Here is a 144,179-nt window from a genome sequence, read left to right on the forward strand (position 1 = left end):
GAATGCTTTATTAGGGTGACTGTTCTGTTAGAGTATCTCGATCTCGCATTTGCTGCACGTAGTTGCCTTTCGAATCATAACTCAGTGATTTGTAATCAGATTCTTCTGTACTACTGCAAGAACTTTCTATGATGATTATTCCAGCTACATACTGATTTTTAGCTCGTTGCTCTAAGCGGTTTGCCTGGTAGACACGAAAACTAATAGTTTTTTTATTCATAAAAATCGATCGCGTAATTTTGACACAGGTTGGGTTTTGTGTCATATCTCCATGGTCTTTATCCCGATTCCTTTCAAACTACAAAAAGACACTCCTACGATGGTTGTTCCATCTACATATCAATTTTCAACTGATTCCTCCAAGGGATTTACCCTGTAGGCGTGACAGACCTTCGACCTTATTGTACGCAAATAATCGGTAATAACTCCGTGAATGTTCATCGGATTCATACCAAAGTTGGTACGGAGATCGGCCTTAATGAGCCCTTTAAGTGTGCCAAATTTCAGCCCAATCCGAGCACGCATTCGTGTTTTATGGCGAATTTTGTGAAGTGTGCGAAATGAAGATGAAGAAGAAAAAACGAAGAAATTAAAACGAAATTTTGTTCGCTCGTATCTCGGAAATGGCTGGAGCGATTTTCTTCAAATTTGGTATGTAGACTCCCCTAACTGGGCGGCACGTTGCTAGCAAATTTGGTTCCAATCGGATAAGGGATCACAGAGCTACATAGGTGTGAAAATTGCGTTTTCTTTCTTCCTGTTAATATACTCACGGTGTGGCGCGCAGGCTTCTTGGGCCGCACGACACACTATCGTGTGTCTTGATATTCAAAGTAATCCTCAAAGAAGCATCTGCAGGTTCTATGAAGTAATTGGGATTTTCATGCAAAGACCACATATATAACATTGTATGGCTGCATGTACACACACTGGTAAAAAAAGCATGTACATCAGGAAGTTGATCTTAGTAACCATGGACATATTCATGAAGGAAGCCATATTCATGAAGGAAGCATCAGATGTATGGCTTGTGCCTACGTATGAAGCATATAGTGCAGCTACAGCACCTCTTTATGCTCTGTCTATATATGGCTCCTGTATAGTATATAAACAAGTTTATAGACAGCACATGCAGATAAGCTTGATTTGAAGATTGTAGTCAGTGCCAGTATACAGACTATATAGCTACATAGCAAAACATGATTCCTCAATTGTTGTTCACCATTAATGTGATACTTATCTCATTTACACTAAGAAGTGAAGCAGTTACTAATAAAATAAACTGTACAGTTGAAGATGACATTGTGAAACAAGGGATCCAAAACTTCTATTGCACTGCAGTTAAAGTCTATGATGAACTTGAAACAGTAAGTATAATGTACGGTAGCTAGATATAATTGCTGTTACCAGTAGTTGCAGTTATATACTAGACTCTTTACTTCACTATAGACCAAACTAGGCTCAATCAAACCAGTGTTATCAGATAGAGACTTCAACAAACATTCAGTTGGTATAATGTTAGAACAATTTACAGCTACCTGTAAGATCCACACCAGTGTAATGATGTACAAATATCAACTAGAACAATACATACTAATGAAGGACTCTGATGATCATTTATATACTATAACTGCTGCCTTGCAAGAGACAGTTAACCTTCTTGAAATGATTGAGGTAATGATACACCTTGTAATAACATGTAGCTGTAATTCAGTGGTATACTTATTTACAGGAAACTACCTCAGGACAATCTTGTGTAGAGTTTACTCCAGAACAATACCAGATGATTTACACTTTACTTTATGATGGTCAACCACTACTAACATCTCTTATACAACAAGTCAAGAAGTGGACACAAGCTGAAGATTACTGTAGTAATTATGGCTACCCAGTACCACATAATGAGAACTGTATATAGGATTGTTCAGTAGTTATCAACTGGTTTGTATTAATTTTTGTATTCTTAAGTCTTACACACCTTTTAATACATTGCATAAACTACTTGTCCATCAGTCCATGCAGTCATAACGTTTGCGTGGGAATGTTTCATGGTAACTATAGGCACAAAATATGTGAAGTTTTCTGTGAGGCAGCAAAGTGAACAATACAATGTCATGCATACTGATACAGTGAACTCCTAGTATTATTGTATGATGTGAATTTTGTAGCTGAATTTATTCTGGCAAACATGTATTTGCATTAAAGTAGTACACAAGTGGAGGATCTTATTCCACATGTACAGGATGCTTGTTAAATTGCTACATGCACACATGCACATATCATAAAATGGTTCTCAGTAACCATAATAATGCCGGATAAGAACTTGGCTACTGACACAGACGTATAATGTCATAATCATTATCTGTCCATCCTGGAGGCCTACACAATGCTCAGTATGTCTGTAGGTATAAGTATATGCCATTTACACTGCATGCTGCTTGTATAGTTAATATACACATTTCCACATATACATACTTGATTAACATGCATAAAGCATGAGGCACTTTAAAAACATACCTCAAGTATAAAAGTAAGTACTTAGGTATGGGGTGCCGTTTGTATCAAATTTATAACAATACAATAAGTATAAAAAACTAGGTTATATGTGTTTGCTGTACATGGTTTATACATATGTACATTTTCATAAATAAATAATGACTCTTTTTAAATAAATAATTTACATTATTTAATATATAATGCTCAAATGACAAGTATCTTCTCTATTATGTGCCATTTGTTGTCCTGTTACACATTTTGGCACAAAACCTGATCATGAACTTTGAGATGCCATTTGTATCAAAATTTAGGTTTTTAATTACATTGCCAAAAATAGAAATAAATTTCCTTGATATTGTTTACCCAAAAATGTGCAAGATTTCTATAGTACTTTTCATTATTTATTAAATCCTGAACATTAGTTGTTAAATCATGAACATTATTTGTTAAACCATTAAATTCTTTGCTTAATGTACCGTTAATCTTAACAAACCTTGCAATCAACATCTACAACAGGCTACACAAGATTACATGAGGCTACACAGAGTTACATAAGGTTACACTGGGTTACATTAAAGCTACAAAGAGTTACATGATGCTACACATGGTTACATGTGGCTACACTGGGTTACATAATACTGCACAAGGTTGCATGAGGCTACATTGGGATACATGAGGCTTTACAGGGTTACATGAAGCTACACTGGGTTACATGAGGATTACATGAGGCTACACAAGCTTACATGAAGCTACACAGAGTTACCTGAGGCTACACAAGGTTACATGAGGTTGTACGCGGGGTTACATGAGGATACATTGGGTTACATGGAATTACACAAATTTACATTGAAATAATTATATGAGGCTACACAGTTTTGCATGATGCTACACTGGATTATTATATATATGAGGGTACACAGAGTTACATGAGGCTACACAAGGTTACATGAGGCTGTATATAGGGATACATGAGGATACATTGGGTTACATGGGGCTAAACAGAGTTACATGAGGCTACACAACATTACGCCGTATTGGGTTACATGAGGCTACACCAAGTTACATGAGGCTACACTGAGTTACTTGAGGCTACACTGATCATGAGTTACATGAGGCTACACTGGGTTACATGAACCTAAACTGAATTTACATAAGGATACATAGGATTACATGAGGTTACACAGAGGTTATACATAGGGTTACATGAAACTGCACAGGCTCACATGATGTTTTACAGGGTTACATGAGGCTACAAAGGGTTACATGAGGCTACACAGAGTTACACAAGGTTATACATTGGGTTACTTGAGGTTACATGACACTACACAGAGTTACATGAGGCTACACAAGGTTGCATATGAGACTGACAGAGTTACATGAAGCTACAAAGGGTTACATGAGGCTACACTAGGTTACATGAGGCTACATAAGGTTACACGAGGTTATACAGAGGCTACACAAGGTTGCATGAGACTGACATAGTTACATGAGGCTACAAAAGGTTAAATGAGCTGCACAGAGTTACATGATGTTACATTGGGTTACATGAGGCTACGCAGCCTCACGTAACCTTTTGTAAACCCAATGTAGCGTCAGGTAACTCTGTGCAGCCTCTTGTAACTCTTTGTAGGCTCATGTAACTCAGTGTAGCCTCATTTAGCCCTCGTGTAACCCTGTGTATTGCCTCATATAATGCTGTGTAGCCTCATGTAATCCTGTGTATTGCCTCATGTAACTCTGTGTACCCTAATGTAACCTTATGTAACCATATCATGTCTAGCCTCATGTAATCCGATGTAGCCTCATGTAACTCTGTGCAGCCTCATGTAACCCTTTGTAGCCTCATGTAGCCTCATGTAGCCTCATGCAATCCAATGTAGCCTCATGTAAGTTACATGAGGCTACATTGGGTTACATGAGGCATGAGGCTAAAAAGGGTTACATGAGGCTGCACAGAGCTACATTGGGTTGCATGAGGCTACATGAGGCTACAAAGGGTTACATGAGGTTGCACAGAGTTACATGGGGCTACAAAGAGTTACATGAGGCAATACACAGGGTTACATGAGACTACACAGTTACATGAGGCAATGCAAAGGGTTACATGAGGCTACACAGGGCTACATGAAGTTACATTAGAGTACAAAGGAATAATTATACAGGTTACATGAGGCTTCACCAAATTACATGAGGGGTTATATACAGCTTTACATGAGGATACATAGGGTTACATGAGGCTACACAGAGTTACATGAGAATACATTGCATTACATTCGGCTAGGAGGCTACAAAGGATTGCAACACAGGTTACATTGAAGGTTAAACTGGGTTACAAGTTGATACACACATTAGGCTACACAGGGTTACAACATGGTTACATGAAGCTACACAGCATTACACAGGGTTACATGAGGATACAAGAGGCTATTGTTATACACGGAGTTCCTGGTTATATGTGACCGGATTTGTGAAAAGGGGTATTCCACACACATCCAATTTACTAACTTTGACAATTAATAATTTATAAAATTGGAAAAAGATATTGACTTGAAATTTGGTCAGTAGTGAGTACCAACATAGCTCTCAAGTTCAGAGAATCGGATGCGTGTGGAATACTCCTTTTTGCACATCCGGTCACATATGTGATCAGATTTGCGAAAGAGGTATTCCACACACATCCAGTTTACCAACTTTGACAATTTATAACTTCAGCTGAGAAAAAGCTAGTTACTTGAATTTTGCTCAGTAGAAACCCAGCATGGATTAATGGTTGGCAAGAAGTTCAGGCTTATATGTGATCTTCACAGTTCATAGTATTGGATGTGTGTGGAAGATCCATTTTCAATCACATATGAAGCTACATGAGGTTACATGATGATACAAAGGGTTAAATGGTTACATGAGGATGAACTGGGTTACATGAAGCTACACAGTGTTACATGAAGCTACACAGGGTTACATGAGGCTACACAGGGTTACATGAGGCTATATACACTGGGTTACATGGGATATATACACTCAGTTACATACATGAGGCTACACAGGGTTACACCTGGTTACAGATACTTAGGAGATTGTGTATATAGTGTATTAAACTGTGTTTCAGCTTTAAATATTTAAATGAGCTTTAGGAGTTCTTTAAAGTCTAAAAAAGTTGAGTAAATTTATCAAGGGTTGTGGTTATAAATTTAAAGTTACAAAATTAATACCTAATGGTTGATGTGATTCCACATATACTACATAAACTTTCTTGTGTATTGTTGTGTACTGTAATTTGCCTTACTCATATTTGGGCTTAGCATTTATGATAAATTTTTCACCTTTTTACTAAACAATTTACTAAATATCTTATTGCTGCTTTTAAATGACTATTATTCACATTGAAGTTTTGTGATAGATACATGTTGAGGGGAATAACCAAATCAAAAATTAAGTGAAGAGTAGATATAGAGTTGAGGTTGATCATGAATAGACTGTGTAACCGGTCTATTAGAGTAACTAAACTTTTCCCACTAGTGTAGCAAGGGTACATAAAGATAAATCTGTATTCTTATTATGTACTTGTTTAGTAACCTGCTAAAGCCTTACAACTTAGAGCATATGGAAGAAACAAAGCCATATCTATCTATATAGTTGTGCTAAAAACCAGGTTAAATGGAGACTAGCACAAGTTTATTGTGAATTACAGCACTGTATTATAGGAAACATACTGATTGTATGTATACACCCAAGTATCCATTTTGTAACCCAGTACTTCCATTTGTATCCCAGTGTATTCTCATGTAACAAAGTATACCTAATGTGTGTCGATGTGAAACCCTGTTGTAACTCAGTTGACATAACCCAGTGTATCCTCTATAGAAGTGACTGTGTAGTAATGTGCACTTGTAGCTCAGTGTATCATGATCCACTATTACCTAGGTGTATCCACAGATCCACTTGCAACCAAGTGTAGCTTCATTTAACAGGCTTATCCTCATGAACCCCTGTGTAGTCTGGTGCAACCTTGTGTATATCCTCAGTGTAGTAGCCAAGTATAGCATGTTGTAAACCTGCATAGCTTGTTGTAACCCTTTGTACTCCTGTAGCCTCAGTGTAGTCATCCTCATGTAACCCAATGCAGCCTTGTGTAGCTCATTGTAACCTCATGTAACCCTGTGAAGCCTGTGTAACCTGAGCTGTTCGCAAATTCTCAAGCGTTCTATTTATTAAGATAGATAATTCAAAGACCGTCAACCTTTAGTGCTTGACACTGCGAAGGTAGTAGTAGTAATACTAATACATATAGTTGTAACCTTTTGTGTAGCCTGTTGTAATCCTGTGTTTCTTCCAGACTATAGATATTATCCTCTGTTTGACCTGTTGTAACCCAGTGTAGTCTCATGTAACTTTAGTAGCCTCATAGAACTCTGTGTAGCCTCAAGCATGTAACCCAATGTATCCTTATGTAACTCTGTGTATAGCCTCATGCAACTTTGTGTACCCTTATGTAAAGGTAATGTAACCAGATGTATCCTCCTGTAACTTTATGTATCCTAATGTAATCCTAGGCCTGTGTAGCCTCATGTACTGTAACTCTGTGTAGCCTCATGTAACCCAGTGTCTCCTTATGTAACCTTGTCTAGCCTCATGAAACCTAGTGTTGCCTCATGTAACCCAATGTAGCCTCATGTAACTCTGTACAGCCTCATGTAACCCTTTGTAGCCTCATGTAACCCAATTTCTCCTCATGTAACTATATCATGTCTAGCTTCAAGTAACCCAATGTAGTGTCATGTAATCCAATGTAGTCTCATGTAACTCTGTGCAGCCTCATGTAACCCTGTCTAGCCCTCATGTAACTCAGTGTAGCCTCATTTAACCCTGTGTAGCCTCCTGTGTATTGTCTCATGTAACTCTGTATAGTCTCATGTAACCCTGTGTATTGCCTCATGTAACTCTGTGCAGCCTCATGTAACCCTTCGTAGCCTCATGTAACTCTGTGTAGCCTCGTGCAACACTTTGTAGCCTCATGCGTCATGTAACCCAATGTAGCCTCATGTAACGTACATGAGGCTGCACAGAGTTACACGAGGCTGCACAGAGTTACATAAGACTACAAAGGGTTACATGAGGCTACAAAGGGTTACATGAGGCTGTACAGAATTACACAAGGCTACATTGAGTTACATGAGGCTACTTTTGGTTACATGAAGCTAGACATGGTATGATCACATGAGGAGACATTGGGTTACATAAGGCTACACAGAGTTACATGAGGCAATAGACAGGGTTACATGAGACTACACAGAGTTACATGAGGCAATAGACAGGGTTACATGAGACTATACAGAGTTACATGAGGCAATACACAGGAGGCTAAACAGGGTTAAATGAGGCTATACTGAGTTACATGAGCCTACAAAGGGTTACATGAGGCTGCACAGAAGTACTTGATGCTACATTAGGTTTACAAAAGGTTGCATGAGGCTGAGTAGCCTCCAATGTAATACCATGCAGCTCATGTAACCCTGTGTATTGCCTCATGTAACTTTGTGTAGCCTCATGTAACCCAATGTCTTCCCATGTAACCATACCATGTCTAGCTTCATGTAACCAAATGTAGCCCCATGTAACCCAATGTAGCCCCGTGTAGTTCTGTGTAGCCTCATGTAACCCTTTGTAGCCTCATGTAACTCTGTGTAGCCTCATGTAACCCTTTGTACCCTTATGTAACTCTGTGCAGCCTCATGTAACTCTGTGCAGCCTCATGTAAGTTACATGAGGCTACATTGGGTTACATGAGGCATGAGGCTACAAAGTGTTACACGAGGCTACACAGAGTTACATGAGGCTACAAAGGGTTACATGAGGCTGCACAGAGTTACATGAGACTACACAGAGTTACACAAGGCAAAACACAGGGTTACATGGAACCACACAGAGTTACATGAGGCAATACACAGGGTTACATGAGACCATGCAGAGTTACATGAGGCAATACACAGGAGGCTACACAGGGTTAAATGAGGCTACACTGAGTTACATGAGGGCTAGACAGGGTTACATGAGGCTGCACAGAGTTACATGAGACTACATTGGATTACATGACGCTACATTGGATTACTTGAGGCTATATGATATGGTTACATGAGGAGAAATTGGGTTGCATAAGGCTACACAGAGTTACATGAGGCTACACAGAATTGCATGAGGCAATACACAGGGTTACATGAGGCTACACAAGGTTACACAGGGCAATACACAGGGTTACAGGAGGCTACAAAGGATTACATGAGGCTGTACAGAGTTACATGAGGCTACATTGGGTTACATGAGGAAACACTAGGTTACATGAGGCTAGACAAATGTTACACGAGGAGACATTGGGTTACATGAAGCTACACAGGGACTACAAAGGGTTACATGAGGCTACACAGAAGTACATGATGCGACATTGGGTTTACAAAAGGCTCCAAGCTACACAGAGGCTCCAAGCTACACAGAGTTACATGAGGCTCCAATGTAGTATCATGCAACTCTGTGCAGCTCATGTACCTTGGTGTAGCCTCATGTAACCTAGTGTAGCCTTATGTAATCCAATGTAGCCTCATGTAACTCTGTGTAGCCTCATGTAATCTAGTGGAGCCTCATATAATTATCCCTTTGTAGCCTCATGTAACTGTTCATGTCAGTCTCATGCAACCTTGTGTAGCCTCATGTTACCAAGTGTAGCCTCAAGTAACCCAATTTATAGCTTCATGTAACTCCGTGTAGCCTCATGTAACTCTTTGTAGCTCTATGTAACATCGTGTAAGCCTGTGTAGCTCATGTAACCCTATGTATAACTTCTGTGAAGCCTCATGTAACCCTATGTATCCTTATGTAAATTTGTGCAGCCTCATGTAGTACAGTTTAGCCTCATGTGACCCATTGTAGCCTCATGTGACCCATTGTAGCCTCATGTAACCCTGTGTAGCCTCATGTAATCCAGTGTACCCTCATGTAACCCTGTGTAGCTTCATATATATCATCCAGTGTAGCCTCATGTAACATTGTGTAGCCTCGTATAACATTGTGTAGCCTCATATAATTATCTCAATGTAACTTTGTGTAGCTTCACGTAAACCAATGTATCCTTATGTAACACTGCGTATAACCTTATGTAACCCTATGTAGCCTCAGGTAACTCTGTGTAGCTTCATGTAAGCTTGTGTATAGCCTCATGTAACCCAGTGTAGCCTCCGTAATGCCTCAGTATAGCCTCATGCAACCTTGTGCAGTATCCTGTAACCCAGTGTAGCTTAATGTAACCCAGTGTAGCCGCATGTAACCATGTGTAGTATCATAAATCTTTGTAGCTTTAATGTAACCCAATGTAGCCTTATGTAGCCTTATGTAACTCTGTGTAGCCTCGTGTAACCCTGTATAACCTGTTGTAGATGTTGATTGCAGGGTTTGTTAAGATTAACGGTATACTAATGTACATTAAGTAAAGAATTTAATAGTTTAACAAATAATATTCATGGTTTAACAAATAATGTTCATGGTTTAATAAATAATGAAAAGTACTATAGAAATCTTGCACATTTTTGGGTAAACAATATCAAGGAAAATTATTTCCATTTCTTTTTTGGCAATGTAATTAAAACCCTAAATTATGATACAAATGGCATTTCAAAGTTCAGGTTTTGTGCCAAAATGTGTAACAGGACAACAAATGGCACATAATAGAGAAGATGCTAGTCATTATCTTGTCATTTGAGCATTATATATTAAATAATGTAAATTATTTATTTAAAAAGAGTCATTATTTATTTATGAAAATGTATATATATAAACCATGTACATGCAGCAAGCATATATAACCTAGTTTTTTGTACTTATTATATTGTTATAATTTTGATACAAACAGCACCCCATACTTAGGTCCAGATTGTGTATATATATTAATTAACAATCACATCACTGGATTAATTCTTCTTTGATTATTTACAGCTTTGTGTCATTTTTATAGTCTTTGACCAAAAGTTTAGCTTTATACTGAATTTACCACATCAAGTCTTATACCAGTTTGGTGAAGAATGCACAATGCCATTTCATACAGAGTAGACAGGTTATAGGAGTATACTGTAACTAATGTATCTATAGAAAACTGCTTTACACTCATTTGAATGGCTGTTGCTTCTTAAATACATTGCATAGGTATTCAATATAGTTAGCAAAGTTAATGGTTCATCATGTAAAACAATAATGTTGTGAACTCTTGCTGGAACTACTTTATCAACTTTTACACTCCTAAACTTGTATTTACAAACACGGTGTATTTATTTAATTCAAAATTGTACACAAACTTCACTTTCAAGGTATAAAATTTTTGTTTTATTATGAAACAAAATTCAGTGAGTGGTGTCATTTACTATATGTACTGTAATTAGTTCTCATAGTAACACCCCACATGATATGACCTACCAATAATCATTCACCATTGAAAGTATAAAGCAGATTATCATGAATGAGTGCATTTACAGTTGCAGAAAAATGTGGCACAAGGATAATAGAAATGATGTAGAAGTGAGTGCTTATGAACCACTAACTATATTGTTTCTTAGATATATACAAATGCCCTAACCCTGTGAACAAATTGCCTAGATCAAGCAGTAATTGAAGGGCATTAATTTTGTCACCAGAACTTGTCAAGTTCTGGTGACAAAATTAATGCCCTTCAATTACTGCTTGATCTAGGGTAGGGGTGTAGCATAGCAAGATCAATACAGGGTGTACAACACTACAATTATGTATCAGTGCTCTTGTTGTCATTATACTGATCTAACACATGAATCAAAAGCAGCCGGGTGGTATGTATTCTATATACAAGGGAGTATTGCATGCAGCATAATACACACATTAATGTTTAATTTATTGTTGCTGATACTGTTGAAAGAAAACTGAAAAATACGTGTCTGGGAATGTATTTGAATAACTTGTTAAATGTATATATCCTGCCATCACTTCATAGCTCTAAAGTGTTTTCCTACAGTGCATTCTAGTAAGATTAATGTATGAACAACTTTTCCAATGGTAGTAAACCTAACCATACTGAATGACAACTAGGTGATGTTTAAGAAACCAAATACTGCAACCGGTATAGTTTCCACTAGTCAAACCTTTGCTGCATTACACAGTAACACATGAGCTTCCCTTTTCCATGCAGCATCCATGACTGGACCTGGGCAACATAGTTGTAGCATTGTCTATCCTGGATTATTATGAAGTTATAGTTATATCACAGCAGGAGTAGAATATCTTAGTTATTAACACTTGTCCTCAGCTTCACCTTGGACTTGTGTCAATAACTATAAGATATTCTACTCCTGCTGTGATATAACTATAACTTAATAATCCAGGATAGACAACGCTACAACTATGTTTCAGTGCCCTGGTTGTCACTGAGACTCCTCCCACTGCTGATCTAACACATGAATTAATGGTAGTACCATGGTCTGCAACATGAAACTGTAAACGTTGCACAGAAGTTCAGTACCGTATGCAAATGCAACAAACTCTGTCAAACAGCACAATATTGTTTTAACATAACTGATTTTATTAAATAACCGAAACTGTATCTGAAATAAAGGAATAATTCATTAAAATATACAACCTGAATTTTATGGACAACTAAGTGATTCATCAATGGAAGCAAACCTGACTTATCATTTACAGAAGCCTAAGCAATGTTCTGTAAAAACCTATACTTAACTTGCATTACCGGCAGGAACATAGCTATAATTCTCCCTAATCCGTGACCAAGCATGAGGTTACATTACACAGTCATACATGTGATTTCCTTTTCCAGGTACTGTATGGCCACCATACCATTTAAGCATATTTACAATACATTACATAGCTACCCACACATCTGATGCTTATGTCAATAAGTTATACACAAGAGATGAGCCATTCACCTAACAGGTAACACAGGGGCGGATTTAGGAAACCCTAAATCTTCTATGTGTATCAAAGGCAGACTTATTTCAGGAACTATGCATCACTACCAACACAAATAATGTCTATGTAACTATACCTATTGTTCAACTCTGTTCCAGGAGAATATAGCTTCCTTTTCCTCAAGAGTTCTTCCAAAAACATGTTTATGACTCCCTGTATTCACAGGCTTTATAGCCTTCTCACAGGTCCCTAGTGGGATAGCATTCACAGAAAAACAGGTTTCGATTGTGGGTTACATCTCCAGTTACAAAAAATTTAATTGTGGGTTTTGTTCTATTCAGATAATTAACAGTGTTTTCCACTATGACTATAAGAGGTGGTTAGTGTGGTTTTTATATTTTTTAAATGTGTTAGTTGGTTTAATCAGTAGACTACAATATGTAGCTACCAACTCGGCCATTTAGCAAACCATAGTCTTGGTAATTTACAGTCTCATATAGTGGGTGAATATGCTATATATTGTACTTTTGGTGAAAAGATCAAAGTGAAAAGTGTACTTTTATTTCCATATTGTACACCTGGCTGCACACTTCAAAGCTGGCAGTGTGCTGTATTTGTTTCAACTGTGTTGTATTTTCCCTTTGATCCCAATACAGCACTGTTGAAATAGTAAACAAGTTTACCGAAGCATAACCAATGCCAGACACATTATCGCATTCCTTTCACCAAACCACTGCAATGTTATGAAGCCATTCAACAATTATGATGTATCATAAACATATAGAACAATGCCATGACCTAAACACAAGTGGGTGAATTACCCTGAAAGCCATTCTTAGTGAATGCAGTTAGCGAGGGAACAGAGCAAATGCATATCAGCACTACAAAGTGACTCCTGTCCACGTTGTAAAGCCAGGTGGAACACGCTAAGTTAATTAATTCGCTTCCAGTTGCCTTTGTGGTATCGATCCCAGCGCCACACCATGGCTTCTTCTATAAATGCACTACGATAGCAAGCCCATAACAAAGTCACAGACTTACTCATGGGCATTAAGCCAGGCCTCAACCAAGGAACAAGCAGTTGGCCACTTACTGTCACTTAGCTATACATGTTTCTACCTCACAAATTTAACTGATTGGAGCATGGCTAAGGGGAGCTGATGCATTATGGTATAATTATAGCTAGCTATAGCCATCTAAATGCTTGGTAGCTACAAATGAAATGATTATCATGCATGCATGATAGCTTTGCACGCAAAGTGTAATCATTTGACCATGGACACTACATGAATCTTACCACTAGGGCCTTGTGAGAAGGCTTGGTATCTTCTAATGTCTGCATGGCTAGTTACCTATGTCACTATCCAACTTAGCTCCCCCTTTCTAGATCCACCCTTGTTAACACTTGCTTTCCTCCCATAAATCTTGATCTCGCATTCTTCAGACTAATCCAAAGTCTTGCACTTTTTTTCCCCAACGACAAATAAATATCATTTCAATTTTCAACATCTTTCTACTATATATTATGCACAGATGTTGCACTTCTTTGATGTTGCTCTGAAACAAAACACTTTATTGGTGACCCTCACCGTAATGTAACATTGCATGAAAAGATTACAATGATACTTGACAAGAAGATCATTTATGCTTAACATTTTGACAAACAGAGTTTATACTGTAATTGAATTTATATATATATAAACACCCTCTTACAAGCGTTACCTTTCAAGACACAAAAGTTTTAGCTTTCCTTTGCTAACTGAACGTATATGTAACTAGTTTCCATAGTAACACCCCTTAATTATTTTATTATTACCTAACAATAATATGCAAATTTTTATTGAAGAGTGTATTTGCAGTTGTGGAAGTAATATGTGGAATAAGGGTATAGAATAAAGAAGAGTGCATAAATGCTGGTTTACTTTAATACTCACCAACTACAATATTTACACGACTGTAAATATTTACATGTATGCACTCAGCAAATGTGCCTATACCATGTGAATAAGTTTCAGTGGTGACAAATGTCCTATTTAATAGCAAGAGTAAATAATCATTTACTCCTGTTAATAGTTATACCATGGCCACTCAGGATTTGCCTGATATATATCAGGCAAATCCCGAGTGGCCATGGCATAAGTAATATATACCACTCTGGTATGCTCACCTAATAGGTCAAGGAAGGCAAACTTGCATTCACCACATTAGTTTTATACAGAGGTTTGCAAACACCAATTATGGGTTTAAATTGTGTGAACAAAAAGAAACGATTGTGGGTTTCACTGGTTGTAGTGATACCATTTTAAACCAAATAACCACTTTGTGGATGCCTATAGTAACCTAAGGTGCTACCCACACATCTGATGCTTGCCATACACAAGAGATCTAACAGGTAACACTTGCTTTCCTCCCATAAAATAATAGTCTTGATCTTCCGTTCTTCAGGCTAATCCAAATTCCTCCCAACTACAAATAAATATCATTTCAACATCTTCCTACTACATATATATATGGCACAAATGTTGCACTTCTTTGATGTTTCTCTGAACCAAACACTTTACAGTGGAACCTCGATTATCTGAACACTGATTAACCGAACTCTCGATTATTCAAACACCAAACTGACTGCTCAATTAGGGTATTTTGTCAACAAGTGTATGCTTTATTAGAGTACCTGAGCAAAACTCTGCATATAAACGTACGGAAGTTCGATTTTACGTACTATTTGATTATATGAACACCCTTTCCCCCAATTAGATTGGATAATCGAGGTTCCACTGTATTGCACATTATGTACTGTCACTGTAATATGACAATATGTGCCCACCTACACAATGTCTACAGCTCATGACTGTCTTCAGGTTACACAGCAATACTATAGTTAATATACAAGTTGGCTTCCTTAGATAAGTCACACATATTTGCAAATATTAGAAGATTTAATTTGTGATTGCCAGATTTAGTTTATACATATTACTTGACAAATTTCAATCATTGATATATGCAGATTCTTATGATATTATTAGAGTGTCTGAAACTTGGATGACCAGTGAGATATACAGCAATGAAATTCTTCCCTAAGGCTATTCAGTGTACCATAATGATAAATCATCACATGGTGGTGGTGTGATGCTTGCTATCCATAGCAGTATCCTGTGAATGCTATCCCACTAGGGACCTGTGAGAAGACTTAAGGCCTGTGAATACAGGAAGCCAGAAACATATTCTGTGTAAACTTTTGGCATCACCTGTAGATATCGAAATAGTTTGTGTTAAATTGAACCTGCAACATCCAATTGTCTTTTGTGTGATCTACATTCCTCCCAACTCATCACCTTCGTATTATGACATCCTATTTAGTACTCTTGCTGACATCTCCTTGGAGACTTCAATTTCACTGGCATTGAATGGAATACCTTCTCAGGCCAATCTCATATATCTCAACAATTTTGTGATTTAATTTTTGTTATTGGCCTTGATCAACTCAACACATATCAAAGGTAACAACACCCTAGATTTACCTTTAACTATCATGGAAGATAGTATAGATTCAATAGAGGTTCATTTCATCCCTCTCCTTTTCCCATCCGATCACTACAGTATAACTTTCAATTTATCATTTAGTAAACCGCCTGTTAAACAAGCAACCTATTATTCTTACAATTATTCTAAAGGAGACTACCAAGGACTCTATGAGCATTTGTCATATTTCAACTTGAGTAGTTGTTTCCTGTCACATAATGTTGAATTCATTTGGGAAACAATTGAGCTGATTATATCAGATTATTCATTCCTTTTACCAAAATTTACTGTAATCATCAACCCTATTAGACATCACATCAAGTGCCTGCATACTCTACATCGCAGGCATAAGCGGCATCCTACCAGATCTCTTGAAGAGAAAATCAAATTATCTGAAGAGTCACTCCAGGAGGAAATTGCCAATAGTAAAACCAATGAGTTATACCTCATCAGAGAGTATGCATCGCATGACCACAACAACAATATTTTAAAGTATATCAGGAACCTCACCCATTCCAAGAATTTTCCTTCTGTTTTACACTTGGACAATGAAATTGTTGAATCTGATACTGATTCTGTTAACATGTTCAATCGCTATTTTCATTCAGTTTTCTCAGATTCCTCTGAACCATCCAATGTTGATAACCTTTTGGAGCCTACTGATCACATAGACTCTATTTCAATCACTATAGAAGGAGTGTACGATTTCTGGACCCTACTAAAGCACCAGACATTGACCTTATCTCTCCAAAAGTTCTTCAGACATGTGCTGATGTGCACCAATTTTGTGCCAACCATTGCACCATCTCTTTTCCATGTCTCTTAAATATGCATACATTCCTTCAAGTTGGAAGATCCACAAGATTGTACCTATTTTCAAAGCTGGTGATAAAACTTCAGTAAAGAACTACATACCTGTCTCATTGCTTTCCAGTATATCAAAGGTTCTTGAGCGATTAGTGTTTAATAAAATAGTAAATCATCTGGTAACTCAAATTAGTCCCTGTCAGTTTGGCTTTATAAAAGGAACAACAGCTTTTAATATTCTTTGACTTCTTGACCAACAGCCCAACGCAAATTGATACTATATATCTGGATATACAAAAAGCTTTTGACACTGTTTCATATGGTATTCTATATACTAATTAACCTTTAGTCTTTTGGCATTACTGGCACACTGTGGTCGTGGTTTAAATGCTATCTCACTGATCAAGTACAGCAGGTATCTATCAACAACACCTTATCAGACAGTGTACTACCAGTTATATCTGGTGTCCCTCGGGGGAGTATTTTAGGCCCCCTATTAGTTTTTAGTTTATATGAACAGTCATCTCTTCCAGTATAGAAGTTAGCAAAGTATAGAAGTTTGCTGATGACGTGAAATGTTTTATGACCATTTCATGTGATGAAGACCGCATTAAGCTCCAGCAATACCGACTTTATTATTTATCAAACATCTCTTTCCCATCTAACTATCAACTTTACCAAATGTGTTCATGATCCTTCAAGTCAATCTCCAGCACCAGATATCTTATTTCCAGCACTGAAATCAATTGTCAAGAGACTCAAAAATACCTGGGAGTGATTGTCTCCAGTGACCTGAAGTGGTCAAATCATTACAATTCTATAATGTCCAAAGCATACAAATCATTGGCTTTGATACAGCATACTTGTTGTTCCAAGCACTGCCCATCATTATAATAAGTCCAGGCCATTAGAACTCCATCTTTTACCATTAATGTATATCTTTGAGATCCATGATGTTTTGTTTGCAATCAAGTCACTCAAGTCACCTACAAGAAATTTCAACATCAACAGATACATTACGTTTACTCAGGGACACACCAGATCCTCTACACATAACAAATTCAAACATCATCTCCACACCAACATCTTAACAAAGTTAGTCAACTCCCACATGAAAATGCTTAGCAATTGGTGAGACTAGAATCTTTATGAACAGTTTGTAATGTCTTCAACCTAGCTTGACTAACTTTAATAACTGCATGAGTAATGATAACTGTGGAGGTTGTTGTACACAGTTCGAACCTAAAATTCTGAGATGACGTCTATCATCTGATGATGTATCGTTACAAGAAGTGACATTAGCTACTGTGAATATTAACAAGCTTCCCTTCTAGAGTAATTGTTGAAACGTTATTCATAAAAATTACAAGAAATGAAAGTAATATATCCTCTTTAGGTAACAGAGAAACATCTGCAGATTCTAGGTAGTAATTGGTAACAACACATGCATACATACAACATTATATGGCTGCATTTACTGGTAAAGAGCATGTATAATGCATCATGAAGTTGATCTTTGTAACCATATTATATAATAAAGGAAGCACCTAGGATATATATGGCTTGTGTTTATGTGTACTTAAACAATGAAGCATATAATATCCATCACGTTGTTATCTATATGTAGCTACAAAAAGAAATCCCCTCAAGCTCTATATTTTCTGGCTTCTACAGTATATAAACATGTTCATAGAAGCACAAGCAGATAAGTTTGAAGATATACTTTCTGCAGTCAGTACAGACTATATAGCTACATAGCAAAACATGATTCCTCAATTGTTGTTCACCCTTAATGTGATACTCATCTCATTTACACTAAGAAGTGAAGCAGTTACTAATAAACTAAACTGTACAGTTGAAGATGACATTGTGAAACAAGAGATCCAAAAATTCTATTGCATTGCAGTTAAAGTCTATGATGAGCTTGAAACAGTAAGTATAATGTACAGTAGCTAGATAGTTGTGTATAATTCTGTTAGTTGTGGTTATATACTAGACTCTTTACTTCACTATAGACCAAACTAGGTTCAATCAAACCAGTGTTATCAGATAGAGACTTCAACAAACATTCAGTTGGTATAATGTTAGAACAATTTACAGCTACCTGTAAGATCCACACCAGTGTAATGATGTATAAATATCAACTAGAACAATACATACTAATGAAGGACTCTGATGATCATTTATATACCATAACTGCTGCCTTGCAAGAGACAGTTAGCCTTCTTGAAATGATTGAGGTAATGATACACCTTGTAATAACATGTAGCTGTAATTCAGTGGTATACTTATTTATAGGAATCTACCTCAGGACTAGCATGTGTAGAGTTTACTCCAGAACAATACCAGATGATATACACTTTACTTTATGATGGTCAACCACTACTAACATCTCTTATACAACAAGTCAAGAAGTGGACACAAGCTGAAGATTACTGTAGTAATTATGGCTACCCAGTACCACATAATGAGAACTGCATATAGGATTGTTCAGTAATTATCAACTGGTTTGTAGTAACATGTATTAGCACATAAAGCTTAAAACACTTTCAATGTTTTGCATAAACCACTGTGCAATCATGATTATTTGGAGGAATTTTTCATGGTACAAGTGTTACACCTATACACAGCTGCAGACTGTGAAGTTTCATGGAAAATAAATAAAGCATGCAAGTTGAGCTAAATTCATGAAACTATTCACACGAGTATAGTGTTTTGTAATGTTTGTTACCAGGCATACCAGCTTTAGATCTGTAACTATTGATTTTTCAAATTCGAGTTCCCTGGCAGCACTTGCCAGTGGCTCTCAGTACCTTTATTTGTACTGTCAAATATTAATAATAATAAATGTCTTTGCTTATTATGATGCACCACATGCTGAAAATTATTGTCATACAACCTGTTTTCTCCCACCTAAAAATCTTTAGTTAGCATAATTTAAAAGAAGTTTCACATTCATAAAAATATATTAATACAAATTCATACCATTATTTATATTTATATGATAAAACTATTGTAGCTATATATTATACAAAATCTTCAAAGACAAATTACAAACTTATACAGCACTGGTGTTATGAGATGATGCATAGTGTTGTCGAGCCCAAACAAGGAGTGCAGCAAATGATGGTCGATTCTTCGCACTTGGCTGCTGGCACAGACGTATAATGTCATAAAAATTATCTGCACATCCTGGAGGTCTACAAAAATACAGTATTGCTAAGGTCGATCAACATCCATAAGAACAGAGATACTTTAAAAATAGAAACAGATTTCTAGTATAAACATAAGCTAATCCATACCATGTATTAAAATATTTGCATGGATTAATAGTGCTCTTTATAGGCTTAATTAATACATTTACTCTGGGGGCACCAGTTTGGTAAAGAGCATACGGTCTCATACAGGGCTGGTTGTTTGTGTAGGCTTGCGGGAAGCTTTTTGTAATATCTTTAGAAATCTGCTACATTCATTTAAATGGTTTTTGGTAATATACTATAAGGCTTACAGTGACTTTAAACATAAGTATGCGACAGTTAGCAAGGCTCCTACTTCTTGCGTGATTTTTTAAAACTCACTGAAGTAAAATTTTCAACTACTGTTTCAAACAACAAAGGCCAACTACATATTGTGTTCGTATTGCAGTTGAATGATAACTAGTACAACACACCTGTTTGTATAGTGCAAGTTTTACCTTTCAAGACAAAGTTTGTTTTCTTCAGCTAACTGAATTATTTCTTGCACATTCAGTGATCGATGTGGCATCTCTCCATATGTAACTAGTTCCCATAGTAACACCCCATACGACCTAACAATAACACATCACTGTAAATTATGCAGATTTTTTATATGTACAGTTACAGAAACAATGTGTAGAACAAGGATATTATGTTAGAATATAGTGTATAAATCCTACTGCGAATTTATCTTTGGAATCATTATCTATAAGGTTAATGACGATAATTACTTGTATGCAAATACACGTACTCTGTACACAAGTTTCGGTGACAAATTTATAAATCTTCATTCACTCTAGGGTAGGTGGGACATAACAACAAAAGTGAAGAGTTTATTAACTAATCCAGGATGTACAACACTACAAATATATCAGCGCCATATTTTAGGGCACACTGCTTAGCCATCTTTGTAGTCACTCCTCCCACTGACATCTTACACATTATACTCTCTGTACTTGAATCTGAGAGTGATTTCAGCGGTTACTATTAACATTTGCTTAACTTCTCTATTAAGGTGACTGCTCTATTAGAGCATATCAATATGTGACTGTCACTGGAAAAACTGGTCTTATTGCCCATGTCAGTTGTTGTAGCATGCCAATGATTGAAACTACATGTACCAAATTTTCACATGTTCTTCCAGAGTATCCACTTTACAAGTAGTCAACAGCTAAGCTTTTAGAAAGTTTTTAACATGAGTACTGTGTCAAGAAAGAGGTAGAGGGGAAGGCAAGAGGTTGTTTACAAAATGAAAGGGGATAAATTAGGCCAATTATGGGCCATTCAGGTATCAAAACTGTCTAGAATGAACATAAATTCATAGCACAGGTCTTCAGTTAATACCATAGAGCTGTATACTATAGGTTGGCCATAAGGCACCATCACTTACACGTCTTGCCACTGGGATTGGTAAACACAGCCAGCACAGCAGACCATTTCGATGGTAAAAATGTATGGAACCAGACTTGTTAGGACCAAAATCATTAACTATAGGTTTTCTACTGTGTCATTAATTTGGGGAGTTTTGTCAACTCACCAGTGGAATGGTTCTGATGACTCTGTATGTGGTATTTATTATTATTACTATTAGTTAATGGATATACACACAAGTGATACAAAAATAAAAGTTTAGGCACAGGGCCTTTGTTCGTATCCATATCCTGTGACAAGCCACAAGTCGTCTGACTTTTTAAAAAAAACTGATATGGTGGGTACTGAAATCACTTCAGCTGGTAAACAGTTCCATTGATTTATAACCCTCTGGGTGAAAAAGTTGGTTCTCAGTTGCAGTCTACTTTGTTGTTGTATGTGCAGGTTCACCAGTCAAAATTATGTTAAACAAACAAGAATAAGAAAAATTAGGAATTTTAAGTTTGATTAGTGATCAAAGAATTAAAAGTTGTGAAACAAGGGAAGCCACATTCCAATGTACACTATATCATCAGGTGTAGGTGACCTCCCTTGTTTTACTACTTATATTTCTTTGATCCCTAATCGAACTTAAAATTCCCATTTTTCTGAAATCAGCATTCCAAAATGGCAGCACATGGCAGTCACCAACTTGCTGTTAACAGTCCCAGCATCTTTCAAACAACTACAAACAGTTGTCTTGTCTGTGGTGGATATATCCCTAGAAGAATCCATTTCTTTAGAATACATTTTAGTAGCGATAAGGACCTTAGGTAATTTCATTACCAGTTCACAGTCCCCCAAAGCTTTTACAGAATGTTCTTAAGGCTTCAATAAAGTCAAGTTTACCACCATTGCTAAACTACTTGGTTATATTTACAGAACATGGTGTACAGTAATTCTCCCTAATCTGTGACCAATATCTTTCTGCATTACACAGCAACATGTGTGCTTCCTTTTCAAGGTATGCAAGTAAACAGAGAATGTTAGGTACTGTATGGGCACTATAGCATTTAAGCACTTCACTGTATAACACTACATACCACACATCTGATGCTGATGTTGACAAGCCATACACAAGAGATTCTGGAGCCATCCACCTAACAGGTAACACTCTCTTTCCTCCCATCAAATAATAGTCTTGATCTTCCATTCTTCGGGCTAATCCAAAATCAGCAAGTTTCACTCGGAAACCTTCTCCAACTATATGTATAATAAATACATCATCTCAACATCTTTCTAATTAAAACGAGCACAATGAGTGTGATTCAAGAGAATATTGACATAGTTATTCCAAACATGGTTCAAACAATGTTGCACTTCTACCTTGGCTGCAATGCAATAGTACAGGACAATACAGAGATTATGCACGCACTGTGCTAAGGAAATTATGTAACTAGGGAAATCACTTTGTATACTTTGCTTTGTAAAAGCAACATCACATGTTTACTCATGCCTTACCAACCCTACAAGATTTCAGTGACCAATTTCTTGCCAGAATTACATGTCTAATAGCCAATTTTCAACTACACTACTGTTCTCCCCTTATAGTACTACGCTTTTAACATGCTGTTCAGTATAACTGTTACGTTGGGTATTAATGAAAAACTACATATATTCCTTTTGGGAAGATAAGAATATCAGACAAAAAGATATGTTGCCAAGATTTGTTAGAAACCTTTAATCTTCTTTTTCCCATTGGCAACCAGGTGTGGTACATGACAGGATATCAATTATTATATTCTTATTTCCTGTTTGGACTTTCAATACATATTTTTATCCAGATGGCTGCTTAAAAGTACATGGTTCTTCAGTTCTTTCAAAACATGTCCATATTTATGATCTACGTACTAAAGCTGCTATACTTCATGCCTTATAAGGTACACTACATTGGTGGGTGAACAGTACGTAACGATATGTACATGCATACCTAAACAATTTCTAGCAGCAACATCCCTATGAACATATCTGTGAGATGAAAGGAAATCCAAAGCAGTAGCCACCTATAAGAAACAACAGCACACGAGTCTTTATCAAAATTTAATATGTTACATAATTCAGATGTTCTTCTGTTGATTAATTCATAGCAATTGTTTTAATACATCAATGGATACTTACATCCATCGCAATGCTGTAAAGTGTTGACAAAGGAAGCCCAGATGATTTACTGGTTGGTTTATTGTTGACCATAAAAGAATGCAAGTCACCAAACTGCATAAACTCCAATATCATCATAGGAGAAGCATCTTCAGTTGCACCACAAAACCCTATATATAGTACACACACACACACACACATGTATAATATGAGTTATGTGTATACAAGCAAATGTAAACACACAGATTCTACTATATAGTACACAAGATTTCTTAGTAGAAATCCCTCAAAATTTAGCACAAGTTACACTATATGTTAATGAACGCATTGCTATAAGAGTTAGACAGAAAAATTGAGATATTGATACGTACCATAAGGTAAAGCTAAGTGCTACATTAGCATTGTGGCTAATCAATGACTGTTTCAAATTTCATATAGCACAAAAAAACTCAACATTTAAATATTGCAAATGGATTGAGCAGATGAAACCCATCGACATTAAGTTAAAAAATGAATCTATTACTATATACTCCTTTACACATGTTAACAATAGACATATGTTGCAAAAGTTTTCCAGCAATTTTGTAACAAGAGAACAATTTCAGTTCATGTATTTACATCTCAGTTTCCTTTTCAATATATTGTTGACTTTTATGGAGCATATAGCATTATGCTGCTGTTATCATACCCTGCTAGTTAAGTGTCATGGATAGGGAGTAGTAAGCCCTTTAGACCTTGTTGTCATAACTGTAGTTTATAAACCATTGAAACTTCATTAGGTCAATTTATAATACTCTTGACATCAGTTTCAACTGTACCTTATTACGGAAAACAAGTGCACTTTTAATTTGCTTTTAATCTAATCCCATCAAATGATCGTACAGTTATAAGAACTATGGCATTTGCATAAGACACTACTAAAAGTAGTTCCTAATTGATGCACAAAGTGCTATATCATAATCACTAAACAATAAAGTTCTGATACATTGTCAGTATACATGACATATGACTACTGGGAAAAAAATTGTATACAGAACAAAGGTTGTACAAACCAACCACAATGGAATGTGATATATGTACTGTATGATGCATAAGAACTCTGAAGTGAGAGTTGAATTGACTTTATAGTTGAATAGTTAAGTTACCACTTTGTGGTGGCAATGGGCTCCTGACAAAGCAAATTCGCATTTATGTACCCAGACCACTAGTAATCTACGGTATATCCAGTGACCACAGCAGCTACTGTTTTATAGCCATTTCTTCTTGAGAATTAGATAAATTTACACACAAGATGAGGATAAAATGACAGAGAGTGCTAGACATATACTTGTCATATATACTTGAACCTACTACTGGTGTGTTACCACAAGCAGTGTAATCAGATAATCTGTGAAGTTGACATCTCTAGCATGTGGTATTTTCTATTCACTGGTGTGAACTGTTAAAGGTGCTATATAGCCATTAGGTTTATTACGCTTGAATGAAAGTGATCTTATACCGTACAAACAACACTGGATGCAGTATGCCACAGCTTCAAGTAAACTAAATGTTGACCTGTTTATTGAAGACCTACATGCAACAATGTTTCAGGGGTATCCCAACACTGATTCATTAAAAGAATGCATACAAAAAAATACTACAAAATAAATACCATGGAAATATGGATATACTCAGCCTCATTAAAGTGATTCACAACAAAAAATCCAGGTATTCCTCGAACTATAGTTTGGTTTTCAAAAGGGAAGATGTCTATACAGCCAGCTAAGCACTAAAATTACTGCCAGGCTTATAAAGAATACCCACCATCCTATAGATATAAGACAAGTCATCATGTTACGATTTAAGAACTTTTAGAAGCAAATTCTGTCAACAACCATTACTACTACAAATAGTAAAGGGATTTGGCACGACCATGTAAGGCAAGCCATTAAGAGTTGTATAATTGTACTTCTGATTGCCAGGTTCAGGAAATACCTCTATACCATAGCAAAACAGGAAATTGCCCTTAGAGGAAGTTGATACCTTTAGAGGAAGTTGATGACAACAAAGTGCAACAAGTACACAAAGCACATGACAATGCGAAGCACATGACAATGAAAACATATACACGAACAATATAAAATAGAGGAAGTCACTACGTCAGAATACATACAAAATATTCTTGGTATCTCGAGTATTCAAATATATTAATGTAGCTAGGTGTGTTGCTTAAATTACAGCAGCTACCAAGGCAACTTATTAGGAAACCAATATCCACACACACACACACACACACACGCACGATCATGGTGTAATCTAGCTACAAGTAAGCTATAATTAACACACACATTACAATATGACCACAACTACTAGAATGTACCACTGTACATGAACATAAAAGTGGCAAGTTTAATTCAAAACCAGGCACACATGAGTAGCACAGCCATCTACAGGGATGCTAGTACTGGCAAACCTGGTTTTGTAGGAAAATCAATTTTTGTGTTTGTTTGTGTGTACTGATGTGAGCAAATAGGTTTAAACTAATAGAAGACTATATACAAAGAACAAAGGCTTAGCTATATGTACGTACTATGTATTAAGCAACACTACTACAGGCTGGTAAGGTTTGTTATATAGTGTATTTATCACACCTGCTCAAGTGTATCATTGTGTAGAGCTTTCTGTGTGCTTAGGTATTTAACAACTAAAAACTTCAACAACAAAGCACTTTGGCCAAGGTGACATGATAAGAAAAACACTAAACAGCTCACAAGAGCAACTTTCATTACTGTATCACTAAATTTAATGATCATTATGATATCCAGCTGGGATGAGGGAATGGAAGGGGGTTATCTCTACACCTGACCACTATCCCTCCACAAGTAGCTAATAATCTTCATTCATGCCTAGCAATGCAATGTAAGCTATAGTTGTGCTTGTGTGTATGGCAATGAAGCCTTAGTTTGCTTTTCTATATCACCATTCAGTATCTTCAATATACACCTACCAAACTGCAATATTGCTGTACTTAAGTCGTAGGAAATGATGACTTAGCTGTTGACTTCTTAAACTACAAGTGTCTTAGGAGTGTGATTCATCTTTACTGACTATTTCACTAGGGTCTTGATAAAGCCTGTACACAGGGAGTTGGGATGGTAACATAAAGTGTATACTTTAAATAAATGAGTATGTGTAGATATTTAGACTACAACCCAACTGTATGATCATCAACTACAATTAGAAAATGGTATGCATAAATCCTTTGATCTCTTTGGGAGATAATGAGGTCTTTAAAAATCCCTAAGAGACCTCTGGAGAGGTTCTCTAAAATGGTTAGAGAGTAGTTAACAATACCTAATGATGTAACCAACTCTGCAACTTGACTGATTAGGATAAGTTAACAAATCAGAACTTAAATTAGAGTGCATTAGCCTCAATAAGGAGATAAAGTCACATGTGTGTATTGGACTACGCCATATACTAAGTGGTGATGTGATGGCCTTGTTGTCACTATTTGGTGCTGTGAGTAGTCAACACACCAACACTAACTGACAGTAAAAAGCCATTAGTAAACACACCCAAATTTGCACTGATATAAACTTTCCCTAGGTGTGTGTGTGTGTGTGTGTGTGTGTGTGTGTGTGTGTGTGTGTGTGTGTGTGTGTGTCAATTATGAATGAGCATAGCTATACAACTGGCTAGTTTAACCATGTAACTTAGAATAGTTCGGATTCTTGACAAATGCTTTCATTTTTATTAGTTAAGAAGGACCATAAACATTTCTGCATAAAATTCTGCACTTTTGTGTCTATACCCATAAAACACGATTTGGCAAACATGATATTGGCTGTCTCTGAAAATAAGCTTTTACTTGGCCCTCGTCATACCTTTGTGGCCAATTCTACATGACACGGCAAGTATTGGGAAATTTTATTATGTAGTACCAAGAGAGAAAAATATCTATTATTCAGTATTTCGCTATATGTGTATACTAAGTAATCCGCTACTGCTAGTTTTACAGCATTACTGTTAAATGGAGCACAAAAATAGGATGTTATGATATAGCGTTGTAAAAGATATCTACAGTGAGGTAGTGAGATCAAATGTACAGTATTGATAGCAAATACGGAAAACTTGTGTTACTAAGTGAAATGTAAACCTTTCCAAAGGTGTTATCACAATCCACAATTACATTATGATCAATCTGGATTTCTATTAAGAAATTAATATAGAGGTTTACTTTGGTTTTCATGCATGCATGAATGCAAAGTAAAGCAAAAAAGAAAGGCAGTCATGTTAAGCACAGCTATTGCCACCCAGCAAACCAACACTAGGATGCCTATGCACTGCTCAGGCACTCGATGAGTCTTCTGCAAACCCTCCTAGGGCAGGATTAGTAACCTACAGGAGTTGCCCAGGGAGATTCAACTGGGTGGGCTGATTTCTCAGTAAAATTGCCATTTAAAACAGTCAAGGTAGTATATATGTCAGGAAGCAGAATGTACAGTTCGATAATTGAACACAAATTCCTGTTATCCTGTCTACCTATTTCTTATTACACATCTACATGTCATGCTACTTAGGTAATAATGGCAAAACTTGTGTTTGCAAGCAATCAAAGTAAACAACAAAGGTCAATATTATCATCTTACACTAAATAACACAATTCTCAGAAGTGACACACTGTAAGATCCCACTATTCATGTGGTATCTTCAGCAACTTTCCAAGTATATTTTGGAACTAGAGTTAATTGCTACACAGAATATGGTAGAGTTCACAAATCCTTACTTATAAGGTCACTCAAAGTTTCCAAATAATGAATCCTGGGATATAAAATTAAAATACAAAACCACACAAGTACACAGGCCTATATAGATGTAACCAACAATATACATACACACTGACTAAACAGTTGTCAAAGGATGAAGCCATATCTGCCAGCAGCTGCCACATGGTAACCACATTGCACAAAATTATACAAATGCTTTATGTGATTGCTATACATGGTATACATTTTGCAATTACACAGACAGGATTTACAGATTCCTAATAGTGAGAACCAACATAATCAGTGAATGAAGGAAATATCATATGACATAGCATAACATTTTCAAGTATATTGCTCCATAGTAGAAACGATGTATGTATGTTGCACTAACTGCCTCTGTGCTAAGCTGTCCATTAACTGCGTAAGCTGTACTAACTATCCTGTAAAATCTGACCTACCTTTATGACCTGTAGCTATAACTACATAACACTTTCACTACCTTGTAGTCAAGTTAACACCTCAAATAACCATTTTATAATGCCATGTTGTTAGCAGTGTACAGAACAGCAAATGAGAGTCCCCTTCCCAAGTTCATTTTGCACTTGAGTGACAAGGAATTACCTGCAAACATATGTACATATGGCTCCTTGTGCATTAACTACTTGTGTTATCCACACAGTGAGGGCCACCATATATGGAGTGACACATGGAGAAGTTTTGTGAATCATGCAAGAAAATTATTGTGGGGTGCTGGAAAGTTCACACACACACACACACACACACACACACACACACACACACACACACACACACACACACACACACACACACACACACACACACACACACACACACACACACACACACACACACACACACACACACACACACACACACACACACACACACACACACACACACACACACACACACACACACACACACACACACACACCTTGGTAGACAGGACTAATACACCTACACCATATTCTTTAACTAGAACTAACCTTTATTATGTGACATCCAGCATTTTTACAAATGATTTTTTGTACAATATTGTTCATATAAGTTGTACATTTATGCCTTATTTGATTTGCCAATAATTATCTGAAGTTCTATAATCAGGCAGAATGAAGTCAGAGAGCAGGAACTATATTGAATCATATGATTACGTAGTGGAAATATGACAGTATATGACACACTGTATGAAATTACATTGTGTGGTATGCTGAAAGTTCCACAAAAGCTAAGTGCCTCTTCTAGCAATTTGGTGGTAATTTTCATCACACAAAACTTAATATGGCATATCAAGTTTTGTGTGACGAAATTATGCAGATGCATACTGAATAATCAATAGTAAGGTGTTGGCACAGTCAATATCCTATCTCCTGGTTTATACCAATGATCAAGGCTAGCACTGCTACCAAACTATAGTTGTACATGCCAGATTGCCCCATTTTGAAACTTTTGATAACCATATAGGGAGATAAAGTAAAGCCAGGTGCATAACCACAATTACAATATACTTCTTACTACAGGAAGAGGCAATAAATATGACTTTCATAGTAAGAACATCTCAATAGGATATGGGAGATACCTAAACTACCAAAGCAAAATAGAACCCATAGAAGAATGAAACCTTACACAACATCCGTAACTAATACGGTTTCCATGCAGTATAAAACCTCAGTCTTGAGCATGAGTTGTCAGTGGCCTTCACAGTTAACAGAAAGTGGGAGAAGTCATGAAGTTTCAACTAGTCTTGACACTTGGTGTGATACTTGTCTCACTGACAGTGAAAAGTGAAGCAGCCTCTAACAGAACAGATTGTATGACTGACAGTCTCACTGTCAAAAAGGAAACTCAAAAGTTTTACTGTACAGCAACTGAAATTTATGACAAAATTAAATCGGTAAGTTTCATCAAAGCATTCATCACATGTATTATTATTATTATTATTATTATTATTATTATTATTATATGCGTTAACCCTTCATATTGCAGGTAAAACTAGATGCCATCAAACCAGTGTTATCAGATAGAGACTTCAACAAACATTCAGTTGGTATAATGCTAGAACAATTTACAGCTACCTGTAAGATCCACACCAGTGTAATGATGTACAAATATCAACTAGAACAATACATACTAATGAAGGACTCTGATGATCATTTATATAGTATAACTGCTGCCTTGCAAGGGACAGTTAACCTTCTTGAAATGATTGAGGTAATGATACACCTTGTAATAACATGTAGCTGTAATTCAGTGGTATACTTATTTATAGGAAGCTACCTCAGGACAAGCTTGTGTAGAGTTTACTCCAGAACAATACCAGATGATATACACTTTACTTTATGATGGTCAACCACTACTAACATCTCTTATACAACAAGTCAAGAAGTGGACACAAGCTGAAGATTACTGTAGCAATTATGGCTACCCAGTACCACATAATGAGAACTGCTAAAAATGTATTTTAATTTGTAATACTCTATACATGAGAACATGTTTCATAGATTAATTGATAAAGAGCATTTAATACAACATATATACTGTACTTCCCTAGCTAAAGGATGTGGTATTGTTACATACTAGTATAATTACCTAGTACTCGCTATTATTTACCTAGTATAGGGGATGTTATGAAGTTACACACTATTGCACAACTAACAAGGCGCAACACAGTACACCTTACATGGGATGTCTGTATAATATTACAGGAATTATCTTACATACTATACACGTCCCACAGTGGATGACATATTATAGACTTTTGATACTAGGTACACATGGTTATAAACACATACTTCCTGTTAAGCATGCATGTGCTAGACACACCTGTTTGTTAAGCGCTAGTGATGCCACGATAATCGTGGTGATATGATACAAGTTATAGTTGTAACATATCCATGAGGTTCGTATCTGATTTGTAAACAACTTCACCCTCAGGCCGCCGATTTGTAAACATGACACCCGAGGGCCACAGGCCCAAGGGTGGAGTTGTTTACAAATCAGAACAAACCGAATGGGTGCGTTATAACTGATTTGTGGGATGGGGCATGCGCAGAAAAAGGTGCCCATTTGTAACATGGAAGGAACGAGAAAGTAAGGCATGTTTCCCATGCATGAGCACGAGATGTATAACAATGCCACATCACGTCCAACCATTGTACTGTTTCACATCATAATTTAGACGGGTGTAGCTGAAATGTGTGATATTCATTGTTGAGTGGCACAGCACTGTAATAATCTTGGTTAGCTTAATTTATTGGCAGTCTTGGTTAGCTTAATTTATTGACTGATATATTGGCAAATCAGTCAGTGTTCAAATCAGTTGTAAACTACAATGGTTTACAACTGATTTGAACACTGACTGATTTGTAACACTAGCGCATCCTTTGATCTGCCCATGCATCATACTACAATAGTGCAATGCTTACCGACAAATTCAAAGAATTGAAATCTGTACATGTAATCAAAAACTGTGCTAAATGTTGTTTACTGGTATTTTACATGCTGCTGCTGCAAAAAAAAAAAACACTTCGAGTTCCTGGTTTATTGGTACTACTAATTCATTGTAGAATATCAAAAATATTGTGTCCAGCCTTTGTCTGTAGTCATAAAATTAATATGCATCAAGATTGATCAAAGTATATTGTGCTTGTTATCCAAATTGCTTGAAAACATCATGGGTATCAATAAATGCTCTCCTAGCAGAGACTTCTCGCAATTATTTATAAGTCATGTGATTAACAAGCATAGTATAAAAATTATAAATGCATATACCAGAGTCTACGGTAATTACAGCCATGGTTTTAATAAATGAAGTCCATTGGGACACTAATGATAATGAAATCCTATAGCTACTTGCTTTAACTATGTGAGATGTTAATAAGCATTACAGATGTGGGCCTTCCAACTCTCTTACATAGCCTAAAACAATACCTGGAACTAAAACCTTATGTTGCTGTATAGCTAGTAGGAGCAAACCAGATTGTGAATAATCTTAAGTGCACAAACAATATTATATGTTACTTGGAAACATCCAGTCACACATCATTTAAGAATACCTAGAAGACTTGTATGAATACTATTGCTACATACACATATGGTCAAGCTATATACGCAGGTAATAAACTGATTACATAATATCAATCATGGTTCTGTTACTCCTAGGGATTTTACTAAAATCACATGATAGTAACTATCAAACACTGCTCATTTATGTATGTGGATGTACACGGACTGGAACAAAATAAACATTTAAAATAAGCCAAGCTTAGCACCTGTTACTGTAAACATACAAAACATACTCCACAAACTTTGCAGATGGTAAACAGGATTACAATAACCTGAAAGTGTGCACAATTTCGCACTGACAAATTGTTACAAACGAACTACGCACACTAATATTGCAAACAAACTCTGTTATCTTTCAAAGAACAACCCTGGTATCCTGTCTGTCCTGAATCCACATAAAGATATTTGTTGCCAGGTAACTGTTTGGTCTTTATAGACCACTTAACTGTTTGGTCTTTATAGACCACTCAACATTTCCACAGAATGTACCACAACAGTAAAACAGACGCATAGATGATTGATGGATGCCTACTGACATATCATTGTACATATTCACAACACCTGGTATATCAGTTACCCTTACGTATCAAACTCCATATAAACAGCAACTTACCTAACAAGCTAACTATGTTTGGATGTGAAAATCTTTTCATCAATTCAGCCTCTTCTGTAAATGTTTTAACATCCTCATCATTTCGACTGTTTAGCACTTTGACAGCAACAGGCAATGTCCCTTTAAATCCACATATATTCTAGAAAACCAACCAATACAAGTTGACATACTTACTTTGGTCATCTAAATACCCCGGCAACAAAAACACATGTACACAAATGTACGCACATAAATTTACACACTACTAGCTATTAAATGTAATTGTACATTATGTAAATGACAAGTCAGTAATTTTTTAAAAAAGCTTGTGTTTGTATGGAAACTAACCATAGACAGTGCATAACATCACATATACTATTGTACTGTTGGTTTTGATGAAAGATTAACACCAAATTTAACTGCAAATACAAGGTTGTTGTCTATGCAGGTAAAACACTTTGTGATTGCACTAACAGAGCAAAAATTCCATGTCCTTATTATAAGTACAAAGGATTAAAGCAACAGTAAGTTATCTATATCAAGTCCTTTTGTATATATGGCTTCTATAAACATACTTTGTAAAAACCACATACCGTACATCAAAACACGTAACTATAGCTACAGTTTATACTACAATCTCTATGTTGTCTAGTGTGCATATACCAAGTAGTTAACTTGTGTTAGCATTGTGTAAACCTTAGAAATAGTTACCATGAGAATCTTATATATACAAAATAGCTTTCAAGGATAAACATACAAGCCAAGTTTAGCTACATAGTCTCAATGAATCCTTACTGCCTGTAATATGAACTTTCTTCAAGAAACCTGAACATAAGCATTGCATACCAGAAAATCTGGCTTTGCTGTAATTTGACTATGGTAACATTAGCACAGCAGAATACAGGCACAAATGTATGCATGACAAGAACGTGATCAGGCACATGTGAATATAATATGCTTGTATAGGAAGTAACCATTTATAGGCATATTTACCGTGAAATATTTCATTCCCCTTGCTAAAGGCTGTCATGCATCTGTAATGCATGAACAGTCATGGTATATCCCATTTAAAACAAATAACAATTAGTTTATAATGATCTGTCAATATATGAACTGCACACTCAATTACAAATCCATATCTCCGTGTGATATATACATGACAAAGCCATACTGTAGTACTAGTTTGCATTGTGGAGTAAGGTGGATAGAGAATGAGATGATCACAGCAAGAGACACAATCAAGTGATGTTGGTCATGGCCAATTTATTTATCGTAATACACATGGTGTGAATAAGAAATCTCCTGGTCTAAGCATTCACTCATATGAATTTTTACAGTATTTAATTCCTACTTTTAGCCATGCTGGTTTTATCATAATTCCATATATGGATTAAATAAGGTGTTAAATTTAATTTCAGACCCTTGTTTAAGCACTTCAATGATCCCTACTAGCTTGTAAAATCCCATACACTCATTTACATCAAAGGAAAGAAAGATGCCATACTTATGAGGCAGTAATTGACTAACAAAATAATCAACGTTTATACACGAGGAAGACAATATGCAAAGCTATCATAGAGTCAATCTGCTTACTTCAACTGCTAGAGGTGTGGTATGAAACAAATCCTGCTTTATTCTTACGAGATAGACAGCACATGAATCCATTGACGCACTATCCACACACTGACATTTTGTATAGCAAGCAAAGAATGGTTCACAAAGGAAGACAAAGGTAATATCATGATGCAGGTATTGTGTCTACTCCGGTATTGTGTCTACTCCGGTATTGTGTCTACTCCGGTATATGCTGCCAAAAGCACGTGTCAGGCTGAAGCAATTACTAATGGTGAAAAATCAAGCCCATAGCATAGCTGCAATTTGTTAGTTTTTCAAACAGATTTTTAAAAATCATAGCAACTTACTGGAAGCATTCAAGATATTGTTAAGGTATTGTGAGGTTGCATGGTTTCTAGTCAACATATTTCACAGGAAAGAACAAATCTTCATGATCCCTACTATACAGTAGAGTATAACCATACTATATATGGTTGACTCCGGTAAAATTTAATCTATAACTTTCTTACTACTACATGGAAAATCAAACACATTTTAGTTTTAACACTATCATGCATGCAGATAGCATTATGTACAGTAGTAGTGTAACTAAGGGGAAAATCAAAGATCTACTGAGGGTTGTGAGTGTCACTGTAATTTTTCTAACACAGTAAATATTTACTCTTTAATATTTCCTAGGAGATGGTACATCCCTATACAGAAGATAAAATTCTAGTTAAACAATGTATGAAAAGATGGGATCACTTTAAAAACCAGTTACTAAGTTCTGATATTAAGTTCCAGAAACAAAAGAAAAGCATGATCAACCAACCACACACAGGATCTAGACTACAGGAGAGCTTGGGTTTAAAGTATCTGTTGATATCACCAGAAGTAATGAACTTAATTCATGGAAACACGTTGTCCTTGCATAGTCCATAGAATGGACTAACATATGCTGGTGCACCATGCCAGTGAGCCATCCTTTAGAAGACGTTTACATTTACAATATAGTTTTCATTCAACATTATAGGCAGATGTTAAAGGAAACTACATAACGTACACACATACAATTTCATAGCTGTCTACATTAATGATGTATGCATACATAGACACTTATTCCCCATAACTGGTAAACTGATAACATATCTGTCGTGACACTTATTGACGTAAGATTATTGTACACACATAGACACACAGGTTTCCTGTATTGCTGTACTATGTATCCTAGCTACCTTGTAATATGATATTAGTAGGTAAGAATGATATACAACAATCTATATCAAGAACTAGTACACAGCTACATACTGCACATTCTTACGATACAAGTATAGTATGCATACACATGAAGTATTTCACTATACCAAACAAGTGTAGGGTAGCTATTCTGGTACCAGGAGTCCATAATAGCCGATATGGACTCTTGCTGGTACTAAGTACAAAAATGTAGTTGTAAAGTAATGAATTATAAGCAAACTATGATGAAACAGCTTGACAATAGCTTGAGATATGTGTGCAGATATACTAGTGGACAATTAATACATAGACCTACTTCAGTGCTTAAATTCCTAATATTCCTTTTGTAGTTGTTGTTTGTTTGCTTCTTTTACTGAATGTCTACCCATCAATTACTAAAAAGTGAAGTGGTCATTTCGCTTTGTTTTCAGTTACATATGTCCAGCCCGTTACATAGCATTACAAATGAAGAATAGTACGAAAAGTGTCTCTGCTAGCAATCTAGTCATTATGGAAAATACAGATGATCGATCCCATAAAGCACAGGGGCTAATTAGCACTCTATCTCAAATCAATGACACTTAGGACTATCAGTGAAAAGAAATTGAACACAAAGGAGGAACTCATGATGCATGTATTGTACATATGTACTGTGGCATGTCATAAGGCACCTGTCAGGTTGAAACGATGTCTAGCAGTGAAAAAATTAGCCCATAGCTTTAGAGTTCCTAGTTCTTGTCTGAAGGAATTAATAATTACAAAATTTCACTGAAAATTTTGTAACAACATATTGGAAGCAGTTTGGGTCGCACTCAAGGCACCTCTGGACTTAAATGCACCCAACCAATACTGCTGGTTTCTGATTACTATATTTAAGATTATTGCACAGTCACATAGAGATGCAAGGTTTCCTATATGCTGTACTTTGTAGCCTAGTTACCTTGTAATATGAGATGAGTAGGTAAGAATGATACACAACAGAGGATAACATATCAAGAACTAGTGATAAACTACATAGCCACATATTCTGGGGGCACATTGTTACAATACAGGTATAGTGTGTATAGTACAACTATGTAGCTGTAAAGTATTGAATTATATGTAAACTATGATACATTAGCTTGATAATAGCTTGAGATGTGTACAGTTCGCATTTAATCTTTATTACAGGCTGTTGGTAACAGTAATCTACGGATTTTTTTATGCCTGAAATTTCAAGGGAATATTTTCCAAAAATTTTACGATACTATAAGTAGATAAAATATTTGAAATATTGGCTCAATATCGGTATTGTATGTGCAATCATTTTAGGTGTACACATGTATAAGAAACTTTAACCATTGGATCTATTAATAGGCTAACAGAACTTAGGGACAGGTGCAAAAGCTTACATTGCGCTCGACTAGGCTTTCCTGCTTTTATCATGACCACAAAATAAAATGTAACTTCAGAAATTGATTGATTCCATATTTAAATACATAAGATGTCATGCCCTTGTGATATGAAATAAATTATATGAATGTAAGACCATAACTCCTATATGTTCTCCTTGCTGAATGATGACACACTGACACATGTCTTTATACAACCCAGTTACAATACAGAAAGTTTATATTGCTAGTCTTCACCACTGTAAGTATAAGGTGTACTATGTGCATTGTACTAGTTCAGTGATGTATGTAAGTGTTTACTATTTCACAACAGTGACAGCTAGGATAAACAAATACTTCAATGCACATGACTTTCATTGAACACTTAATCCGTTTATGGAGAATACTCAAATACTAATAAGGCAGTAAGGTGACATATCATAAACACATCATTGGATCTACATCACACTTCCAGTACTAATAATAGTTAGACACAACATATTTCAATTGCTTTGCAGGTGTGTAAACTTGAGGATATAGAATATGGCAGGAAAAATAGCTTGTGTCTTCTATTTCACTTTACATCACAATGCATCAATGGTATTTCCTTCCCTTCCCAACATCTAACTGTTATCCTACATGCTTACAACTACAAGTATAAGGAAAAATTAGGAATGTTAGTTTGGTTAGGGATCATAGAAACAAAAAGTAGGGAAGTAGGGAAATCGCCTATACACCTGTAGATATACAAGTGGACATTTTCGGTTCTAATTCAATCTATATATACCCACGACTAAATTAGGGAATAAAATGTCCACTAGTATATCTGCAGGTGTAGGTGACCTCACTTGTTTCCCTACGTTTCATTTCTATGATCCCTAATCGAACTTGCCAATACACTTCGCTTTCAGCCACGTTCAGTCTGGTATACAGTGCCACAAACAAAGAACAGTAGGAAAAGCACTTCTGCAATCAATCCAGTCACCACAAAAAATATGGACGATTTGTGAGCCCCAACTGTTTGAAATTGAAGTAACCATTACGCTTTGCTTTCACCTATTTCAGCCCGTTACACAGCATTACAAACAAAGAAGAGTCTCTACAATCAATCCAGTCACTACGGAAAATACATGCAATTAGCCAACACAGCCACAGGGAAGCCGCATCGTGCTATCGCGAATTGACACTTTGTGTTGTCAGTGAAAAGAACTGAAACACAAAGGAGGACAAAGGCAAGTCTCAAAAATGCCATGATGCACGTATTGTATATGCTGCGGTTGGCAAAAATGACATCAAACAGTGAAGAAATCAAGCCTGTAGCCTTACCCATTGTTGAGTTAGGCTTGGCTGGAGGCATCAGTTAGTTAGTTAGTCAGTCAGCATAAAATTCTGTTAAATAGAATTTTTTTTTAAATCCCATAAAAAGGTTTGGAGTTGGTCTGAAGACATTTTTAGGCTTAGCTATGCCTAACCAATGCTGCCAAGCTGTCATGAAGGCTGGTTTTAGGGTAATAGTTTTGGCCCCATGATCCCTAATATACTACAGTTGATACAAGAGCTTAAATCAGTGTCAGGGAAGGTATTCGTTGTTTATGTAAACAATGACTCCATTTCTTGGAGCAATTCTGTAATTCACTGAGTAGGAGGCAGTAGTGATACAGTATTGTATCAGTACGATATTATTCATTTAACCAAGCACAAGGAAAATCAGGAATTTTAAGTTCAAATTATAGGAATAAAAAGTAAAGAAACAAGGGAGGTCGTCTACACCTGCAGATACACTAGTGGACATTTATTTCCTACTTTAGTCTTGCTAAAATTCCTAATATTTCCTTGTATTTGTTTGTTTACTTTTTTAGTAAAAGTCTGAACTCCCATTCCAACTATCAATTACTAAAAGGTGAAGTGGCCATTCTGTTTCATTTTCGGCTTTATATGTTCAGCCTGTTACACAGCAGTACAAACAAAGGTTCTGCAGAGTTCAAGCTTCCAAGAAAGGTAAGTATGAGAAGTGTTTCTGCCAGTCAGTATGGAGAATATGGAAAGGTAAGCTCATCGTACATACTGCGGTATGTCAAAAGGCACCGGTCAGGCTGAAATGACATCTAGCAGTGACAAAGTCAAGCCAGTACCCTTAGCCATTATTGAGTTACACTTGTCTGAAGACAATACTAAGTCAGTCAGCAGAAAATTTCACTGAATACAAAAAAAAATTGTAACAATCTATTGGGTCACACTGAAGTGTTGTGTTCTGGGCTTGCCAATCAATACTGCCAAGTTTCCTGACAAACGCTAGTTTCCTGTGTATTAACCCGTTGGCTACAAACAGTGGCTTTGTTCTTAAAAAAACAAAATGTATTTTATGTAAAATACGCATTTTGACATACAACACTTGGGCTCCTGCTAATCTGTGTGTTCCTCCGTGGTTAGAATTAAACTACTCACAATGAACAGATCTACAATAACATATAACTTTTACTAATCCTTCTTTATTTCTTCTATATTTGAATTTACCAGAACAAGCTACACAGTCTCGTTTGTCTCCACTTTTTCAGGCAGTGACAAGTTCCATGTTCAGCTTCTCATGTCCTTGAATACCAAGCTCTTTTCAATGGACAAAAGCCAACGATCAGCTTTGTGCCCTGGTCATTTTGGAGTACTACTGTCTGCCATCAGTAGTGCTACCCTAAAACCCTGGGATACAGTTACTGATTTTATAAATGCTATAAAAATTTTAGGTATTTCTATTTGAATATATTACTTGTACCCAAAAAATAGTTTACCTAGTAGAGCCTAGGGAACAAGTGTAAAAGCTAATACCGCACTCAACTAGGCTTTTCTTCTTTTATCATGACTGTGCAATAAATGCAACTTTAGAAATTGACCAATTCCTCATAAGACGTCACGCTCTTTTGTGATGTAAAAATAAATTATATGTACATAAGATTCAGCCATCTCAGTAACTCTCATATGTTCTCCTGGATGAATGATGACACACTAACACACGTCTTAATACAACCCAGTTACAATTAGAGCTGGGCAATAGTAAAAAAATATCGAGTACCGTGACTATCAATTTTCAAATCACATCGTGATATTTAGCCTCTATACTATCGTGATGGATGTAACACTTGTAAATGACTACTAAATAGTTCTATTCATGAACCATATTCTTGCCTTTTCACAAGAAAGGAGCAATGATTAGGTGTAAACAATGTATAAATTACAAGTTTGTTCACAAAATTCTCAATTGTACAAGTAGCTAACTACTGATCTGTCATTTAGATACTATCATGATACATATCATTATCATGATATATTCATTACTATCGATCGTCTTGTGAAAATTTTGCTATCGCCCACCTCTAGTTACAATATAGAAAGTTTATATTGCTAGCCTTAACCACTGTAAGTATACAGTACACTATGTACATTGTACTAGTTCAGTGATGTATGTAAGTGTTTACTATTTCACAACAGTAACAGCTAGAGCGCTTCATTGCACATGTTGAACACTTAAATACACTACGCTACTTTTAGAATTCATGGACAATTCTCACATACAATAACGTACTAATAAGGCAGTAAGGCGACATATCATAAACACATTATGGGTTCTACATCACACTTCCAGTACTCAGTTACTTTGTATCATTGTATGACTGTGTATAAACCCTCAAGTAACTAAGCATATAGAATGTGACAGGATTAATAGCTGTATTCTATTTCACTTTACATCACAATGCATCAATGGTATTTCCTTTCCTTCCTAACACCCAACTGTTTATTCTACACACTTGGTACTATTATTAATATACAAGTCTTAGGGCTTATATCAGTGTCAGAGAAGTTATTCATTGTACATATAAACAATGACATTGTTCATGACTTTATGTTATGGTGAATTAAATAGCAACTTATTTGAGTAGGAAGCATTAGTGATACAGTATTTGTGCCAATAGAATATTTACCAAGTACGTACAAGTAAGATTAGGAATTTTAAACTCAATTAGGGAACATAGAAATAAACAGTAAAGAAACAAGGGAGGTAGTCTACACCTGCAGACATACTAGTGAACATTTAATTCATACTTTAGTCTTGTTAATCAAAGTAGTACATTTCCTTGTACTTGTTTGTTTACTTGTTTTACAAAAGAGTCTGAATGCATCTGAACCAACTAGCATCCACTAAAAAGTGATGTGGCTATTTTGCTTAGTTTTCACCTTAAATGTTTAGCCTGTTACACAGTATTACAAATGAAAAGTAGTAAGAGAAGTGTCTCTGCTATCAGTGTGGAAAATATGGTGATTACCCTTATAAAACATAGGGACTAATTAGTGCTCTACCACAAACTGATGACACCTAGCATCGTCAGTGAAACAAAATGGGATACTATGGACAAAAGTAAGCTCATGTGTATCATGATGCATGCATTGTACACACTGCAGTATGTCAAAAGGCATCAGTCAGGATGAAACCACATCTAGCAGTGAAAAAGTCAAGCCCACCATAGCCTTAGCCATTGAGTTAGCCAGCCAGTAGAAAATTTCACTGAAAAATTTTTTTTCGTGACATTACAACCTATTGGAAGCGTTTCGGATCATACTGAAGTCACCTCTGGGCTTGTCAATCAATACCGCCAAGGCACAATGAAAGTATTGTGAGGCTGGTTTCTATTCAATATATTTCTTTATGAGAAAGTGTAAGCCTCCATGATCCCTAATGTATATGCAGCACTACTGTATGGTATCTGATTGGTCAAAAGACAGGGCTATTCAAAACACAATGATTGTGTGAGAATTTTAACAAAGTTATCACAGTGCCATAGTAACCTGTAAAGTTTACAATTTATCAACTGAATTTTATTTCATGAATTTAATAATATGGCACACTCTAAGGATAATTGTCACTAGGTGCTGTCCCAAAACCATTTAGCCACAAATTTAGTTTTGCATGGATCAATACGTAATTGCAACTCCAGCAAAAGTAATCAATACATAATAGCAAAAGTGATTGCATTCTGAAGAACCAACGCTACATAGCAACGCTACATAGCAACCACATCAAAACACTCCTCATGGTGTATAAAGTACTTTAAACAAGTATAAGAAAAAATAGGAATTTTAAACTAGAGTAGGGACAATGTGGTACTGTAGCACTGAATTGGAGTGGTATGTGATGTCCAGATACTGTAAAACAATAAGAAGTGAATATCTCTACTGTGCTACGGAGATTCTACAATCAAAATGTACAGTAGAGATATTTACTTATTATTGTTTTACAGTATCTGGACATTACATACTACTCCGATCCAGCTTGTTTCAGTACTTTATATTCCAGCAGTACTACATTGTCCCTACTCTAGCTTAAAATTCCTTTTTTCTTATACTTGTTTGTGAACCCTTTTTTTTGTCAATTCATGACCACTATTAAAAAGCTAGCTTACATCACATAATATATATTATGCAATACAATAATATAGTTTTAATCACATTCATGAGTGAGATCATGATCTGTACTGCAGCAATCATGAATCTAATACTCGTATTCATAAAAGCACAAGGGCTGTCCACTTTCATTCCATCTACGTACACCTACGTATACGCATTGATACACACCAACAGCACCGAGGTCTGGCATAGCCATGCACCAGACTAATTCACTTAGCTATAAGCAGATATGCCACTTACAATAGTCTACTTTCATACATATACACTTTCATACATATGCTTTATGCATATCATTCCACAAGCAGTCCATTTCCTGGAGGCAGGTGACATTTCATCTACAACGGAGAACAGTTCACTGAACTTCCTGCACATGTATTCCAATATGTTGGTGCAATAACATCGTGAAACGTACACGCCTGGAGATTGAAGCCATATAGTGCTGTGGCCACTATAGTATACGGAAGGATAAAAGTAAGACAATAGTGCACGTATTGTATGACTATCAATATGCCAACAGTTTCTTCTTAAGTGAATTTGAAGCATTTCTGCAGAAAAGTAGGACCGTAGCTGTAGCCACTTTTCTGCTACAAACACATCAGGCAGGCAGGCAGGCAGTAGAAATATTCTGTTAAATAATTTTTTTATATTCTGTAGCAATTTGATGACAATGTTTTGAGTTGATCTGAAGGCACTTGTGGGTGCAACCAATACTGTCATCAGTACTGCCACCTTACAAGTCAGAAATATTAGCCTCGAGTAGCCAGATCACTACTTAATTTGGGATTTGTTAATTATGAGATGTGCACATGGTGGCTTCTGCTATATTTAAAAATTCTATGCAAAGCCATCGCGTGCAGTTCTAACCAATTAACAAGCCTTTCACAACAATATGAAGTCGCACAGTAGAATCCCAAAAATCTGTGTGGTACCAGAACAAACCTGCTATACTGCATTCACTAGACCCTTTCTCTGGCTACGCAAAACTACCGGAATACAGTTATTGATTTTATAAATGCTATAAAACTTTTGGGTATTTCTATATCTATACCTGTAATTACTGCATGAAACTGAATTGCTTACACATAAATAATTTTTTACAAATCTGTTGCTTGTTTTTTATTGTGTATGGGGCCAAAATGTCTTGAACAAACAACTCATTCTATGGAATTGTCGTTAGCCTCACTGTTTCCTTGATGGACTTTCTGATGAAGACAAAAGCAAAAACAATGGGAGAGACTACGTATTTCTAGTGCTCCAATATTAAAAGAAGTGGATCTTATGGCAGCAAACCTTGAAGATGAGCAGAAGGTTTAAATGGCTGCATGGCTTACTTGGTGTAGCTAGAGTGATGAACTTGATAAAGAAGAAGTTGATAGCACTCCTTTGGTGGCTAGCATGAGAGTTATAAATATTCATCTAAGAGTTTTGAGGACACCATTTATAACATTTATGCAAAACAAAATTCAACTTTGTGGGAAGGACCTTACACGAACAGGTCTGAGGGTGAAATTTATTGAGCTAATGTTGAAAGTATTCCCAGACGATCATTTTTAGTTGCTTAGACACAAAACATCCACATAGCATCAACAGCGGATCTTGAATTTCAAAAAAACACCATTTCAATAGATTGCCATATGGAAATCCCACAGAGGAAATGCTTAAACACTAACGTATGTGTAAAGGATATAATTCAAGACTGAAGTATAGCACAAAACATGTCTCCATTGTCCTCTCAATTGTTAGTCAAGTACCCACCTGATATCGCACTTCACATTCAAGATTACCCCCTGTACTACCCTACTCCACTAGATTATTCCATAAAAGTTTATGCATTGTCAAGTTGAAAACTGCTAAACAAGTACACTTGGTCAAGCCAGTACAAAGAAAGCCTAGTAGATCATATACTGTACTTAAATAGCCTTCTCTTGATAGTCTTTAGAGAACTATACACTTGATTGTAAAATAGTCAAGCAACCCGTTACCAAGCAACAAGATGATTTTTACAATGCATATATTTTGAAACTCACACCTCTGTTGCACCTACTAAATATTAACATTACTACATTCTTTACATATCATGAGATCAATGTGAACAATCACTAAACAATGAACAATGTGAATAATCACTAAACAATGAACAATGTGAACAATCACTTAACAATTAGTACAATGAACTACATACAGTGGAATTCGACAAAATCAACGTCACATAGAATTTACAAAACACATTCCAATTTCAATGCTAAATTATGGACTCATTCCATATAGGATACCAAGAGTAAGTCAAGCATACTGTATGCGACACACAGAAACACACACACACTACATCACACACACACTACATCACACACACACTACATCACACACACTACATCACACACACACACACACACACACACACACACACACACACACACACACACACACACACACACACACACACACACACACGTACACACACGTACACACACACACGTACACACACACACGTACACACACACACACACACACACACACACACACACACACACACACACACCTTCGCATTCATTAGATGCACTTTTCCAAATTGTCCTTCACCTAATTCTCGTAAATAAATAAGATTCTCTCTAGGGTAACCCCATCTCTGTGTGAAACAATACCATCTCTAACAACCCTTCCAGCATACTACTTTTAAATGTATAATATATACACACAATATCAACACAGTAAAAATATTGTTGCCAGGTACTTAACTAAGTAGAAATGGTTACAGTTTAGGGAGTAGGATAAGCCCTTGTGAATACGCAATGTACTTAAGCAATGCTTCCATGTGAGCCAATGGTTACTGTACAAAATATCAATGAAGAGATTCAATTAAGTTCAATAGATATTTGAGTTCTACTACATTTGTTATGGTGCAAATTTTATGAAGAAAATCCAAGCTAATACGAAGAAATAAGCGTTCTGAAATGGCAGTAGCCAATTCACTACTAACAATCCTTGTACATATCAAACGACCACATACAGTCAATTGTCTGTGCTGGAATCTATTTCATTAGAATACATTTTAATAGTGCTAAACACCTTATGTACTTAATTCCATTGCTAGTCAGCATTGTATTTCCGTTTGCTTCACAACGTTAGCAAAAAAGCTTCCCATAATTTTAGAATCCAATCCTTGATATGTAATAAATACAAATGCTACCAATATTGATAGACTGATACAAATATTACTACAACACAGATGGTATGTACATATGATTCAAACCTACTAACCTCTTCACTTTCAAGACTACAGTATTTTCTCTGACAGTTATAAGCATAGAAATCCACTATTGGATTGCCAACATCGTATTTTTCTTTAGAAGAATTAAGAACCTCATACTGGTTATCCTGTGTAAAACATTGCTAATATAGACACAATACAAGAGTACATTGTACACACATACCAGTACTTTGTTTCGTGGACCATCAACAGTTTCATAACCAGGAGAAAAAGAATCTTGAATTTGCTAAACAATGTACATGAACACATGATAAGTTTGCACAATAAAGATCATTGTGACTGTGCCAAAGTTTGGGAAAAGAGATGAGTTTGTTACTTAAGTACATCCTCAGGTGGTGTGGCAAGCTTAATAGGCAATCACCTGGCTTGGGGAGAATCAGTCCTCATTTCGCAGCTGGCCAAATATTTCTGTTAGCCATTAAGGAGTTAACACAGCCCTGTAATTTTGTCTCTAGACATCTCTGTCAATTTTAAAGCCTATCTGGTGTACCTCACCCCTCTATGAGCACGTGTGATTCTACTACACTGCTATCTTATTTAGCAGGAAAGTCTACAGGCAACTTCAAGTACAGGAAATGCTCTGAAAGGTTTTAAAAAAATTGATGTGTAAATTTCATATGCATGTTCATCACCCTTGACCAAGTTATAATGACTTGAAATGTTTAAACCAGCTATTATTACTGGTAAGCAATTTGGATCAGCAAAATCCATTCACATGTACACAACGATCCGTGTACTCAAAGATTTCCTGTACTACAGTAGCATCCCATTGTTGAATTTTTCAAAAATGCAACACAAAGGCTCTACTTAGAAAATGGAACATTTTACTTTGTAAAATATTGTATGAAAAGATCTCTCGTAAAACTATTACACTGAACACTGGTCATGGATTAAGTGGTCTTGGATGGGTGAACAATAGTGACCACTGTATCAACAAAGTTACTTTATAAGTGGTTGATAATGATGAATGGTGTATTATACATCATATGTACATGTAAATATGAACTGATTTGAGTATTTATTGGAGGGAGGTGCAGCTAGCTTGACAGGCAGGAATTGTCAATGATGCAATCCCAGGTAGGAGAAGCGTTAACCCAGACAAGGAGTTACAAAATGGAGTAAAATGTATAGCACAAAAAGAGTGTGAAACACCAGAATACTGGGGCACAAAACAACTGTTTAGGGCTTAAAGTCAGGTGCAAGACACCAGCAATGTACTAACAAATGATGTTTATGTGACAGTGGCATGGCTACCACTGAGACAACCAAGGTAGCTGCTTCGGGAAAATGAATTTGAATAAAGAGAATTCAAGAAACTCTAACAGAACAGTCAGATATTCTAAAAGTAGAGCTGTCACGCTAGTCTAATAGATCACTCAAATGTGCTTCAGCCTATAAAAACTTTTTTTCTGGTTATGCTACATGTATCTTGTGACCACTTGTTACAACATGATCCAGAAGGTAAAGAAATTACCCTCAAGATTTTTTTTCCCTGTGCCATTTATTGTAGAAGGTGGTGTTGGTTGAATATGTTATGTTACAATTATTATACAGGTAGTGTGTAACTGGCCCAGCCACTGTACAGGTACACAAATACAGTAAATCAACTCACAGACGATGAAATCAAAGGGACAATAGATGACCCAGTAGGCTGCTTATAAACCGATGTATTCCTACAGTACAATGAAAATTTGTAAAACACAGTACATAATACATACAGTATGTCCGTTAAACCTCTGTGGCTTGCACGCTAACCACTGAGACACATGCACTCACTCTAACACACAATACAACTCAAAAAGAATACCATGGTACAGTAATAGCTTGAGCAAGTACTCCGACAGAACACTAATAGAACAATCATTATGTAATAAATAACAGAATACGCAGTTACAAAACTTTCTAAAACTTTGTTGGCCCACATAATCAAATACATTTTGCGCATTGAAATACCAGCACAACCAAGCAAGTATTTAAACGTCTTAAATGTTTGTTTTAGCTCCAAATTGTGTATACGTATAATAGGGCTCTCATGATTAATCGATTAAAGCAATTACTTGATGAAAACATATAATCGATTTATTACGGTACACTGCACAAAAAAGAGTTGCGAAGTAGCCGCGAGGGTTTGCACGTGTTTGTTAAGTGCGAGGCCTTGTGAGTTGCTCGCATACATTTAACAAACAGGTCTCATACATTTAACAAACAGGTCTCATACATTTAACAAACAGGTCTCATACATTTAACAAACAGGTCTCATACATTTAACAAACAGGTCTCATACATTTAACAAACAGGTCTCATACATTTAACAAACAGGTCTCATACATTTAACAAACAGGTCTCATACATTTAACAAACAGGTCTCATACATTTAACAAACAGGTCTCATACATTTAACAAACAGGTCTCATAGTAAGCTTCACGAACTAATTGAGTCATAAGCTGTTGACATAAGTAATGGTTTGCTCTTGAAGGTGTCGTGGGTAACCTAGCAATTGACCAACAGACTGCATTAAATGACCACTAATTGGTCCTGTTGGTTTTATATATGTGGCTTCATGAACCCCACCAAAACACACAGAGCACTTCCCTTGCGATCCTTTCACAGACCATTTCCAAACCTTACAACATCTGTTCTCAAACTTTAGAAAATCTATTTGAGACCTAACAGACTTCACAAACATTTGCAAGCCCTCGTGACTTCTTTGTTACTTTTTTGTGTGCACAATACCATATTTGTAATTCATTAATCACGTAGTATACACATCATCAATAAAAGCTCTAAGTCATTCTATAATGACGTCACATCGGTTTTCTATTTGGAGTACTCTTATATTTTTGAGTATTGTGACACATTTTTCATGAACCATTTAGTTGTTAATAAAGGATGATATTGAAGACAAGTTACCAGGTATGGTTACAACGTATATAAAGGAATGTTATTTTTACTCAACCTTCAAAACCAGCTGAAATTTTCAAAACCCACGTAAATGATTTTATTCCACTGCGTTATACCCATACCTGTTAGTTTTAACTCGATATCTTCTTCCTGGATCACACAAACAATCAATCTTCATTTGTTGCCCAATATCACCTGTACTTGAAAACATTAAAGTTCCCAAATAGAGGTCGCCATTTTTTTGCTCTGACATCATTATGGAAAAGGATTATAGCGAGCTGTTTGAACGAACAATTTTATTGTTACGATAATACACATAGATTAATCGAATAATCGATTTAGTAATTGATGACTAATCGATTAATTGAAACCGAGAACCTTAGTATACACTGCAGCTAGAAGTGTGTGTGTGTGTGTGTGTGTGTGTGTGTGTGTGTGTGTGTGTGTGTGTGTGTGTGTGTGTGTGTGTGTGTGTGTGTGTGTGTGTGTGTGTGTGTGTGTGTGTGTGTGTGCGTGCGTGCGTGTATGTGTGTGTGTGTGAACTTTCCAGCGTGTGTGTGTGTGTGTGTGTGTGTGTGTGTGTGTGTGTGTGCATGCGTGTGTGTGTGTGTGTGTGTGTGTGTGTGTGTGTGTGTGTGTGTGTGTGTGTGTGTGTGTGTGTGTGTGTGTGTGTGTGTGTACACATGTATAATGCTAGACTTACTTGGTATGAGAAAACATTTTACTGCCAAGCCATAGAGTAAGAATTAGGATCAGAATTAAAGCAAGAACAAAAGCAATACTGCCAGCAACTACGAAACTTGTGGGGAACTCATTATCATCACCATTCGAATCTGTAGGTGATCCACTGCCTCCTTGCATGACATAAAATGAGTCCAGAAATTGTTTTGCCAAAGCTTGTAGTGCAGTGTTGGTATCATCCTCTACAAAAAGGGAGTGTACATGTCACGACGAAACAAATACAGTGCATCAAAACATGATATATGGCCACAAGTGCATTATAAACAGAAACAATAAAAACATCATGACTTCCATGCGATGGAACAATTTCATAAAAAATTGCTTCTGCCATCGGTAGTTCACACACTAAATTTGAACCACCCCAAATTATGAGTTCTTCATCTTATTTACATTAGGGATCATGGAACTACACCTGCAGATATACTTCAGTTTAAACGTCAACTAATATATCTGTAGGTGTAGGTGACCACCCTTGTTTTTATTTCTATGATCCCTACTCAAACTTAAATTTCCTTGTACTCGTTTCTTGATTTTTTTGTTTTTTGTTTTTTTGAAGCATAATTTGGACTGGCAAACTAACCCTGTGTTTAGACTCTATTTAGGTGGGCAATAAATCTCATATACTCCACCTTGTTTTCGCCTTCAGGCATAATATAACGTATGCTCAAAATCTTATGTTTATCCAATGACTACGCAATCCCAGCATGCTGTGATGTAATGGGGGCACTAAATTATGTCACATGGGGGCATGCATGGTTGCCATGGTGCTAGTAAGATCCCACCACGTTTACCGATGCTACAGCTGAAATAGCCATGGGAGTGATAACTAATTTGAGTGTAATATAAAATACAGTCTAAGCTATACGGGCACATATGGAATTTATGAACCTCAGGCCCTCCTTAGTAGTACCCTTGCTTCACTCGTGTTCTACAGACTCAGGCCTTTGGGTTTATAAATCAATAGACTCCACATTGTGCTTGTATAACTATTATATATACCACAACAATGCATGGCAGCAGGCCATGTATATTTTAATTTATATATTAATGTGCACTATCAGCTACCATATAGTGGGTTATTTCCGAGGGGATTTTGTTTTTGCAATTTTTGTGGATTGGCTGCTATCTGTGAAGATTAAAATGGCATAGTGTATATGTTAATTCATTGCTGCAAGAAAAATAAAGCATGAGGTGTGTGGCCGAGATGCTAATAATGCATGAGACGAAGCTGAGTGCTTTATTGGCTTTGAGGCCAAGTACCGAGTGCTTTATTTTTCATACAGGACGAGCAAGGCAATGCTTTAAACGATTTATGGAACTTTCTAGTTGTGTAGCTTCACCATACAGTAGGACTTGTAATTAACACGCATTGCACGTATTATTAGTAGCCTAAATGCACACAAACTAGTGTAATAAAGTATAAAGTAACTCACGCGTATTGTGACACACGGCGAAGCATTTCCATGATATCTCCAGGACTTGTCTGTTTACATTAACAAATGTAACAGCAACGTTACCTTCTCCAATCCATCATCGAAGCATTTAGGTATGTCTATACAAGCAATCCAGTGGTAGAACTTGTATTGGCTGGGGTGATTGACCACTCGGCGTGGCGAGGGCTATCAGGCTTCACCGGCTTGAGTGATCAGTCATACTGGCGTGAGCACAACGGGCTATTAGCCTGCATTAAAGCACGTGGACAACTGTACTTGATTGCCAGAGTACTTTATTGTACGAATAAAGCACTCTTTGCGGTGCAATAAAGCACTGTTCGCCCTAAAATGTACATTATGAAATTTAAAGTATACCTTTTCCTTGATCTCGCCTACACAAAGTTTTATAATTAAGTATTAATGTATTCTGAGGTAGTGATAAAATTTCCCCCTCAAAATTTTATATGGTGGCAGTTCGTGAAATATTCCCACTCGAAAAAAAAAAAATCTACTATACGATATGTTTTCCCTGTTACACATTAGTCAATACTACAAATGAAGAACTATACAAGAAGCACTTTTGCAATCAATCCAGTCTATATGAAAATTACAGAAAATTTCTGTTTAGTCAGCTATTACACACTACCTGAAATTCAACATCTACATAGTAATAGGGAAAGAAGTGGGGCACAAAGGAAGAAAGTAAGTTCATGATGCATCCACTCTAGCTGCTGCATAGGCAAAAGGGGCCTAGGTGGTGTCAAACAGTGAAGTACTATAACATTAACCATAGTCGAGTTAAACATACATAGTTCAAGGCTTTTGTAGTAAGTTAATAGAAACTTCTGTTAAAATTCCGTTGAAAGTTCTGAAAACATGTTTGGGCTTGACTAACAGAGCTCAGTTAAAATACTCTAATAGAACATACACATTAGGCAATATACTCTAATAGAACAGTCACTTCACAGTTCGGATAACAGAAAGTTTGGATAATCAATGGCTGGATAATGGAGAGACCACTGTACAATACTGTTTGATTTTTTTCTTGCCTTATGTACACACAATAATATGCTGTTTTGCTAGCAGTAAAGAGTAAAGTAAAATGCAAACCCCACATCTGGCCATATGTTGACTTACACTCTATTCACACTACCTTCTAACTCACAGCATGGCTCAAAATACAGTAAAGTGCAGTGTGAATCAATCAAGCTGTACCGAACTGGGTTCAGCATGGCACGACAAGGAGAGGTGGGCTGGCACTGGTTGGCCTGGGATAGAATCATATTCGGGCTGGCCAACTCGGGCTAACAATAATATTTGCTTCTAAACTCTTCTACAAAATGGTTATGACGTACCATACTTATGGTAGACTCTTTGACAGTTATGCTCTGATGACATTGATATTCCTGGCAAAAGGAGCACCCACTAGCTTCAACATGGCATCTATTGCGTTGTATATGACCTATTTCAGCTGGTTATACGCTTCCTCGCTACAATTCCAGTGTGTTTTTATTAAGCACCTAAATTAATTTATTGTGTGCTTGTTTTATTAGCTCTTTACTATTATATTTGGCGTGTGCACTATCAAGCTCCAGTAGTGTGAACAAGAGCCAACCCGAGTTCAACAACCTGAGTTGAAAACGTTCTGGATAATGTGAATGGGGTGCCACAGCCCATTCACAACTCAGGCTATTGGAACTCGAGTCAATCCTTGTTCACACAACTGTTTAACTAGGAATTGTGCATGTTACACAAACAATAATCAGCACAAAATGTATAATTTGTTTAGTAGCAGTGATGAATAAGCTGTACAATGTTATAGCTATTGCAGTTTATCCAGTGGGTGCTTTTTGTGCTGATGAATCAGCAAAGCAAAATGGTTAGGAGTCACCCACACACATACACTAAAACAATTAACAGTCATAATACAGTATTCATGTACATTCAAATAAAATACACACTGATACCTTAATGTACTAGGTCCCATTTACTGCACAATACTTTCACATGTATCGTACCTGGAAACACATCTTTTAAACTCTGACCAAAATTTAAAGACTCCAAGACACAGTGACTTTGTGGTGCAAAACTCATCACAGCAATTTCTGATACGTATATTGAATTGTTGTGTACAGTTTCAGGAGGTAACACTCTAATGCCACTAACAATATTTGCTGAGTTTTGCACTGGTATGACATCAAGTTGTACTTTGGAAGACTTCTTAGTGGTGTTGTTTGTGTTTGGTGTTCTACAATGAAATACATACAATATGTTAGTAAACCACCTTTGACAAGGAAAAATCCCCATACAAACGTAACACCAACTAAAACCTTCAGTATAAATAATATGTAAGTTTCATTGTATCATACAGTGTATAGTTGGGATCATAAAGGTTTGTACCTTTCTGATGAAAAATATCAACAAGAAACCAGCCTCACAATACCTTCAGTGTCTTGGCAGTATTGGTTAGGTATAGCCAAGCTGAACAGTCCATAATACTTCTAATAAGTTGCTAAGAAATATTTCTTCTAGTAGAATCTTTTAATGACTGGCTAATGCTTTCAAACAATGGCTAAGTAGACCTTTCAATGTTAGACATTATTTCAACCACACACTTGGCCACATGCCAAGTATATATGCATTCTGCAGTGCATATAATGTACAGACTTATCTTTGTTCTCCTTTGTGACCCTTACTTGTAGCACAAAGGTATTAATTCACAGGTAGGGAGTCTATAGCTTTGTAAGTTGCCTATGAATTTGTCCTTGAATAATAGAAAACCATAATGGTTATCACTTAGCTGAAAGTAATTAGTAGCAGTGTGTGACACCAGTGCAAATTTATTGACATCAACATCACTGCCAGAGTTGGGGTTGTTACACTAAAAATGTAACTAGTTACATATTACTCGTTACTTTTACGTGAGCGATGTAGCGCGCTACAGTTACATAATACTTACTGAAAAAAGTAACGAGTTACATATTACTCACTACTCTGAGGGCTGTAACTAGTAATAACATTACATATTACATTTGTTCGTTACAAACTATAAAGTAAGTCCAACCTTCTAAATACAAGCTACCAGCCTACAACTACAAGTGACAGGAGCGAGACAAGTGTTACTCTGGTGTAGTTCAACCACAAATACATACTTTGTTGTTGTATCTTGGCCTCAAGGGCACTCCCCATACACTATCATTCTTCGTCCATGCCTATAACGCTACCTCCATTCTTGTCTGGACCCAAAATGCAATCTACCACGTGCCTGGATACAATGTGACTTAAAAATAAGTAACGTGTTACATTCGTTACAATTTCCGGATGTAATATCCGTTACATATTATTCGCTACTTTGTCATGTAACGCGTTATATTACTCGTTACTGTAAAAGTAATATTATTATGTAACGCGTTACCCCCAACTCTGATCACTGCAGCCTTTTCTTGGCTGCCACGTGCACCCTTTGATTTCACATCTTTTTGATGTTGAAAGGCAATAGCATACGTATGTGACCAGTTGAGTAAAACATGTCTTTTTGCACATTCTTTGAATTCCATTCATTGCTCCTCTGTTATCTGAGAAGTGTACTGCCAACATTTTAGCCTTTTTTGATAAATAGTCTTGAAGTTATAGTGCTGAACATTTGGAATAGCAAGAAAGTTGATTTGCACAGCAACACTACAGCAAATGAATTACAGATGCTTAATTAATCAATCATTATTCATGAATGAAACAAGCTACTCGATCTGTTCACCATGAACTAGAAAATCCATCAAGGTTTAGTGCTTTCCCTATACCGTACAGCATAATAAGTTAACAGGGGGGGAGAGAAATATTGATGAATTTGGTGAATTATTGCAATTCGTCAAATTTTTCCTCATCAAAGCTCACGTGACTGGTTAATTAGAATACTAAAGTCAGCACATTTGTCCTCATAAATATTTGACAATGAGTGAATTTGTCAAAAATTCCCCCCAGTCAAATTATTATGCTGTACGGTATTCCTCTGTGTGCATAAAGAAGAAAGCCATTTCAACAACAGTGAACTTTATTTCTACTGCACCGTAAATAGGATCATGTGCCTATTGTTGTATGAACATAGCACAAAGATTTTTCTTACCCTCCATGGACAGGTGAAGAATCAGATTTAAGTTTCGTTTCATTGTGCATCAAATAATTAAAACATATGTAGAATTTTTATTGGGTTTTTGCTCAGCCGGTCACATAGTATGCCACAGCCACTCATGAAACTGATTATCTACTATAAACACAACACTGAACCGCATTGTTCATACTAGCCTACTACTGAAAGGCTGCACTCCTTTTGCACAGTTTGACTGTTATATCAACATACATGGTAGTGTGTCGTGCGGCCAAGAAACTGGCATGTCACATCATGTGTATATTGACAGGCAGAAAGAAAATGCAATAGAGTAGTCACATTTATAAGCACAACTATAGCAAAGTCATTCAAAATTCAATATTTCTACTATTTACTAGTAGAAAATTAAAAGATACAAAAGCAAGCACCAAAGCCAGCTGCAAACTGGCTTTAGGCACACAACACACTATCACTTAATCTTGATGTAAAAACAAGGGGGAAAAACAAAAGCACTCCAATATTCAAAACAAAACTTTATGTGAACACACATACTTACACAGAAACTATTTCTGTTACTCCACTATAGGCCGATGCATATGATGTGGCCACAGCACACCTTGCTGGTCGTCTGTCTGTTGTACTCAAGACTGCTTCAATGTTATAAAATGAGAATGAGTTGGGAAATTTGTAAACAGTGAAATCTACTGTTCCAAAATCTGAATCTGTTGAGTTAAAGTAGTGAGGAGGTAGGGAAGAAAAGTTTGCTTTCTCATAGTACACACCTGCAAAGAAAACATATGTACGTAAGTACATACACACGTACGCGCACACAATTACACAACACGCATGCACACACATATCTGCTCACGTCTAACACAATCATAGCCATCATCAGCAAGAGTAGAAGAATCAGGACACAAACACTCAAACACATTTCTGGTATAGTTCTTAACACACTCCCCAGCACAACCACAATCGTTCAGTGTAAGGCTCATATAACCTGATCTGTAGTTGTGCATACCAGTAAAAAATGCTGGATGCAATGTTGTATTTATACTGCTGATGCCACCTTGTCCTGGTTCATATGGTGAATAACTTGAAACATTGCCACCAGCCGTTCCCCCACCTCCACCACCACTGACACATGCCCCTCCACCACCACCAAAGCCTCCATTACTTCCATTAGGTGCACAGCCTAGTCCACCCAGTTTATAACTTCTGTCAACACCAATATCTGCAGGCAGTGTGTTGGGATAACCATCTACTAGTTGACCAAGTTGGTTCCGTATACTACCTCCACCAAACCCTGAATATGGGCACTGACTTGTTGGCGGTCTTGCACCATTGCTGGTCTCAAACCTTCTGTGGTCCATCGCAACATCAGCATTACTGTAGTTCTTCAAGTATTCTGTGCCATTAAAAACTGCTCCAGATCCACCACCTCCAGCAGCAGAATATAGTGATAGTATAGTCAATATACCTTGACTTTCTGTGATCTTAACTAGTGTAGTTCCACCACCACCACCACCACCACCATCAAAAGAACAATTGGGTGGCACTCCTGAAAATCTGACATCATTATATGCTGCATTATATTGGTTGGTGCACTCTTCATCAGACAAAGTGCCATTGCAAAGATCAGGAAATCGGTCACCATCACAAGGACTATCACCAACTTGTCCAACTGTTACTCCATACATGACATCACTTTCTAAACGAATCTGTGTACTAAGAATGGCACCGCCTCCTCTATAGGGTGAGCATACCCCCTGGCCACCCGCAGCTCCAGCAATCTCTACAATAAAATTTCCCAAAGTTGGCACTGTGAAGAACTGTGCTCCAACTAAACTACTAGTGTGATTGATTAAATACTTCCACACTGTTGAGTTCTCAGTATTTTTATAATGGTTGACACAGTCCGAATAGCTTGGGCCATTTCTTCCTGTCCTCCCACAACTTGTGAAATTTAGTCGGATTACACCGAGATCTAACAAAGTACAGAATATTAGGTTATACAGTACTGCAGATTTGTACACCTTGTTAGCACACTAGATATTTGAAGAAGGCTGGGAAACAACTAACAATGAGTCTAGCAACAGTCCAGGCCTTCACGATCAGGTGTATATATCACCTTCTTCCCCTAACTTGTAAATTGTATGGAATGGTATAAGTGCAGCAGATGAAACATCCTATACAGGTAAAATACCATCTGGTATAAACCATAAATTTGCCATGGTACATGGCATACATACTGCCGTAGCATCACAGCCATCACCAGCTACAATGAATTGTAGTGTAACCTAATCTGGGCACTTGGTAATGGTCCCAAAGTGTCCTGTAGCATGTAAACTGACCTGGAAAATCAGGACACCTTGATGATCAGGACGCTTTTCGTCGGTCCCAAGGTGCCCTAGGTTCCACTATGTACCTCCATACCACCAATTAATGCACTTGTGACCGGAATCAAGATTTAGTAGTGATATAAGTTTTTCTTTTTTTTTGCAGTGAATCAAGCAATCAAGGTGTCTGCAAAAGTGGCGATCAAGCACCTTTGGGCAACACAAGAACTTACTAAACTTTACGGTTGATGATCAAGAATCAATACCCTTGTAAAGATGAAATCAAGTGGTCAAGGCAATATTTTGGCGATCGATCCCGGTTGCAAGCGCATCAATTGGCGGTATGGAAGTGACTACCCCTTGATATAACAATGCACACTGCATCTCCAGTAAGACATTGGGTGGATACCTCACATTTTGGGACAATATGTTTATGGAAGCAGCTCACAAGACAGGCATACATGTATCCATTACTTTTTGTGTGTTAAATGTTTGTGGATACTCCAGCACAAACACCAAATATACCATACTCAATATATAATCACATACAGTAGCTGTACAATATAAACTTTTACTCTCATAGTATATCACACAAAGTAAAACTGTGAGAGCAGGGATACATATTTGTACATGTTGGGGTGTGCCTTAATTTTACCATGTTCGCCATGTTTCAGCTTCGCGGATGAACAGCAAACACAGAGGATGAACAAAACCTCGGTACCGATAATCAGTTGTCGAATCGGTCTCATTTTTTCAAGTTCTGAAGCATTCGTGAGAATCTAGGAGGGTCGATCTCGAGTCGATCCGATATGGAAATTAGTATCACATGATCCTGCATTTACATCACGTGATTATTATTATTATTGATTGTTGTGCAGACCTCAAAAGAGATAAACGTAACCTTTAACCTTTCGCATCCCCCTGCACATAATCAGTAGTAGGTGAAGCTCGAGGCGATGAGTATCAACGGAGTCTGCCATCTGTGGAAGATTGTTCTGATTTGTACTGCTGCTTGGAGCGTGCTTTCACAAAAAGGTGGGTGTGTGAAGTTTTCGAGGAATTTTTCCATGCGTGCATGTTAAACATGTGTTATTTATTTATTTATTTATTTATTTATTTATGATTACTGGGCAGTCAGCACAGCTGGTGTGCCCAGGACTATTTAACAAGGGGTAGTCACTTCCATACCGCCAGTTGATACACTTGCGACCGGGATCAAGAATTTTGATCGTAGAAATTTTGCCTTGATCGCTTGATTTCACCAATAAAATGGCCTTGATTCTTGATCGTCTACCGTAAAAGCCTAGTAAATCCTCGTGTCGCTAAAGGTTAGTTTTCAAAGGTGCTTGATCGTCACTTTTGCGGAAGCCCTGATTGCTTGATTCACTGTGCAAAAGACCCTTGGTCGCTTTATTGAGTTTTGATCCCGGTCGTAAGTGTTTCAACAGACAGTATTGAAGTGACTATCCCTTGTTAAATAGTCCGGGGAACCCATACTTCTGCCGACAATCTTTTAATAGGATGTTTTGTGTGTTTTACAAATTGTTTGGTAAATGCTCCACTTGGCTCACGACAATGGAACACTATATCATGTCAGTGGTATTATAACCATTTCTCTTTGACAAAAGCAATAAATATACTCATAATACTGTTTATTTGGAGAGACTTAGACTTGTTTGATGTTGTTTGACATTTAATGTGTGTGATCAGAATCATGCTACTGAAGACCATGTCACTTTCTAGCTCAGTACAAGACAAGATCAAAATCAAATATGCAGTGGCCACTCCTCCTCAAGGTAATAACTTTTGCTAGATTTAATCGACCAGGTCATTGAAACCTATTTTATAAGGAATTTCATATGCAGTTAGTGACAAGAAATTTGTAGCAACAAAATTGCTCATAATACAGATATTTTATTGGGATCAATACCCTTAGCAATAGGTGGACCATTTATCTCCAGGTGTGGTGAACCATCCACACTAAGAACCCCAGTGTGATTTGATGTGCAGGCCACCTGGATACTGCTGGGGGTGGCCTGCAGATCAAGTCATGCTGGGTTGGATTTAAAAAAAATTCTTCTAGGCATTCGTCCCGTAAAGATTTTTACTTAGGTTCCTTGGCTCGTGGTAAACACCTCTGCCTCCGGTACTTGCCCTCCAGTGCCTAACTAGTAAAGCAGGAGGATTTATAGCATGGTTACCAATTATTCCAATAAAGCTTGTCTGGTAAATCGATAGGCTGATCCTTGTCTGTATACAGACAAGGGTCAGCTATCCAAATAAGTTGTGTGTGGTGAACATATGTCATGGAAGATTTATTTGCAAGCTTCCAACTTTTTGTATTTCCAATTTTTCAATTAACATGCCATAACACTACATAGAGTAACTACCTATATACTATAGTTAGACAGCTTGTAGACGGTGAAGCTATAATTGATATAAGTTCATCCATATACGTATATATTCCAGTTGAAGAGTACATTGTAATAAACTGTCATGCCAAAGCCTGGATTGTTATAAAACTTGCAAAAATTATCAAGTAGACATGTTTCCTTCACTGCTGTAAATGGTTTGAATACTGTATATCCAAGGGAGAAGTTTAGTGATTGTTTTTTCCTCAAAACTTGCAGCTTGATCAGAATGGCATTGTACATGTATCACAAATGCACAAAGATCCTAAAAACTCCCCCTTAAAATTTTGAATGGTGGCAATCTGTAAAATAAAAAAATTAGCCTAAAAAATAACCCGCTATATGGTAAATATGTAAGGGTAAATAGTGTTATTACTATTTTTTGGAAGTATTCCACAGAATTATTCCAGAGAAGTGCTTCAGTCCTGGCGCTACTATAAGAGGTATACTAACTAGATATCTGCAACTTCACAATTGGGATCCTGTTTGCGATAGGTTCACAACCACACCCATCAAATAATAAAGATCTAGGTGGACTAATAGCGATAGTGTATGGAGACCATGCACACCTCTTAACAATCTAGCTATCTGCTTAACAGTAAACAAGAAGACCTCACCCCTTATTGTCTAGCTAGCTGCACACCCCTTGGCTGACTCGCGATACTCTAATATAACAGTTAAGTGTGGTATTCTAATAGAGCAGTCACAAGTTACACTGTAGCTAGCTGTGCTACACAAAAAACCAAACAAACTAGTATGTGCCAAACTAGGGACTTTCCCACCAAGCTATGCTGTATTACCATCATTCATCTCTTATTTCACTACTTTTTATTGCATAGATCTCTACTTCATTTTTAAACTAACAATTTTTAAAAATACTAGTATAATAATAAATTTATGGTGAAAACACCAATGGTCCATTGGCAACACACACCAACAGCCAGAAAGTACATTACAATATAACTACGCTATACATACGTACGTACGTACGTACATATATACATACGTACATACATACGTTAGTGAGTTAGTTACAAGAGATGCAAGTATTTGTGTTGGAGCCAGTGTGTTCATACAGTAAAGTGTATGTTTATTTACAAAATTATCCTATTTGATAGATCACGTGCATGAAATTGTAGAATACTATAACCAGTGTTGGGAGTACGCGTTACATAAGTAACGCGTTACGTAATATTATTACTTTTGTGGTAACAAAGTAATATAACGAAATACGCTATGAAAACAGGTAATATAACGCAAGATACTTTACTTACAAACGTAACGCATTACCTAAGTAATATAATTACTGTAACGAGTCTAATATGACGTAATATTATTACTAAAAGTAACGAAGTTACTAATCTCGTTAGTAATCCTCTGAGTAACGCCTAACCAACGCCTATTGAATGAAGCTTATTCACTAGCTTCTTACTTATAACCAAGATTTGTACATAGTCCAACAACGCAATCATGTCACGTGATAAGGTGGTAGTTTCACACGTGACAGCTTAAGGCTGTGGACACAAAGTAATATAATATGTAATATTATTACAGTTACTTTATTTTTTGGGTAATATGTAACTGTAACTAAATAGTTCTGTTGCAAGTAATATGTAATATGTAACTAGTTACTTTTACAAAGTAACTTGCCCAACACTGACTATAACCAATCCTAGTTATTTGTTGTATGCGATTGTATGGACACTTCCTGGTAGTTTGATGGCGAAAAACTGGAATCGGTATTGCTGTGGATACAGTACACTTATATCTAGGTGTCAACTAGATAAGATACTTCTGAATAACGTATTGACATGCGTGTGTTGTTTCCTGGAATGATATTATATGTACAAATCATTCTAGCTATATGATAGATAATGAAATACCCTTACCATAATCATTAGGTCATGAAGGTCCCTTTCGTAGAAGTTACTGACCAGAAACCAACCTCATGATGTCTTTTGGCACCTTAGTAGGATACAGTCAAGCCCAAACATGTGTTATGTATTCAAGTATCTGTCTAAAAGCTATACACCAGTACTGTGTATGAGCTAGTGGGTAGATATAAAATAGATATAATTGAAAGCTATATGCAGGTATAAAATAACTTGGTGTATACATGACCACCCTGGTATGTTATTTCATCCGGAATTGTTCACACTGATGCTGTAGTGACAAGTTAATGGTGTAGGTGCAGCTGTTGTCTTGGTCATTCACTGAAAAACATACTTTCTGTAACAACTTTGGACAGGCTATAGGACCAGGTGTCCTACAGACCTTCAGCACTTGTACTGTAAAGCCTTATAAATAAAAGTAAAAGAAAGTATATAATCTACAGTACCACTCAAATGTAATGTCATCTTGTAAGGATGCGAGTGATTTAAAAACTCGCTAATTAAAGGGCATGGCACCAGTTTTGCTCCCGAGTATTCGTTTGAGATGAACACTCGGGAGTGAAACAGGTGCCATACCCTTTAGTTAGTGAGATTTTTAATCGCTTGCACTCTCGCGAGATGACGTTACATTTGAGCAGTACTGTAATTTCAAATTTAGTTTCTGTACTGCATCCTGAACAATATGTTGACTTTTTCCTGCAAATTTGCACGTTTTCAGTACACATATATGTGCATGTATATTTATAGTTGGTTGGGTAAAATTGATACAGCTGTACAAAACTGTTTTGTTCCTTATACGAATAATAATAGGTACATTTGCATCTAGTAAATGTAATAACTGTGATGTCATTATCAAATGCATAAATGTTCATGTATTACAGTGATCAGCAATGTCTATTATAACTTCACTACATGCAACAATGAAGGAAGAACTGGACCTACAATAGAGAAGTGTATGGACTATTATGAGGCTCAGCAATCACCAATATGTGATTCAACCTTCAATGTAACTAATGGGTCACAATTTTTTACTATACCAGTAGCTGGTACTTATGTTATTACAATAGCTGGAGCAAAGGGAGGAGATGGTGTATGTCCAGATTCAATAGGAAGTGGTGGAGTTGTAATGAAAGGAATGTTACAGTTTGGTAAATACGAATTGCTACGTATTATGGTTGGTCAACAGGGAAGAAGTACATGTTTCAACAATACAGCTTCAGTGTGTAGGGGGCAGCAAACTTCTCAAAGCTGTGGAGTTCTTTCTATTTATCCTCAAATGCTTGTTAAAAATTTTTGGAATATTGTTGATGGTGGTGGTGGGGGTGGAGGGGCAAGCATGATACAAAGAGCATTTAAAAATGCTAGCCTACAAAGTGAACCAATTATAATTGCACCTGGTGGAGGTGGTGCATGTTTGCATGTTCTAGGATGCTCAGATAATGTTGATTCACCATGTCCAGCTAATATAACTATACCAGAGAATGAATTAATTCCTGGGTATGGTGGAGGATTTTACCCACGTGACAACCAGAGGAATGTGGATGGGTTTTCTCTTAATGAATCTGGTAAAGGAGGAATGGATTGTAATTCTGGTGAAGGAGTGGCATTTTCTGATATTGATGGAGGATTTGGTGGCGGGGGTGGGGCATGTCAAGGTGGGGGTGGAGGTGGAGGGTGGATTGGTGGGAGAGGTGGATTTAGCAAGGAGTGCAGTACTGATATGAATATAACTTACAATTATCACCTTGGTGGAGTGGGTATGAATTATGGTGATGCCACCACATGGATAAATGTTGGTACTAACGATGGTCCTGGATATGTTTCATTATTACTATTGTGTAACTGTACCCATCAGTGTATCATGGAAGGGTCAAACTATAATTGTTCTTGTCCAAATGGTTCATTTTTGGCTCCAGATAAGCAAGATTGTTACCGTGAAGGTATTGTACTTACACTTGTACATAATGAAGTTTAACGTGTATTTGTTCTGTCATAAAGTTGATAATTGCAATGGTTTTTATATGCAGGAATGTTCAATGTTGAAATAAGACACACTTTATTTAATCAACCTTCAAGATATGGACGAGTTAATGTTAATATTTTTAGCATATTGACTGATGAGTATTATGAGATATACAGTCTATCTACTGTTGTGAACATGAGTCAAGAATCTGATGGATGTGTTTTAGCAATTATAAACACTGAAAATGGAGTTCCTGCTTTTTCTGACGTACTAACCAGGTGTGTAAGAGGAACTATAGATAGATAATTGGACACTATTAACTGTACATATTACCATGTATACCTCAGATAGATATATAACAATGTATAGTGCCTTTTGTTGACAGGGAAGAAGCAAATTTGAACTCTCACAATATCCCATTTCGAGTGAGACCAAATTTATCTGCGTCACCACAAACCTTCCTATCCAATCCAGTATTAGCATCTTTCATTGCTGCAATTTCTATTCGTGGTGGTCTATGTTCTCTGGATGGCTTTGCTGCTAACATTAGTCTAAAAGGGTCCACAAGTAAGGTTCATGTATTATATGTAATGTGATTGTAAAGACTGTAATAAACTTTTTAACAATAAAAATAATAAGATTGCATGTATTCTCGTAGTGTAGCACTTGATGTAGAGTGAACTACAATAAGCCATTGGTATTAAACAACCCCACGGATAAAATAGAAATCAAAGTGTAATCCATTTATGAACAAACTATTGCTACTATATAAACATCGGTAGCGATACTGGTCCTCATGCCACTCTGTAGCAATACCGATATTGGTAAAAAAATACCGTATCAATGGCTGATATTTTAGTCAATCCGATAATTGGTACACCTCTACCAAGAAATGGCTGCAATGATATCATGTCAATTATTTGTAGTAGTACTCTAATAGAGTGTACAAGCAACTCTAATATAACACACTTAGAATGCTCTTGAGCTTTCATGGATAGATCTATGAAATTATATTCTCCTAGAAATTTCTTTTAAAGTAACTGTGACAGCAGTAGCACAATGGTAAAGGGTTTAGGCATATAGGTGTAGAGGTCCCTGGTTCAAACCCTGAACTATTTTTCAACTTTTTTCATACACATTTTTTGACTTCTCAGTGACTGTTTTATTAGAGTATCCCGATCACACATGTTTGGTTTTTGCTTTATATCTCTGTAATTAACTTACACTCTTATTACTATCAAATCACAAAAGATCTATGCTACGATGGTCGGCCTATCTGCATACCAAATTTTAACTTGTTTCTGTCAGTAGCTTACCCTACTGGCATGACACATTTAATTTTGAAAATTACTCGTAACTTTGTGCCACTTTTACCGATCTGTACACAAATTGGAAGATGAATATGCTGTAATATATGATATTTATACCCTTCAAATTTGAAAAGAGAATCCGATAAGGCTTTATGGCAATTTTTGTAAGTGGTGTGAAAAGAAAAATTAATGGAAAGATAAATACAAAGAAAATGTGATGAACTTTGAAGGTGCATATCTCAAAGATGGCCGGACTGATGTAGCTCAAATTTGGTATGGAAGATATTGCACCCTGAGGGATGTTTCACAGAAAACATAGGCTATTTCTGTTTAGCTGTTGCTGAGTTATGAATGCATGAAAATTATGTTTTCTTGGTTTCTGGTTAATAGTTACACACCTGTTCTGTTTCATGACCAGACACATTGGCCTACCTTGGCTGCACGGCACACTATTATGTATCCTGATTTACATACTAGTATCTATATGTACATCTAAACTGAATCAAGTACCAATTTTCTTAGTGTAGGGTTTATGGCTGAGTGGCAGGTTCCCATTATGCATAATTTTAAAACTGATGAAGAGTAACTAACAGTGTATTTTCTCCTTTTGCTAGCTGTCGACTTTGCTGAAGTAGCTGACTTGAATCGTATGCTATTAAGAGCTCTTAACGTGACATACACTGATGCCAGCGGTAATAGTGGTGATGATGATGATACTGCAGTTATTGTTGGGATAACTGTTGGTTGTGCCGCAGCAGTAGTGGTTATCATCATGGGAGTAGTTTGCTACTTTGTTGGTTCACATCGAGCAAGGTTCAGGTAAGTAAATACTGAGTAGTTATTTTTGTATGGCAGCTGGACGAATACTTTTTTCTATTCATCCAGCAGTCATTAATCATAGCCAAAGTATTCAAGTAAGCACACTAGTTTATGAAGGCAAGTTTCAGGCGAGTTTGAAGTGAGCTAGGATTGTCCTGCCTTCAGTGGGAGAGGTATTCATGCCCTCCAATTTACAAACTCACCAAAAGCTTACCTTCATACACACAGTGAAAGATAGGATTATGCTATACAGGTAGGTATAAGGGTTAGGCTTCTTTTTCACCAGGTGTATGTGATTCTTATAGGTTCACATTTGTAAGGTAGAAACTAAGGGAGGCAGTGACATAGTGGTGCACATCCTGATCTCATGCTCCCAGGATCAATTCTCCTATTTCTTATGTTCCTATTGTTGTTCAGTAATCTTCTTGTGTAAGTTTTATTTCATCTTTGTGAATAGCAACAGCCAAGTAAACAAAGAGCATACAATTGTATGCAGATTTATTTCAGATACCGTTTAGTAAAAAAACTTTGGCGAATTTTGCGAATAGCATTACAATCGCCAAAGTTTTATCCGCCAATTATTTTTAGCAATCACATGAGCAGATTAACCATGTTGTAAGGATGGGTATCGAAGTACCGTGACAGGTATCGTGGGCATTAAGCATTCCCTTTGATTGTCATGAGGTTCATTGTTCCACAAGAGTTCACGAAAATCCAAACATTGCTCTCGACATTACAAGAACCAGCAAACAATGCTTACACTTGTATGGTAGCTACCACTCAAGTGCAACGTCGCTACGTGCAAGTGCAATTGATTAAAAGACTTACTACTTAAGGGGTGTGGCAGCCGTTTCTATAGTGAGCCATCCCTCAATGTAAGGGATAAAGACTTGTGATCGAAACCACTGCCACGCCCTTTAATTGGCAAGTTATTTAATCATTTGCACTCACGTAATGATGTTGCATTCGGGCAGTACAGTATGTGGTAGCTAAAAAATTCTCCATTTGCCAAAGTTTTTTTTTTGTCAATTTTGTAATAGTGGATTTTCACCAAACTTTTTTTACCGCCAAAGTTTCTGTACTGTATATGAAATGTGTCAATGTTCTATTGGAGTATTTTGATCATTTAGCACAATTTGCTGTAATATTTTTTAACGGTTATAACCTGTAAATTTTGTTAGCAAATAACATGAAATATATATACTTCCAGCCGACAATTATAAACAGAATGTAGTGGTAGATACAATGTAGTTATTGTAACTGTGTCGGCAATACTTGGTAGCGATCATCAGTATTATGATTGACCTCCTCTATCAGTTCTTTATCATGCCAAGTAGGCATGCAGTTACGTGGTGGGGGTGAAGGAATGCTCGACAGTATAGCTACAATTTTTTATGTAGAAACACATAACAGAAGTATGATGTTTGTTTGCCAGGGTATTCAAATACATCACACAGCTATTAATTGGTAAACAGCTACTATTAAACTAGGTGCCTGATTTTTTATGTACCAGCAACATAAACGTGTAGTAGTTCCCGGGAGGTAGCCTGCCTGGATCTATACTAATGTATACATTTTCTGTATATAGTCAGTGTAAGATGACCGTTCCATGCAATATACATTCTTGTATACAGCAATGTTAACTGTTCTGCTTGATTATGTGTGTTATGTATTGCTTCTAGAAATAAAGTAGATTTAAATGAGCAGGTGAGTATTGTATATGATATTATGTAAGCTACGAAGATGGTTAAGGGCCTTGGACACTTGCCATATGAACAGAGGTTAAAGTTTTTAGACTTTTACACTTTATTTCGTCAACGCCAACGTGGTGACCTCATTGAGGTCTTCAAGTTACTAAATGGTTATTATGAGATAGACCCTACATAGTTCTTTACTTTAACTGATGTCAGCAACACTAGAGGTCATCACATGAAGCTTTTTAAACCTCACACCAGACTGAATGCTCGATCTAACTTTTTTACCCAACGTATCATTAATAGCTGGAATAGTTTACTTCAGGAAGTAGTCTCAGCTCATACTATCACTTCCTTCAAGTCGAAGTTAGACAACTGTTGGTCTAGTTCAGGATATGGATATGAACAAAGGCTTACAGCCTAACTCTACATAATTGTTTGTACTGTATGTATATCCATACAATTATTATACAACCAAGTACTAAGAATAATACGAAACGCGGTTAAAATTACGTCATAAATAAATAAATAATTAATAATTAATGTTTGAGAAAACTACGAGGCCCAGAGACATGAACTAACCGGGGATAGATTCGCCTGTGAATGAAGGCACAAACGTATAATCGTCGCTCCTGTTTGTGCTGATGACTTGACCATACGTGTAATTCTATATAACGCCCAGTACCACACCCTTGCTTAATTACTTACATATTGCGCGAAGAAGATTAGTGATGCCCGTGCAGGAGAGCCAGAAGGCACTTGTGTAAACAAGAAGATTACAAGTAAGTTTTTATGTTTGTAACATCTCAAGTCTCCATGCCAGCTGCCAGTGGATTCATTCACGTAAATAAGCAATACAAGAAAACATTAAACTGACATATGCCACGCTCTTTACAATAAGCTTACAGTTACATATAAAATACAAGTAAACAATTTTGTCTTGTGCAGCTGGCATGGCGAACTTTCTTTGTGTTGGTGTCAGGCAATTCAATACGTGCTTAATCTTTTTTGCCTTCACCTGGCGTAGCTACTAGGCTCTAGTGGCTTGGCTGTCTTCCTTTATCTGGTTCATCTGGCTTGCATACGCCTACAGCATTGTGTAGCTATCTCCTGAAAGTTGTGTATGCATAACTATAGTGTGTCACCCATCACTGTGCCATTGCTACATCACTGATGAACCTTACTTAGCTCTAGTTGATGTTGATATGCATTGCTGTATATTGGCTAATAATTTTTATCTGCATGGTGATGTTGCCTATAATGTATTGCTGCATACAATACTGCAATAATGTATAGTTCTCTCCTGTATGTTTTGTATACATATACTTTGTACACATCACTGTGCCATTTATACCACACCAATGATGTACTGGCACTTAGCTACTGGTGGCCTTTAGTTACGATGCCACTATTGTGTTATATCTGTCACCACTGTGACATATTGAGTTGATTTGGGGATAATGCATTCACCACCTAATAGCCTCACCGGGGGCTGTCACGTTGGTGTATGTACTTGGTTGTATGTGACGCGGTCCTAGATAATAATAATAATATTGTACAGGGTGTGTTAATGTCCTTCCTTTGACATGTGTTCATTCCCTCACTGATTTATCTTAATTTGAGTTGCTAGTATATAGGCTTGTTTTTAAGAGTGAGCATATTGGCCTATTGCTGAATTGTAATGGCCTATTTAATATTTGTTAATTTTTGAGGGCAGGTTTCGTCTGGGTGGAGAGACGTCTTTTCCAAGGATATACCATACATGGTATTATTATGTAGATGTATGTGTTACATAACCAATATGTTACATACAATAACATGAGAATAATGCATGTTCATTTTTATAAGTATGGTGGTAATAAATAGTAAGAATCTTTGTTTTCTGAAACCTACTAAAATCTTCTACATACTTATGGATTGCATTTTAGCTCCCGGCTCCTGTATAGTACATGTTTGTCTGTTGTGTACCCACCTTAGCTTCTAGTGGCAGAAAAATGCACTGTGTTTCTTGAGTTAGGGTTTTATGAATTACCATAGCTTGCAAATACTTTGACCACGTGGATATTAATATTATTGTAGGAATGGTAATGTTTATTATTAAAGTTTTACATCCTTTACTGCGTGAAGCATCATCACATATGTTTTACTGTACTTACAGAGATATCAGAAATCTACACCAGCTGTATTAGCTGTTAGCAACAATGAAGTTTTCTCCCATGGATATGAAGAAATCATAATATTCGGAGAAGAGGTTAGATAATCATTGTATTGCTCATATCAGTGTTATTGTTAATGTTGTCACACACAGGAAGGTATTTCAGAGCCAAAATATTATAACACATTTGTACCAAAGCATGGTGTTAGAGCACCGAATGTAGATTATCATCGTTATAATTCTGTGAGGAAATCAACTAAAGATAAGGTACAGCATTAAGCAATACTGTAAGCACATGCATTTTGGATTTTGATTATTATAGAAAGGCAAATCATGGGAGTTTGATCGCAATAAGTTAGTATACATGAGGGAGTTAGGAGAAGGACAGTTTGGTAAAGTATTGCTCATGAGAGCCAAGGTATGTGTGCAATGTGTACATGTAGTACCTGCTATATATACGTATTTTTGTCATATCCCGAGTAATCATGTTATAACTGTTATATTCTACACCCCAGTAGATGAAACAATTATAGATAGCAAGGTATAGTGAAACAGCACCTGTTGAGTAGACATCCTTGATGGATCAGACGTTTTAGATTCTTTAGTGGTGCCACGCCCATCTACTCACAATTAATGAAGGAGACAAGAGTTAGTGAAGGAGACAAGAGTTCATTGAAAATCCTCCTTGCTCAGGTGAATGATTCTAGGCTCTTGTCAGTATTAGAGACTTGAAATCCTTGATGGATTAAACGTTTTAGACTCCATAGTGGTGCCACGCCCATCTACTCGCGATTATTGAAGGAGACCGAGTTAGTGAAGGAGACAAGAGTTAGTGAAGGAGACAAGAGTTAGTGAAAGAGATAAGAGTTCATCGAAAATTGCTCAGGTAAATAATTGTTGGTTGATTTAGGCGCTTTTTATTAGAGACTTGTTTACTGTTTAGATAAGGATTTCGCGGAATGTGTAAAGTTACACCATATATGGTAAACGTAGCCACAAAGTGTGGTATATAAGTTATATACCACAGTGCGGCGCTTTTGATCTCAACCACCTGTAACTTCACACATTCCGCAAAATCCTTATCTAAATGGTAAACAAGTCTCTAATAACAAATACCTAAATTAATCAACCAACAGTTGTTCACCTGAACAATTTTCGATGAACTCTTGTCTCCTTCACTAACTTCAATAATCGTGAGTAGATGGGCGTGGCACCATTATAGAGAAGGATGTCAAGCCTCTAATACTGACAATAGCCTAGAATTATTCACCTGAGCAAGGAGGATTTTCGATGAACTCTTGTCTCCTTCACTAACTCTTGTCTCCTTCACTAACTCTTGTCTCCTTCACTAATCACGAGTAGGTGGGTGTGGTACCGCTAAAGAATCTAAAACGTCTGATCCATCAAGGATGTCTACTCAACAGGTGCTGTTTCACTATACCTTGCTATCTATAATCGTTTCATCTACTGGGGTGTAGAATATAACAGTTATAATATGAGCGCCGTAGGCGCGAGTGCATATATTTTTGTCATATCCCTTGTAAGCATGTTATAACTATAAAATATGTATTCTGTGGAGAGTATCCTACTATCTTGTACCCCTGTAGAAGGGCATATCATGAAGTTATGATGCAACACTTCCAAGTTTGCCTGTTTCTCTTTGTATAATTATTGATGTCCCTACTTGAACATAATATCAATTGAGCTAACAACGTTGCTAGCAACAAACTAACTTGAGCTCTCAGCATTTCTCACTGAACTATATGCGTACCTTCGTGGGTTTAAACAACTGCGTAGGCATTTCTTGCCAGGATTTTAACAAATACAGCTTTCATACATCATGACTTTACAATACATTGTTCTACAGGGGTATATGAGAGTAAGTTCTCTACGCAAAGCTTCTAAGCTACCTTTCAGTTTCAAGAAGGAATATCACCTAAGGGAGTAATGCCATTTCTGGTAGCCTATGAGGGCCACTCTATAGTCTCTCAGAGTGTTTGCATTGTATTCAGGCCTGCTGTATCCATATTTTGAAAGTTTACCTCACTGCAGTATTTACGCATCCTTCCTTTCTCACACACTGATTGTTTTTTTCAATTTTTTTGCTCATGTGAGTGCAGATGAACTTATCAAAAGCAATAGACAACAAAACCTTGCTACCATGTATTGCCCAGGACCCAGCATTACACTTGAGTACCCGTCCTGGTGTAGACACTACGCAGTTCAGTTATGACTCCTCTTGCTTCTAGGAGTTGGTTCAGATTGAGCATCAGCTTGCTGTCCACTATCTATTCCTGGGTCAGTACCCTCTCCTTCATCTAATTTGTCATCTAACACGTTATAATTAGATCCCTGTTCTTCTGACTCACTAGTCTCACTCATCTCTATTTCTGCTGTCTTACTGCTAGAATTAGTATCCGGTTGAACTGGAACTTAATATTCATCCACATTCAATGCCAGAAATAACCGTCAGCCATTGGCCATTTTTCGAGCAAATTCCCATTTCAACAAACCATTTGGTGACTTGTTCAGTTGAATGTCCGACCCGCAGCAGCAGAAGTGAGAGCAGAAACCACGGTAAAGCTCAATCAAAAATAACAATTTAGCATTGCCAAATAATGATATGAATAAAACTCAATCAGGCTATAACTAGTGTCACGCCAAAATTAGTTACTCGGCGTCCCAGCAATTTTGTCCAGGGATCATGTGATTACGTGTAAGGCAAGTACTGTTATAATACTGTGCACACATTGACAGTCTATGAGGATGAATTTGTGACTTAGTGCGTTGCTTCCTGAAAAACAAAGATGTAGGGTGAAAAGAGCTTATAGGAGTTTATAAGTGACTTGTCACATGTCTGGTTTTGGCGGGCTACAGTTAAGCCACATTGAGACTCAGAGTAGTGTTGGATGCTACCTCCTTGGTGCTCTTACAGTCATGGATACAAACAGTGATTCAAATAGTAATCGTGAAGGAAACGGTAGAAAACCAATGTTATCAGACGAGGATTCATAGACAAGCCAACCACTGAACTGGAAGACGTGACCTATTTATTTTACTATCAATTTTGTCAAAAGACCTGGCAACATGGATGATAAAAAGAGAAGGTAGTGGTTCTTGCTGTAGCCACGTCACTATCGTGTTAGTACAATTTACTTGAGCCAGTATCAAAGCTGTGGCGTTTAACATAGTACACCCTGTAGCTAAATAATCGTAGCTCATGAGTATGCTAACTATTTATATACTATAGTATACACAGTATAAATGCATGCATTTTTGATTAGCAAAATTTAGTAGGAGCCCATATGAAAATGGGCTCCTAAAATGTATGTGTCAGAAGTGTTTCTAGGTGTTACATATGTTGGTGATTTCACAGTGGTGCAAATGAAGGATTGCTCCTGGTGTCCACTAGTATCACTGTAACTCATCAGCTGCTGTAAAACTTTCATACATACCGTAAAGGTGTTCCCGATGATACAGGATGACCAATCAAAACAGGAAATGACCTAGCAAATTTTTTGTTTTGCTAGGACAAATGTTTATTTCTGGCACTGCATATTGGTGATGTTCCTGTTCCCATATGTTTGCCACCGTACCAATAGTATCCTGCCAGGAACTCCTTGGGGCAATGGGACTCTCTGTTCTGATATACTTTATACTATTGGGGAAATATACATTGGAGACAGTTATATCAGGGTCTTGTCATGACATGACTCAAAATGGTCCATAGCTATTTACTTGACACCTTTCTCATGTCTCCTAATTTGGGAATCTCACAAGAACCCACTCACCAACCCTGTATGTACTGAGTTTAGTCTTCTTGTCATAACATTGTTTATATTTGGATTGAGCCTTCTAAATCTGTGAAGCAGCCAAGGTTCTGGCTGATGATAATAACAACATGAGTTCTTCACGACAGTCTGTCACTTTAGTAGAGTCCAATGAACTAGGTGGTAACAGTGCACTTTTAGCAACACCAAACAACAAAAACGACGACTTTTTACCAGTGCTATCATGGGGTGTGTTTCTGTACACCTAACAGGCCAGGCAACTATTTGTCCCGCTGTGCTCCAAACTTAATTGTCAGCATGCTTGCAGAGTATGGACTTAATTAAACCTCTTGACCATACCAGGATGGTATGCCGTAGTGTTCATCTTAGTAATTCCCAACTTAGAGCAAACATCCAGCATCAAACGTGACAATAAATTTGTACCTCTATTCATCAATACTGCTTCTGGTGGAAAACCACAATATGGAATCATTTCCTTTGTCAACAGTTCTACGATTTTTGATGTCTTCTGGTCTGGCACTGGAAATACCATGGGCCTCTTGGTGAAGTAATCCTGAAAGACAACAACATGTTTATTGCCCTGTTCTATGGTTGGCAAATCCATTATGTCCAGTCCTTGTATCTGGAAAGGCCTTTGCATGCACAGGAATAGGATGTAAAGGCTGCTTCCCATTCCCGAAACTAAAGCACACTGGGGGCATGATCTGCAAAACTTTACACCATTTTTATACATACCATCACAATACCACTAACTCGTACAATCTGTTACCTGAGTAATGGCCACTTAGGGTCCACCATGATACTGATTATACAATTGTTGAGGGACAACTGCTGATCAACACTTTCTCTTCTTTCCATTGATAAAGTAGAGTATTCCATCCAGGACACAGTAGGAGGGAGCCTTTGCAGCAATTGCTTTGTGTCCCGTGGCAGTTGGTTCTTCTCTAGATAACAGAAATAGAATGATCCTTCCTCTGCTCTGAATGAAATTCTGATAAGCCAAGTGTTCATACAAGTATCATTCTGAATTGTCAAAACTGCTCCACCATTCACATCTGGCTCAATAAGTAATCTGTGTACTGTCAGTCCTAAAGTATCGCAATTTCCTTCTAACAGTAATGCACCACACTTTGACTGCCCATTGGTAGGACCACCCTTCAACTGTTCATCGGTATCACCAACTGTCACAGCTACTCTCACGGCTCATCCGGCTGAAACTGATGTCTCTTGTGTACTGACTATTTGTGGTAACTTTCTGCCTGGCCAAACATTCTGATGATACTCCACAATTCCCAATTGACCACAAACACCTTCTGACAATAGCAACTAGTCATGGGTGTCCATCTTGATATAAATGAATGGATGGGAGTACGCAATAGTTTGCTATCAAAAGTAATTTCTATATCCATCCTGTCATGTAGCTTAAATTCTTTCCAATCATATGTGTGAAGAACATGGTCTGGCTTCTTAAAGTCATGTTTGTGTTGCCGCCATCTTCTTAAATAGCTTGCTACCCATTATGGTAATATCAACACCAGCGTCTATCGTACCAGAGGTGGGGACACCCTATGCCTGAACACTACTTACATACTGAGGCTTACTGCCCTTGTCATCGACGTTCACAATATCTACACTGCAGTCCAAATTAGAGTATAGAAAGGTGTGTGGACCTTCTCGATTATTTACAACCAAGCCATACTCACTTGGCTTTGTGGTGACGCTAGTATTCTTTTGATTAGTACTTCCACTGCTTTTCTTCTCTTTACTCTTGTGCAATACTTCACTTTGCAACCAAGTTGATTATACAAATACTAGTGTTACCACTACTACCACTATTTGACACCTGACTGCCATCCTACTGTCTTGAATGGCTTATCTTTAGCGGACTAGTCATCGTACCTTCCCTTGTTAGCAAAACTGTTGTGGGTAGTCTTATCGCTTTTCAGTTCAGTCTGGTGCTGCTCTATATGCAACTCCTTATATGGTATAACTCCTGAGACACTGGGATTCCTTAAGATCCCCAAATGCAAGCTCTTTTGCAGTTGGCTGTACAGCATTGTTTCTTTTGCTTCTTTACTCAGCTTGTCATTACCAAAGGCAACTCTGAAAGCTTTCTCTAGCCAGCAAACGTAATCAGCCACAGTCTTGTTCACTGTGTATTAGAAATCCTGACCTGTAACCACCTTGCTGCAGGAGCCTAGACACTCTTTCAGGTTATGGACTACTCTTTCGAAGTCTCTGATCTCACCATCTCCTAAAAGATTTCATTCAGCCTCAGCATGTCCTGTCAAGTGACCAGCCAATTGTAATAACTTTTCCTCATACATCCAGCCATTCCATTGTGCAGCCAATTAAGCCCAGGTAGCCAATCATTTATTCTTACTGATAATCTTGTCCAGTAAATAAATCTATAGGTGGTGTACAACCACACCCACTATCCTTTGTCCTTTGCCTTTCTGCAACTTACATGGTGTCATCATCAGAACTGGGAGTTCTTTGCTGCTTGCTGGGGCTTCAGTGCCACTATCCTATTGTCTTGGCCACTACCATTGCACCATTCTCTTCAACTTACTCATAACTCATCCTCCATAGCTCTTTGATCCTTACTTTCTTCTGTTCAAATACTTCTGTAATTTCCTGTAGTTGCACTTGCAGTGCATCCCTCGCTCAGTATTATTGTTTGCCGCAGTCTGGCACAGAGCCTCTATATCCTCAGGCTCATTATCTGACTCCTCACTGGAGTGGTCACTCACATGTTCAGTAACGTCTGGCATGGTTTCAGTCGTGGATACTGCCACTGGGTCAGTCAAGAATTCCCTGTCCTCATCCCACAACACAAATGCAGCTTCACTTGAGTACTCCACGAACACCACTTGTACATTACAAGGATCGTGACCTTAGTTTGCCCTCAACCATCAATGTCTGGTCATTGATGGAGCCTGATATTGATATGCCTAGTGCTAAGCCTAATCGATGCAGCTGGCCAACTATGCACGTTGAATTGAGTGGGAGTTACACATGACTTCGAGACATGTTATTAACCATGCTGCCACTACTTTCTGCCATACCATTCACCAATGAATTAAACACAGTTGTTGAATTGTAAAAAGAAATTTACATGCCCTTGCTACTGAGGGTTGGTGTTGACACCTGGCTAAATGTTCTTGAATACTGCACACATCAAAGGATCGTCAGAATTACTGATCAACCTGTTCCTTATTTCAGTAGGACCTCTACTGTTGCCCAGAACCTGGCGTTACACTTGAGTACCTGTTCCATAGCAGACACCACACAGTTCACTATGCCTCCATTTAACACACCAGTCCCTCTGATGATACTTATTGTGCATGCATACAAGTGCATAACATACTTAAAGTGCCTATAAATAGTGTACAACTGTTACCACTGTTACACATGTTAACATGGTCATGCCTTCTCAATGAACCAGCACCGGGACACCCATGTACTACTGAGGTCTTTTGAGACAAATCCTCATGGGGCAGAACTAGTATCCCACATGAGGCTATACCATGCCTTACAGTCCCATGGACCTTTAATATGTAAGACATGGTCAGTTGGCGTTTGCTTCCCCAATTAGCACCATGTGGGTATCCATTGATGTTACAGCTGTGTGAACAGTTTTCCCGGGTCCCAGCTGGGTAGACTGGAGCAATGTGACTAAAGTTTCTTGCTTAAGTATACAACAACAGCAACTGGGCAGAACCTTTCCATTGCCAGGCCAGTGCTCTATGGGTGATGTACTCATATCATACACATACACATAAAGCATACACACATGCATAATCTAAATTATCATTGTGTTCAAAGGGTGGAATATGTGGTTACAACAGTGATATACCAGTGGCTGTTAAGACTTTGAGCAGTAGAAAACCTGAAGACTTGCAAAAGTTTGAAGCAGAAGCAGAATTGATGAAAAAATTTGCACATCCCAAGATAGTCAGTTTGTTAGGTTAGTGTTCAGTTATGTGCACTTGTTAACACGTAGTACACATTGTGTAGGCTATTGTTCAGCATCAGGTGATGCTGCTCCAATGATGATACTAGAGTTGATGCAGTATGGTGATCTGGAGAACTTTCTACTATCCAACAGGTTATCTTAGTAGCAGTATGTAGTATAGTATATAGACGTGCATGTAACTTACTATTGGCCAAGAGTGACTGGAGTACTAGGCCACCAATTGTAGATTCCTTGTTTCCTGTCATCCGCCCGCATGGTAATTTTAGAGCCGCATGCATGCATTTGATAGTCACGTGACCTGAATATTAATACTGGCAGGGAGTTCGGTTGTGTGGTCGTGTATTTGGATGAAGACTAGGTTATTGGATAGGTGGACTCTGATGTGAGTTTCTGATGTTATTTAGTGCATGGCATCCGGCATAATACTAGCAGTGAATCCTTCAAGTAGCCATTGGTAAACTTGAACACGACGTGAGTTCCATTCTCAATCTGTTATTAGCTTAGTACTGTAATGTGTAAAACATTCGAAAAATTCGTACTGTTGAAGTTGATGGTATAGAGTCAGGCTAGTAAGTACAGTACTATGGCTATATAGCACACACCACAAGCATGGCAAACCCAGCAGCTCTACGTAAATGCCTTTCTGGCTGCTCAGGAAACACTGCAACACTTCAAATCTAACCTTTTAGAGGTTTGAATCTTAGTAAAATCTTTCAAATTACAACTAACCTTGAATCTAGCTCTCCTGAATTTAAGAGAAAAAAGCAATTTGGAGTTAACGGGTTCCCTTTAATATTAAATAATAGATTTTAACAATATAATAAATAATAGCCACCCACCCGCATTGTATTTTTTTGTCTGACTAGGACGGGAAACAAGGCATTTACAATTGTTGGCCCTACGGTAGGCTATTGGGATTTAAAGAAAACACTCTTAAGTAAAGCATGTTCACTATCTTCATATATACATTAACTTTACTAGACCTGATGACACTGGCCACACTGCTGTCACTACTGAGTTATTTTATCAATTTGCTAACAATGTAAGTCATCACTGTATATTATATAGTTATGCAAATTATGCCATAAAGCCACTTAATTTTTATTCTGGTATCGTATCCACTCATATCTCAAAATTATAATGTTTCCCAAATATGAATGTAGTGTATAACTATCTTCACATGATTTATGTATATATGTTTATGAACAGATAGCTGAAGCACTTAATTTCTTGGCCGAGCAAAGTTATGTTCATCGTGATGTAGCTGCAAGAAACTGTTTAGGTATATTTATGTGAATTGTACAGTAGTATTTTAATAATTCCCTTACAACAGTTGGAGTTAGCTTAACAGTCAAGCTGGCGGACTTTGGTTTAGCACGTGAAGTGCATGATAGCAATTACTATAAGGTTGCTGGAAGAGCAGTATTGCCTGTTAGGTGGATGGCACCAGAATCATTGTTGTATGGCAAATTTACCACAGCTTCAGATGTCTGGTAAGTGTGTTCTACTGTGTGCACGCTTTTATACAATAACTAAATCAGTATCAAATTGTGCTACTTAAACGTCTCATTATTATTGTCCGCAGGTCATTTGGTGTTTTGTTGTGGGAAATTGTCAGCTTTGGAGATAGACCTCATGAGGATTTATCACCACAAGAAATTGTTGGAAAAGCGTCCGATAAAACTCTACAACTGCCAAGGTACTTATTCATCTCACTCATACAGGTATCACCACACATACTGTATCTTGCATATAGCTCTTGTTACTATCTTGAATTATTTCTTTTTTTTGTGTAGGCCTGATATGTGTCCTGATGACTTGTACAGTATAATTGTTCAGTGTAATTATCATCAGCCAGATGAACGGCCAGACTTTTCAAGTATAGTTGCACTACTTCAGTTTTCCACATCTTTGAATGATGATTCTGTTCGAATATAGTGTTTAACTACACAACAATTTACAAATACTTATTTATGTATACATAATATAATTCTACGTGCATTTCACCTGAGTAAATATTTGTTATAATTATTAGTATTGTGGTGTGATGATATATTTCTATAGTCTGTATTATTTTGTTTTTCAGCTGTATTTCTTAAATGTTACCTACATACAAAACATTGGCAAATTCATTGTTCATCCTAGAACTTGGATACGGTATGCTTAGAAAAGGATGGAAATTGCACATTTACAATTTCTATTGCGGGTCATAAATATTTAATAGACATGCACAGAATACATGTGCATTAGGTGGAATTTTGACCTTATGTAATAATGTGTGATTCCACTACCTTCTACCTTCAAAAATAAATAGATCAATCTGATCAAATATATGGAAAATGTGAACTGATATCATGGCTAGGTGGATACTCTCTAATAGAACAAACAGTTTGTATAAAAATAATTCTTATAGAGCATAGCTAATAGGTCACAGTGAAAATTTTAAATTCAAACAATCAGTTTGGGGTGAGTTAAGCATATTTTGACTACAGACATACAGTATCAATCATTGCCATACATTTTTAAAATGTGCATATCTAGTGGAGGTTATATGCCACTGTTTTATACTATACTTTCTTGATTGGCTACAAGGTATAATGGTGATCGTCATGCTGCACTTATACCAGGTAGTGTAATAGCAATAACTCACTACTGTGCATGCACGCATGATGATTAAACATTATTTTGCTTGATCACTCCTCCTACCGGGCTAGCATATGACCAATTGCAATTTGCACATGATATCCTAATCTGAAACAGAGAAGGAAGTATCAATTTATTTACATCACATGTACAGTAAAAACAAACTAGTGAAGGTCACTACTAAATGTACTGAACGTCACTCACTACTAATGTCTGCCACAATACTCACTATTTTCGTGTAGTGACATTCAATACTATGTAGTGAAGGTCACTACAAAAGAGTATAAGAAGGTCACCACAAAAGAGTATAAGAAGGTCACTACAAAAGAGTAGTGGAGGTCACCACAAAAGAGTAGTGAAGGTCTGTTTACTTAAAAATAGTATTGTGGCAGAAATATTATTAGTAGTGAAATTCACAAGCTATACTTATAGTGCACATATAGATATTTGATGAAAGACAAATTTTGCATTTGAAGGATGTATTTTTGTGCTCTGTATAATTATTGTCATGATTATCCATGCAAGCAATTAAAGTGAAACGGTATGTGGCAAAGTCCCAGTGGGATGAAAGGTTGATGGGAGTTCTGACTGACTATAGGGGTGTATATGGAACTTATAGTCAGCTTACCCCGACAAAAAAAAGTTTTGAAAAATAGTTGTGATGACAAATTTTAGCAGCAATTTGTCATTGAGATATCTGGAGAAATAATAAGCCTGAAGAGTACAAGCTGTTGTTTCATGGCATTAAATTTTTAGTAGGTACTTTTAGTAAAATCCTTGTAGCTAGCTAGTAGACCGGCTGTAAAAGAGATTTTAAATATGAACATAACGCATGCACATTTATGATAGCTTATGTAGCTACAAAATATAAACTTTGGTTTATACCATTCTTAGTTTAACCACGGCTTTTACAATTATCCCCATCGGGGCCATCACAATTCAACTATAGCTGGCCAAAAGTCATCGCTTACCTTTGAACTAGCCTTTTGGCTACAACTATACCTAGCCTCATCCCCGGCAGCATACATATGCTGTAAACTGTTGTTAGATCACTGTGCTACACAGAAAACTTGAACAGAATGGTGCAAGCAAGTATAAAACATTGGGTGCATCATGATCATGCATGACCATGTAGCTATAGAATCTTGCGATTGAGCAACTCATATAGTATATATAGCTAGCTTCATTTTATTGAAGTACTGATGGCCTTACTGACTAGCTAGCTATTTCTGCTTAACATGGCCCAAGAAAGCCGGTGTGAGTGACTATTACTGTTTTTGCACTTTACTTTTTCTCAGTTCAGGGTCAGTCCATAAATTAATCTAAGCGTCTGCGCAACCACTCGAAACTAAAAAGTGACTCGATTCTAAGACTCTGGCAGTTAACCTCTACCGGAATTGACGGCAATGGCTATGATCAGTTGCTGTTGGCTACTGCTTGTTGTTTTATTTCATTCCTCTGCTGCTATCAAGTGGCCCGACAACGTAACTCAGCACACGGGATATATAGAGGTAAAGCCTAAAGGTCACGTGCTTCGTCCATTCAATGCACTACTTGGTTGTTTTTCTCTGCAGGTTAACAAGACTTTTGGAGTACATTTGTTTTATTGGTTTTTTGAAAGTCGGAGTAATCCGTCTACTGACCCATTAGTTATATGGCTAACAGGTGGTCCAGGTTGTTCAAGCGAGTTGGCACTGTTCGTTGAGAATGGACCATTTTCACTGAATGTCACCACAGAACCTGTTCTGAACCCATATGGTACGTTATATTGCAGTGTAAATTAGTTACTAACTTTTTATGGACAGTAATGTTGCAGAGCTCTCAACTCTCACGCAGTGAAGCAAAATCTCACTCTCTCACTCACAGCACCTCTAAACTCACGCATTAGTATCTCTGACTCACAGTAATGTTAATCTTGAGCCAAAGCAGCTGTTTCTTAGCATCACTCAATCACTCGTAAGAGTGCGGTTGTGACCTTTTTTTTTTTTTTTTTTGGTCTTCAACTGGTTTTCAGAAAATTTGCATAATAATTTGCAGAATTTTTTATCAAAATTGCATCTGAGAATGTCTCAGGTTTCAAATTTTCCCATGTCCTAGACCCCCTAGAGGCAATATCCCTCACATTTAGGAATGTGATCCACATACTGCAGGTGAGTCTCCTGTGCTCTACATAATCTCACTCATTTTCATACCAATCTCACTCATTTTCACTTATGTTCTCACTCAAAGTGATTTCCACCAGTTGAGAGCTCTGATGTTGTGTACATGGCCATGGTAATATGCACGGCACTTGTGGCTGTAGGAGGTTGATCTGTAACCCGTGACAGTCAAGGCCACTAAATCCGTGCCAATTAAGTCAACAGTCAAGGCCAAAAATTTAAATATTTGTCTCTACATCACACTTTGACGACATAGTCTCGCATGGTCTGACCCTACTCTCCACGTGGTGCTTATCGATTGAAAATTATAAGCGCCTAGCGTGGCCAGACCCTACACTCCACGCTGCGCTTACTCCATGCTGCACTTCTTGTTTGAAGATTATAAGTACCTAGGTGTTTGTAATCTGAATCAATAAGTGCTGCGCAGAGAATGGCTAGGTTCTGACCATGCGAGACTAACTTTGATGATGGTCACAGAGGACCTATATCATGCCTACTAGCCAAACCACTTTTCTCTTTGTCACTCTATTGTATAGCTATGTACCCACTGTAAATAAATGTAGAAAGGCCTGTTTGCAGCAGTTCTTGGACATATTATTTCAAATTCCTTTCAACGATAATATTTCACAGGCAAGTGGTCTATATATATATATGTATATGAATTTAATAGATTAAAAGTTTGTAGATACAATGCAGCTATATGAAAATGTACACACACCAATTTTATTTTACTTACTCACCTAACCAGTGCAGACCTCTCAACCTGGAAGCAGATCTGGTCGTGAGAAAGCCAGCCACCACAGTCGTGAAGCCTACCATCTTTATGATGGGGCTCATGTACGTACATTTGTTTAACAAAAAGTTGTTTAAAAGGCACAACTAGCTAACTATGTGGGTGCAATACTGCTGTTTACCGTAACTTATAATATATCTATGCTATAGTGTAGCCTACTCTATGATAAAAACCTATCTGCTCCATCGTTGAATCACGTGATGCAATTCTTTCAACTTATGATGCACTAGTTCAGCAATAATTAGTCGTCGAAATCACCTCTCATTTCTTGAGTAATCAGTATCCAGCAGTGGATTCGGTGTTCAGCACAGATTCTCTGGACAATGCACCTCACCAGTGACCTCACAACAACTGAAACTAAGCAGTGATAACACCACTGGTAGGATTTCACCTTATTCCTCACCTTAAATGTGTGCTGAGCCTTTTTCCAAAGGTTTTCACCTTTGAGTTTACAACAGTTTGACAGCGTATTCACTTGTGACACAGTCAAAAACACGAAAAACCGCTAAAAAATTCCAGTTCAAAATACAGAGGCGCCCCGCTATTCTAATTAAATGATCACGTGATACCTGGTACAAGACGTTTTGGGCCTTAAATCAAGGAGATTTAGCGTGTCTTAGGAAATTTTGTTGAAAATCGTGAGAAATCGTGAGATCAGCAAACGGTCGTGACATCAAGGCTGAAATCGTGTGTCTCATGACCAAATCGTGATAGTTGAGAGGTCTGCCAGTGGCAGGCTTAGGCATACACATATATATTCATTATAACTGAAAGTGATACACATACATCCGATCAGTGGTTTGTTGGCAATATTTTTGGCATCATTATAGGTTGGAATCAGTTCGCTAATCTTCTCTATATTGATCAACCTGCAGGAACTGGGTTTTCTTATGTAACAAATCCAGTAAGTTGTCATCACAAGACTTGTATGTATGTTATGTGTATGTCATATTTAGTTAGAATATACGATAGATGAACGACAGATAGCCAGGGAGTTGTGGTACATGGTGCAAGAGTTTTATCAGAAATATCCAAAATATGCTAATCTGGACTTGTACATTTTAGGAGAAAGTTATGGTAAGACTTGAGATATTAAGTGATAGGGATAAGCGATAAAATCTATGTGATAACTGACGTCAGTAGTCATGTACTCTTTCAAGTTGTCTAGCACGATATATAAGTTTAGTCCACTTGTTGGTATGATTATACAGACAGCCATAAGTCATTTGTATGTATCACATGTGGTCAGATGGATCTGTTCTCCTATAGTGATGTTATGTAATAGATATACCACGGCTGCGAGGGATTTGCTGATATATACACCCAAAGCCCGAGAGCTGCGGGTGTGTAATATCAGCAAATACCAAGCAGCCGTGGTATAAGTGATATGTATCACTTGGGACGCACTCACCTAATAGGTGAAAGAACTAACGAGAACTCATCTCGTCTGTTTTACACAGTAGCATCTGAAGATTGATCGTGGCTTTAATAACGTGGGCTAATGCCACCAGAACATTGTCCATATGTTAAAACGTCATTAATATGTTACTATGTTTCAACGCATAACGTTAGAAAACTTGTGATTGTGGGATGGAGTTTATATTGTTATCATTTTTGTACTAAGTTAAGCCAACTATCTTCACTGTTGGGACAGTAAGTAAGTTATTGCATTAAGTTAAGTACTTAGGACTGTAAGTTACTAACCTATTTCAGCGTAGCAGTAGTAGTTTTGATATTCTGTGGTCTGTTCAAAGGCTGATATGCGGTGGGTAGAAATATTCATCCACGATCACCCAAACAATTATTTTGTGCCCTCATTACCCTTTACTAACAACCAATTAGTCTATCTTAGCAAATATACTCACCACTACAAAATGAGTCCCACAATACAAAGCTTTATGTCGCTCAATATAACTAGTCAAAGCGCATCGTTTCTTTGAACTGGCTGGGTATCAAAGTCGTTGGCAAACTGCTTTCCCATGATATTACCTGGGCAATATGCGAGTTAAACTCTGAGCAGTGCCTTTGAATGCCCACGCTAAAGTGGTATATAAAGACTTAGGTGGCCTCCCCAAGGTTGGCTCCGAGTGTGGCGCTTGGCTGGAATCTGGGTTGCCTTTGGATCAAGTCACGATGGGTTGGCTTTTTTTCAGCCCTTCTAGGTATTTGTCCCATTTCACTTTAGGATATTTAGCTCAAAGATTTTCAATTAGGCTCGTAAGCTATGAGTAAACACCTCAAACAGGCTCTGCCTTCTGTGTACACCCTCCAGTACCTAACTGGTAAAGTAGATAATAACAAAGAGAAATAGAAATAGTGTGTGGCTTGCTCTTGTAAATCAAATTCATAAAATATTCTGGCATTGTCGAAACTCAATGCAGTAATATTTGCCGTAGCTTTTGTTATCTGTACAGTATTTCATTATAGTACCTCTCTGTCATGTGTATCCTTGTTGTACAGTATGCAGTATGTTTACCATGTTATTGTTCATTACTTCATTAGAGAATGTTACAAATGGATGGGTAGTGTAATTTCAATTTTGTTAATGTGTACTCTTCTATTTCTGATTACAGCTGGACATTATGTACCTGCATTTGGTGCTGAGATTGTTAGGAGTAGCTCACCATATGCCAAAAATCTCAAAGGAGTTGGTATGTATGTATATATCATAGGAGAAAAAGTGATACTGTACATTTTAACCAGGCAAGCATGTCATGTATGTGTGTGCGTGTGTGTCCACATCCACATGATTGAATAGTTATAATTATGTAAAAGCACCCAGAAAAGTCCATGCAAGAAAAAGGGTGGTTGCTTTTTGCTAGTTCAAAAATGGTACTGAAAACATTTCTAATGGGCCCTACTGATAGTCTTATGACTGAAAAAGCCACAAAATGGGCTGCCAGAAATTACTTAGCTATTCCATCAAGTGGAGAGGAACTCATACATCAATTGTGCATGTATAAAAGTGAAGACACTTTTTGTATAAAAGATTGGAAGTAAACCTTTTTTAAAAAACTGTAGGTAGTAGTAATGGCAATAAACAAAATTAGACTATGTTATGGCTCATTTACAGGTTTACTAAATCACTTAGTCACCTGACATACTCACTTAGTCACCTGACATGCTCACTTAGTCACCTGACATGCTCACTTAATCAACTACACATGTTCACTTAGTAACCCGCCCTCAAGCAATTTTGTACATGATAAATAATTATAACACGAAAGGCACACTGCAGTACTTGATAATACTGTAATATTCTTCTTCTCCGTGTTCTGCAAATAATTCTAGACAATTAGTAGACTAAACGGTGTATGTACTGTAGCTCTAGCCGTTACTTTGGTTACTGGTCGAATAATTATTTTTGTGGGCGCTGTAAGGACTTCAGGAAGAAACCGTTCCGCTGTTCTGCATTGCTCTTTCACCCCACACTTATGCTCTGGCTATAAAGGTACGTACTTTAAACCATAGTCTAAATAAGTTAGACACTGCGACCAATGGGAACTAAGTGATTTAGTAACCACTCAGACCCTTAGTAGTGCCCTCACTGCGCTCGGGACGCTACAGCCTCAGGCCATCAGGGTTACTAAATCGCTTAGTTCCCTTGGTCTTGGTGTCTAACTATAAATAGAGAAATGCGATAACAAATTTAGACATATCTCAATATTATATTGGAAGTTAGTAATAATACGTATTTGTTTCAAATATTTAGATATGCTAGATACCTGAGATCAGTACTAAAGGAAATTATATCTAGTGAAGTAAGCAAATTACAATTATAGGAGTGTAAGGAAGTGAAAATGTTAGTTTTAACACTGTGCCCAAGTGAGTTAGAGCCTATCCACACCATCAGATATTTTTTATTATACAAATAATACACGGAAGTTTAGATTAATTAACCTATCATATTTGCCTCGATAAGTATTATGATGTCTTGATAATCGATGTACAAATGAACAAGTGGCAATTTGATGAATTACAAAAAGTTAATGTACAAAGCTAATTTACTAATACTAAAGAGTCATTTAGTTCTTGACAAAGGAGAGGATTAACTCTTGTTATGATATCAACTAAATTGTAAAGATGGGGAGTAATTTAGCAATAGTCTAGCTAGAAGAAGCCTCTCTATTATTAACTCTAGCTTGTACTAACTGCACGACAAATACTAATTGAAGAATTGAACATGGATTCTTCATTCCAATTTGCCAGTCATTTTTCCAACTAGCTGCACAAGTCATGTGCTGTGTTCACCAAAGGGTTGGGCACCACCAAACTAATTTAGCGACAGATTAAATTAACTGGGCACCTGGTTTTTAGGAGTATTACAACATCAGTATCAATTGTGTGTGTTTTTATCAATTCAGTAGTGTATAGTGGGGACCACAAAGGAGTAGGCGTGGCCCACGAAATAAAATCACCCAAACAACAGCCTCAATTTCCCTGACAATGATGAGGCAGTATTGGTTAAGTGAAACTAAGCCCAAACAAGCTTTCAGATCGACCCAAAACGCTTTCAATGAGTTGCTACAGAATTTAAAAAATATATATATATTTAACAGAATTGTGTACTGACTGACTGAGTAAGTAACTGACTGATGCCTTCAGACAAGTGTAACTCAATAACGGCTAAGGCTACAGGTTTGAATTTTTTCACTGTTCGATGTCGCTTCAGCCTGAGAGGTGCCTTTTGGCATACCGCAGTACGTACAATGCATTCTTCATGGACTTACCAGTGTCCTCCTTTGTGTCCCATTCATCTTTGCTTACAGCAAGAAGTGTCGATTTGGTGGTAGCACATGATGGCTTCCCTTCGTAACAGAAATCATTTTTTTGATAGTGGTTACTTTGATTGCAGAGGTGCTTTTTGAACAGTTTTTGATTCGTACTGCTGTGTAACGGGTTGAACATAGCCGACAATGAAGCGTAATGGATACTTCACTTTTCAGATGATAATTGATATAACTGGGGTGCACGGCACCATTTCTTTCAGTATGCGTGGGTTGCAGAGGTACTTTTCGAACAGATCTTGATTCGTACTGCTGTGTAACAGGTTGAACATAGCTGGCAATGAAGCGTAATGGATACTTCACTTTTCACTCAGACGATATAGCTGGGGCGCGCGGTGCCATTTCAGATGCGGTATGCGAGGGTTCACCAGTCATAATAATTATTTACAAAAAAAAGTTAACAAACAAGTACACATTTTCAACTAGAGTAGGGACCATAGCACATCGATAAAAAGTACTGAAACAAGTTGGAGTAGTGCACGATATTAAATCACAGTAAAACAATAAGAAGTGTCATATCCCTACTGTGCATTTCCGTTATCCTGAGCACAGTAGGGATATGACACTTCTTATTGTTTTACTGTGATTTAATATCGTGCACTACTCCAGCTTGTTTCAGTACTTTTTATCGATGTGCTATGGTCCCTACTCTAGTTGAAAATTCCAAATTTTTCTGTGTACTTGTAAATAATAAAATGATACATTTCAGGTATCGGCAATGGATTGGTTGATCCTAAAATACAGTCTGGAGCATATGCTGAGGTATGTATGGGAATATGCCATGTAGCATAGTTTGATGAGAACACTTATCTAAGTCGCATACAGTACACTGATAGTATATTTCTGTATATTTAGAACAGTATTGTTTTCCTAGTGTGTTGTTTTTATACTATAATATTTGTACTACTACATATAGTTTAAGACTCATATTAAATAATATGCTTATCTCTTGACATGTGTAGTTGTATTATAATTATACAGTAGACCCTTAATAGTTAAATGGGTAAAGCATACATGTATTAGTTGGTAAGTTTTTTATTCAGTTTGCGTATCAGCACAAGTTCATCAGCCAAGCTCAATATGAATCCTTTAACACTAGCTATGCTTACTGCAAAGGTATGTACACATAATATGTGACACTTTAATCAGTTAATGTGGTTCTATTATATTATAGTATGTGTATAGTTACATCATAATAGATACCCTTGCCCATCCATTATAGATTTAATTGATTTGAGGTTGTGGCCACTGGCAGTCGTTGAATGCAATGTAAGTACAGTTTATCTCTGCCCGTAGTTCCATTAAACCATCTGTTAGTAGCTGCTGAATATAAACTTTTATTCTCAAAACTTTCATGGTATATGTACCAGAGTTGAAACCGGGTCAGGTCATCCGCGCTGGTTTACAGATTATCTGGGTCTGACCTGGATTGGATCACGTGAGAAACGAAATGGTTAGTTTAACAACGTGGAAACTTATTAATGCTAATCATGCAGCTCTTTCGTGAGCCACGCCCATTTATCGCATTACAAACATATGCTCAGCCACGCCCATTTATTAGTAAGTGCAGTCTGCAACACAAAACCATGTCCGTTGCTGTCTACAATCTTACGTGAAGCCATACCCACTAATCGGTTATTGTACGAGTTGTACATAGTCTAGTCTTGCAGCAGAATAAGTACTTTTGTGAGCCACACCCACTTTAATATATCGGGAAATTGTAATACTAGGTATGCATGAAGCCACACCCAATTGCTGTCTGTAAACTCACAGTAGCTACGTGGAACCAAACCTACTGACTGATTTTTAAATCATAAACCATAGATTATATTGAGAGAGTCTATGTATAAACTTGCTGGCTTAGTCTACTCATTTACTCAACACGAATCAAACCATAGGGTCAAACGCTCAAAATATAGTCTTGCTTGCTCGAGACTACCCGAAACATAGCTCTTATCACACGCCTCGGCTTTAATTAATCCGGATCACATCTGGGTTAAATCTGGGTCTGACCCGGATTGCTATCGGGGTCAGTGGGTCATCCGGGTCAGCAGTAGTGACCCGGTTTTAATTCTGATATGTACATGATGCATTTCATTGTATTCCACTTGTCACACATAATAAGGTTATGAACATGTGACCAATCCTCTTATTGGTTTGTGCAGTTAATAGAGACAAAGGTGTTGAAGGCGTCTGAAACAACTCTTAAACGAAGGTATGTAAAAATATGTAGTCGTTGTTTAATACATGTTCCCCAGTGGTATACTCATGACTATAACCACACTGTGGTATTTCTAATTGATGGGGAAGAGCATGAAAATGCTATAGGTTGTCCAGTAGGGTCACACATATGAGAGCACTTCTGAATACAGTTACCTGTGTTAGTGTTTGGTTTGCATTTTCACATCTACCTTTTGCTGTTGAAAATAATCTTGAATACACAACCAACCATAAAATGTTGATTTCAATACATACTATTGCTTTATGAGAAGCCGGGTCTTAGCTAGTAATCAGTAATTGGTCTTTTGGGGATCAGTAATCAGTTGGTCGTTTGGATGCTAACCTAGTTTCAACCCTGATCAACATATCAATCTGTTTTACAGTCAAGTCATTCAGTCACCAGCAGAAGTTTCAATTCTTGTCAACGATGAATTTAACACAGTGTGTTTGTACAAGCTATAATGATGGTTTGATACTTAAGGAGCACAACTGGCTGCACTTGTGATTTTGATCACACATATACATTGTAAATTTGAGGTTGAGTTTTGTATACTTGACTACTAGTAGCTCTATTACAATTCACAGTTACAACAGACAAATGTCATTTTCTTGTTATATTTTACACAGCATAAATGTGTATGATGTGCGGAAAGAGTGTACTGGTCCTCTATGCTACAACTTCAGTCAGGTGTGTATATAGCATAATATGTGAGGTTTTTGTGTTGGATTGCAAGTGTACATGCAGTGTACTGTCTGTGGCATCTACTCTGATAGTTCTTTTAGTTTTCTCATGCCATAACTAAAGTATGAAACATGTATATTCAAAAGAATACTTATTAAGCTTAGCAGTTGATTATAATGTGGTGAAGATTTGTTATCCTTCCCATGCTACATACTTTGTGGTTGCATAATTGGCATATAGTTAGGAAAATGATTGATTGACATTTTTTACGTGTGTGCTACTGGTAAAAACCTAATTCTACTATAAATCTCAGTCAGTAAGTGCTCACATGACAAATCACACACAGTTATACTGCTCAAACTTTACTGAGTAGGTATACAGATCGACATTCAAAGAAAGCATTTTAAATGGATCATACCAGGAGCCCGTAAGTGGTGCTTATAAGCCCCTGATCATATGAACATACACCGTATGTTTCACTGATATGGAAGTAGTAAAAAAGTTTCCCATTCTGTTTGCACTTGCATTAGGTTTGCTTGCGCTTGCGTTGCATTCTTTAAACAGAGTGTTTGAGTTGCAGTTAGCATCTGCATTGCATTTATTAAGCATTGTGGTTTGGCTTTCTAGTTTGTGGTAATGGTAAACTAGGAAGCTGCTAACTTAAGTCACTACTGTAGTGAGGGTAACTGTTTCTAACTCAAGTGTTCCATTTATTTAGCCTATTACTTTGCCATATACAGTGTAACAAAGAGAAATTACAGCCTACTAACTTTGATGAACAGGATACAAAACCATCATCATAGTGATCCTTGACTATTACCCCTACTGTCAATGGAGGCTTGTACCACCATACTACAGTGGAACCTCTATTATCAAACTCCCCGAATTAAAGACACAATACAAAAAAACCTCCATAATAAGGAAATTTTTTTTTTGGTCCCAACAAGTCTGGTTAATACATTTTTTACCTCTGAAAGAGGAAAACCTTTATATTACAGCAAAAAGTGACCAAAAATTCTGGGTCCCAAAATATCCACAATAGAGTGGTTCCACTGTGTACCCTTTACTTGTGTTACAATTACATAATATTTATTTCCCTTGGCATTTGTCTGGTGATGTTTCACTGAACATTTGCATTCCATTTTGTGAAATGTAACATATTCTTTCTGTGACTGCGTGCTTCATTGCACATGCATACATATAGTATACATATGTATATATACGTACATGCATGCATACTGTATGTCCATACATGTATGTCTACAAACGGTGTATTTACGCTGCATGAACATGTACTTATACACATCCGTTGCACACATAAACTCGATATGAATTCTTTTGGCATTGTGTTTTTCTTTTTAAGGTTACTGATTTCATGCAAAGAAAAGATGTCAGACAAGCTCTTGGTGTAGGTGACCATTCTTGGTCACAGTGTAACACCCTAGTTGGAATTTTTGTTAGTATTGCTAGCTGTTGCAGCCAGTATTTATAACTGCATTGTACACACTTACAGTTAATGGGAGACTGGGTTGACAACTTACAGAAGGACACTGCAGAGATATTAGCTCATAATAAAAGTGGTAATAGATCTTGTAGCATTGTGTATATCCAATAACATATGTATGCATCATTCACTGGTGTTATCTTAATGTGCAATGCTATACGCTACACTGTTGTAGTGGTATTTACAAGTATAGTATTGTAAGTATGGTACACCCCAGTGGGATCATGGCAATAAAAAGTACTGGAGCAAGGATATTATTTGCAGAAAATAATTATATCGACAAGGTACTAGCCTGGATAAAGTAGATATTAATTTTGTGCTTCAGGTATAGATGGTCCTATTTTAAAATTACTAACCGCACAAATGTACTGTAGTGCAGTCTAGTACATTGATCATGCTTCAGAATGTCCTTTGCTTAATAGAAAGGAAAAGGAAATTTTGCAATCTAGTAGGGACCATTACAACAAAAAGTTAAGAAACTAGTGAGGTCATCACCTGATGTGCAAATTAATTTTAATCTGTACTTTAGTCAGCATGGCTAAAGTATAGGGATTACATGTGTACATCACATTAGTTACAGAGTTAGCACCTTCTTTTTTCACCTTTAAAATTAAGCCATGTGTGATTTAGCCTGGCTTCACTGTACAACTCTACCCCCTAAAGTGATGGTCACCGCTCTGCATCATAAAAACATGATACATGATGAAAATCACTTTTATGGAATAGCTTTAGAGTACCTAACTTAAAATCCAGCATAAAAAAACAAGAAAAAGTCATGGAGGGCCTGATTTTGAATTTTAAAAGATCATCAAAACTGTATTTTTGTCTGCCTGCTGGCTAGAGACTGAAGGAAGCAGTACATGGCCACCAGTTCATACACAGTACATGGCCACCAGTTCATGCCACAATAACATGCTGGTGGCATGTGTAACTACTAGTGGCATGTGCCTTTTCTGGTTCCAACAAGTATCTGCCTTCTGTGCTTTGCCTTACATGGTCGTTTTCTTCTTCATGCAAGGAAACCATACCAAAGCATTAATTTTCACTAATACTTTCTTTAGATGAATACATTGAGATGCCACAAATTGTTTTTGAAATGCTTAAGCCACTGGAGACAGAGTAGATATGTGTAGTTGCACTTATAAAACTGAATATAAACACATGCCTCGCACTTAATGATCATGACCACACCCCTTAATGATCTAGCTGCAATCATCTGCAGTAGAAAACTAGACATGACAAACCACACCTCTTACTCTATTACGTAGCTCATTTGAGACAAGCATGCAGGGAGATTGAGATACTCTAATAAAGGCAGTCACAGCCACACATGTATAATGGTTTTCCAGGGGCTCTGTATAAATCCATTTTAAATAATATCTATTACACACACACACACACACACACACACACACACACACACACACACACACACACACACACACACACACACACACACACACACACACACACACACACACACACACACACACACACACACACACACACACACACACACACACACACACGCATAAAAAGCTTATTAAATCTTGTCATCATATTTGGCCTGTTTCCTACTCCAGTGTTAGTGTATAGTGGAAAAGAGGATTATATTTGTAATTATGTTGGTGGTAATGAGTGGACACTGGCAATGAAGTGGAGTGGTAAGGTATGTGTTTAACTATAACTATCTGATAAAGTGCTAGGTTACACTGTTCCAATATAAAATACTTTCTACATTTGTATCTGGATGTGTATTGTGTGTACATAAGCTGCATGTATACTGGCTCAATGTTAAAATGAGTTTATTACATGTGTGTTATTGTTATGTGTATAGGATGCGTTTAACAAAGCGGCACTTAAGGATTGGGTTATTGATGGATATGTTGTAAGTAGAAACATTCATTTCTGTTGTAACTATGTTTAGGGGTCCACAGTTGCACATGTTCATATGTTTATATTTGTGCTTAATTTATAAGAGCATGACTTCCGTTGTCAACCTACAGTAATTTCATAGCTTGTCTATTATTTTGAAAATTGATTGTGGCAAAGTATGTGGACAATTATTTTGTTCAAGAGTGAATGCAGGGAAGTCTCAGACCCTAGCTGTTGTGATTTCTGCAACGACCATACCATGAAGACCCGGGTCTGGAATTTTTCTGCATTCAACACATTATATTAAGATTCTAATTCCTGTATTGGTACTTTCGCAGGTCTTTAGTGGGATAGCACTTACACGTGTTAGTAAAACCTGACCACTGTAGATATGTATGTTAGCATCACTAGAAATGTTATACTATTCATAATGGACACCTTTTGTTGATGTGCTGTGCCTCTGTAATAGTTTATAATTTTACACTATTACATTATCTTACTCTAGGCTGGGCAAATTCGAAGCACTAATGGACTGACATTTTTAGCTATTGAGAATGCTGGACATATGGTGCCAATGGATCAACCAAAACTTGTGAGTAGCTCATCATGTACACTAGTACATCAAACAGTACATTGATAGGGTTCCTCCCTAAAGTGATGAGTGCCGCTAAAAGTGCCGCGTCTAAAAACCATTGTAGAATATCATATGCAACAAAAATCACCTTTACAGAATAGTCTTACTCCATTCAACATCTAATACATGGTGAAAAAAACTTTCTGATTATATTTCCTGCATTGCTACAAGAGATTATCCCTCATAGCTACCATCATCTCTTGTTTCACTACTTTTTATCACTGGAACCCTACTTCCTTTTTAGATTAATAATATTGCATTGGTATTAGTATTTTATGTGACTTGGGAAGAGTGAGAGGTTATGTAAGTGTTTTATATGTTACACAGCTTTCCAAGGTTTAGAAAATTATTGTTGTATAAGAATTTGTGTGAACTCCTTGGATATTTTATCTTGATTATTGAAGGAACTTTTAGGCTTGATTATACCCAATCAATGTCATCAAGTTGTCAATTGGTTCCTGTAGTTACTTAATGCTTAAATTACAAAGTGATCTGTACTATGCAGTGAAGCCTGTGTAGTACCACTAGTGTAGACACCTCAGTACTGACCAAAGATGTCCTGATTATCAAGGTGTTCTGATTGTCCATGTACAGTGAACCCTCTGTTATCCGAACCCCAATGTGTCTCAGGCAATGGTAGAATGTTCAAATAAGTGAATTGGTCAGAAAATACACTTATATACAGGGCTCTTTTGAAATACTGTAATAGAACATACACCTGTGCTCAAAATACTTTAATAGAGCAGTCATTTTCAAGTTTAGAGAAACTAAAGTACAGATAAGTGAGGGTCAGAAAGCTAAGGGTCTACTGTACATGCTAAATAATAGATATCAAAGCCAGGGTTCTGCAGGATTTAAAAACTCAAAGGCAATGGTTTTCTAAATCCCGTAGAACCCATTCTTTACTATTTAGACTACAACTTGTATTGTTCTTTGAGTTGACAGCTGCTTGTAAACGAGAAATGTATTGTCAATAATTATTAGTAAAAACAATTCTCCCTCTAATTCAGCGTAGCTGTTGCTATCCATTTAAACGCCCATGTGTTGCCAATGTTGTAGGCGCGTGTTTCCTGTGTTATGTTTCAAAGTATTACTAATTGGACTACAACTCATTGTTGTGGCTTGACAGCTGCCTGTAAACAAGAAATGTAGTGTTGATTAGTACAAACAAGCCCATTTCACCTCCCTCTAATGGGTAGGTAAAACAGTGGACCTGAGACCAGGGAACCTGTGGGTATCCAACTCTTCTTGGAATTTTACACTTCTATACTTGTACTAGGTACCTCTGCGAGTAGTCTTACATGACCGATCCACTGTTTTCCCATCATGGTTTCTTGCACAATGTTTATACCATATAAGCGCCTCTGAAAAAGTGTCTGAAACTGACTGCATTTATATGCCACTCGCCTGCTGCACAATGAGCATGCTAGTCTATTATGCTGCCCCAGGTTTAGAAACATTGTGCAAATGCACCACAATGTATGAAGTCTAGTTGTTCAGCTGCTGGAACTTAGTATTCACTATTTCCACAGACTATTTTGTTTGGACAATGTTTTTAAACTTTAGTAGCTAGGCGACATAATAGACGGGTATGCTCATTGTACAGCAGGCGAGTGCATGGCCTATATGCAGTCAGCTTCAGACACTTTTTCAGAGGCGCTTATGATTTCTAATTGGTGTAAACATTGTGCTAGACACCATGATGGGGGAAAAAGTGGATTGGCCATGCAAGACTACTTGCAGAGGTACCTAGTACAAGTACAAGAATAGAATATTGTGGTGTGTAAAATTCCAAGAAAAGTTGGATCCCCACGGGTCCCGGGTCCACTGTTTTACCTACTCCCTCTAATTCAGTATGGCTGTCACTATCCATAAGTGTTGCCAATGATACAGACCCATAATTGCCATGTTTCATACCACTTCAGAGTGTAGTCTACTATGAGACTACATTTTTAGCCAATCAAACTTCAGTATCTAACTTGTTGTAGTCTAAGGGATACTTTGGGACCATTACTGATAATACAGGTGTGCTCATTTTTCAAGTCTCCATATTAACGTCTTTCACTGGGGTGATAATCATTATGATCATACACTATTTACACATCTACAAATTGTGTGTAGCTCATTTTTTGTTATTGTTGCAGGCCTTGTCCATGCTAGAGAAATTCTTACAAGGTGGTTTTGGTCACGGAATAAGATCAACATTCTGAACTTGTTCCACGAACTGTGTGTATTATTTGTATATATTTTATTTACTTTTGACACATTTGATTTTGTGTGGCCACTTTTTATATTGTACATTCTCTTTCACCCTCAGACTGCAAGCATAATGTTGAGTATACACAGTCATGTGTAGAATATTTTACAGGCGTTTTGTCAGGTGATCTGACATTGAATCATACGCGCTGGATGTTTGAGTAGAGTAGCAGTGTCTGCAAATGTATTCCACTACTTGCTATTTTGCATAAATTGTGAAGGGTTCAGCAGCCAAAGGGGGCATGTACCATTTGAAAGAATGGGAGTGGACATTGAACATTATAAGATTGTACATAACTCCAGTATATCAGGACTGACTGAAAAATCAATATTGAGAAAGAATGCTCTGTTATCTGAATCATGAGAACTTTTCACAAATACGTAGGTGTGCAAACTATCAAATATTCAGATGATTTTGAGCAAACATTGGTGTTGCAGTGCACCGTCAGTGATTGATTACCTGTTCACTAACTATACATATTAATCTGCTTTATGCACATTTATATATATTAGCTAGTATAGATTATGAAAACTTATTACACTTCATGCCATGCCACTTGTGGCCATTGTGCCTGTAAATTGTAAACTAAACTTATTACTTTGCAATTGTTTGCTATAGTGTTACCGGTTACTACACAGCAATTAATCTGCATGCTTGTATACACATGGCTGCTTGTGTAATGTAATAAAACAGATTAATGGCCTACTTCTTGTATTGTGTTGGCATTGAAGTCGCCATGAACATGCAGTGGAGCAAACAACTATTGTTTAATACTGTAAACAAAGTGTGTAATTCTGGACATTTCATTAATTAGCAAAACCATAAAATGCAATTATACATATCATCTACATCTATAGTCAGTTCTCGGGTACTTTGAATTTAGTCAAATCACTGCATGGCTAGTTAGTTACGTAATAAGAGCTTTAAGATGCATTATATATTTTATATGCATACATGCATGATAAACTTTGAGTTAACTATACTATTCTGTGCTATATATTTTAATTTGACCGTTGCTTACAGCTATCCCCATCACAATTTTCAACAGCATATATATTAGCAGCCAAAATTCATCACTTTATAGCTACAACTAGCCCCTCAGCCCCCTGCATGCACTAGCTATATACCTATAATTGTGTATGCATGTGCTACACAGAAAACTTGAATTGAATAGTGCAAGCTAGTATAAAACTTTGGGTGCATAACCATGTAGGGCCACTGGAATTCTCGAGAATTCTTCCAATTGAGTGAGCAACTAGCTTCATTTTTACTCGGCTATTTCTGCTTTCCATACATGGCTGAGTGCGTGGTTATCTGTATATATGTTCGCTGTATGTGGCCAAGAAAAGCTGGTGGTGTGAGTGACTATTGGTCTCGCGACTCGTATCATTTCGACAGTCTGTCAGTCCCTACTCTAAGCGCCTGCGCGACCATTCGAAACTATAGGTGACTCGATTTTAAGACTGGCAGTTAACCTCTACCGGAATTGACGGCAATGGCTATGATCAGTTGTTGTTGGCTACTGCTTGTTGTTTTATTTCATTCCTCTGCTGCTATCAAGTGGCCCGACAACGTAACTCAGCACACGGGATATATAGAGGTAAAGTCACGTGCTTACTGCGTCCACTATTAAATCAGTCTTTTCTCTGCAGGTTAACAAGACTTTTGGAGTACATTTGTTTTATTGGTTTTTTGAAAGTCGGAGTAATCCGTCTACTGACCCATTAGTTATATGGCTAACGGGTGGTCCAGGTTGTTCAAGCGAGTTGGCACTGTTCGTTGAGAATGGACCATTTTTACTGAATGTCACCACAGAACCTGCTCTGAACCCATATGGTACGTTATGTTGCAGTTGAAGCTAGCTACTAAGTTCTAAAATGGACCATAGTAATGGCATAGATAGTATATACTCCGTACCCGGTATGTAGTATATACTATCTATGGCAATGGTGTGTACATGGCCAAACCCAAGCATGGTAAGATGCAAGGCACTCGTGACTGTAGGAAGTTGATCTGCTAATCACAATCAATGGGGCCAAAGCCACTAAATTTCTGCCAAGCAAACGGTCAAGGCCAAAAATTCAATTTGTCTCTAAGTCACAGCAGTCAAGACTTTGACAATTAATGGTCATAGACCTAACTACAGTACATGCCTATTAGTCTCATGTGGCCAGACCACTTTTTCTCTTTGTTGCTCTATTGTATAGCTATATCCACTGTAGATACTTGCACAAAGGCCATCCTTTTATGCAGCTGTTCATGGACAAATTATTTCAGAATCCTTTCAAAGATGATATTTCACAGGGAAGCGGCATGTGTGTAGATTGAACAGTTTTAACTAGACTGGAATACTAAAAGCTATATTGATAAATTACATGGTGGGTAGGGAAAGACCACATGCACTATGAAGTGCTAACAGAAATATTTTTATTAAACGTAGTCTTACTACCTGTTGAAAGTAGTAGATTGTACAACAACGATTGTATTGTAATCATCGATACTGTTGACGTGAAAGTTGTGACCACCACACATTGTCATCATTGTAAGTCTAATTACTCCACTATGGCAGCATTTTTTTTCCAATTGTGAATCATACCATTGCAAAGAAATATGTATCGAACCCCGTCAAGCCCCTTCCTCTACTTTTCAACTTACGTGAAATACTTACATTACTTGCATAACATTATTATGCAATCACATGGGCTTGTCCTACCCCTGATTGAGTTAGATACTATATGAAAATGTACACACATCAATGTGTTTGTTTGATGCACTTGCTCACCCAACCAATGGCAAGCTTAGGCATACACACATAGATCAATACATAATTGAAAGTTGCGCATACATCAGTGGCTAATATTCTTTGTTGGCAATATCATTACAGGTTGGAATCAGTTTGCTAATCTTCTCTATATTGATCAACCTGCAGGAACTGGGTTTTCTTATGTAACAAATCCAGTAAGTTGTCATCACAAGACTTGTATGTATGTTATGTGTATGTCATATTTAGTTAGGATATACGATAGATGAACGACAGATAGCCAGGGAGTTGTGGTACATGGTGCAAGAGTTTTATCAGAAATACCCAAAATATGCTAATCTGGACTTGTACATATTAGGAGAAAGTTATGGTAAGACTTGGCATATTATTAAGTGATAGGGATGAGTGATAATCTATGTGACTACTGATGTCAGTAGTCAGTACTACGTACATGTACTCTTTCAAAGCTGTTTAGCATGATATATAACTTTAGTCCACTTATTGATGTGATTATACAGGCAACCATAAGTCTTTTGTACGTATCACATGTGGTCAGGTGGATCTGTCCTTCTATAGTGATACTATGAAGAGCAATAGATATGGCGTGTGACTTGCTCTTGCTTTATGTCACTGTAGTAAACTTTAGGATAAACAGAATTCATATGATATAGTGTTGGCATTTAATATTTGCCATAGTTTTTTGTTATCTGTACAGTGTTCAGATAACAAAGAGTTCAGTACATCTCTGTCATATGTATCCTTGTTGTACAGTGTGTTTACCATTCTACTGTTCATTATCTCAACATTACATCTGAGAATGTTACAAATGGATGGGTAGTGCAATTTCAATTTTGATAATGTGTACTCTTCTATTTCTGAACACAGCTGGACATTATGTACCTGCATTTGGTGCTGAGATTGTTAGGAGTAACTCACCGTATGCCAAGAATCTCAAAGGAGTTGGTATGTATGTGTAAATCTTAGGAGACAAAGTGATACTGTACATTTTAACAGGCAAGCACCTCATGTATGTTTGTGTGCATGGCCGCATCCACATGAGTGAATAGTTAAAGTAGTCAGTGTGTGAGAAATAAAAGTCCATGCAAGGAAAGTTTGCTCTACGGTGGTGGTTGCTTTTTGCTGGTTCAAAATATGTTACTGAACACGTTTTATAATGGGCTATACGTACAGACAGTCTTATGGCTGGAAGACAAAAACTACGAAGTGTGCTGGCTTATTCCATCAAGTGGAGAGTACTTGTCTCGTTCATCTAACATATCTAGATATTCAAAATATTTTATTTAACTGCCAACATTATAACCAGTAAAGTGAGTGAATAAGAGTATAAAAATGTAAGTTTTTGCATTGTGTCCAAGTGAGTTAGAGCCTATTTACACCATCTAATATTTAGTATGCTAGTAATTTACGAAAGTCTATTATCTAAGTTAATAAACCTATAATCTTTGTCTTAATAAGTCTTACGTTAACTCGATAATCAGATATCTAGGTAGTTACACAGCTTCAGTGGCAATTTGATGAATTACAAGAAATTACACTAATACTAATGCCAATTAATTTTTGACAAAGGGAGGATTAACTCTTGATACCGTATAGATATCAACTAAATTGTATGGATGGCTGCCTATTTAGCAATAGTCTTGAAAGCCTCTCTATCATTAACTCTTGCAACTGCATGATGAAACTAACTGAAGAGTTAACCAATTCTTCATTCTGATTGGCCAGTCATTTTTCCAACTGGCTGCACAAGTCAGGTGCTATGTTCACCAGACCCTTACTTTATGCAAAGGGTTGGGCACTACCAAACTAATGTAGTGGTAGATGAAGTTTAACTGAGCACCAGGTTATTATAACATCAGTATCAATTGTGTGTGTTATTTGTCAATTCAGTAAGTGCGTACATTTCAGGTATTGGCAATGGATGGGTTGATCCTAAAATACAGTATGGAGCGTATGCTGAGGTATGTAACAATATATGCTATGTGGTGTAGTTTTATGAAATGCTGTGGATATTTGTCCGGCAGCCAGACACTATTTCTGTTGATATCTGTCCGGCAGTGTCACCCATAACTCAAGTATCAAACACACTAGTTGTATGAAGGTAAGTTTTTGGGTGAGTTTGAGGTGAGCTAGGGTTGGAGCAAGCGAAGCGAACATCGTGGCGAAGCCAGGCCAACCCTAGCTCACCTCGAACTCACCCAAAAACCTACCTTCATACAGACAGTGAACGGGTTTGATTCCTGGTCAGGATTTTGTTGCTGTTGTTTTTTGTTTGAGGACCCTTTTTTGTCTAAGTTTTTTATTATTATTCACGGGACTGCCAGACAGATGTCCACTGCGTTTACGAAAATGCTCAGTTGCATACAGTGTGGACATCATTTCTGTATATTTAGTACATTATATTGTTTTTCTAGTGTGTTGTTTTTTTTCACACTACATTTTTATACTATAGTTCAAGACTCACACTATATCATGTAGTACCCAATTGACATGTAGAATACTGTGGTGCAAATATGCCAATCTCTTGACATCTGTAGTTGTATTGTACAGTATATTCTTAATAGTTAAATGGTTAAAGTGTATGTGGTCTATGTGAAATTTGTACATACATTGGTAAGTTATCTTAAGTTTTGTACTCAGTTTGCATATCAGCACAAGTTCATCAGCCGAGCTGAGTACGAAACCTTTAACGTTAGCTATGCTATCTGCAAAGGTACATGCACACATATGTGACACTTTGTTGGTTAATATGGTCCTATTATTTTACATGTGTAGTTACATCATAACAGAGACCCTTGGTCATGTTTACACAATATGTCCATTATAGGTTTAATTGATTTGAGGTTGTGGCCTCTGTCAGTTGACGAATGTCAAGTATGTTTTGTGTTCACCTACATAATATATTGCAGCTCAATGTCAGTATCTTAACAGTACATAAGATAGTCACTGAGTATATCAAAATCTATGTTAGTTTACGTACGTACATAGGGCTTCTTTAAATTGGTTTATGTAAGTACAGTTTATCTCTGCCTGTAGTTCCATTAAACCATCAGTTAGTTGCTGCTGAATATAAACTTTTATTCTCAAAACTTTCATGGTATAGGTACATGATGCATGCATACATGTTACACATAAGGTTGTGAACATGTGACCAATCCTTTCTGATTATTCAATGGTTTTGTGTAGATAATGGAGATGGCAGTGTTGGAGGCATCTGAAGTAACTCTTAAGCGAAGGTACGTAAAAGTATATACTGTCTTTTAGTATGTCATATATTATTTGTTATATTGTACACAGCATAAATGTGTATGATGTGCGGAAAGAATGTACTGACCGTCCTCTGTGCTACAACTTCAGTCAGGTGTGCATATAGTGTAATATGTGAGAGGTTGTTTGTGTTGGATTGCAAGTACATAACATGAGCAGAAGCAGTGTACTTTCTGCAGTGTACTTTATTCTGAAAGATATCCTTAATTTGTCACACATACTAAAGTATGAAAATGTATGCTGTAAAAGTAGAAAATTTGATGGGAACAATATTTGGCGATTTGAACAACTTGGCTATTCAGCGAATTTAAGTTTGGGCCCCTCTTGACCCACACTAATCATGCACAGACCGCATTGAAAATTTCAGATGGCATCATGAAAGCCCAGGTGATAGTCATGGCAGCTCGAGTGATAGCTTCAAGATAGCTCTGAGTAGTGGTACAGCTGCATCCAAGGCCAAGACCATGAGTAATGTAACTACAGTAGCTCTCCGGCATGTGTTGCATCAGCGGGAGCTGGAGAATGTGCCTTGTAGGTGCCTCTCGAGTGCCTTTGTCCCATGTTAAATCTGAAAGGTAAAGAATGATGTCTGGCTGCAGTTGTGGGACCTGGTTGGACCATGCTTGGTAGCTAGAAATAGCATATCTTTCAATGTTGGCTAGATCTTTGTCAGAATAAGCTGCATATGTTCACAGGTCTTGCCTAGGATTTCTCCTTGTTTTCAATCTCAGTATTTGGCTAGCCAGATATTTCGCGGATTTAAATTTGATGATTTCAGTGAAAATTCACCAACCACCAGTTTTAATTTCCTGTCAGATTTTCTGCTTATACAGTGTACTTATTAAGCTTAGCAGTTGAATGTAATGTACAATATTGCCCTTCCCATGTTACGTACTTTGTGGTTGCATAATTGACATACGTATAGTTAGGGAAATGACTGATTGACAATATTTTATATGTGTGCTACTGGTGAAAATCTATTCTCAATCTCATTCAGTTAATGTTCACATGACAAATTACACAGTGGGTGTACAGACATTCAAAGTATAAGCAACAGAAAGCATGTTAGAAAGAAAAGCATCAGGAGCCCTTATCATAAATACATATGTTTCACTGATACGGAAGCTGTAAAAAAGTTCCCATTCTGTTTGCATTTGCATTGGGTTCACATACACTTGCATTGCATTCTTTAAATTGAGCATTTGAATGAGTCACTAATGTAGTGAGGATAACTGTTTCTAATCCAAGTGTTTCATTTATTTTCAGCTTACTAGATAATCTTACTTTGCCATCGACAGTGCAGCAAAGAGAAATTACAAGCTGACTAGCTAGCCTACTATACTATCATCAATAAAGAGGATAAAAGCTTTTAGTGACGATTGAAAACCATATCATAATGATCCTTGACTATAAGAAAAACCCTCTACTATACACCCTTTTGCTTGTGTTGCCTGCATTTGTGTTTCCCTTGGCATTAGTCTGGTGATCTTTTACCAAGCATTTACAAAGTATGCAGAATAGGAACTTTCTTTGACTACTACAGTATACTTCATTTACATACAGTATGCACGTATAATACATACATGCATGCATACAAACTGTGGTATCCATACATGCATGCTTGTATACGGTGTACATACACTACATGGACATGTACTTATACACATCCATTGCACACATAAACTGTGTATGAATTCATTCAGGGATATGTTTTTATGTTCAAGGTTACTGATTTTGTGCAAAGAAAAGATGTCAGAGAAGCTCTTGGTGTAGGTGACCATTCTTGGTCACAGTGTAATACCCTAGTCCATGCTTTGGTTAGTATATGATTTGTTAGCTGTTGTAGCTGATATATTGTACACTCTTACAGTTAATGGGAGACTGGGTTGACAACTTTCAGAAGGACACTGCTGAAATATTGGCGTTTAATAAGAGTGGTAATAAGCATTGTGTATATATATATATATATATATACTATAAGAGGTATACTAGCTAGATATCTGCAAATTCGCGATTGGGATCTCGTTTGCAATCAGTCTTGCGGCACCATGCAAAAGGGCGGGCGCCACCAGACTAGCTAGTTTGTGATAAGTTTGTGACCACACCCATCAAATAAAGAGACTATTAGCGATAGAGTACGGAGACCACACCTCTTCACAATCTAGCTGTTTACTTACAAGAACTTACTGCATGGTCTAGCTAGCTGCACACCCCTTGTCTGACTCGAGATACTCTAATACAACAGTCATGCATGTATAGAACAGTCGCAAGTCTAGTGCTACAACAAAAACTAAACAAATTAGTATTTTTTAAACTGTTCAGTAAATGAAGTAGGGATCTATGTAATAAAAAGTAATGAAACAAGAGATGAATGATGGTATTACGGCATGGTTCAGTGGGAAAGTCCCTACTTTGGTACTGAATACAGCTAATGTGCCAAAGTACCCACTGAGCTATGCTGTAATACCATCATTCATCTCTTGTTTCATTACTTTTTATTGCATGGATCCCTACTTCATTTTTAAATTAGCAAATTTTTTTTAAATACTAGGAATGAACTCACTGGCAGCATGTGCCTTTTTTGGGTTCCAACGGGTATCTGCCTTCTGCGTTCCTTTTATCTTCAATTACATGGTCGTCGTCTTCTTCTTAATGATTAATTGTGACCGGATTTCACATAACAAGGCTTCCACACACACAAAATCAAACTTACGTTTTTACCAGAAATGGATTGCTGGCCTAATACACTATCACATTCCACACTGTACTTCCTTCAGGACTGGCAAGTCTGGTTTCTGTGGCAGCTTTCTTCCGACCCTGTCAAAGCCACGAGTGGGAGATTGGCGCCATTGAATGGCCATGGCTTTGTGATAATGGTGTGTAGTGAGCTGGGACTTCACAGAGAGCTCACCAATAGTGTTCTCGGTCAATTTGGAGTGATTTGAGGGCCATGGAGAGCCCAAACTTGGCCTCTGGATTCCAATCGTCTTCTTACTCCATTTTATACCCGTATATTAAGACCACCATCCACCCCCACCCTCCCACCCTATTACTATCACCTGTGATATTATTACTCACTCGAGAAAAGCTGCCCAAAACAGGGCTAATTTTGGGTATCAGAAATGTATACACCCACTCAGTGATAGCTAGTAAATAGATGCATACCTGGTGCAAATTTTGTTTGCACAGCTGTAGGCACTGGGAAGTTATTACACAATGATTACTTAAAATCGCCATATCTCCTAACGAAGTTTTGTGCGTCGAAGCCGGGTTTTGTCAAATTCAGTCACAATTTTCCTCATTGACACTTCCTTAGAGGAGTTAGATGCCACAAAACTATTTGAAGTGCTTATGCCACTGTAGGTGGACTAGATACGTGTAGCTGCACATATAAAACCAAGTATCACTCATCCAACCACACCCCTAAGCGATCACAACACATGCCTCGCACATAACAATCAGTGCACTCCATGACCACCACATCCCTCACGGTGTAACTGCGGTTTTGTTGTAGAAAACTAGACATAGCAAACCACGCCCCTTACTTTATTACATAACTCTTTCGAGACAAGCACTCAGGGAGATTGAGATACTCTAATAAAGCAGTCACAGCCACACATGTATAATGGTTTTCCATTTTAAGTAAATATCTATCACATGTACATGCATAAAAGCTTATTGTACCATGATATCTTGTCATCATATTTGGCCTGTTTTCTTTTCCAGTGTTAGTGTATAGTGGAAAAGAGGATTTTATTTGTAATTACATCGGTGGTAAGGAGTGGACACTGGCAATGAAGTGGAGTGGTAAGGTACGTGTTTAATAACTGTTTATTTAACTATCTGGTACAAAGCTATGATACACCATTCTTATAGTACTCAATTATGGCATACTTTTTACATTTGTATCTGGATGTGTATTGTGTGTACATAAGCTACATGTATACTGGTTAGATGTTTATTACATGTATGTTGTTGCCATGTGTATAGGATGCATTTAACAAAGCTGCAGTTAAGGATTGGGTTATTGATGGATATGTTGTAAGTAGCACTTTTCTGTTATGCATAGTTGTTAGTGTTACACAAGTACAATACGTATAACATTGCATTTGTCACGTTTGTGATGCACAGAACAATATTCAGGGGTCCATGCATGTTCATATTATAATTTGTGTTTAACCATAACTACTGTCAGCCTACAGCAGTAATTTCAAAGCCTGTCTAATATTTTAAACCGATTGTGGCAAAGTATGTGGGAAATTATTTTGTTTAAGAGTGAATGCAGATCTTAGCTGTTGTGGTTTCTACGTAGACGATTTGGGTATCTGCATTCAACAGAGTTATGACATCATATCCAGATTCTAATTCCTCTATTATCAGGTCTCTGGTGGGATAGCACTTACATGTGTTAGTAAGACCTGACCCCTGTAGATATGAATGTTAGCATCAAAAAAATCACAAGAAATATAATGTTGACACTTTGTTGATGTACTGTCCCTCAGATTTGTGTAATAGTTTATTGTTACATTATCTTACTCTAGGCTGGGCAAATTCGAAGCACTAATGGACTGACATTTTTAGCTGTTGAGAATGCTGGACATATGGTGCCAATGGATCAACCAAAAGTTGTGAGTAGTTCATAAAACACACTAGAACAACAAACAGTACTACCCTGTTTTAGTAGGGTTTCCCCCTAAGGTGACAGGCGCCATGTCTAAAAACCATCATAGAAATAATTTCATACGTGACAAAAATCACCTTTACAGAATATTCTTACTCCATTCAACATCAAATACAACGTTAAATATAAGAAAACACTTACAGACAACCAGATATTGACTTATTTTAAATCACCAAAACTCAGATTTTGGCCTGCCTGCCGCCTTCCTTCCTTCCTTCCTTCCTGACCATGGTCGCAAGGCTAGAGGCAAAACAAAGCAATGCATGGCCACAATTTTACGCTACAACAACAAAATCATGTGTAGGTTGTGCTTTTTGAATGTCTCGTTGGCATTCCCTTTATAAATGGTCGTCCTCCTCAGTAAACCATACCTAGGTGTTAATTTTCAGTATCAGCACTTTCCCGGAGGAGAGTATTTAGACACCTTGAGGTGCTTAGTATCAGGTAGCAACTAAGCTGAGCGTATAAAACAATTGCAATGGGCCATGCCCCCCATAAACTAGCAGAACATGCCACCACACCTCTTTTCTAATAATCAGTGCTGAGTCCATTCCTCTTAATAGTCTAGCTTAAGAAAACAAGGTATTGTATCGTCCTTAGGCCATCATTATTAATTTCCTTGTTTCCTGTCACCACCCACATCAATTTTTAGGTGTTCGCACCAAATTTTAATTATTTGATTATAGATCACGTGAATGCACTATTTCATGATATAAGCAGGCACAGAGTGACCAATCATCACTACGATAGTAGTGTATAGTAGGGACCACAAAGGAGTAGGTGTGGCCCACGAAATAATATCACCCAAAAAACAGCCCCTAACGATGATCAGGCAGTGTTGGTTAGGTGAAACTAAGCCCAAATAAGCTTTCAGATCAACCTGAAACGCTTTCAACAAGTTGCTATGGAATTTTAAAAATAATTTATTTCACGGAATTTTCTACTGACTGAGTAAGTAAGTAACTGACTGACTGATGCCTTCAGACAAGCGTAACTTGATAATGGCTAAAGCTACGGGCTTGATTTTTTCACTGTTTGACGTCACTTCGGCCGACAGGTGCCTTTTGGCATACCGCAGAACGTACAATGCATTCTTCATGGACTTACCAGTGTCCTCCTTTGTGTCCCATTCATCTTAGCTGACAGCGAAAAGTGTTGATTTGGCGATAGCACATGATAGCTTCCATTCGTAACGGAAATCGTCCGTATTTGTCGTAGTGGCTATTTTGATATTAGTGGTGCATTTCAAACAGTTCTTGATTCATGCTGCTGTGTAACGGGTTGAACATAGCCGACAATGAAGTGTAATGGATACTTCACTTTTCAGACGATAATTGATACAACTGGGGCACACAGCACCATTTCTTTCTTTCGGTATGCGTGGATTGCAGAGGTGCTTTTTGAACAGTTCTTGATTCAAAATGCTGCATAACGGGTTGAACATAGCTGACAACGAAGTGTAATGGATACTTCACTTTTCAGACGATAATTGGGGCACGCGGTGCCATTTCAGATGCGGTATATGTGGGTTCACCAGTCACAATTATTATTTACAAAAAAAAGTTAACAAACAAGTACACAGAAAAATTTGGAATTTTCAACTAGAGTAGAGACCATAACACATTGATAAAAAGTACTGAAACAAGCTGGAGTAGTGCACAGTATTAATTCACAGTAAAACAATAAGAAGTGTTATATCCCTACTGTGTTCAAGATACCATAACGGAAATGCACAGTAGGGATATATAACACTTCTTATTGTTTTACTGTGATTTAATATCGTGCACTACTCCAGCTTGTTTCAGTACTTGTGTTATGGTCCCTACTCTAGTTGAAAATTCCAAATTTTTCTGTGTACGTGTTGTAAGGTAAATGCATTAGCTCTGCATATAAACATAGCAAAAGGGTGGAAGTCCACAGCTCTTGTTCAACAGGGTTTATGGGAGTAGCCTTCAAGATCGAGATACTCTAATAGAGCAGTCAGAGACTGAAATAACAAGAGTGAAAGTGTATAATTATAATTATCAATAATCACCTCCCGCCCACATCAGTTTTTGTTCCATTGGATGATGGCTTTAGCTTAATTTACTGCATAGCTGAATTTATTGTATTAGTATTATGACTTGGAAAGGATGAGAGATTATGTAAGTGTGTTACATCTAACTTACATCCAGCTTTCCAGGGGTTTAGAACATTATCATTGTATAAGAATTTATGTGAACTCCTTCAATATTTTATCTTGATCGTTGAAGGCAATTGTTATGTTTGATTATGTCATCAAGTTGTCAACATGAAGCTTGGTTGATAGTTACTTAATGCTTTTCAATATATGTGACCGGATTTGCGAAAAGGTACCTTTTCCACACATTTTACATACCAGCAAACAAAATGTTATAACTGTTTACTTCTTATACTGATTAAATTGCTCTTTGCATCAAAACGCAGCCAGATACTGTAGCTACATTCATGGAAAATTTCAGATGATTACATGAAATGATTAAAAAGTTATGAAGTTGTAAATGTCAAAAAATGGGTCAAATTTTGTGTGTGAAAAAGGTACCTTTTCGCAAATCCGGTCACATATGAAGTTTCAAAGTAAGCCTGTGTAGTATCCCAATGTATCTCAGACAATGGTAGAAGTGAATTGTTTGGATAACTGAAGCCTGTACATTTAAATACAAGGCTCTGTTGAAATACTCTAATAGAACATACACCTGTACTTAAAATACTCTAATAGAACAATCATTTCCAATTTCGGAGAAGCTAAGGTACAGATAAATGAGGGTCAGATAACTAAGGGTCTACTGTACATGCTAAGGGATACTTTGGGACCATTACTTAACTGTCCAGGTAATATTGATGTGCTCATTTTCAAGTCTCCATATTAACGGGTTTCACTGGGGTGATAATCGGTATGATAATATACTATTTGCACATCTACAAATTTGTGTGTAACTCATTTCTTGTTATTGTTGCAGGCCTTGTCCATGCTAGAGAAATTCATACAAGGTGGTTTCAGTTACTGAATAAGATCATCATTCTGAACTTGTTCCCATGAACTGCGTGTATTATGTGTATATATTTTATTGACATTATATTGACTAAGAAACATGTGATTTTGTGTGGTTGCTTATTGTATTCAGTGTTTGAAATAGGCAGACAAAAATACTAGGATAAAGCGTCTGAACGGGCTGTATTTGATCATAAAATTTTGTTCAGACATTGAAGACTTTTACCTTGAAACACTGTCAATTCTAATATGGATTTTGTCTGGGCGAATTTTCTGTGTGCATATTATGTTCGATCAAAATGGTGAATGCTCCAATTTTGGTCAGAAAATGTCAGATGTCTGATTGTTATTTCAAGACTGCAAGCATAATTTTATGTTGGGTCTACACGTGTGTACCAACCTATTAGGACATTGATTCACACATGCTGGATATTTGAGTAGAGTAGCAGTATGATAACAGTCTGCAGATGTGTTCCACTACTTGTTTTCATGCATAAATGGTGACGGGTTCAGCAGAAAAAGGAGACAAGTGCCATTTGAAAGAATAGGAGTGGGCATTAAACATTGAACATTAAGATTGTACATAACTCCAGTATATCAGGACTGACTGAAAAATCAATAGCGAGAAAGAATGCTCTGGTATCTGAATTTTGAAAACTTCACAAAATGCATTGGTGTGCAAACTATCAATGTACAAGGCTGCAAGCCAATATTCAGATAGTTTGATAGTTTTGAGCTAACAGTGCAGTACACCGTCAGTGATTGATTACCCGTACACTAATTTGGTTTTAACTATATCAATCTACTTGATGCACATTTATATTAGCTGTAGACTAGAAAAGTTATTACACATTCATGCCATGCCACTTGTGGCATTATTGTGTCCATAAATTGTAAACTAAAACTTGGAGCTCTTATTACTTTGCAATTGTACTATAGTGTTGCCAGTTATTAATCTGCATGCTTGTGCAAATGTAGCCACTTGTGTAATGTAATATAACAGATCATGTAATGGCCTACTTGTATTGTGTTAGCATTGGAGTAGCTACATGTAGTGGAGCAAGCAACTCATGTTACTGTAAATTTTACAGTAATATGAGTTACTTGTTCCATTAGTGTAAACAAGGTATGCAGTAGGACATTAGCAAAAACCATACATCTAGCTATATTGTGTATCCAGATATCTAGCTAACTGGCAGTTGATCACCACCTTTCAAATTGTTGATGATTATTAATTTTGTCTTTATCAAAACTGCATGCGGTACTGATAGGTTAGGCCTGCTGTATAGTGAGTAGTTGCCATGTACAATGCGTATCTACTATCTGTACAGGCTGAGATCATCTTGATGTGATGATTGGTGGTGTATGGAGATGCTGCATGATCCATGAAATAGTTGCTTGAAAAACTGGTTACCCAGTCAATGATGATGAGCCTTACACAATTATAATTGGCTAATTGCCCTCAGGCAAGATACTGATATCAAATTCAGTTGGCTGCCCTCGTACATAAACTAAGCTGCATATATGGTCTTGGCTTGTGTGTTCTGTGGTTGTGTGGGCGGTACTATAATTATTACGCCTACACATGCAACGAGACTAGCAGACTGTGCAAATAATGATTAGTCTCGCCCCCACGGAGACTATAGTGAACAATGGCGCAGCCGAGTTGGTCAGGGATTTGGCCATGGATGTTGCTACTTTCTTACGCGTACTTCACCAGCGGAAAAGTTTTTCATGGTACGTAAATGAGTGCTTCGTATGTCCTAGTGTTCTCACTCGCGTGCCGGCATGCCATCGTTGGATGCAACCAAGCATGCAATAAAGGTCATGATCAGATAGTCACTGTTCAGCAAACTTTTAAAGCCCATAGAACCAACTACGAACTGCCCCTAACATTTCAAACGACTCTTTGACCTTTGGAAGTAGTCCAAGAAATGTTAGAATCTCTGTATCAGTGTATCTATCTAGATAGCTACTTTACCAGTGGCACTGGGGGGTGAACAGAGCTAGAACCTGTACTGAGTTATAGGCACTAATTTTGCTTTACTGTAGTAGCCAAAATTTTCTGGTAATGCTAACAGAGACGCCAAGCTATGTACGTAGCTCCTAAAATACACGATTTTCTTGCACAAGCTACAAGGTGCATGCCATTTATACATCTAAAATCTGGCCAACCGTTGATAGGGAATCAAGCTAGCTACTCTGTATTTCAACTGTACATGACTGTTACATCTATACCCAAGTACATGAAGAGATGCTGAGTTGTGTTGCAACTTGCTATAACAGTTCCGAGTATGTAAGTGTATTCACAGGTATGTTCAACCTCTGTATACGTAGGTATCAGTTACAAGTTTTTCATCACTTTGCTTATAAATGCATAGTTACTAGATGAGTTTCCAAAAAGATGCAGTGGACATAAAATCACATAATTATAGGGCTACAGGGTTAAAACCAGGTCAGCATTGTACTAACCCAGATGACCAACTGATCCGGACTGAAAATCCTGGATCTGATCTTGATTAGTTGAAGTAGAAGCTTGCAATAAAATTATAGGTAATGTTATTGGCTGTGTTATAAGAACAAGAGATAAATGTGTAGATTCAGGCTATACAAACAACCTTATTCATAATTACTCTCATATGCAACAACTGGGCCAACTGGATGACATAACATTTTTGTGTTGTATTCTGAATGATCATTGAAGAGTAACGTAATATGAAAATGTCTATCTGCTTATATAGACTTTGTCAATGTGTGCTTTGTGTTATCCAAGCACTGAAAGATCAAAGTACTCTAATAAAGCAGTCATGTAACCTGATTCAAAACTTTCCCCATGCTTTTCCTTCTTTTGGAATACACTCACCAGCAATGATCTGTTTGAATTTACGCTTCCCATTGTCACTGTTGAACAATATACTATACAATGACCCAACCCATGCAGTTTCCATCCTGATGAACTAGCTACCAAAGGATTCGAAATTGTAGCTAGATACATTACATTAATTTCATGGTTTTGTTTGGAATATCACGTGAACACCAATAATCGCAATACATGACCAGTGAATGGAAGGATGGGGATCACTGAGCTCTTTCTTCATGTGAGGATCCAGGTAATTTACTTTGCTTTACAAAAGCACTTAGTTAAACTGACGAAACATTTTTGCATATATAGTAGTGATTGTAGCACAAGACAAGTATGTATATTCTTAGCATAACAATACTGCCAAACTTTGTTACATAATCTCCACACATTTTAGTTCATCCCAAACTGAGGGTGTAGCATAATTCATTTTAGTACTTCCACTCTCCTCTGCTACCTATCATTTAAAGTTCATAATAGTAAAATATATTATGAATTATTGCTCTTGCTATCTATAAGGCAACATAAACTTAATTATTAGTTTCTTATCCTCCAATGCTCAAAGTAGCAGTATGGAAGGATAGATTTGTGCTAACTGGATAGCTGAATTAGCTACCTTACGTGACTCAGAATGCAATTTCTTTGATTATTGTAGCTAATTACCAACTTCAAAAGGTGTTGTATGGCTACACTCAGCCACCAATGGAACAAAAATTCTTGAATAATGGCAATATAGGTTGTAAGTTTTTGTGGCCTAATTGTTTCCATAGAGTCGAAGTGTAAGCAAGCGATTATTTGGTACCAACATTAATACCCTGGATTCGTAATAATAATAATGTGTTATTAACTGTGTTAAATGGGCAGAAAATATGCAACTGAAAATGATGTGTAGTGGTCAAGACATGCACTCATGAGAGTTTTGCAGTCTAGGTTATGTAGATGTTACATTATGTACTGTCTTAAAATTTTGGAATTTTCGACACGCTTACGTATACATTTTCAAGCAGTAAACTTTTATGGATTTTCGCCATCCTGAAAATTTTATTCTCATGAATTGATAGCTAGCTGATTAACTTCATAGGCTGATTTATGAATTTCAATCATTTGAATTATTGTTTGATTAGTTATTCTCAACAATTCTACTAAACAGTATTGTGTACTTTTAGATATCTGAGCAGAGGCTGTTCCTAAAAGTTTGAATTACTGTATGGTCTTGTCTTTACACTACTGTATTGTGTTTATGGTTCAGTAATACTATTATTGTGGTAGATGGTATCATTAGTCCTGGTGTGTTATGTGGTAACCTGTGTGAAGACATTCAGTAGTCTTATCACTTTTTAGATGTGAATCAGATTTACTACAATTTTACTACTTGTGATAGTCAGGGACGGTTTGGTCCTAGTTTTAATCAATGTTCCCAGTATTATGAGTCAGTCAGTTCTCCTATATTTGGAAATCTATTAGAGTTTGAAATGAATGGATACCAATTGTTTAGAATACCTCGAACTGGTGATTACATTTTCACAATTGCTGGGGCAAGGGGAGGATATGGTGTTTGTTCACCTTACACAGGATTAGGAGCTGTAATACAGAGTGCACCAATGAGGTTTATTGAAGGAGACATGTTGCGTATACTTGTTGGTCACAAGGGATTGAGTCCTTGTGATAACTCTTCTCATCCACTTTGTTCATTCACATTTGACACAGACGTGGTCTTATATAATTGTACAGAATTATGGAGCTTTGATTTTGCAATTGAGGATGATATATACTTTCATGAAGGTGGTGGAGGAGGTGGTGGTGCCAGTATGGTGTTGAACCACAATACAGAAATGTTTATTGCAATATCACCTGGTGGTGGAGGCTCCTCTGCATTTTACAATGGCTCTGTTGAGGAGCCTAATGTATATGAGTTTCTGAGTGATGGTTTTACTGATCTCCAAGGTCTTGGTTCACCTGGTACCCGTGCAGTTGATTCTACCTTTATTTCTGGTGTTGGGGCTGGTTTCTTTCATGACTCTGAAACTTATTTACCAATAGATGGGTTTGCTTTGGGTGCCACATCCAATGCCGGCATAGGAGGAATGGATTGCACTTCAGCTAGTGGATTAGCTGAAAATATTTCATTTCCTTTTCCTGAAACTGTTGGTGGATTTGGTGGAGGAGGTGGTGCATGTGTTGAAGGTGGTGGAGGAGGTGGGTTCACTGGAGGTGATGTTAGGGATGTAGGGGAGTACCAGTTTGGAGAAGGAGGTTTTGGTTTTCCAACACTGTCAGAGACACTAGATCTTTGGAATCAGATAGGAACTAATGATGAGCATGGATACGTGTCATTATTATTTACATCTTGTGGGTGTACTCACAATTGTTCCTTCAATGAAACAGTATTCACTTGCTCTTGTAATGATAACTCTACTTTGGCTCCAGATGGGTTTGATTGTTATACTGAAGGTAAGGTATATTATGTACGTTTCTGCAAGTTGTGTGTAAGTTTAAACCTTACTTACTTACATCTTAATAGTTTTAGACCTCACCACATTCAAAACATTTCTACCATGTCATTATCATTACATTACAGCTGAATTAGCAAATTTTCAACAGTTACAAACAGTGCAGGAGACTACCACATCATATGGGACAGTCTCAGTGACATACTACCAGCTTAGTGCACCTTACCATGTGTACTCAATTTTTGACAGTTTGAATACTAGTGACCTGCCAACATTGCCTAATATCTCGAAACAATGTGGACTGCTATTGGTGAATGGGAATGGTGTGGCTACTGCAGTATCAGAGTTTATAGAAATGTATGGACATTATATATAGTAGATAAAATGTTCAATTGTGTATAAAAGTAACAATATATATAGTTAGCTTCTTAAGTCTTTTCTATATGGGTGTACCTGTTTCTGCTCACATTGCAAGACATGGGCTACGCATATAGCAATATCAATACTTAATTAATTGTTGCTTCTAATATAATTAATTTGTAATACTATTGCTTAAGATGAAACATTTTTGCCATCTACTTGGAAACTGTTTTTGTTTTAATTTTCTTTCCACAAGTTTCTTTGGTGTCCATCAAGGCAGAGCTCAGTGTACTAAGATCTAGTTTTGCAGGTAGTCCAAACAAAGAACTTCATGCTAAGTATGCACAGCTAGAGGCATCACACAGATATACGCAGTTATATGTTAAGTAGGCATGTAAAGTTCAAGAATCACTGCCATGTACCTGCATGGTTTAGTAATTTAGTGCAATAATATTATGCTTGGAACATTCAGATTTTACTTCTATTATTTTGATTTATTCTTATGTTCTCTGTAGTGACAAATCATCAAACAATAGTCGGCAACTAAAGTTACACGTAGTGTCAGGTAGTGTCAGTGATCAGTCTATTGTGATAGCAGAACCAGTTGATTTTTTACAGTCACCAATTGACACTGTGTATATACTAATAGTCAGTGTAGGGATTGAATGTAGACTGAACAGGCTATTCATTAATATGTCTCTACTGGACAACCAAGGTTAGCAGAATAACATAGTTAGTGTTCAACTGTACTAACAGTGTGACTTTTTAAAATGGTAGGGTTAAAAGCTATGAAATCAAAGGTGGAAGCCAAGAAATTGCCAATAAAAATTTTGTTACTGATATGCCAATGCTGTCATTATTATAAAGACTTAATAATCGCTGCAGAAGTTTTGTGGCTACCATCTTAGACTCTGCAACATTTTGAAGCTGTACCTTTTCACAGTTGGTCTCTTTGTTTTAATTCCAAAGTTGATCATAAGTTAGGGGCTTACTTTTACTTTTTAAATTGCACGACTGCATTATTAGACTATTTTGGTCTAAGTTCTTACATACAATTATGGTCAAGTTCCTACATATGGCAAGAATTGTATACATAATGTATGCAATTCCTACTTGCCATATGAATACTGCTGAACTAAGGCATGAAGTTGTACCATAAGGAGGGTTGAGATTGTGTGCTAGCTATAGGCCTGCTAAAGGAATGAGAAGGTGCAAAGGTTTTTCAGAGGGCATTTTTAACAATAGAATATGGTGGGGAAAAGATGCAAAATAATGTTTGTGAGTGCATCTAAAATTGCTTAATTTGTGAACATTTTTCTGCTAATGATCTAACTATGGTATCGCTTGTAAAAGTTTTTGTACAATAGAAATATTATAGGGAGAATATACAAGATAATATGCGCAAATGCTTCTAAAATTGCAAAGTTTGCCTTTTTTGTCTTTTGTGAATGTACGGTATCCCTTGTTTCATGTTTTTTTTTTCTTTCATCCCTACTCAAATCCTTACAGTTGTAAGTTAGTAGGAATCATTACATAAAGTACTAAAACAATGAAAGCAATGTTATACTAGTGTAATTAACTTATTAAACTTGTATGCATGTAAATTTATTTGTAGGTGAAAATATTCCAGCTACATTTCCAGGAAGTAGACGTGACTTAAATATTTATTTAAATGCAATATCTACTCTTGTTAACACAACCATGATGGTCTCAACTGAACAGCCACAAGACAACGATAATGGAAGCTCCGGGTCCAGCACTGTTGGAATAATTATTGGTTGCATTGCTGTCGTTATAATTCTGATACTTGGTGTTGCAGTTTTTATGGTCTGCAAACATTCCATTCAGAGACCATTTCCTAAAACAAAGCGTTCCAGTCAAAAAAGCTATAGTATTGAGAAGGACGCTGATCAAGTCAATAGTGCTAAAAGGTAAAATGTATCACAGAGAAATGTTGTACAAATATCAGATGTGTGCATGTTAAAGTATTCTTTCAAGCAAGAATACTTACTTATTTCTATGATGGATGTTTAATGGGAGCGTGTTGGGGGAGGGGGGTGCCATTTTATTTGGGGAATCCTGCATGATATGTATCAAAGCAAATATTGTTTCTTTATTCATTTTGTATTTGATTCCTGATTCCTTGTATATAATTTCTACACAGTCTTTGTGAACTATTAACATGTTTATATTCCAGAATTGATGCTGTTTATACAAAGCATGGAGACACAGTTATAACAAACCAAATGGTTAGCTCTCTTACTATATATTTGTGTATGCCATGTGAACACACAGTTAGTATACGCACGTATTTGTTAAGTATGTACCTGTGGTGGGACTGTGCCTATATTATGTACGCACATTGATGTAATCATTCTATATTAAGGTTCAGTGCATGTGACTTTGTACCATTGTTACACATGTCTAATTATCACCACATGGTAGCAGCGTAGCGATCAAACTTATGGCTCTAATCCATTTCCAGCCACTTGATCCGCTAAATCTCGAGGACTGGCTGCAATGGAAGCACCGTTTTGAGAAATTTTGTGTCACTTCTAAACTGTTGGATGCAGCTAAGCAAATCAACACACTTCTGTATGCAATAGGCGAAGAAACTGAGATGGTGCTAGCATCCACTAATATCACTGAAGAGGAATAACAAGTGTACAATACTATCAAAGTTACTAAAAATGTAGTTATTGAGAGAGCAAGATTTTATTGTAGAGTCAGAAAAAAGGTGGAGTAATTCATTGTTGAACTTTACTAGGCAGTCTTCAATCAGGTTTCTGGGACACGTCATTGACGATATTGGAATCCTGACATCAGCCATTACCAAGATGAAACCTCCACAACAATGATTCCAAACTGAGACGCTTTGTGGGCATGATAAGTCAATTTAACAATTTTTCTCCTAATCTTACATATCTTACTGTCTTACTTCGCAAATTGTTCAGACAGCACAACTCATGGACACGGAACCAACTTCAAGACCAAGTCGTTGCTAACATCAAAGAAGAATTGATCAAACCAACAATGTTAACCCTCTTTGATGTCAACACTGAGGTGGTACTGTTGATACCTTGTCCAGAGCTCCAGTTTCATCATTACAACCTGCAGGAAAAAGCAGGCCTACTTCTGGCATTGTCAGTTGGCTACTTACCAGCAAGTAGCCAATCTATCAATGGTATCAAGAAAGCACAAGCACCTGATCCAGTAGTTTACAATATCTATTACTGTATGGTGGTCAAACTGTGATTCTTCTATCAATGCAGCAAGAAATTCTACAGAAGCTCCATGAAGGCCATCAGGGTATCTAGCAATGCCACCTTCAGCCAGGTATTGCCAAACACTGTTATTGACAATTGCTGAACATGAATTCAAGATTCCTCTTCTTGGAAAAAGCCTTCTTGACTGCCAGATTACAAATGGCACTGACTTATTTTACCTAACAGTTCCCATTACATTGTATTTGCCAATTATTACTCAAGATTAATAGAACTGATCAAACTAAGAAGCTTTACGCTCAACTTTCTCCGTTATGGTATACCAGAACTAGTCATGAGTGACAATGGACCCAATACTTATCCAATGAATTTGCTACCTTTGCAAAACTGTTTAGCTTCCAGCATCCACTATTTCCTCAAAGTAATGGCCAAGCAGAACAGACCATCAAGAATCTTCTGAGAAATCAGATAGCTCCATCATACATGGCTCTACTTACTTATCATAGCACTCCCACCCATGCTGTGGTGTGATGTTTCTCTTGCTGAATTGCTTATGGATAGATGCCTTTGCACTACTCTGACCATGACTAGTGAACAGCTTACACCGTTATGGCCTTACTTATAAACAGGTTTTGTGCTTTAAGCACTAAGCAGCAAGACAGATTTTGACTGAAGTATGGATTACATCATGTCCGACTTTTACTTTGATGAGTACACGACACCAGAAAAGTCTCCATGATCTTATGTTGTGGATATTCTATACGGGGAAGTGAGAAGAAATAAAATTCATTTTAATGTGGTTCCTGACAACAGCCGCCCTTATTGCCATGCCAAAATGTTGTCTCATTGTCCTATAACCAGATTTGTTACCAGATCTACTGTTCAATCTCCAGAAAGATTTTGCAATTAACTTTAGAAAGGGAGATATGGATCGACTTATATTATGCACACACTTTGATGTAATCATTCTGTATCAAAGTTCAGTACATGTGACTTTTTACTATTGTTACACATGTCTAATTATCACTATAGTATGTACCATCACAGAGACCAGCTGATGAATCTGAAGTTCATGAGTATGATGAGCTTGTCTTTGGAGAAGAAGTATGTATTAACTTAAAAAAATACACTGTAGTTTTATTGTATGTTGTATGTAGCTGCGCTTTTTAAGTGCTAAACAACATCAATAAACAGTGTAGAAATAATCTGTATTTGATTACGTGCATATAAAAATCTGACATTAGTTCTTGTTATAGCTGTGTGGTATTTACACTATATGCAGGAGTGCATCATTCCTATGGACAAGGGAGCATGCAACTCCATACACTATACAGTACCACTCAAATGTAACGTTGTCTCGCAAGAGTGTGAGTGATTAAACAACTCACTAATTAAAGGGCACGGAACCCATTTCACTCACGAGTATTCATTCCGATTTGTTTGGGATGAATACTCACAAGTGAAATGGGTGCCACACCCTTTAATTAGCAAGATTTTAATTGCTCGCACTCTCACAAGACTATGTTACATTTGAGCAGTATTATGTTAACAAGACGGGTGAAATTCAAATGTGGCATCTTGTTGACATATATCATCATAGTTACGTTATTTTTATGTGTAACAAAGATACACAGAATGGGCTGCTACTCTGTTGTGTGTGAAGGCAGTAAAGCTGTTTCAATAAGAAGGCTGTTGAGTCAAAGGAAAAGCTTGGAATAGTCAACCGAAGTAATTTTTTGTCACTAGCAAATTGTGCTACATTCTTCTGTTGTACTATTCAGCTTCATTACATCCTGCCAGTAACATGATGTACTCAAGCATGCACCTCCTTATAATGTCCTAATAAATACCTGGAAGTTATGTTTGAATCTTGCTGTTTATGGAAGTTACATGCTCTTTTGTCCATAGGATTCGATCTCCTGATATATACAGATGCGTATTTTGTAAATCATCAGCTTAAGGTACATTTTAAAGGTTGATATTGGCAGGATTTACGGTGTGGGCTTAATTTTTAAAAAATCACTGAATTTTGGCATAGTACGTTATGTGGTTGGTGGTACTACATGTATGTCTACTGCATGTGCAGTAATATATCAAATGTGACCAGATCAGTAAAAACCGGTCTTATTGCTCGTTTCAGGACTATAAACTTATAGCCACATGAATATACTATTGAATTTCACACCATAATTAATTAGTATGCTTTTGTATAGTGTAGCCAAAAAGTGGTGTGAAGTGCTATAGCAGTTTGGTCAAATAACTCTGTGTAGTCAACTAAAGGTCATTATACTGTATGACACTGTTTACAATAAATTTTACTTATGCAGGATGGTGTGGCTGAGCCAGAGAATTTTAGGATATTTGAAACACTTTGTGGTGTTAGGGCTCCAGAATGTGATTATCTACTATACAACTTATCAAGAAAATCTGCAGCAGTAGATGAAGAGGTTTGCACATTTTTAACATAAACATGCTATTTATATGTATTAGCAATGTATGAATTGTGCCTTTGTGACTGCTTACTAGTTGTAAATAGCTCACTCAAACATCTAAGGCTGTTACAATTTAAAGCTGTCAAAAATTACACGTTTGCTAACAGTTAATCACTCGGTATTCATTGTTTTGACTAGTGCTCCTTCTTCAATTACACTGATATTTCTTCAATTACATTGATATTTCTTCAATTACAGTGTATATGTGTACATGCATAATCAGTATAATTTTTAAAAAATACAGAAATGGACGTATTCTCGTGACCAACTAATTTATTTGAGAGAGTTAGGAGAAGGGAAATTTGGTAAAGTGCTACTAATGAATGCTAAGGTATGAATATTGCAGCTGTATGTATGGCATGTCAGTCTAGTGTAATAAAAACTCTGTGTAGACAAGTACATCTAATAGTTGTAACATGGGCATGAGAGCTTTGCCTGATATGTATGCCCGACTGCCCAAGGGCCATAGGCCCTCGGGCAGAGGGCATACATATCAGACTAAGCCCGAATGCCCCATGTTACAACTAATATGTAACACTCATCAAGCTGATAGCCTGTACAGGATGATCAATCACCCAAGCCATTACGAGTGCAGTCACTGGATGTATTATATATGCACACCTAAAATTTTTGATTATGGCTCAGCAGCTAGTATGTTCTGGTTACGTTCAGTTATGATGAACGGGCATATCCTAGAGATATCATGGAGAATTTCGGTTACGCGATTTTTATGTTTTAATCAATGTTATTGAATCGTTTATGAAAAAATTCTGAAGTTCACTAAAGGCCTAGATAGGTAAGCTTGCTTGTAGAGTGGTTACTCCATGCAGAGTTGATGGGGGCATGTCCGTATTCAAAATGTGCAGAAACGATTGGTGAATAAGCTATAGCACTAGTTCTCACCTTAGCCCAACGTTTTCAACTCGTAGGATGGTGAGGATAACAAAACACTCTCCCTCTGAGTGGTTTTCATAGCGAAAACCAAATCATGCATCCTAATCATGCGAGTATTAATCGATTTCCACAACCGATTTCAGCATCAACGTCTGTATAATCACTGCCCAGGCCTACATTTCATATGTAGCCTGGCTAGATGGGCTACACATGAGTGTAGCCCGGGCAGCTCCTTTGATCTGAGGTGTGAAAATATTTATATATGCTTAAGCAGTGGAGTGTGTTTCAATATTATGTGCTCTTAGAGCGCAGGTTTATCGAATGTTGTATCCATGTGTTCATAAATTTTCGTTGTTATGTTTAGGGTGGGATATGTGGCTATGATATTGATGTACCAGTTGCCGTCAAGACATTGTCTAGCAGACATATCGATGACTTGAAAAAATTTAAAGAAGAGGCACAATTGATGGTCACATTTTGCCATAGTAACATTGTCAGTTTGCTAGGTAATTTATTATCCATTAACGTTTTACTATAACTATGTATACAAGTACACGAAAAAATTTGGAATTTTTCAACTAGAGTAGGGACCATAGCACATCAATAAAAAGTACTGAAACAAGTTGGAGTAGTCCATGATATTAAATCACAGTAAAACAATAAGAAGTGTTATATCCCTACTGTGCTCAAGATACCATAACGGAAATACACAGTAGGGATATAACACTTCTTATTGTTTTACTGTGATTTAATATCATGGACTAATCCAACTTGTTTCAGTACTTTTTATCGATGTGCTATGGTCCCTACTCTAGTTGAAAATTCCAAATTTTTTCGTGTACTTGTTTTTTTTTGTAAATAATTTTATTATGACTGGTGAACCCACGCATACCAACACCGCGTGGCCCTGCTATATCAATTATCGTCTGAAAAGTGAAGTATCCATTGCGCTCGTTTTCAGCTATGTTCAACCCGTTACACAGCATTTCAAATCAAGAACTTTCCCGGAAGCACCTCTACAATCTACGCATACCAAAAGAAATGGTGCCGCACCCCAATTTTATTAATTATCGTCTGAAAAGTTAAGTATCCATTACGCTTTGCTGTCGGCTATGTTCAACTCGTTACACAGCAATACGAATCAAGAACTGTTTGAAAAGCACCTCTGCAATCAAAATAGCCACTATGAAAAATACGGACGATTTCCGTTTTGAAGGGAAGCCATCACGTGCTCGCACCAATCGACACCTTTCCCTGTCAGCAAAGATGAATGGGACACAAAGGAGGACACTGGTAAGTCCATGAAGAATGTATTGTACATACTGCAGTATGCCAAAAGGCACCTGTCGGGCCGAAGCGACGTTGAACAGTGAAATAATCAAGCCTGTAGCCCTAGCCGTTATCGAGTTACACTTGTCTGAAGGCATCAGTCAGTCAGTCAGTCAGTAGAAAATTCCGTTGAATAAAAAATTTGTAAAATTCAGTAGCAATTTGTTGAAAGCGTTTGGGTCGATCTGAAAGCTTGTTTGGGCTTAGTTTTACCTCACCAATACTGCCTCATCGTCGTAAGGGAAAATTGAGGTTGGTTTTTGGGTGATATTATTTCGTGGGCCATGCCTACTCCTTTGTGGTCCCTACTATACAGTTACTATCGTACTGTATGATAGTTGGAAAATATCATTTTGTATGTATGAGTTTTGGGGTCTTTTCCTTGTCTTATTCATTATACTGTAGATCTTGGTGATTCAAATTCAGTATTATACGATTAGTTGTGTGGTGTGTTTATGTGTAAATACAATTCAGAGCAATTGATACTATATTTGGTGGTTTAGTGGCTTTAGTGTTGTGACTCATTTATTGTAGAAATTATGACCTCTACTCTGAGGTATGGATAATCTGGCAGGGAAACTAGCTCCATTGTCATTTATTATTTGTGCGTTCACTGTAGGATATTGTGAATCAAGTGATAAGGATGAAGCACCATTGATGATATTGGAGTATATGCAGTACGGTGATCTAAAGAAATTTCTGTTCTCACACAAGTATGCAATGTAGTGTGTGCTCTGAATATGCATACACATATGTAGCATATAAGTGTTTTGCAGCAGATGTAAGAGAGTGTTTTAGTGATGTCACTGGTTTTTACTCTATTGGTTACACTGGATATGCCTGCATTTCCTGAAATTGTTTTGTAAAAGACATGGTTTTCACACAACGTGTGGTCTTCTTGGCTTCACCATATGCATAAGGAAGGAGGATACATGATCACTGCAAACTAGCAAAGTTTAATTAGGCTGTATGTGTGAAATGAATAGTTATAAAACAGGGGGTACAGGGAGAATGGGGGTAGCAGTTATAAGTCAGGCATCTGGGGGCATACCCCTTGGAGTAAAAAGTACATCTATCGCATTGTAAAGAAACGCATACATTGTTGGGGTTGCTGAAATGAAACAAAGATATTAAAACTCTCCGTGAACAGGAGAATGAGATTATATGTATATATATATGTATTAAGTGTATACACATAATCACAGTAGGGACCACAAGATATGCATTAACTGGATGCCTAAATTATGCTATAGTGTTAATGTGCATGTTAGCTATGTGATCTTATTACAGGCCTGATAATGATGGACATACATTAATTACTACAAAAACAATGTTTAGTTTTGCAGAAAATGTAAGTGTTACTTATTTTGTCATGGATGTGATTACATATGTAATATTTTAGGTGGCTTCAGCATTAAACTTTTTGTCAGCGCAGAAGTATGTTCATCGAGATATCGCTGCAAGGAATTGTTTAGGTAAGAACTGCTGCTATGGTATATATATATATATATCAGAGCCCTAAATTAAGTAACAGTTGTTTCTTCAGTATCACAGCAGAATAATCATATTGCAATATTGCAGTGGTGAAATAAAGTAAAAGCTATATATCTTGGAAAGCTCTCATATCTAAAAGCACCTTTATGGATGAGTCTTACCCTATCTAATGTCAAATTTAGCATTAAAGAAAATGATTACGGAAGCACAAATATTGAATTTTTAAAGTCGCCAAAACTCTGCCTACCTGCCAGCCTGGGTCACATATATGCTATGATACATGTGTGAATGTTCTAATACAATATCATGAGATAAAAGATAATGGCAAGGTGCAGACTTGTCAGAATCACGAAAAGGCACATGCCACAAATGAATTTGTTATTGTGGTGTGAAATGGTGGTTGTACGCTGCATAGTTTAGCCTCTAGCCTTGCAATCTAGTTGGTCTGGCAAAAACGGTAAGTGTTGAGAATGCCGGTTTTAAGTATTCGGTGTGTTGTAGCTCGCCAATGGTAGAAGCTAAGTGTACCAAATTTTCACACGATTTACACCAATTTCTTACCTTCAAGAGCATTCACAGTAAAAGGAGCCAACACTTAAGTTTCCCGCCATTTTAGATAGTTTATATACCAAGGTTGACTCTACCAGGCAAGCTCCAAAAGGGGTGGGAGAGGTGGGAAAGGAATTGTTATTAAAAATTAAAGAGGAAGGATTAGGGATGAATTAGGCCAAGTTATGAGCCATTAAGGTTTTGAAACTGACTAAAATGAAAGGACATTTACAGCACATGTCTTTATTCAACTCCACGGAGCTATACAGCCACACACGGCCATCCCCAGGCTGGCCAGAGCTCCATTGGGGCCCCAGACTGCTCATACAGATTATCACTGTACTTGGGAAAAGCAGCCCAAAAAAAAGCAGACCACTCAATTCTAGCTGATTTTGATTATGAAATTTGATAGTTCATGTAGCTTTGTGTTCTTGATGAAAAATCAAGTCTACTATCATGAACAATAAGACCGGTTTTGTCAGACCCAGTCACATATGCTATAACAAACGAACTAGTGTATTTATAACAAGTTGATGTTGTGCTACTTCTAAAAACCAGGCGCCATGCATGCAGCTAGCTAATTGATGTGAAATTGACCAACTATGTATTACTATTTTATTTAGCTAATAGGTTTTGGTTTTGCAGCAGTACATAACCATTTATTGTAATTTTGGATTTTGTAATTCATGAAATCTTCAATTACGTTTCTATGCACTGCTATTGAAGCGCTTGTCAAACAAATCGCTAATTTTATCACACAGAAGTATCTTTTATAGTTTGTCTATTGTGTTTAGTTCCCCAAATTCTCTCAACAAAGCCTCAAAGTTGCTCTTCATTTTCGTTCACAGACGTAAGGGACATGCCCTTTCAACTCGAAGGGATATGCTATTCCTGGTAGTCTACAAGGCTTGCACCATTGTTTTTCAGTTGTTAAACAGCTGTAAAACCCGAAGGGAAGGCAATTCACAAAGTCTGAGGAGAGTCGCCACACCCATATCTCAGACCACCAAAAAGAAATCACCTCAGAAAATTCACCTGTGCAGAAGTTTAATGCAGACTTCACTTCACTTTTACTTTTTACATGCAAGCTACTTTCATCATTAAAGATTTTACTCATGTGGGTGTGTAAGATCAAACATAGAGGTAGGCACACACACACACGCACGCACGCACGCACGCACGCACGCACGAACGCACGAACACACACTCGTTCACACTTCTACAAAAACAATTTCAGTAAACCAGGTGTGCACCTGGTTTAAAATTGAAAAATGAAGTAGGGATCCAAGCAATAAAAGTGTAATTTGTAATAAATACATATTTTTAATCGATTATCTGATTTATCCAAAGAGGAAGAGGTGGCACCAAAAGGCTACGCCTGCCCAAAGTGTATGTTGTAATACATCATTTATTATATCTTTGTTTCAATACTTTTTATTGCTTGAATCCCTACTTCGTTAATTAAATACATTAGTTTCTTTGCAAAGAGTACCATGCAAAAGCAGCCAAGCTGTGTAAAAAGGGTACGACCTTCAAAAAGCATGGGTGAATTAAATTGTGAAATCAAAGGTTAAATGGCTGCAATGATGTGGACTGGCTTTGAAGTTTGTTTTTACACAAATCATTGTCCTTCTTATCTACAGATGCAATAAAGATATATCAAACTAGTGCTCTACCAATACAGAAAAATAGCTACCTACTGATCTGATACTAAAGCCAATTTATACTGATATAATTTTGTGCTTGCTTGCATGTTTCATGGCTATATAAGTTGTAATATCAAACGGTATGGTAGTACTGTTTAAGTAGGGATTCCCTCGAAAATTTCGTGTGCCGCCAAAAATTCTGTCTTTAAAAGTCATCCTAGAGACATTTTGCACCACGAAAATCACCTTTATGGAATAGTACTAGTCCATATAATATAATTCATTTACAGGTGGCCGGATATAGAATTTTTTTAAATAGCCAAAACTCGAATTTTAGTCTGCCTGCCTGCCTGCCTGCCTGTCTGCCTGCCTGCCTGTCTGCCTGCCTGCCTGCCTGCCTGCCCGCCTGCCTGCCTGCCCGCCTGCCTGCCTGTCTGCCTGCCTGCCTGCCTGCCTGCCTGCCTGCCTGCCTGCCCGCCCGCCTGCCTGCCTGCCTGCCTGCTGGCCTGCTTGTCTGCCTGTCTGACCACAGTCGCAAGGCTAGAGGTGAAACAAAGCAGCGCACAGCTACCATTACACCACAATAGCAAACTTACCAGTGGGATGTGCCTTTTAGGGTTTTGATGAGCTTAGGCCCTCTGCACCTTGTCTTTTCTTTTATATTCAGTTAGGTTGCTTGTCTTCTTCTTTCATCCAACGAATCCATATTAAGGCGTTACTTTTCTTTCTTTCAGCAACATAATATTATATAGATGTTTCAGAGTTGGATTTCAGAAGTGCTTCAGTCCTGGCACTACTATAGAAGAGATATACAGTGCTGGTCACTGTAAAGTGTCATAATACTAGCTAGATATCTGCCTGCAACTCCACGATTGGGATTCCATTCGCAATCGGTTTGCGACCATACCCATCAAATAAAGATCTATATGGGTGGACTAATAGCAATAGAGAATGGAGACATCTAGCTATTTGCTTATCAGTAAACAAGATGACCTCACCCCAGCCCTTATTGGTCTAGCTAGCTGCACACCCTTTGGCTAACTTAAGATATATTCTAATACAACAGTCATGTAATATTTTCTAATAGAACAGTCACAAGTTACATTGTAGCTAGCTGTGCTACAGCAAAAAACTAAACAAACTAGTATTTTTTTAAAAAATTGTTAATTTAAAAATGAAGTAGGGATCTATGCTATAAAATTAGTGAAACAAGAGATGGATGATGCATTCTATTACAGCATAGCTCGATGGGAAAGTCCCTACTTTGGCACATTAGCTATAACAATTATTTTGTATAGTGCCAAAGTAGTGACTTTCCCACCGAGCTATGCTGTAATAGCATGCATCGTTCATCTCTTGTTTCACTACTTTTTATTGCATAAATCCCTACTTCATTTTAAATTAACAATTTTAAAAAGTATATGTATTGCCTGCATTTATTTGCAATAGTGTCTTATAATGAAGTAAATTCCTTCCAAGTTAGGTACCAAGACACACGGTAGTGTGTCGTGCAGCCCAAGAAGCCGGCGCGTAACACCCGTGAGTATATTGACAGGAAGAAAGAAAACGCAATTTTCGCACCTCCGTAGCTCTGTGCTGCCTTGACGAAACAAGATGATTTTTGCTGTGGACATTCCCTCCAACTTCAGTACTTCACATTCCAAATTTGAGCGAAATCGCTTCACGCATTCCTGAGATATGCGACTTCAAAAATTGTCTTAGTTTCTTAGTTTGTTTTTTTTTCTTATTATTTTTCTTCCTCTTGTCGCACACTTACAAAAACTGCTATAAAACATGAACGCCATATCTGATTGCCTTGAAATTTGGCGCCAAGAAGGGGGGTATAAAGGCGCATCGCTGTACCAACTTTGGCTGGAATACGATGAACAGGCAAAGAGTTATGAGTATTCACGAAAAATAGCACCAATATGTTGTCATGCCTACAAGGTAAACCACGTATAGGAAGAGGCTGAAAATCGGTGGGTGAATAGGTTAACTATTGAACCTCAAACCTTTTGTGGTTTGAAAGAAATCGAGCTAAAAACCAGGAAGATACAACGAAAAAACCAACAGTGTGTAACAATTATGCAATCAAGATTAGTAATAAAAAACAACTGCTTGCCATGCCTACCAGATAAACCGCTTGGGGTAATACTTTGAAAATCGTTGTACAGATGGAGTAATCATCTTAGAAAGGCTCATCCATGGTGTAGAAGAATCAGACTTAAAGCCACGGAGTTATAACACGAAATCAAACTTGGTGCAGCAAGTGCGAGATCGAGATACTCTAATAGAGCAGTCATCCTAATAGAGCAGTCATCCTAATAAAGCAGTCATCCTGAAGAGAATTCAAGAGATCAGCTAGAAACAAGTAACCTGTATAGAGATCAGCTACAAACAAGTCACCCTGTAGAGAGATCAGCTACAAACAATTCACCCTGTAGAGAGATCAGCTAGAAGAAGTTACCTTGTAGGGAGTTTATGCAACTATGGAAAGAGATAGTTCAGCTAGAAGAAATCACCTTGTAGAGTTCAGCTACAAAGAAACCACCATGTAGAGAGTTCAGCTACAAACAAATCGACCTGTAGAGAGATCAACAGAAGAAGTTATCTTGCAGAGAGTTCAGTTACAAAGAAACCATCATGTACAGAGTTCAGCTACAAACAAATCTTCCTGTAGAGAGATCAGCTAGAATAAGTTACCTTGTAGAGAGTTCAGCTACAAAGAAACCATCATGTAGAGAGTTCAGCTGCAAACAAATCACCTGTAGAGAGTTCAGCTACAAACAAATTTCCCTGTAGAAAGATCAGCTAGAAGAGGTTTCCTTGTAGAGAGTTCACCTTCAAACAAATCGCCCTGTAGAGAGATCAATAGAAGAAGTTACCTTCCAGAGAGTTCAGCTACAAAGAAACCATCATGTAGAGAGTTTAGCTACAAACAAATCTCCCTATATAGAGAGATCAGCTAGAAGAAGTTACCTTGTAGAGAGTTCAGCTACAAAACAATTCACCCTATAGAGAGAGCATCTAGAAGAAGTCACCTTGTAGAGTGTTCAGTTACAAAGAACCACCATGGAGATTTCTGTAATCAATATAATATTATGTATTATATATATAATTTGTACATTTACTTATAAAATATTTAAAGTACATCTACTTCATCTTTTCTTCTTCCTGTAGTAAAGAAAAAAAGATAGGTTAAAAAAGTCCCAAAGCCGGCTATAGGTCGGCTTTGGGGTATACAAATACAAAAAGAAATGAAATCTAATCCAAAACAGCCAGGCAGTAAAAAAAAGTGTGCGGCCCTCAAAAAGGCTATGGTGAAAAAAGATGTGAAATCCAAGGTGGCGGCCAAGAAATGGCTGTGATGGTAGGTTAATGGTAAAAATTTTAATAATGACAATTCAGGTAAATTTGTGAAGCGGTACAAAATTCACCTGAATTGTCATTATTAAAAATTTTTACCATTAACCTACCATCACAACCATTTCTTGGCCGCCACCTTGGATTTCACATCTTTTCACCATAGCCTTTTTGAGGGCCACACACTTTTTTACAGCCTGGCTGTTTTGGATTAGATACTATTTGTCTATTAAGATTTTGCAGTGACTGTTCTATTAGAGTATCTCAATTTTTCATGCGAAGTGTGATAAGTTGCAGTTGCTCAATGTTTACAAAGCAAACCTTGCACCTTTTATGCTAGCATACAATTTGCAGCCTTTTGTCACAAGTTTTATTAGCATAGCACTTATTATGATGATTATGATGATGACAATTGTCACAAATAGGTCTTAATAGTAGTGTACTACCCCGCCGATCTGTACCAAAATGGCTATGGCATCGGCTTTGATTTGATGGAATAGTAGAGAAGTTGTAATAGTATTGTATTACAGAAAATATAGAATGCACACATTTTTATGAGAATTTCTAATAGGACACACATAGAATGTTCTAGATCTTCCATTGATAGATCTATGAAATTATGAACTTTTACTATTGAGTAGATTTTAGCTTTTATTTATAAAGTATAAATTAAGTGAGGTGATCAGCTGTGATAGCAGCGACTCAGTCTGGGTGCTCAGTGTGGAGGCCCCTGGTTCAAACACTGGTAAGTTTTTTTTCCCCAACATTTTCATGCACCTTTTTTTTACCCATGGTGACTATTCTATTAGAGTGTTTCAACCCCGCAATTTACAGTTCTTTGGTTTTTACCTTGTAACTCTATAGCTGTCAATGCAATTTCTTTTAAACCACAAAATATTTGAGCTATGATGGTTAATCTATACATATACCGATTTTTAAGTTATTCACATATGCGGTTTACCCTATAGGCATGACAACAAGTTGGTCTTTTTTAGCACAAATAATCATTCATAGCTCTATGACTATTAATCAGATTTGCACCAAACTTGGTATATGATTGTGCCACAATACATTCTTAAAGTGCACCACAGCTCAAGACAATCGAGCTATGAATTTGCATTTTATAATGGTTTTGTAAAGTGTGTGAAAAGAATAATCTGAGCCCTCTAAACAAAGAAAAAGAACGAAGAAATTAAGCTGGATTTTGAAGGCTTATATTTTACGATTGCGTTAGGCAATCTTAATCAAATTTGGTATATAGGGTGCTGAAGGTGGTGGACATTTGCAGTATAAAATGATTCCAATTCAAGAAGGGAGTACAGAGCTATGTATGCATGAAAATTGCATTTTGTTTCTTCCTGTAAATATACTCACAGTGTGGTGTGCCGGATTTCTTAGCCACATGACACACTACCATGTGTCTTGATCTCAGAAATATAAAATTTCATTCCACCTAGATTCCTATTCCAGAATAGCATCCATATCTCTTATATGCTTTAAACTCTATGCATATATCACCAACAAAGTTGGCCCCCTCACTCCTTGTCCTGCTCTGCCACCACTGAATAGGAGTAACAAAAGCAGTTGGAACACAAGTAAAATCAATAAGAACTACATATGTAGCTTTAAAAATCCCTAATTGAAATTCATTACATTATAGCATTTTTTAATCATCTTTTGTGTGTACCAGTGTGTTATGTGTAGTTATTTGTGTTAGTTGGTGCTAGCTTAAAAGTGAAGGTGGCTGATTTTGGATTAGCTCGTGGCGTTCATGACAAAGATTACTATAGAGTTAAAGCACGTGCTTTGTTACCAGTTAGATGGATGGCACCAGAATCTTTACTTTATGGAAAGTTTACTTCAGCATCAGATGTTTGGTATGCTTTGCGTTGTCATTGTGAAATGTTGTGTACAGTAGTGGTCATTTTATGTAGGTCTTATGGAGTGTTACTATGGGAAATAGCTTCATTTGCTGTTGCAGTTCCTTATAGTGAGGTGGAAGCTAGGGATGTGGTTGAAGCTATCAGCAGTGGAAGAATTATTTTAGAAAGGTATGCATCATACAGTACAATAATACTATATAGTAGGGACCACAAAGATGCGGGCATGGCCCATGATAAAAGCATCACCCAAAAACCAGCCTCACTTTTCCTTGACGGCAGTAAAGCAGTATTGGATAGGTAAAACCAAGCCCAACCAAGCCTTCAAATCAACCCGAAACACTTTCAACAAGTTGCTATGAATTCTTTTAAAATCATTAGATGGAATTTCTACTGACTGACTGAGTAACTGACTGACTGCTGCCTTCAGATAAGTGTAGCTCGATAATGGCTAAGGCTATGGGCTTGATTTTTTCACTGTTTGACGTCGCTTCACTCCAAGAGGTGCCTTTGGCATACCGCAGTATGTGCAATGCATTCTTCATGGACTTAACAGTGTCCTCCTTTTTGTCCCATTCATCTTTGCTGATAAAAGTTCCAAATTTTTTGTGTACTTGTATCTGTTAACTTTATAAAATTACCTGCATTGTTTTGACTAAAGCTTTTCCAAATGGATGTAGTATCAATGTTACAAATAGGATGAACGATCTGTGTGATAGGATGTGAGGGCTACATGTAAATGCTTACAGCTTCTCAACCTGTAATTAGATTGTACCATGAAAACTAACAATAGCACTCATGCTTTTAAGGCCCTGTATGCATTCAGGCTCAGCAGGGTGGAAGCAGTTACGCTAAATTAAATTTGCATTTTTTGTGGTTTAATCTGATACTGATCCCCTTTCATTATAAAGTGTGTATGAAAGACTGGTACAGTAGTTGAGTATGTGTCAACAGTATGGTTTGTCACTTGCAGGGTAAATGTAATTGCCAACACAAGTTTAATTACATCCACAGACACATTCACACAATCTGAATTCTTGCCCACATAGTGGGAGAGGGTAACAATATTAAGCTGAAAATATTTCTTACAAATTGTGACTTATGGTTAATTGTGTTATAAAGAGGTTGGGCACTATGAAGGTACTGGCCCTTTTCAGCCAATAAATGTAACAATTGCCCACCACCAAGCCATGGGTATGGGTTCTGTATAACCACAAACACCACATTGCCAACTTATTATTTAGACTTCATGCGCAATAACATCAGCCAAAGTGTAATTATTGCCGTGCACCTCCTGTAGACTTCAGTGCTAATCTAGTGCAGCTATCATCAGCGTTTTCCACCATCAGTTCTACTGACATGTTTTGTAGTATCTAACTAATGTTTTCTGGTTTTTTCAACTAAATATGGTTTTATGGCTTTTATAGTCAGCAAAAGGTAAATCTTCATAGTGGTAATGGCTTCTTTACATAGTACACCATCCACTACTACAAGAGGAAGTGGCGAATCCATGCTGGAGGCTCTGATTATGGCATGTACCTTTCCCCTATGACATATGCTCAGTCTTGTAGTTTCCAGACTAGAAATTTGAGATGTTAAGGCTTAACTACAATTTCATGTAAGTTTTATCCTCCAACTTTCTAGGCCCGTCCATACCTGATGAAACAATGTAATGTGTTTTTCTATCTGTACATGTTTGCAGAAATAGTCAGTTCTATACTATCTGTTGAAACACTTATGAATGACTGAGATCAAGATTCAATCAAGGAGTTTTTGTACAGTGAATTCTGCAATCAAGATGCCCGCAAAAAGCACTTTTGAAAGCTAACTTTTTAGCTTTTAGCAACATGGAATTTATAGGCTTTAATGTTTGATGATCAAGAATCGAGGCTCTTTTTTAGGTGAATTTATGTGATTGTGGCAAAATTTCAAGAACTAAACTTCTTGATTCCTGTTGCAAGTGTACCAACTGGCGATATGGAAGTGACAATTGTGCCTACCAAGGTTGTGGGAACAATAATTTTTCCCCCATTGTCATTACGTATCACAATAATTATCATGGCATCATCACTGCAAATCCTGTATTGTAAAGAGAGGTAAATTACAATTTATAACTACTAGCACTCAATGACATAGAGTATACACCGAGGGGTCTGCAATGTAGCCAAAGTTTACAAAAATTGTGCACAAGGTTCAGATCTCCAGATTCACAAAAGATTCTGGGATTCAACAATTAAAGCTTCAGTGAGCACCACCAAGTAAATGTATAGTATCCTGGAAAATCCAAAGTTTTACCAGAATTTGTCTTAAGATTCAGAGGATTTGTGGAGATTCAATGGTAAAAACTGTATGAGATGTGGACCTCTCTGTATACAAGTGTGATCATCAATTATCTGTAAGGTTACTATGGATAATCTTGTAGCATGAATGTCAATAAAGGCAATGATATCAACAAGCCATAGCTATGTGTCTGTGTTCCTGTGTTCCTGTAATACTTAACTGTCTGTTACCATAACTTGAAATAATTTTTGTGGCTTACTTAATGTGCTTTTACATTACTAAATGTATAAGCTTGTCAACGTGCATACATAGTTACTGGTGGTTACTTATAGTAAAAAGCCTGCATGAACTAACCCTTCAGTACCTTACTAGTAAACTTGATAATAAAACAATTGATTTTCCCATTGCAGGTGTAGTCACCATGTGGGTTACTTAGTTGGTAACTTGTGGTTATTACATAAGACCTTGAGATGGTTTCTGTTACCCAACAGTTGGTCTCATCTCTCTAGCTTTATACCATATATGCAGATGATTTCTGGCAATAGTTTAATGATGATCTTCTGAGTAGATGACAGTAGATGAAGCACTGTACAGCAGTTTGTGTGTGATTTCATGTGTGCAAAGTGAATACACATTTTGAGTATTGTTTCATAAGTGAACAAAGGCACTATTGGTAGTATTGTGTACTGAGAAATGGGTCACAAATGTGAGGATTGACAAAATGTTTGATTTACATACAGTACTGGAAACTTTGTCAGTTACTAACTGTGACAATATTTTGCATATACTATAGTGCTGGTAATAGTGCTCTGGCATTTAGTGATATCCTAATCTTTTTATAATGCCCTATAATCTTTCATGATGAGACAGCATGAAATAATTTAATGAAGTCATTAGCGTAACTCAGCAATAGGCCAGTTTCATGTAAGGGAAAGTATTTTAATTGATCTTTTAATTGTGGTTGTGCAACCACTGGATGCTGTGGTTAGCCATAAAAATGTACAGAAACCATTGGGAAACGGACAACCACGGACACAAAATCTATTGTCACATAGAATCTAATGGAAATATCCAAGTTTTTAAAGCAGCACTGTAGACTACATTGATTTCTACTCCCTGTGGTGTTTGTCTGCTGTAAATATGCTAAGCCACTAGCGAGTTATGAGCCAATAAAGGTTAGAATGTGTGATAAAAACGTTTTCTGGAGATGAAACACACAAGCAGCTGCTTGTTATTCTTGTTTACCAGATGTACAGTACAAGAGCAAGCTGTACTATCACTTGGATGATGTATCTGGGCTCCCTGAACACGCTGTTAACTTATTAGCTCTCATGCCAATTCAGCGCTTTCCTGCGAAGCGATTCCCAACAAAAACTATTGTTAAGATTTGTTGAAGTTCCTATGTTATTTTCTGACTTCGAACTTACAAATATCAGCTGTGGAAGGCCTTGTCTGGTGACATTTCTAACTTCACCACCCTATTAACTCGAGCATCTTTCGTCCTATTCACAGCGGACAACCACGAAACGAAAGAGAAATCAATGTAGTTTCTTTCCATGTACAGAAAATTAGAACATACCGTATACTTTGTAAGTTACCGAAGTTTTACTGCCGGTTATCATCGTTTTCCCAATGGCTTCAATACATTTTTATGGGCATCCACAGCATCCAGTGGTTACGCAATAGACAATTAACACTGATTGCATTCTTAAGGCCTTATGTGAAACTGGCCTATTATCGACCATCAGTTATTATCGACCAAAACATTTAACTTATTATCACCTATTTAATTGATGAAGCTTTTACGGAGAATCTGTAAATAATAAAAAATTCACATACGTTTAGCTGATACATGCTACAATGCCGAAACGATCTCACGGATTTAGAGCCCGAAGCAATGCTGCTAGACAAGAGTGGAAGACCAGGAAGGCGAGGTTGAACACTAGTGATTCAAATGAGTCCTCAAGTAGACCTTCCCGTGACTACACTGAGACTGGTCCGCCTAAGAAGCGTAAGCAGTGGGATGAAACCTCGATGATTCGTGCTATGGAAGCTGTGAAGTCAGGTGAATTGAAGGCGAATCAAGCTGCCAAGGAGTTTTGCGTGCCTCCAACCACCTTGAAAGACAGGATTTCAGGTCAAGTAAGGCACGGAAGGAACCCAGGACCTGAGCCATATCTAACCAATGATGAAGAAAGTATTTTTTGATCACTGCTTACAAAATGGGGCATGGGAAAACCAAGCAAGAAGTTCTTTGTATTATGAAATGAATTGTGAAGAAAAAGAACCCTGATAAAAATATGGATGGCTTTAAAGGAGAAGGATGGTGGCAAGGTTTTATGAAAAGACACAATGAATTGTCACTCCAATGCTCTGACCCACTCTCTAATTGTCAATCAAATGCTGTAAAATGGCTTGTTGAATAAGAGTACATGCATTTACAATATGGATGAGACAGGGATGCCACTGGACAGCAAGCAGCTTAAGAGAATTGCTCCAAAGGGATTGAAGAAAGTATATGGTCCATCATCTGGTAACAAAACACAAATAACTGTTTTTTGTCCTTTGCAAATGCTGTGGGAATAATGTTGCCACCTATGGTAATATTTAAAGGGGAGCGCTTTAACTATGATTTTATGAAAGGAGAGGTGCCAGACACTGTATACGGGATGTCACCAAATGGCTGGATTGACCAGGATTTATTTATCAAGTGGCTGCAGAAACAGTATTCCACCAGCACGGCCAGTCATACTCCTCTTAGATGGACACTCTTCCCATTACAATCCTGAAGCCATTGCAATAGCTGCTGAAGAAAAGATTATTATTTTTTGTCTCCCACCACACACAACTCATGTAGCACAGCCACTTGATGTAAGTTTTTTTGGCCCACTTAAACAGCATTGGGCAAAGGTGTGTAATGATTACATGAGTGACAACCCTGGAAGGGCAGTGACAAAATTTCAGTTTTCTGCACTCTTTAGTCAAGCTTGGTTTCAGACAATCAATCCAGCAACAATTATATCTGGCTTTCGTAAAGTTGGAGTGTGCCCTTTCAATGCTACAGCCATCAAACTTTACACCGATGTAGGTGATGCATCAGATGAAATTCCATCTTCCAGCAGTGGTAGGTCATTTCATCATGATGATAATGGCATTCCCAATCAGTATCTGGGTGCAGTTGATAATGTGGAGGGTCTAGTGCACCATGATGAGGATGCTCACATAGAATCATTTCAACGGAGATTCGATAATGGGTATTATATTTATGATGATCCGTTGTATTTAGATTGGTTAAGGCAAGAACATCCAGACAGTCTACCAGCCCCAGAACACCTTATTCAACATGTTGATGAGCAGCTTGATCTCAGTGTTAGTGAATTACCAGTAAATCAAGAAGCAGCTACTGATGTAATTGACACTTCAGTGGCTAGTGGGTCAAGTCTTGAGGGTTCGTCAACTTCTCTTTCTTAGAGTTTGTCATCGACCAGAGAACTTATATCTGAGTTAAAAGCACTTGTAATTCCAAAGGTTAATGTAAATAGCAAAGGCAAGGAAAAGCTCGAGTGTTGACCAGTGATGAAGCTTTAAAGGAACTCTTTGAGAAAGAAAAGAAGAAGAGGAGGCTAAACAGAAGAGAAGGGAAGAATGAGAGCGAAAGAAAATTGAAAAACAAGGAGAAAAGGCTCAGAAGGATGAAATTAGGCAAAAGAAGCAGGCAGACAAGGCTTTAAAGAAGAAAACTAGAAAGAAGCAAACTGATGTAGAAGATCCTGATCCTGTCATTGATGAATCAGATGCAGAACCAGAGCCTAGTAAAAGTGGGCTACAAAGCCATGAAATTTCTAAAAATGAATGTGCACTTTGTTTCGGTTTATATTTTTAGCAACAGGAAGGTTACAGAGAGAGTGGGTACAGTGCACAAGGGTGACATGCAAGAAATGGATGCACTCAGATTGTTTGAACCAAGCGAGTGATATGTATGTGTGTGGACTTTGTAAAATGCTTTTTTGTTAATTGATAGCTAGCTATTTGTATACATAACTCTGTGTGAACATTCATTTTTCTTGTGTAGCTGATTTGAGTGCTTATATTGAATTAGTGATAATTCAAACTTTGGTTAGTGAAATTCCCCATTTATTGATAATGGTCGATAATTGATAATCAATTTATACATAGAAGTTGATGATACATTGAGACCATCGATAATCGCTGGATCGCTACACAATGCTCCACAACCAATCATTTTATGCTACTTTTGATGGTGGGTTTGTATTTTGATAGCAAGGATGCATGGTAAAGAGTGGTGCCATTCGCCTTTCAAATTTTAATTGTGATTCTACGATGTTGCGTGACAAAGTTATAACATATAAACGGTTAGCTGGTCGATAATACCTAAATTATGCTAAATCCTGTCAGGAGACAGTAGCCACCATCCATAAATTTATGTTTTGATGCCGGGCATGCAATATTTAGAAATGGGATCTGTCCAACTTAAATGCATGGTGTATGGCTTATGGTCCTTTACGCCATGTGGTCTTGTTGTCCTTTACGCCATGTGGTCTTCTTGTCCTTTACGCCATGTGGTCTTCTTGTCCTTTACGCCATGTGGTCTTCTTGTCCTTTACGCCATGTGGTCTTCTTGTCCTTTACGCCATGTGGTCTTCTTGTCCTTTACGCCATGTGGTCTTCTTGTCCTTTACGCCATGTGGTCTTATGGTCCTTTACACCATGTGGTCTTATTATTTTACACCATGAGATTCTTTTATGATTTAGTAGAGAAACATGTCATTTCTGCATAGCGTTTATGTGTTTTGATGACAAAGTGAAAGAAAAGTGACAGTAGGAGGGAGAAATTCTGTTTAAACATGCAGTATGTCAACTGTGTTGTTGTTTTTCTATTTTCTCTAACAGTATAAATGTTTATGTGTAGTAACTTTTTGTCATTTCTAGGCCGGCTGATTGTCCTTCTCCTGTTTTTGAAATGATGACACAGTGCCAACAATTTAATCCAGAAGATCGTCCAAATTTTTCTGCATTATTGGAAAAGTGTACTGAATGTTTAAGCACCTACAGTACTTAATGTGTAACTACATAAACTACATTTTATTTTTTAATAAAAGCTTTCTTTAAATATATTGTAGTATGATCATGTGTGTATATAGTACAGTAAGTTATTACAGAGAGACTAGACTGTTGTTACGATGTGCAAAAAATAGTGCTTGGACTCACATACTGGGGCTGTAGCTATAATATGTACAGTACTGACTGTGACATGGCTGGCTGGAAACTGAATGACACACATACACATGCACCGGCATATTAAAATTAATTACTCTAGTTGTTAACTAATGTAACATACATTTAGTTCCAAGGAAATCCTTTCAGTCGTGAAATGCATATAATATAACTTTCTGGACAGCTATGTAGTCTATGAGTTTGTGTGATCCTGATAGAGTCTGCCTGTGCACATACTCAACTGTAAAATGTAGGTAGCTAATATAGGATATGTACATAATTCAGTTATTATGGCTAGCTGATGGATCTTGCAATCATAATTGAGTTTCCCATTAGCTATCACCCACCTGTACACTTAGTACATGGGAATCAGGACTGACCAAATAATGAGTGTCCTCACTCACATTACAGTAGAACAGTTGCATATTACAGTAGAACAGTTGCATATTCCACTGTAAACAGTTACGTAGTTCATTCCTTTAAATGTAGGCATGGTAGCCTGAGCCGATTGCGAAATGAACTTTTAATAATTATATATGTACTCAAAAGATAAAGTATTGATAGCTGAACACAGTTCATTAGGCTACATACACATCAATTGACTACTTTGGTGAAAAAAAGGTATAATAAATTTCTGAGGCTCCCCACACGTTTTACAGAAAATGGCATAATTTAATTAGGCAGCTGTAGCCAAGGCTGTCTTCAAATTGCAAGCTATAAGTTTCATTTATTATCTTTGTATGCTCTGTGGTGAGTATTAATATTGAGCAAACATATCATGCTGCTGCACCGTGCACATGCACTTGTCAATACAATAGTGTATGCCCATATGAAGTAGTTCTCTCAACTATAAGGCCTCATAAACTTAATTATAAGTTTCTCATCCTTGCCTGCATTTAAAATTTCTTACCTCATCAAGGATTTTTTGCACCACTGGTGGCTAAGGGAGGCCAATTAAATAGTTGGTACCTTGCTAGAGCAATCTAATTTTGAGTCATTTTAACTGGCTAATTCAGCTATCTAGTTTAATAGTAAAAATAAAATATAAATCTTCCCTCCTGCACCGCTATTTTGAGTACAGGAGGATGAGAAACTAATAAATAAGTTTATGTGGCCATAATTTGGAAATTAGCTAGCAACTTGTAGGTGCCACTGGCAGTGATGCAACAGTATACCCTAGGTGGAGTTGTGGTTTCAATTATGTCATTTTAATGCTGACTTTGAAGTGGTTTATACACTGGGCCTTATCTGAACTTCTATTATCTGGCACCTAGCTCTGTTGTCCAGACAGCCCACTGCCCAAATTAGTCACATGGTTTGTGGTCTAGTCCAATGGCAGATCCAGGATGGGGCATTTGGGGCTAATGCCCCCCCCTCCACTTTGGGAGAAGTAGCTATACTTCTTTGATAAAAATTCTATATATCTTATCAGACCAAAATCGATTTATATAACTCATGAAAACTACATTAATATACCGTATTCTTATGCACTTGTCAATTTCATGCCCCACCCCCGGGCGTCCCCACACCCCAGGTGGGGATTTGACATTGCTTCTCGTCCCCACCCCTGGGGCAATTGACAGTTGTCCAATTCACTGACCGATTTTCGGTAGTTGCATTTCTAAACAATAAAATCGCACTTGCTATAATTTTACTAGCTACAGGGCAGGTTTATTACTATGAAATATGCGCTTAGTCATCCTTGAGGTGTTGTCAAATCCCCTACTATGGGGGTGGGGACATAGTGGGGATTTGACAGCCGATTTTGCCCCAGTAGTGGGGAATTTGACACCACGATTAGTCAAATCCCCTGTATTCCCCCACCCTCCCCGAGGGTGGGGGGGGCATGAAATTGACAAGTGCATTATTGATTAGAACAATTGTTAATTGTTTTTATGTGTTGTTATAATTAGGGGTGGTGGCAAGGGGTGCTGGTTACCCCGGGAAAAAATAAAAAAAATAAAATTAAAATAAAAAGTTGTTATAATTATCGTATTGCTGGTGTTTAGAACTTTCAATAGTTTCATAACTTTATTAAGACTTCACAGCCATCTGCAAAGGCCATAATGATAAAAATCAACCTATTAAGGAGTGATCATTGCTGTTTAAAAAATATAGCAACTAACAAGAGAATCTGCTCTTCCGAACCCACTTACAACTTATTACAAATATTTAGGCATCATTATTCAGAGTGATTTGAAGTGACACCTACATATTCAATGTATCACCTCCAAAGCAAATCAGATGCTTGGTCTGCTAAAGCGTAACTTGAGGACATCATCTATTCACCTTAGAGAGAGAGCCTACCTTAGCCTAGTACGCCCTAAACTTGAATATGCAATTACAGTCTGGAACTCTCATTTAACAACTGACAAGATCGCTTTAGAAAAGGCGTGCTGCACGATATGTCCAAGGTATATACTCCTATCATGCCAGTGTAACACAGATGGTTAATGAACGTAAGTGGGAATCACTAGAGAACAGCTCTCCTTAACTATGCTATACAACATTCTTAAACAAAATGTCTATTAACCATCTGAATACATATACCTGAGTTTCATCTGCAGACATCACAGTACCAGCTACAGACCAGATCATGCCATATGTTCAGACTCATCGAACCATTTTGTAACACTGACACCTACAAATACTCCTTTATACCATCAACATCAAGGCAATTGAACATACTACCTCGCTACATCTTTGAAGCGGAAAACATTGACATATTCAAATCTCTGCTACGTAACTATTATTTTGCAATCAATAGCTAACATTATTTATTATATTATATCTGTGTATATTCTTCTGTTTGTGAAGTTTTCACAGCAAAATTAAATGATAATAATAATAATAGCCTGTTTGTGCCCCTCCCCTTGCCAGATCCTCCCCTGTAGTCTATTGACAATAATGTATGAAGTTTAGGCACATCAAAACCAAATATTTTGAGTCACCGTGCATGTTCAGCATATTGAGAAATTCAGGATTGAACAGTTTAGTTGTCCACGCCCTGGAAAAAAAGAAAAGAAAAAAGACATTGCACCATTGGGGGAATTTACGGAGAAATATTTTTGTTTTTAAAAAACCTCGCATACTGGAATGCTCGGGAATGCCTGACCGGAAATGCACGATTGCATAAAAGTTGGCAGGCTGAGACGCCGGCAACTGTAAAGCCGAGCTCACAATGAAGTTACATTTGAGTAGCACATGGTTGTGGATTTTAGTTTCAATAGCTGAGATTACGATGTCGTCTCCGTACACAAATGAATGGCACTCACTGTCAAAGCGCCAATCAGGTACGTAGCTAGCTACATGCCGTACGTAACTTACATGTTTAATATTTAATGTACTGGATAGACAGACTCGATGTCTGATGCGTTCAGGGGACGAATGTTATAAAGTTTGTTCGGGTAAACTCGAGGGTAAATTTTACTGAGCATATGCCCATGGGCGGCTCCAGGAATTTTGATGACCGGTTTCCAGATCTCTGATCTGCCTACAAAATAC

At 37.3% G+C, this 144,179-nt stretch overlaps 9 protein-coding genes across 12 annotated transcripts in view; 8 read left to right on the forward strand and 1 right to left on the reverse strand.

The window, feature by feature from the left end:
- The first annotated feature begins 749 nt into the window (after positions 1 to 749).
- LOC136251756 (uncharacterized) lies at positions 750 to 2,164 on the forward strand. The gene is made up of 3 exons (XM_066044174.1): positions 750 to 1,367; positions 1,450 to 1,674; positions 1,733 to 2,164. The coding sequence occupies exons 1-3, from the start codon at positions 1,200 to 1,202 to the stop codon at positions 1,916 to 1,918; spliced, it is 579 nt and encodes a 192-aa protein (XP_065900246.1). The 5' UTR covers positions 750 to 1,199; the 3' UTR covers positions 1,919 to 2,164.
- Positions 2,165 to 18,474: 16,310 nt separating this feature from the next.
- LOC136251757 (uncharacterized) lies at positions 18,475 to 19,348 on the forward strand. The gene is made up of 3 exons (XM_066044175.1): positions 18,475 to 18,684; positions 18,768 to 18,992; positions 19,051 to 19,348. Exons 1-3 carry the CDS (start codon positions 18,517 to 18,519, stop codon positions 19,234 to 19,236), a joined length of 579 nt encoding a protein of 192 aa, XP_065900247.1. The 5' UTR covers positions 18,475 to 18,516; the 3' UTR covers positions 19,237 to 19,348.
- Positions 19,349 to 19,688: 340 nt separating this feature from the next.
- LOC136249423 (ALK tyrosine kinase receptor-like) lies at positions 19,689 to 58,150 on the reverse strand. The gene is made up of 15 exons (XM_066041427.1): positions 57,970 to 58,150; positions 55,844 to 56,962; positions 55,532 to 55,757; positions 52,892 to 53,121; positions 49,403 to 49,622; positions 47,410 to 47,470; positions 45,961 to 46,023; positions 45,788 to 45,904; positions 45,069 to 45,155; positions 32,940 to 33,078; positions 23,517 to 23,665; positions 23,329 to 23,401; positions 22,442 to 22,601; positions 20,447 to 20,560; positions 19,689 to 19,952 (listed from the first exon to the last, which is right to left on the reverse strand). The coding sequence occupies exons 1-15, from the start codon at positions 58,061 to 58,063 to the stop codon at positions 19,811 to 19,813; spliced, it is 2,994 nt and encodes a 997-aa protein (XP_065897499.1). The 5' UTR covers positions 58,064 to 58,150; the 3' UTR covers positions 19,689 to 19,810.
- Positions 29,943 to 30,794, forward strand: LOC136249424 (uncharacterized). The gene is made up of 3 exons (XM_066041428.1): positions 29,943 to 30,155; positions 30,248 to 30,472; positions 30,531 to 30,794. The coding sequence occupies exons 1-3, from the start codon at positions 29,988 to 29,990 to the stop codon at positions 30,711 to 30,713; spliced, it is 576 nt and encodes a 191-aa protein (XP_065897500.1). The 5' UTR covers positions 29,943 to 29,987; the 3' UTR covers positions 30,714 to 30,794.
- A 32-nt stretch (positions 58,151 to 58,182) lies between the features above and the next one.
- Positions 58,183 to 79,465, forward strand: LOC136249425 (leukocyte tyrosine kinase receptor-like). 3 transcript variants are annotated; one of them, XM_066041429.1, is made up of 17 exons: positions 58,183 to 58,349; positions 62,499 to 63,557; positions 63,645 to 63,858; positions 63,966 to 64,147; positions 65,505 to 65,709; positions 67,392 to 67,416; positions 69,121 to 69,168; positions 69,562 to 69,654; positions 69,712 to 69,825; positions 69,881 to 69,976; positions 77,178 to 77,319; positions 77,370 to 77,460; positions 78,310 to 78,370; positions 78,538 to 78,610; positions 78,662 to 78,821; positions 78,914 to 79,027; positions 79,125 to 79,465. In XM_066041429.1, the coding sequence occupies exons 1-17, from the start codon at positions 58,271 to 58,273 to the stop codon at positions 79,264 to 79,266; spliced, it is 2,898 nt and encodes a 965-aa protein (XP_065897501.1). In that variant the 5' UTR covers positions 58,183 to 58,270; the 3' UTR covers positions 79,267 to 79,465. The 3 variants fall into 3 exon arrangements, with proteins under 3 accessions (XP_065897501.1, XP_065897502.1, XP_065897503.1); XM_066041430.1 differs by lacking the exon at positions 69,121 to 69,168; XM_066041431.1 differs by lacking the exons at positions 78,914 to 79,027; positions 79,125 to 79,465 and having other exon boundaries at positions 78,542 to 78,610; positions 78,662 to 78,800.
- A 1,847-nt stretch (positions 79,466 to 81,312) lies between these two features.
- LOC136249427 (uncharacterized) lies at positions 81,313 to 96,970 on the forward strand. The gene is made up of 16 exons (XM_066041432.1): positions 81,313 to 81,482; positions 81,546 to 81,729; positions 83,754 to 83,827; positions 83,880 to 84,000; positions 85,497 to 85,574; positions 88,420 to 88,472; positions 88,754 to 88,826; positions 88,933 to 88,979; positions 89,876 to 89,925; positions 90,558 to 90,618; positions 91,976 to 92,068; positions 92,126 to 92,192; positions 93,700 to 93,785; positions 93,954 to 94,004; positions 94,497 to 94,583; positions 96,770 to 96,970. The coding sequence occupies exons 1-16, from the start codon at positions 81,378 to 81,380 to the stop codon at positions 96,833 to 96,835; spliced, it is 1,296 nt and encodes a 431-aa protein (XP_065897504.1). The 5' UTR covers positions 81,313 to 81,377; the 3' UTR covers positions 96,836 to 96,970.
- A 1,345-nt stretch (positions 96,971 to 98,315) lies between these two features.
- LOC136249428 (uncharacterized) lies at positions 98,316 to 110,761 on the forward strand. Its single transcript, XM_066041433.1, has 16 exons — positions 98,316 to 98,482; positions 98,535 to 98,718; positions 99,767 to 99,840; positions 99,893 to 100,013; positions 100,529 to 100,606; positions 101,570 to 101,622; positions 102,302 to 102,374; positions 102,489 to 102,535; positions 102,848 to 102,897; positions 102,959 to 103,022; positions 104,653 to 104,745; positions 104,799 to 104,865; positions 106,655 to 106,740; positions 106,919 to 106,969; positions 107,470 to 107,556; positions 110,588 to 110,761. Exons 1-16 carry the CDS (start codon positions 98,378 to 98,380, stop codon positions 110,633 to 110,635), a joined length of 1,281 nt encoding a protein of 426 aa, XP_065897505.1. The 5' UTR covers positions 98,316 to 98,377; the 3' UTR covers positions 110,636 to 110,761.
- A 1,460-nt stretch (positions 110,762 to 112,221) lies between these two features.
- On the forward strand, positions 112,222 to 140,641 carry LOC136249429 (leukocyte tyrosine kinase receptor-like). 2 transcript variants are annotated; one of them, XM_066041434.1, is made up of 16 exons: positions 112,222 to 112,356; positions 114,821 to 115,930; positions 116,058 to 116,286; positions 116,805 to 117,004; positions 117,905 to 118,220; positions 118,487 to 118,538; positions 120,546 to 120,617; positions 121,841 to 121,960; positions 122,250 to 122,336; positions 123,264 to 123,405; positions 124,848 to 124,941; positions 125,519 to 125,579; positions 125,631 to 125,703; positions 132,998 to 133,157; positions 133,215 to 133,331; positions 140,391 to 140,641. In XM_066041434.1, the coding sequence occupies exons 1-16, from the start codon at positions 112,272 to 112,274 to the stop codon at positions 140,518 to 140,520; spliced, it is 3,048 nt and encodes a 1,015-aa protein (XP_065897506.1). In that variant the 5' UTR covers positions 112,222 to 112,271; the 3' UTR covers positions 140,521 to 140,641. The 2 variants fall into 2 exon arrangements, with proteins under 2 accessions (XP_065897506.1, XP_065897507.1); XM_066041435.1 differs by having other exon boundaries at positions 120,561 to 120,617.
- Positions 140,642 to 143,784: 3,143 nt separating this feature from the next.
- LOC136249431 (fibroblast growth factor receptor 3-like) overlaps positions 143,785 to 144,179 on the forward strand; it is a 126,615-nt gene continuing 126,220 nt past the window's right edge. The window contains exon 1 of the mRNA XM_066041436.1: positions 143,785 to 143,968. Coding sequence (XP_065897508.1) covers positions 143,857 to 143,968 — 112 coding nt within the window. The 5' untranslated portion in view covers positions 143,785 to 143,856. The remainder of the gene's footprint in view (positions 143,969 to 144,179) is intronic.

The sequence above is a fragment of the Dysidea avara genome, chromosome 3 (genome assembly GCF_963678975.1).
Source record: "Dysidea avara chromosome 3, odDysAvar1.4, whole genome shotgun sequence".
Taxonomy (NCBI): Eukaryota; Metazoa; Porifera; class Demospongiae; order Dictyoceratida; family Dysideidae; genus Dysidea; species Dysidea avara.

What these genes read in the sequence shown, in the direction of transcription:
- LOC136249423 (XM_066041427.1), bottom strand. Translation starts at nt 58,063, where the DNA reads ATGAGACCGATTCGACAACTGATTATCGGTACCGAGGTTTTGTTCATC. An exon ending in TGGCTATGATTGTGTTAGAC is followed by an intron (nt 55,758 to 55,843) that starts GTGAGCAGATAT and finishes TTTTCTTTGCAG; the next exon opens with GTGTGTACTATGAGAAAGCA. An exon ending in TTTACAGCATTGCGATGGAT is followed by an intron (nt 23,402 to 23,516) that starts GTAAGTATCCAT and finishes TGTTTCTTATAG; the next exon opens with GTGGCTACTGCTTTGGATTT.
- LOC136249425 (XM_066041429.1), top strand. Translation starts at nt 58,271, where the DNA reads ATGAGTATCAACGGAGTCTGCCATCTGTGGAAGATTGTTCTGATTTGT. An exon ending in TTTTCTGACGTACTAACCAG is followed by an intron (nt 63,859 to 63,965) that starts GTGTGTAAGAGG and finishes TTTTGTTGACAG; the next exon opens with GGAAGAAGCAAATTTGAACT. An exon ending in TAGTCTAAAAGGGTCCACAA is followed by an intron (nt 64,148 to 65,504) that starts GTAAGGTTCATG and finishes TCCTTTTGCTAG; the next exon opens with CTGTCGACTTTGCTGAAGTA.
- LOC136249424 (XM_066041428.1), top strand. Translation starts at nt 29,988, where the DNA reads ATGAAGTTTCAACTAGTCTTGACACTTGGTGTGATACTTGTCTCACTG. An exon ending in TTTATGACAAAATTAAATCG is followed by an intron (nt 30,156 to 30,247) that starts GTAAGTTTCATC and finishes TTCATATTGCAG; the next exon opens with GTAAAACTAGATGCCATCAA. An exon ending in ACCTTCTTGAAATGATTGAG is followed by an intron (nt 30,473 to 30,530) that starts GTAATGATACAC and finishes ACTTATTTATAG; the next exon opens with GAAGCTACCTCAGGACAAGC.
- LOC136249428 (XM_066041433.1), top strand. Translation starts at nt 98,378, where the DNA reads ATGGCTATGATCAGTTGTTGTTGGCTACTGCTTGTTGTTTTATTTCAT. An exon ending in TTTCTTATGTAACAAATCCA is followed by an intron (nt 99,841 to 99,892) that starts GTAAGTTGTCAT and finishes TGTCATATTTAG; the next exon opens with TTAGGATATACGATAGATGA. An exon ending in CATATTAGGAGAAAGTTATG is followed by an intron (nt 100,014 to 100,528) that starts GTAAGACTTGGC and finishes TTCTGAACACAG; the next exon opens with CTGGACATTATGTACCTGCA.
- LOC136251756 (XM_066044174.1), top strand. Translation starts at nt 1,200, where the DNA reads ATGATTCCTCAATTGTTGTTCACCATTAATGTGATACTTATCTCATTT. An exon ending in TCTATGATGAACTTGAAACA is followed by an intron (nt 1,368 to 1,449) that starts GTAAGTATAATG and finishes ACTTCACTATAG; the next exon opens with ACCAAACTAGGCTCAATCAA. An exon ending in ACCTTCTTGAAATGATTGAG is followed by an intron (nt 1,675 to 1,732) that starts GTAATGATACAC and finishes ACTTATTTACAG; the next exon opens with GAAACTACCTCAGGACAATC.
- LOC136249427 (XM_066041432.1), top strand. Translation starts at nt 81,378, where the DNA reads ATGGCTATGATCAGTTGCTGTTGGCTACTGCTTGTTGTTTTATTTCAT. An exon ending in ACCTGTTCTGAACCCATATG is followed by an intron (nt 81,730 to 83,753) that starts GTACGTTATATT and finishes GCATCATTATAG; the next exon opens with GTTGGAATCAGTTCGCTAAT. An exon ending in CAATGGATCAACCAAAACTT is followed by an intron (nt 94,584 to 96,769) that starts GTGAGTAGCTCA and finishes TTATTGTTGCAG; the next exon opens with GCCTTGTCCATGCTAGAGAA.
- LOC136251757 (XM_066044175.1), top strand. Translation starts at nt 18,517, where the DNA reads ATGATTCCTCAATTGTTGTTCACCCTTAATGTGATACTCATCTCATTT. An exon ending in TCTATGATGAGCTTGAAACA is followed by an intron (nt 18,685 to 18,767) that starts GTAAGTATAATG and finishes ACTTCACTATAG; the next exon opens with ACCAAACTAGGTTCAATCAA. An exon ending in GCCTTCTTGAAATGATTGAG is followed by an intron (nt 18,993 to 19,050) that starts GTAATGATACAC and finishes ACTTATTTATAG; the next exon opens with GAATCTACCTCAGGACTAGC.
- LOC136249429 (XM_066041434.1), top strand. Translation starts at nt 112,272, where the DNA reads ATGGCGCAGCCGAGTTGGTCAGGGATTTGGCCATGGATGTTGCTACTT. An exon ending in GTATCAGAGTTTATAGAAAT is followed by an intron (nt 116,287 to 116,804) that starts GTATGGACATTA and finishes TGTTCTCTGTAG; the next exon opens with TGACAAATCATCAAACAATA. An exon ending in CTGCAGCAGTAGATGAAGAG is followed by an intron (nt 121,961 to 122,249) that starts GTTTGCACATTT and finishes TAAAAAATACAG; the next exon opens with AAATGGACGTATTCTCGTGA.